General features: G+C 42.9%; 2 protein-coding genes across 2 annotated transcripts; one reads left to right on the plus strand and one right to left on the minus strand.

The window, feature by feature from the left end:
• The first annotated feature begins 1,378 nt into the window (after positions 1-1,378).
• LOC147421464 (pentatricopeptide repeat-containing protein At3g53360, mitochondrial-like) lies at positions 1,379-5,516 on the plus strand. The gene has a single exon (XM_086502778.1). It carries the CDS (start codon positions 1,748-1,750, stop codon positions 4,505-4,507), a length of 2,760 nt encoding a protein of 919 aa, XP_086358904.1. The 5' UTR covers positions 1,379-1,747; the 3' UTR covers positions 4,508-5,516.
• Positions 5,517-41,539: 36,023 nt separating this feature from the next.
• On the minus strand, positions 41,540-108,430 carry LOC147421465 (CASP-like protein 5A2). Its single transcript, XM_086503565.1, has 4 exons — positions 108,135-108,430; positions 42,208-42,340; positions 42,034-42,137; positions 41,540-41,942 (listed from the first exon to the last, which is right to left on the minus strand). Exons 1-4 carry the CDS (start codon positions 108,329-108,331, stop codon positions 41,639-41,641), a joined length of 738 nt encoding a protein of 245 aa, XP_086359691.1. The 5' UTR covers positions 108,332-108,430; the 3' UTR covers positions 41,540-41,638.
• Between the last annotated feature and the right edge of the window lie 35,749 nt (positions 108,431-144,179).

A 144,179-nucleotide genomic window follows, 5' to 3' on the forward strand; every position in this document is an offset into this window, starting at 1 on the left:
GCTAGATAAAATCAGAAAAGATTAGCTTTCAATTAAGAGTTATGTGGAGAAGATTAAAGAGCTGACTAGGCAATGGAATGAGCCGCCATCAGAGAAACGTATGCACGCTTGCTTTCTTAGTGGATTCAAAAGCAAGAAGCTCAAAGATCAAGAAGTGCTAGCACCTACCAAAAAAATTAATGAACTGGTCCAAAGAGATCTTAAACTAAATTAGCAAGCCAAGAAGGAGATGGACATGAGAGAAAAGCAGGTTCCAGTTCTAGCGAGTCAATGATCGAAGAGCTCTAGTTCATTGGATGATAAAGAGTCAAAAGATACATCCAAGAGCAAGAAGAAGGGAGCGTGGAGTAGAAAGATTTTAGGAATTGTCCAAGTAAATCTTTCAGGTCTCTAGGACCAGACCTCCAATGGGAAAAGTAGAGACCTGGTGTACAAAATGTAAATCCTAAGAATATCAATATGATGACTGTTGCCAGGTACCTATTGCAAAGCTTTTGGGCACTTGTGGGATAACTGCGAGATTTGAATTTATCACTTTAAGGAGGGGAAGGATGTCTCCATGATAGCATTGACCAATTTGAGCACAAGAAGACATTTGAAAATGCAAAAAACGGAGCTAGTACCATTGGTATAGCTAGCACGCTCATCAAGGCACTGGACATACGAGGAAGTGTTGAGAGCCTATGAGGCGTCCGTTGAGGAAGGAGACAGACAAGCAGAGTTCGCAATGTTAAGTTCTATCGGGCATGCTCAAGATATTTTTAATTAATATATGGCTTTCCACTTCCAACATCCTCAGGCAATGGTGGGTTGGCTACTTCAGCGGATTCAAGATGTAGCGTACCAAGAGTGCGAGTTCGAATCTACTCCTCTCCCTTTTAGAGAAATCAATTGAGTGCATAGGCTGACGACGGCTGGCATACGCATGGTAGGAAGGAATCTCCCGAAACTCTGAATAAAATATCAGAGTTACCAGTACGGGGTACCAGCTGTCGCTTTGGAGGGTGGTCAATCCGGTGTTGCTGGACTGCCGGGCTGGCACTCTTATAACTCTACCCTCGTCACTATATGGCACGACTCTGGCCAGGGGGGATCTAGGGCCCAAATTTGGGGACGCGAGGCGGCTTTAATCTCGACCGTCGGATCACGCAGTGAACTCGGGGGTGAACTAGGGGCAAAAATGGCGCCCCGAGTTCACTCCTAGTTCACTCGCCTCGCGGGGTGTGGGTTGAACCTGGGACGTTTCGGTTGCCACACGAATGCCCTACCACCACGCTAACGCGCACTGATGTCCATGTTGGCACGGCACATGATCATACCCTAGTTTAGGTGCACCCCTAGCTTTCCCACCCCTAGTTCACCCTCAGTTCACCCACCCCTAGTTCACTTTGTGATATGACTCAGAGCCGTGCCATATAGTGAAGAGGTAACTCTACGGTTTTCTCTGAGCACTTACGCCAGCAAGCATGGCACAAGGTTGCCGATGCGCTGTTAGGCAAGAGTGGGCGAGACAAGGCGTATACCAGGCACATCTCAGCGAGCCTCATCCTCGAATACCCACAGTTAGAGAGGTTAAAAATTGTTCCGCAGTGACAGAGATTTGATGAGTGCAGTTGACGCGAGGTACGAGCAGAATGCCAGAGCTGTTCACGAAGTGGGCAAGGCCACAACTTTCAAGTGCAAAAGCCTACGGAGCTATTATTGTTCTCCTATTTGAAATGGTTTGAGACGTGTTTAAGCTTGGGAGATGACCCGTCGTCCCCCAAGTGCCTTGGTCTGTGTAGAAAATTGGCAAGCTATGAGTTCATTCGGTCCCAAAAAGTCTAAGCGACTTGGCAGCTATGGGGGGTCAGATCCTACAGAGTGCATCATGGAAGCAGGCGACATTTGTGAAAGCAGTTATAAATTTTCTGAGACAGGAAAAGCATTCCACAACCATCGACAACCCCTTAAACCAGTGGCTCTTGACTTTAAGATATGCAAAAATGGCATGTCACCACCCTTAGAGACATTTGTGAGCCTCTTGCGGGGTTGTATCAAGCATAAAGCATTTTGGGAAGGAAGCCAGATTCACGCCTATTTGATCAATCATGGACTTGAGGACAATGTTCTGCTGGGCAATTTGCTCATTAGCATGTACACACTGTGTGAATGCTCTGGGGATGCAAATCGGTTGTTTGTCAAAATGTTTGCTAGAGACGTCTTCACTTGGACATTGATTATCACAGCCTATACCAAGTCTGGGTACAATGAGCAAGCTATGAGGCTGTTCTGGAGGATGGAGGATGAAGGAGTTAGACCAAATAAAGTCACCTTTCTCAGCATCATCCGGGCATGCACATCCTTATCAGAGGTTGAAACTCTTTTTGCCTACATTGTCGAAGAGGAATCTGATTTTGATGAGTTTGTTGTCAGCACTTTACTAGATTTCTATGCCAAGCATGCAGCCTTGGATGATGCGTATTTTTTATTTCAAAAAGTTCAAAAAAGTGATGCTGCTCCATGGAATGCAATGATTGCTGGTTTCTCTCAGCAAGCTCTTCACAATGGAGCCTTTTCCCTGCTTGCTCGCATGCTCCATGCAGTCGTCAAGCCTGATGAAGTCACGTGTCTGACTCTGTTAAAGTCATGCATCGATCAACTTTGCCTGGCAGATGGGCAGAAAGTACATGGATTGTCTATTGAAAATGGAATGGAATCAAGCAGTTCTGTTGTCAATAGTATTATAAATATGTATGCCAAGTGCAGGAGTATGGAAGATGCAGAGCACATGTTTAACCAAGTGAAAAACCGAGATGTTGTGACTTGGTCAGTGATGATTGCAGGACATACTCAGCATGGTCATGCAGAGAAGGCTTTGCTTCTCTTCAAGCAGATGCTACTAAGTGGTATAGAGCCAAACAAGGTTGTGCTCATGTGTGCTCTTAAGGCTTGCACAGCCCTGCAATGTATGAGAAGAGGTCAGACTATTCATTCATGCATTGCGCTCCTCCACATAGAGCATGATCCCTTTCTAGGAAGCTCACTGGTTGACATGTATTCAAAGTGTGGTAGCATCAAAGATGCCCACTTTGTCTTTAAGAGTATGCCCCTACAAGATACTGTGATGTGGAATTCTATGATAGATGGCTACACTGAAGTCGGAGAAGGTAGGGAAGCTTTGAGGGTGTTCCAATACATGATTTGTGAGGGATTTAGACCTGACGAAGCTACATTTGTGAGTTCATTAAAGGCTTGCGTGGATCTTGCTGATTTGGAGCAAGGCAGGCAGGTCCATGGTTATGCTATTGAGAATAGCATGCATTCCCATTCTCAAGTTGGGAATGCTCTCATTGACTTATACGCTAAATGCGGTTGCATGACCGAAGCATGCCAGGCGTTTGACAAAATATTTGATCGATCATGGGTTACAGCTTTATCAGGAAACATACAGAATGATCTCAGTAAGGAAGGCCTGCAACTTTTTGACCAAATGAAACTTGAAGGTGCGACATCCAGTGCGTTCACATTTTCAGCTGTTTGTAAAGCATATGGAAGTCCCTTGAATTCAAATGAGGGTAAGCAAATTCATGTATCTAACCTACAACTTAAACTAGAACTAAACTCAGCCTCTCATGACGGAAGCAGTGTGGTTGATTTGTGCGGTGAAACAGCCTGTGGTCGCCAAGTTTCTAACAGACTGCCTCAAAGGGATGTTGTTTCTTATAACACTATTATTTCTGCCTGTGTTGAAAATGAGCTTTGCTTTGAAGCCATGAATGTTTTTTGCCAAATGCTTGCCGAGAACATAGAGGCTGACAGCATTACCTTTGTTTGCATGATGAAGGTATCTGCTAGCTTATCAAGTCTAGAGCAGGGAATGCAGCTTCATGCTATGTCAGTCGAAGGTGGACATGATAAGGAGGATATTGTAAGAGGAATTCTTGTTGACATGTATGCCAAGTGTGGATGCATGACACATGCCAAAAACATCTTTGATTGCATTTCTGAACAAGATAAAATGTCTTGTACATCAATGGTGTTAGGATATGCTCAGCATGGTCTTGGTCATGATGCCATTTGCCTTCTTGAACAAATGCAAAATGGGGATGTAGAGCTGGATGCAATCACTTTCATTGGTGCTCTATCTGCTTGCAATTATGGAGGTCTAGTGGGTGAGGGACTTTACTGCTTTCATCGTATGCAGCATCAGCTCTGTATGATAATGCCAAGCTCTCAACATTATGCATGTCTAGTTGATCTTCTTGGACGTGCAGGACATCTCAAAGACACAGTAGACTTGCTTCAAAGGATACCTTGCCATCCTACTGCTGCCATGTGGACAACCCTTCTTGCTGCATGTAAGCTTCATGGTGCGTTTGAATTAGAAAACTTTTTATTTAAGTGTATTGTCGGATTGGAGCCAGGAAACATTAGAACTCCTGTGTTGTCAAACCTAAAGGCTGTCGGTTGCTCTGAAGAGCAATCATGCTCCCAAAACATCAAATCCCAAGTGTGTTTAGAATAGAATTGAGAAGGTGGAGTATAGCACATGACGCTGCTGAGCGAACTCTTCGTGCTGTTTACTTTGTAAGCCCATCACCATTTTTGGTTATGCAGAAAGGAGAGGGGTCCAAGTGGACGACTCACGAGCCGTGAAAAAAAAATCATCAAAGAATCATGGCCTCTTTGAATGTAAAAGCAAGCACCGCAACGCTTGAGGCTTCGCAATGCCTGTCAGAAGCTTGCATCAACAAATCAACAAAGTTTTATCTCCCAGCAAGCAAGAGCTCAATACAGTTGAAACTCGAGGCAGCCTTGGAGAGAACCTGCGTTTTTCAACATAGTTGAAACTCAAGGAAGTTTGTGCGAGAAATCCATTGCAAGCCAAGGAATTGTTATTGAAGAGGCTAAGGTAGGAAAGGATAGCTGCACTACGAGAGAGAATAGCACCATTTACACTAGCGCAACACTGATATTGACCTCAATTGTTACTTGCGAGATTCTAGAGTGGATGCATGGTGTGGTAGCACACGTAGTCCTCTCTCTCTCTCTCTCTCTCTGTGGGCGTGACAATGTTTACAATCAAATTGAGGTCCAGCTGGGAGAGGCAGAGAGAGAGAGCGGATCAGCCCTGCATACCCCAAAGAGTTACCTGCAATCCTGAGTCAGAGACCTACCTACAAACCATGATGCAGGCAGGTATCCTGGTGGTCGTAGTCAGGCGCTGATCTCTTCACAATTAGCCTTCCCTCCCTTTCTGAGGCCAAACTCCTCGGACTCAATGCAAGGCTGTGTGGCCGCAGGCCCACAGAGACAAACTGCCTGCACAGTTGGGCTCCTCTTGAAAGATGTCACCCCCCACATCGCTTGGATTGCCATGGCCCACAAATGCTGCTGCAGCACCGCAGAGCTTCATCTTTGCTGTGAGTGTTTCCTGTAGGCCAGAGCTGGCCAGCAATCTGGTCACTTCAGCAAACTTGAGTCTCTCTTCTTCTTTCGCACTCTTAAAGAGAACAGCTGACAGACATTGGTTATTCGAAGTGTTCAAGGAATGGTGTGAATGACCGACCACAGAACTAGTCTTGCTTGGTGGGCATTGCTATAAAACATAACAAGACATAAGCAGATTGTCATCAAGCATCTAGCACTAAAGTAAACAAATACAAAGTGCATCGGCGAATCGTTAAAAAAGAAGTGCATGTGTATTTATTAAGCACATGATAATTGATTACCTCTATAGATGTCTATTAAATGGCCCAATTTCACCGCTTTCTCTACGATTGTTTGAGCAATGAAACCAAGGTATTGCTCTTTGCCGAACGTGTTCTGATAAATTTTGGAGTACAGTTGGTTACTTGCTTAGTTGGTTGTGATTGCTATCGCATCGGCTTTTGTAGTGATATACAAGCGGATGAGTAGAAGAACAATAGCTATCACAACAATTGATAGGCAACAACAATAGCTCTGCTTCAGTTGATGAGCATTGGAAAGAAGCAAGTTGTGTTCCATAGAGTTGACTATACAACAGAGGGCTACTAACGGAAGTAATTGAATCGAGCAAAGGGTTACAACTTAATCATTGTGCTTAAATCCTACTCCTTAACTTACTTTGGTAGTTGTTTGCAAATTGCCATTCAACCTGGTAATATGGGCCATTTGAGGACCCATCTTACTCTAAATCAAGCGTAGTCAATTTTTCCTTATTTCTCAGAGAGAGAAAGAGAGAGAGTTATGTGCAAAACATATCTGTGGAGGAACACATTGGGATAAAGGATTGTCCTCGTGCTAAAAAATAATTATGTAGAGAAGAATGTTGGGCTGCAATATATAAAATGCATTGCCAAACAAGAACACACATAAATTGACATCAACCACCTAGGAATAAAGTAAGCATGTACACAATGAATTAAGTATTATAATACATAAATTAAATTGTTCAACTATGAGAAAATAAGTGTGTATCTATTTGATATAAAAATACGATGATCGAGATTGAACATGTATTAGTGAGAAAAACTAAACTTAAACATTGAAAAACTCAAAAAATATAGAAAGCATCAATAAACTATAAAAATTAAACTGTCAAACTAATAATTGTGTATGGGTGTCGTCCAATTGTCCAAGTCGGAGGACACTTTTTGTGTCAAGCTACATAAAACCAATGTCAATAGTTAAAACATATCTATGGAGGGTAGGATAAAGGGTTGTCTTCGTGTTAAAGAATGGTTATGTAGAGGAGAATGTTGGGCTGCAATATATAAAATGCATTGCCAAACAAAGATAAATGTAGATTAACATCCACCACTTAAAAATAAAGTAAACATGTACATAGTGCATCAGGTATTATAAAAGTTAAATTGCCGAACTATGAAAAAAGAAGTATCTATTTGATATGAAATACGATAATCGAGATTGAGCATGTACTAGTGAGGAAAATCAAACTTAAGGATTAACTTAAGGAAGCATTGACAAACTCAGAAAATATAAAAGAACATCAATAGACTATAAAAATTAAATTGCACTACCAACCTGATAATCATGTCCGGGTGTCGTTCAATTGTCCAAGCAAGAGGACAATGTTCGTGTCAAGCTACATAAAACCAATGTAAATAGTTAAAACATTTCGTCTTACAATAAAGCATCACAGAGTGAAAATGCTAATCATATAAAAGAATGGCGGAGAGTTGACACACTAGTCTCTCCAAAAATTATATGAAACGAAAGCCATGCCTTGCCCTGTAGGCTTTATATGTTGGACCAAGCAAACACATAGGCATGGAGAATTGGATGCAGATAATGAATCTTGTAGAATTGTCGAGGTGCAACCGATCAAAACGTTCACTGCTACGAATATATGTGATTTCTGTGACACAAAGGAGAAGTTAACACCAAAAATAAATAAAATGCAGAACATTTCTTAACTTAAAGAGGTTACTCTAGTGATGAATTTTTAGTTCATAAGCTCCGTCACAATCAGGCTATGAATATTGAGTTGGTGGACGCCTCATTTTGTGTTTGGACTCTACGCTAAACTATTTAAATTAAAAAACTCAAATTGTTTCAAGTAATATTAACTTTGCATTCTACAAAAACCTATGAAACTAAGACGGATGTGACAGTAAGACAAGCATGCGATAGTTGGCCAAGCTGGCGTGTGAGCAACCGCCACTCTACTCAACTATCCTGCAATCGTCTAGCACTATGTGCGAGGTTGATGATGAACTCTGCTAGCACTTCAGAAGTACCGATGTTGGCTTTCAGTTTTGTGTAGGCCTTCAGAATGAGAGACAAGCAACAACCTGAATTCAAACAGGCAAACTTAATGCAAGAGCAGGCAAACTTAATGCAAGAGCATTGCCAAGGAACAAAAGATCTCTCCTGTTGACTCTAGCTTAGATTTGGAATTTTGACTCTTACGCTCGTTTCACCCAACCTGAGCGACAACTTATGCCCCCACTGAATGATCCAAAGTCAAAATCTCGATTCCCCAGATTCACCTCTTTTCTTGAGGACGTCAGTAATTTCACTAGCCACTCACTCAAAAATCTGGCTCTCCGCTGGCCCGCGCAACTAGGTGCATGTGAAGAATCCCTCGGCAACAGTCCAACCACCGGTACTTTGCAATCTGGCCCGCGTTGTACCATCATACACTCGCTCCAAGCAATCAGCCAAAAGAACCCACTCCTGGCCCTCGCAACTAGGTGCATGTGAAGAATCCCTCGGCAACAACCCCAGTACTTTGCAATCTGGCCCGCATTGTACCACCATACACTCACTCCAAGCAATCAGCCAAAAGAACCCGCTCATAGGGAATGTGGGCTGGTGTTCACTGCAGCCTATTTTCATGCCGTACAGGCAATACGTCAACCCCAACATCATATCCTGGGACCTCTCCAAGCTAGGAGAGCCCAAGTCAAACACAACCATTAGTGGACTCATTTCGCATAGCTTTTTATCCCCCAACACTCTTTGTCACGGGGGTATCCATTGACCATCCACAGCCAACATCAACACAAACCTCAATGGTTTTGCATCCCAATATGACTTACATCGACCAGTAACATGCTCCCAAAACCACGAAAACTAATTCGATATCCTCCGCTTAATCTTGTATTGTCTGAGCATAACCGGCTGCCTTGTTGTCTCTACCAACTGTCTCATTCTGCTCAATTTGCGTTCCAAGAGATGTGCATCCTTCTTCCAAACCTGAATCACCTTTCCCAGGTCCCATACAAGGCTCTTCTGACCATCAGCCTTTCTAACTAACTGTGCCTGGGGAATCCCCGTCTCGACTTTGAGACCCCCGCTGTCAGTATCAGAATAACCTCACATAATGTCACAATCAGGAGGCCCTTCTCAGCCGTAACACATGCCCAGCCGGTGGGCTTATCCTCCCCAAGAGGAGCCAGCCCAGGCTGCCACTTGCAATCCTAACAACCTTCAACATCAATACATGTCACAAACCCCCTACTCGGGGCTCAAAAAAAGGCATCTTGGCCCATCATTGTTTCCAACTTAACAAGTCCGAAGCACCCGCTTCTCTGCTCCAGAAGTCTCTGACTCACCTTGCCAATTTCTCGAGCTCTCAAGCCCCGTGGCATCCGAAAACCAAATCCGCCCATTCACCGCCACATAGTGGTATATATCAGATTCCAATCCCTAGCCTTCAGTTTTCCTCACAACATCCTTGCCAGTTCACGCGGGTCCAAGCTCAAACTCTGACTTACATTCTCCCCAATAGCACCGAAAACAGGGTCAACTACTGCCGAACGTTCGAGGAAATCATGCATCTCAGGGGGCATTAATCCGTTCCATTCGCCAGCCATATATCGGTCCAGAGCATACCCGGGGCTCCGGGGTTCACCACCCAAAACCCGAAAAACAGTACAATTCTGAAAAAAAAAAATCCACTGCCAGCTTACCAGTAAAAAGCATTCTCCGAGCCACGCATGTGCATCCCCACGAAGTACCAAAAAATGCTGGTCATTTCAGCGTGCCACAACACCAGCTGAGCCTATAGTATTCTCGCGAAAAGGATCCTCGTTAGGCCCAAATTCTGGTGAGATCTGCAAACATTTTGCAGTGTAACTGGCAAGCCATACCAGGCGTGCGAACCCAGGCGAAACTCAGCCGTTTTTTGCGCATCCGTAACCATCAGGTGCAACGTTCCCAATACCATATTCGATAACCAAAAACATATTCCATCTGGTCATAACTGATCTTGCCACACATTCCAGTCAACCACCAAGCCGAGCACCCTGCTGAGCTTTTCATAGAGCAGCCATCCTCAGTCTTGTACATGTGTGCACACACGATCTTCTACTCTACTTTGCCATAAATTACTTCTCTTGCGAAGGACCTCGATGCATCAGCACCAAAAACCTTCCTCTTGTCATACATTTCCTGAATCAACTCCAAAGACTCTTGCCGCTTTGCTTCCATACCCACAATCTGATCTTCTACCAAACTCTCATCCCAGCCGCAAGCAATCATACTATCAGCCAAAAGATACTTTCTTGTTTCCATTACTACACCTGGAGTTAACATCACATTCGTCTCTCGTCCGAGAGGCATCTTGCCTGGCACCCGTCGTATAGCTCCAGCTGAGCATAGGAGGCCTCTACTACCTCAACCTTGTCACACGTTGACTAGAGATTTTCAACCCCGCATGAAGGAAGTCCATCACTTACACTAGCGTCCTGCTGTTCATTGATGTCATAGGGAGTTCTCCCCCCAACTCCTCTCGAGCATAGCATATGGTCGACACCCCATTGGGCACCTCCAAAGTCTCTTCAAGGCTTTGACTAGGATCAAATGGCTCAATCCGAACCTCCACTTCTTCATTCATTTCATGGGCCTCTTCTGGCAGTACACCTGGCTCATATAATGGTTCTAAAATCTCAAGTACTTCGTCTATTCCCCGAGTCATCTCCTCCTCCGAGGCATCTGTCACAAGAGTGTGACACCATTATATATATTTGCTGGTTTCTTTCCCTTGATTTTTATTTAATTTTTGGGACCCTCTTATTAAAATCACAAATATCCGAACATTGCATGGCCAATGTGAAACGGCCGTCGGCCAAGAGTTTCACCTGCAGGAGTCACGGTGGGGCCCCACGAGATGGTTGGGTCAATCGGCACTGGAATCCGAACAGTAAAGAAGTGGCTAGGCTCAGTTAAAGTCATTTAGGCCCCTCGGCAAGACTTTATAAGTTGGTGGGTACTAGGAATTAAACCAAATGGAGCAAATTGAACACATGGCAGTAGGAGAGCAACCTAGTGTGTGTGTGTGTGTGTGTGTGTGTGTGTGAGTAGTGGGTGTAGGTGATCACAGCTTTAATGGAAAGCTTGCCTTCTCCCTTGTTTCATGAAGCACGATGACTTGCTCTTGCACATCTCTCTCTCCCCTTTGCACATATAGTAATGCCCCTCTAGTTGGGCTTCTCAGATGACCATGTACAGTTCTCGGACTTTTATGCACGTTTGCAAGGCAAGAGACTTCTGTACAGGAACCGGGTTAGCTAATTGCTGATCCCCTTCATGTACGCACAGTTCCATCGCGAAGGAATGTGAAAACAAAAAATTTTCTCGCGTGAAAACTCGTCCAATTTACAAGGGAACTGTCCCATTGCGTGCGGGAGCACCTGAAACACGCGTGGACGTGTTTACTCCGCTCAAAATGATTGTGGACGGGAGCACCTCAGACACGCGTAGACGTGTTTGCTCCGCTCAAAATGATGCAAAACAAGGAATTACAGCCTCTGTGTTTTTTTGTAGGTTTAGGGTTTTGCACCTAAATTGTAAGGTAATGCCAAGAGAGCCTCGGAAAGCCTTGGGTGCTTGTACATGACAATTTAGAGAGATTTCCCGCAAGGAATCGCGTCTGATTCAAAAGGCAAGCGACCCTACACGTGCGGTAGCTCCAGGGCTACCCACAGAAGTAATCGGAGCGCAAAACAGAGAATTACAGCTTGCTTTAATTTATTGCAAGTTTAGGGTTTTGGCTAGTTTTGATGCGTAAAGGTCCCAAGAGCTTCGGGGAAGCTAGGGAATCATCAAACAGGTGTTTTGGTGCAAATTGGAGGCCAAAAACAAAGATTTGAGTGTGCTATAATTTCTCTCTCAGGTTTTGAAAAGTGCTCCAAAGTGCATCGAAAGTCACTGCTTACTTCGGATATTGTCCGTGTAGACTTCTACTGTGGTTATGCTACCAAAATTGGGTTAGAGTAGGGGACTTTCAGCCCAATAAAAGTGAGAGCTTGTGGAGGTTTATAGGTTTTTCTGAAGTGCAATAAGAATAAAGAAACACCGAAAGGGACGCCGGTCTTTCAGGCCAACAGGGTGTCGTCTGATGGGGAGCGCTCTAGCTACCAAGCCGTGGTTTGTTTGAAGTGTTGAATCTCTATCACAGGTTTCTTTGTGTTTGTGTTGTAAAGTTAAACCAAGTAAATATTGGGTGAAAGCTAAAGTCTACCGCCCTACGGACCGGTTTCAACATCTATTCTTGTATGATGCATAAGCAAACTATCGGCCTTGAAGCCGGGCACTCCCGCATACATTTGCACTTCCCAATCACACGAGGAATAGGAGACAACAGGGCCCACCTAATGCTCCTCATCAATATTTCCACTCAAGAAATCCTCTAGAATCACACATGGCTCACAAGCCTCCAACCTCTCATCACAAGGGGCATAATTATCACCACATGTAGTAATATTCGTAAGACGGCCATTATCAAAAGCATCACAATCACTTGGAAACATAGCCTCAAGCTTTTTAATTAACTCACTTTCATCCATTTCAGTCACGCAAGACGGACTACCATCCTCACTACGATATATCTGGGCTAAAAGCCTTTCTAGCTCATCGCATATCCGGTCTAACTCCCAATCGTGTCGGTATAACTCATCCTGCATGATCACTTTCTTCCTCTCCAGCTCTTTTCTCTTCCATCTGCTTTCCCGCCTCATTACATCTATGTCTTTGTCAGGCACTTCCCTAATCCTTGGCACGTCTGTCTCAACTTAAACATGGCATCCCCAGCTGCATTCTCAATCCTCTTCTTTTGATCAATCACCTGCTCCATTTGTCAACATTTACACAAAAAACGATGCATCGCTTTTTCAAAGCAAAACCCTGCAACCTCAATATTAAAGCATGGCTTTGAAGAGCTGATCTCATCCATAGCTCTGATAGCAAATGTTAGGGTCCTTGTGCATCCACAACCAGATTAACTCAAAACAACACACAAGGGGCTCCTCCCAAGCCATGGTGTAACTCTATGGCGGAGTCTATAGTGGCCGGCAACACCTGAAAATCTGATGCAAAATACTAGAAGGCGAGAGAAGGTCTCGTAGTCTCAACTCGTCGAGCTAAGTGAGGCTCTACAACCAAAACAAAGTGCAATCAAGAGCTCTCTAGCTCGTACCAAGTACTCCGGCATACATGACAGGGGTTTGACGCCTGGCGCAAAAGTCCAGCAAGCTGCCTCAAAATTCCCAAAAGCAATAGCACCCTCTGGCTCTACGGAGTTCAAGCAGCTTCACCATCAATAGCCATTTGAGAGTACCTGCTCAAGATACTGCTTGCAAAACCCTGTAATAACCAGCCCTGCAATGCACACACTTCTCGGCTCAAGAATCTGAAAAACCATATTAGGCTTACCAAGTAAAGAAGAGGAACAACACAAAATATGCAGTGGTGATGGTCGACATAATAGCAGAAGATAACGCCACAGTCGATACGTCGATCGCAGCTAAATCTGAATGCTTACTTTTGTGTATGCTAGGCCTTTGAAAACGTTTCCTGCTTCTCACTCTTCTTGGCAAGGTCGATGATGAACTTCTGCTAACACTTTTTGAGAACGGCGGATGATGGCTTCCAAATTTGTGCAAAAATGAGAAATGAGGGACAACTACTCTAAAGCTTTTGTCACTCACCCATCTGTATGCTTGCATGCTTGAGGGAGACCCCTCTCTATCGGAGGGCTTTCGACCAGAGCTTGGCGCAGGGTTTCGGTTATCACCAGAGCGTGGCGTTTGGTACAGAGGTAAGGGCTGGAAAGCTGGCACTCATCGCGATGCAGGGTCCGGATTCCGGTTGTTTGCGCCAAGTGGGTTGTATTTTGGGAAAATTATCAAAATACCCCTCTAATTTGTGGAAATTCCCAAAATACCCCTCACCTCAAATTTCAAAAATTCCCAAAATACCCTTGTATCTATTTTAGCTGGATTGTTCACGATTTCCTAATCTTTATTCTTTTTTGACAATGTATATCCGTATTTTAGTGCTTAGCATGTAATATGTCACAAATTACCTCCCAAAAGAAGACAATTATGTCTAAAAATAATGAAGCAATTCATCTTCAAAGCCTATATAACCAGCTCAAATTCTAGTTTTAGTATCTTGTATTCATAGACAATCAGTCTTCTTATGAAAAGCTACAATTTTTTTAATTTTTTGATAAATTTACTCTCACAACCAAGGGTACTTTGGGAATTTTGGAAAATTTGAAGGGCATTTTGGGAAATTTTGACAAAATATGAGGGGTATATTGGGAATTTTTGAAATTTGAAGGGTATTTTGGGAATTTCCACAAATTAGAGGGGTATTTTGGTAATTTTCCCTTGTATTTTTAACATCATTTGCACAAACTTTCACTTTTGATTTCTCGTCCTAAGAGACATGCATTAGGCTGGGTTCAGACTGAACCCGCGGAAGAAACAAGCCTTCCTAAATGTGCCACCGCCTAGTGTGAATAGTGTGGAGGAGGAAAAGTGAAAAAGTAAAGGGGCTGAGAGAGGCCATCAACTCTTCCGGGGGGGGGGGGGGGGGGTCGGAAGAAAAATGGAGGGCTGAGCGGAAGAGTGCCTCAACTCCAGCCAATCAAACTTTGCCATGGAGGATCGACGCCCCTTTGCATTTTTCTTCCGCCGCCTAGTCTGAACCCACCCTTAGTTGATATGCCATTAAAAGATTCCCTCATCACCTCTCCATGACCTCTTCGTGCTTGTCACCTCGGCCTCGTAGTATTACCTGCCTCTGTCGCCCCCAAAACCCCTCCAATCCCCCCCCCCCCTCTCAAAGACACATACAGACACGGGTGCCACCAAGCATGCCGCTTTCTCCAACAAACCCTGATTGGTTGTGCCACGACCAAAAAAATGAGAGGGACAAAGCGAGTCAATTGCATAAGCGCCAACAATTAGCATGCAAACTGAGTAAACAACAATGGCAGAACGTCATTCAGATGGGGAGAGAGAGAGAGAGAGAGAGAGAGAGATAATGGCTAAAGGTTCTTTGTGATGTTGCCTTTTTCAAAGTCGTAGAGACATACTTCAACATATTTTTTACGCATTGTCTTTGTGGGTTACGCTTGGAGTGTTACACTTTTGCAAGGAATTTTTTAGGGGTGGTATTGGACACCCACTCCCTTTGCTCCCATTATCATCCCCTTCACCATCTTCATTACGGGACCTCAACTACACCACTCTTAGTGTTATGGGCAGTATCCCATAATTGGTCCTATGTAGGCATTAACCCCCTACTTACAAATTTTTTGTCCATGGGGTAAGCTTTCTTACGTACAGAGTCATTGTTAATGGAATGTGTAGGCCACAACATGAGGGGAGATAAGTGGTTGTAATGTTAAGGAGGATAGATTAGTGTGTCATTCATGGCAATGTCATGCTTGTAAAGGTTAGTGTAGAGCTTGAGAGAGACAATTGCACAATAGATAGAGTAAATGCAAAACAAGTTGATTATTGCATACCAAAAGAGAGTACAAAGAGCTGCATATATACAAGCTTGTCACATGGACCTTACCTTCTACACATGCTTCTCACACACATAAGCTTCTTGTTGACACACACCTCTTACCTTCATAAGGGCACACACATGCTTCACATGATTTCTTGACTAGTTGGTTTTTCATATGGGTGTGAGGTGCGACAAAATCCACAACCACAACAACCCTCCCCTGTGGGTTTCGTAGTGTAGCACTCACATAGAATATCCTTCCCTCAAAACACATTAGGGGGTAGGTGCACAATTTTGTCTCCCCTTGACACAGGAGGGTGTAGGCACACAAGCCTCCCTTGGAACAAAGTAGGGTATGGAACACAAAATCCCACAAACACAGTGGGATACACAAATCCTCCCCTACAACACAAATGAACAAAGTGTTGAACAAATGGTGTGAATGACCAACCTAGAGACAACAATGATACAACAACAATGCATTTTTTACAACATTTGCCTAAAATCCTAGTTTTGATTTCTTTTGTGATTCTCATACTTCAATAGATTGTTTACGCATTGTCTTTGTGGGTTACGCTCAGAGTGTAATACTTTTGCAAGGGTTTGTGTTGGGGTGGGTATTGGACAAGTGATTTACACCATGTGTGAATGATAAAGAAGATGAGGAAATGAAACTCACTCTCTTTGCTCCCACTATCATAACCTCCACCATCTTCATTACGTGACCTCAACTACACCACTCTCAATATCATGGGCAAAATCCCATAATTCGTCCTACTTCACCATCTTCATTACGGGACCTCAACTACACCACTCTCAATATTATGGGCAAAATCCCATAATTGGTCCTACACAAGCATGAACTCCCTCCTTACAAAAGGCCGCATACATCAAGGAAGATAAGTAGTTGTGATGTTAAGACGGGTAGATTAGTGTGCCATTCAGGGAAATGGCATGCTTGTAGAGGTTAGTGTAGAGATTGAGAGAGACAATTGCACAATAGAGTAGATGCAAGACAAGGATATTATTGCACACCAAAAGAGAGGACAAAGAGCTACATATATACAAGTTTGTCACATGGACCTTGCCTTCTACACATGCTTCTCACACACACAAGCTTTTGTTGGGGTAAAGCCCCATGTGGCCGTTTAGGCCAGGCGCCCGCCTACTATACTTATTCATTATGTACATAGTAGAATAAGGGGGCTCACATATTGAGAGTAAGTTTTTGCCCTTGCAAAACACAAGGTCTCCTCTTCTTCTCTCTTCTCCATCGCTTCACACACTCGCACACGCTCCCACTTGTGCACTTCAACTGGTATCAGAGCTCATGGCGAATGCAGGGAGCACGGTGACATTGTGGCGGAGATTGCAGTGAAACTGTGAAATTTTCAGCACTGTTTTGCAGCAGAATTTTGCCTAAGTAAAAGGTCGATTTTTAGCCTAATACCTGCGGTACTTATCAGAAATGTCGTGGTCTACAACTTTCCAATTGGAAGTTTTTCCAGATTCAGCATTGATTTTGTTATACGTTTGGCAGATTGCTTGCACGTCTAGGGTACACAACTGCAAATTTTTACAAGTCTGTTTTGACCTGTAAAAATAGTCCATTTCAGGTTCATTCTCACAACTCCCAACCATTTTTTTGAGATCTACAATTCTATAGAAGGAAGTTTCTTCAAATTCTGAACGGTTTGAGAGATATGGGTTGGTTGACTGCAGGGTGTTCAGAAAGTTGAGATTATGTATGCCTATTGTAGTGATTTGCTACATTCGAAGAACTCGGATTGAACTTTTTCATTCTCTTGTTTTGCGCGTTGATGTTTTGCTCTTAGTGAAGAGAGTGTGGATTGAGATTTTTCAACAAATTTATGCGCAAACGTTGAGAACACTTGGTGGATGTATGCATTCTTGTGGATTCTCAAGATTTGAGAATGGATTCATCACAGGTTATGTGCATTGATTATGCGATTAAGAAGATTTCGAGAGTATGGTGCACGAATTTGCAGAGAGCTTTGCAAATATTTTTGGCATGATTGTGAGTTGAATTTTTAACTGATTCGGATGCTCATTTGATACACATTTAGTGCATGCTTGATGCTCGTTTATATTGCCATGCGGCTGCACATGTGCGCTTTTCGACGGATGATATTCTTCGCCTTGCAATGGTATATGTGGGCTAGATTTCAGTTGTTTTGAGCATCAATTTGTGTCATATTTTGGTTGGTTTGCATCTAGGTTTATGCTAGTATAAGCCTCGCTTGTAGAGTGTGGTTGATGCACTTTGTGTCTTGGATTACATGATTGTTTTCCAAGTTTAAAGAGTTGAGAATTTGGGGCATCTCATGTATGCTTGAGTGCAGATTTTGCGCATGGTCTTGAGCATGTTTATGGCATGTATGGTTATTATGGTTAGATAGCCAAATACTACCAAAACTCTGCCAGATTTTCCTTGCGAGTTTATTTGTTTATGCGCATGCTTTGCAGTCGTGTTTTGATTGCATTTGGCACTCAGTGGTTGCTTTGCCATAGTGTTTTGGCATTGCAATGTGAGAGTGTTTTCTCATCGGATTATGTCATTTGACATATATATGTGGTAATCTCTTCAAGAGGGAGATTGTTTGATGATAGTTTCATCCGTTACCTCATAGTGCTCTTGGATTAGAGCAGGTTTTTGGCATCATTGAGCGGTTTTTCTCACTTGTTTCGTTACATTGATCGCCATACTTGTTGACACTTCTCTTAGAAAGCTTATGTCAGCTTATGTTGTTTTTTTTTTACAGTGTTTGGTGTATGAGTTAGCTAGGCTTTGGCTATTGTCAGTTGATCGGTTTGTGCTTGATCTTGTCACAAGTTATCGCCATGGATTTGGCATGTACATCATTGTCAGGGTTTATGCTTTTCCATACAAAGTTTGATGGTTCAAACCTTGAGCATTGGAAAGCAGGTATGCATAATGCATTGACTCGGTTGGGCCAGGTGTTGCCACTACAAGGGCATGGATGCTAGGCCAGAGTCTATGACTGACGATGAGTGGGGGACTTGGATGAGCTCACACGTTCGACGATCATGTTTCACCTTGGTGAGTCTGTCTGTCGCATTGCTTTGAATGCATATGCAGCTAGAGAGTTATGGCAACGATTGTGTAATGCTTTTGGCACAAATGAGTCTAGAGAGATGCCTACAGTCAAAGGACGATCTTGTAAACACAGAGATGTTGTGTGTTGGCATTGTGGTCATATAGGGCATGTACGTAGGTATTGTTTTTGGCGGATGAGACAACATAAGAGACAACACAAGAAGGACGCTATCACTTTGGATGATGTGACACAATGGATGCCAGGTAGTGCTAGATGAGTATAGTTTTAGATTGCATCGTGGACAACTAGTCATAGCGAGAGGTGCTAGTGTTGGCACGATTTATGCGCTGCGAGTACGCCACATGCGAGACAGCACAGTCTTCATGAGTACACAGCCATGCAGAGAGACGAGGCACGTCTCCTTTGCGGATAGGTTGCATGATGATCCATATTGTGAGCATGTTGAGCCAGTTGTGCAGCGAGGCATGTCATTTGTGGATACGATGACGAATATGGATGGCTTGAGTGTTGAGGATCCATCCGTGATTCACTCATTCATGGATATTCTTAGGCCAGAGGCTAATGCATGTGATGTGGAGCTAGGCATTGCTCTTGCCACACAGGGTTCAGGACAGATAGATGCTCTTGGTGCGCATGTGACATGCGATGGACACGAGGATGGATTCCAAGGATCGGGGTTTGGGTGTCAGGGTGATTTCCATGAGTGGATTTCTGAGCCAAATATGACTGAGATGGTCAGATTGGCAGAGATCTCCACGATTGCATCAACATTTGGGAGTCTCATGTACGAGATACTAATCTTGAGACCCGAGATTCATTTGCAATAGGTGTATTTGTAGTGGGAGCAGTCATTCATTGAGTAACTAACGTTTGCCTTGAGCATAGGGGTACTTTGCAATGTATGGTGAGATACCTGCGGGATGTGTGCGGCTTTGGTGAGGAATATGTGGTTGATCACTCTATACTTCCTATACAATTAGAGCTGGATACACACAGATTTAGTGAGCCAGTGGATGTTGGATGAGGTCATTCTTGTGATGGCCTTGTAAAAGTTTTGTACGGTTTTCTTTTCTCTCTCACAGCCACATTGGCCTTTACGTGGGAGGTTGTTCCATGTGGCCGATTAGGCCAGGTGCCCGCCTACTATACTTATTCATTATGTACATAATAGAAATCTAAATACGTCTATACAATTAGGACACCTTGGTTACTTCTTAGTGGGGCATGAAATGATTTTTCATTCTTGATGTTCCAACTATTTGTGAATCATTTGATTTTGTTTAGTATGCTACTCAAAGTAGTTGTACACATTATATTATTGAATCCACCAAAAAACCTTTAAAGCATAAGCTTCTCTTCTTAGTGTATAAACCAACAATGGAATTGCAATGATTTTAAGGAAGAGAAGCCAAATGATTTTTCATTTTTGGTGTTCTATATGTTTGTGAATCATTCTATTTTGTTGAGTATGCTACTCGTAGTACTTGTACACACCATATTGTTGAGTCCACCAGAAAACCTTTAAAGAACAAGCTTCTCCCCTCAATCTATAAATCAACTTACACAATTGCAATGACAATAAGGAAGAGAAGGCAAACTCATGATAATTTGCAAGTGCAAGGCTTTTATCCTTTTGTTCTAATGGCTAAATTCACAATGGTGAGTAGGTTATATTCATAAAGCCAAAAAATTACAAATTCTTGCCATGCTCGTGATGAGGCATGACTGCTTAAAAGGATCAAAGATACATCAGATGAAGGTGTTGCTACCCCACACAATGGAAAATCCCACCTTTTCACCCATGCAAGTGTGTCATTGTAGCATCCATGGTTTTAGGCCACCCTTTAGAGTTTCTTTGTTTTCCAATGGAGAAGTATCCTGTTATCTTGGACTATCTAGGAGAACTTAGCTTTTTCCATGGAGCTCTCAAAGATTCCACAATTCCTTGCCTTCCAAATGTGTTTGAAGTAGTAATATCTCATGACTTGCATAGCGATGAGCAGTGCATGGCTCTTGAACACCTTCCCTCCCATGAAGAGATTGTTCTTGAAGAATCCTATTTTCTAGGTTCTTTGGACCCATTTGCAGATCTTTCCTACAAGGCCACATATCGTCAGGCACTCCTTGAAAAGGTGAGGGAGGTCTTCACAAGACATTTTGTATTGCAAGCATCTATCTATACCAATTTTCATGGCAAGAACTTCACTCCAGTCGACATGGCTCCCCAAAGTACCTTCCATAAGAAAACTTTTGTCCCATGCGGCTTCAATATTGAGGGTTCCATATTCTTCATGACTGTCTCCCATCTTGAGCCTCGTCAGTTTAAGCCCAATTGCTTGTTAAGTGGGAAGAACCAATCCTTTGAGGCCATATGGGTGAGGTATACATCCTTAAGTTTGCAGTTTTAGGAAATGTCTATTCATTGGCCACCACCAAGCTATCCACTTGAACTTGGATTTGTAGTTTGGTAGATACCATATGTTAGGCTACTCACAGGCTTTGTTGATCTGTAAACTTTTTCCCACTGAGGTTGAACTGGAGAGTTAGTTGCTTTGTTCCTCTCCAACATCTCCTGCTATAGTCCCAAAGTTGGGTTGTATGCCAATGCCCTTGTTATTAAGCTTTTTAGCAACTTCCGTCCAAAAATGGGTAAGAAGGATGTCTATAAATTTATGTCTCTAGCCTTGGAGGGCCAAGGTGACCAATGAGATATAGAATTGTGGAAGTACCTTCACATCACTCCCCATTCCAACATTTTATTGCTTTGCTGCATTTTCAAGTGAGCTATTCTATGGTGTCCCCAAGGTTTGAACGGCCCAATGAGGGGTTCTAAGGATTTTATCCTCAATGTAAAAACTAGATTCTCTCCTTTTTTTCTCTCTTATAAAATTGTGATGATTAGAAGGAAGAAAATAGAAAGCCATGATATTTGATTTGTAAATGGCAATGGTCATGAGACAAACCTGAGAATAAACTATTCACCTCATCATTATAGTGTCAATATTTTGCATCTTTGAGAAGGCATGTGTGTGTGTGTGTGTGTGTGTGTGTGTGTGTGTGTGTGTGTGTGTGTGTGTGTGTGTGAGAGAGAGAGAGAGAGAGAGAGAGAGAGAGAAAGATTACCTAGTGCATTTTGTTTTTGGGAAGGGGGGGCTATCAAAAAGTTGGGGTCATGAAGTAAGATGCCATGCATGTTAATTGAGATCTAAACACATGTATACAATTAGACACTTGAAATACTTCTTAGTGGGGTATCAAATGATTTTTCATTCTTGGTGTTCCAACTATTTGTGAATCATTTGATTTTGTTTAGTATGCTATACAAAGTAGTTGTACACATCATATTATTGAGTCCACCAGAAAACCTTTAAAGCACAAGCGTCTCTCCTTAATGTATAAACCAACGGACACAATTGCAATGATTTTAAGGAAGCGAAGGCAAATGATTTTTCATTTTTGGTGTTCTATATGTTTATGAATCATTCTATTTTGTTCAGTACGCTACTCGTAGTACTTGTACACATCATATTGTTGAGTCGACCAGAAAACCTGTAAAGAACAAGCTTCTCCCCTTATTGTATAAATCAACTCACACAATCGCAATGACAATAAGGAAGAGAATGCAAAGTCATGATAATTTGCAAGTGCAAGGCTTTTATCCTTTTTTTAAAAATAGAAAATTTCACAATGGTAAGTAGGTTATAATGATAAAGCCAAAAAATTACAAATTCTCGCGATTCTCGTGATGAGCCATGACTCCTAAAAGGATCAAAGACACGTCAGTTGAAGGTGTTGCTACCCCACAAAATGAAAAAGCCCATCCTTTCACCCATGCAAGTATGTCATTGCAGCACCCATGGTTCGAGGCCACCCTTTAGAGTTCCTTTGTTTTCCAATGGACAAGTACCCTATTATCTTGGACTATCTACATGAACTTAGCTATTTCTATGGAGCTCTCAAAGATTCCACAATTCCTTGCCTTCCAAATGTGTTTGAAGTAGTAATATCTCATGACTTGCATAGCGATAAGCAGTGCATGGCTCTTGAAAACTTCCCTCCCAAGAAGATATCGTTTATGGATAATCCTATGTTTCGGGTTCTTTGGATCCATTTGCTACAGGGCCACATATTGTCAGGCACTGAGGTATTCACAAGCCGTTCTGTATTGCGAGCATCTATCTATACCAATTTCCATGGCAAGAACTTCACTCCAGTCGACATGGCTCCCAAAAGTCCCTTCCATAAGAAAACTTCCATCCCATGCAACCTCAAGATTGAGGGTTCCATATATTCCTCATGATTGTCTCCCATCTTGAGCCTGGTCAGTTTAAGCCCAACTGCTTGTTAAGCGGGAAGAACCAGTCCTTTGAGGCCATAAGGGTGAGGTATACATCCTTAGTTTACAGTTTTAGGAAATGTCTATTCATTGGCCACCACCAAGCTATCCACTTGAACTTGGTTTCATAGCTTGGTAGATACCATCTGTTACGCTACTCAAGGGCTCTATAGATCATTCAACTTTTTGTCCCACCAAGGTTGAACTGGAGAGCTAGTTGATTTATTCCTCTCCAGCAGCTCCTGCTATAGTCCCAAAGTTGGCCTATATGCCAATGCCCTTTTTATTCATCTTTTTTAGTAACTTCCCTCCAAAAATGGGTAAGAAGGATGTCTCTAGCCTTGGAGGGCCAAGGTGACCAATGAGATATAGAATTGTGGAAGTACCTTGATAGCTCTTCCCATTCCATGCATTGTGTTGCTTTGTTGCATTTTCAAGTGAGCTCCTCTACCATATCCCCAAGTTTTGAACAGCCCAATGAGGGGTTCTAAGGCTTTTATCATGAATGTATAAACTAGATTCTCTCTTTTAAAATTGTGATGATTAGAAGAAAGAAAATAGAAAGCCATGATATTTGCTTTGTAAATGGCAATGATCATGAGACAAACCTAGGAATAAACTATTCACTTCCTCATTATAGTGTCAACATTTTGCATCTTTGAGAAGGCCTACTACTACTACTTTACTACTTGGTCTACTCTCTTCCCATTATGTGGAATCTTTAGAGATTCCACCAGACGCTGCACTCAAGGCATCATATATAAAATAAGCTCATTGAATTTAACTACAAAATCAAACGAGTGAATTTTGTGCATCATGGATAGCTTTTTGTGTTGACTACTCCTCCCAAGGTGTGTTGGTAATCCTCTCACAAACCCCTGCATATTAAAAAACACAATGTCTTGCTCTGTTCACCCTTGCATAAGTTCTTCTATTCCTCACAACCTTCATCTCTTGCCATTTTTCCCCATACTGCTATTTGACACTTTACTTTCTTTTTCTATTTGATCCAAAGGGGGGATCCCTTCCACAAAATTTGAAGAACCTACTAGCAAAGAGTACATGGATTTCAAATCATCCTTACCATAGATTACTTCCACCAAGCATGACAAAGAAAAACCTAAAAGCAATAAGGATAAGGCTATTGTTGCAGACACTTGTATTGTTGTTGCTCTTATTTGTCTGTGTGTGTCTGAGAGAGAGAGAGAGAGAGAGAGAGAGAGAGAGAGAGAGAGAGAGAGAGAGAGAGATTACCTAGTGTATTTTGTTTTTGGCAAGAGGGGGCTATCAAAATTTTGGGGTGATGAAGCAAGGTGCTTGATTGAGATCTAAACACATGTATACAGTTAGCACACCTTGAATACTTCTTAATGGAGCATCAAATGATTTTTCATTCTTTGTGTTCCAACTGTTTGTGAATAATGCATTCAGTTTTGTTTAGTATGCTACTCAAAGAAGTTGTACACATCATATTATTGAGTCCACCAGAAAACCTTTAAAGCACAAGCTTCTCTCCTTAATGTATGAACCAAGGGACACAATTGCAATGATTTTAAGTAAGAGAAGGCAAATGATGTTTTATTTTTGGTGTTCTATATGTTTGTGAATCATTCTATTTTGTTGAGTATGCTACTAGTATTACTTGTACACATCATATTGTTGAGTCCACCAGAAAACCTTTAAAGAACAAGCTTCTCCCCTCGATGTATAATTCAACTTACACAATCGCAATGAAAATAAGGAAGAGAAGGCAAAGTCATGATAATTTGCAAGCTGACCACTCCACCCTAGGGGTGTTGGTAATCCTCTCACAACCCCCTACATATTAAAAAACACAAAGTCCTGCTATGTTCACCCTTGCACAACTTCTTTTACTCCTCACAACCCTCTTCTCTACCAGCTGTGCACAGTCTCTTGCCAGTTTTTCGCAGACTGCTATTTGACACTTTACTTTCTTTCTCCATTTGATCTAGAGGAGGGATCTTATGAGATCACCACAAATAACCACCTTCCACAAAATTTGAAGAACCTACTAGCAAAAGAGTACATGGATTTTAAATCATCCTTACCATAGAGTACTTCCACCAAGGATGACAAAGAAAGACCTAAAGGCAATAAGCATAAGGCTATTGTTGCAGATATTGGTACTGTTGTTGCTCTTACTTTTGTGTGTGTGTGTGTGTGTGTGTGTGTGTGTGTGTGTGTGTGTGTGTGTGTGAGAGAGAGAGAGAGAGAGAGAGGATACTATATGATGTCACACCCATGCACATATACAACCAAAAGTACAACTTCATTCCTTGCCATTTGACATTGCTCCTATGGACCTCTTCTTTATATGTTTTTCCTTGTTGGCTCGTATGAAATGTATATAAAAATGACATATATATCAAGATAGTCCAAATCCATTGCATATAATGTGCTGTCTCTCTAACACACCCAACAAAGCCTAATTTATTGATCTCGACATTTTTAGAACATTCCCTATAAGATACATACTGCAGGATGCATTTATAATCTCACTTCTTTTGTGTAACGTAGTACATATACCCCCCCCCCCAAGGGAAGCGTTATGTAGATAGAAAAAAATTTAGAATACATACACTACCTAGAGCTACACTTTCTCAAAGAGAACCTTTGCGTCATGTATTCTTCACGGAGTTACTCTTCTATGTATAATGTCACCGAGTGAGACTTCCATTGCCTCCGATGATGGTGCTGTCGGGCAACAATAAAGTAATAATAAAATGATATTTGCAACTCGCAAACACAAAATGGTCTTACTTAGTGAATCTTTATGCCAACTTGTTGCATAATGCCACTTTCCTTCAAGATGCAAGCATGGGTGATTGCATAATATTAAGAAAAGATCTCAAATCACATTTACTGCTTTCCTTGCTCTTGTTTGACATATCAAACATTCAATGAGGTCATATTAACCACACATCAGATAGAAAGTGAAACAAAGTAGTGCAAGGTACTGGTGGTTGTTTGGAAGAGTTACAAACTATTGATCATACCATTTAAGATTAGATGTATCCTTATGGAAATCCTCCCTTCTCCTTTCCCATATAGATTTAGTGTCAGCTACTCAATCACATAGTTGAGGATAGAGCCATTTCTTTATAGATTTAGTGTCAATTACTCAATCACATAATGCAGAATACAACCTTAATTTGGATCAATGGTTTTGCTAATGTTAGGTAGTGAATGGGCTAGACCAAGAGTGCAGGTAATGGTGGATAACTTATACATTATATTTGAATGTGAACACCCTTGCTAGGGGCACCAACAAAGAATAGATGCTGAATTTTGTACATACCTCACCCTATGCATGTTCAACTTCTTCAAGGTTTTTTAGGTTTAAATTTTTCATTGTGTTATATCGATGTGGTTTGTTGTATATCATTTTCTCACAGTGTGGCTCATGTAGTTTTTTTCATATAAATAGTAGCACCCCAATTGGCATATCAATTTGAGCAGCTCATAGCGAGTACCTTTGGATTTGTCCACATGTGCCTGGTATGACACGCAATTTGTACCTTGTTATGCCTCGTGGTTGTTTGCATAGGCTTTGTCTCTTGGGATCTAGTTTTGTAGCTATTGTAATTTCTAGGCCCTCACCGTACTTGGGGGGGAAGAAGAGGATTTTATATTCATGTTAACAAATGGCTATCGATGGGGCACATTAAATATGATTTTGAGTCTCATCTCCATTGACTGATTTTTCACTATCTAATTGTAGTTAAATTGTGGATGATTTGGAAGGCTCTATAGATGCTTGCATATTATTGGTAGTTAGCCTTACCCTTATGGTGATACACTTAATGGTATTTGTAATTAGCTAGTTCACACTCTTTGTAGTTGGTGGGATACTTTAATCAGGTTCTCCAAGAAGGCCAAAACCATATGTCAAGGAAACCCACTTTAGTGAGCCTGTAGGTTAAGGCAACAATGGTGAGTCCGATAAACGCATCAACGGTAACGAGTAGCACACACCACATAGTATCTGGAGTTGATGACATAAGTGGGGATGCCAGAGGGTGGAGGGACTACCATGTGGCACACCTTTATCACACTATTACATATAGAAGAGAAAACTAAAATTACCTTCCTATTACCCACGTGTGATAGACTAGTTAGCCCAATTCCTTCTCAAGTATCTCTTCTCATGCATGTTTGAGTCTCTCTCTCTCTCTCTCTCTCTCTCTCTCTCTCTCTCTCTCTCTCTCTCTCTCTCTCTCTCTCTCTCTCGCGTGTAGATGAGAGAAGAAGAGGAAACTTTCTAGAATAACCTATCACCTTTCTCGTAGGTCTTACAAAGATAAGCACCCCTTTGTGATTCCATCTATCATAACCAAAGCTTTGAACACATGAATGCTCTTTACATGTGTGTGTGTGTGTGTGTGTGAATTTCTAGAATAACCTATCACCTTTCTCATAGGTCTTACAAAGAGAAGCACAACCTTTGTGAATCCATCTATCATAACCAAAGCTTTGAACACATGCTCTTTACATGTGTGTGTGTGTGTGTGTGTGTGTGTGTGTGTGTGTGTGTGTGTGTGTGTGTGTGTGTGTGTGTGTGTGTGTGTGTGTGTGTGTGTGAGAGAGAGAGAGAGAGAGCATCATTTTGTTATTGCAAAAAAGAAATTTTTAAAACAATTTTGAAAATGCTACTAGAACATACAGGGGTGGTAATTTTGTCAATAAAAGCATCATTTAAGGGCATGGTTGAAAGTAGCATATTCTTTCTAGGTTAACTCAGTATGTTTTGTGAAAATTTTCTACTCCATGTTTTGACTAATAAAGGGATTGAAAAATTAGGTCAAGTGCAAAGGGGACCATCAAAGGTGAAAAATTGTACCAGCCTCAATGGATGTAAATGTCACCAATGTGAATTATAGCCTACCAATATCTTCTAAAGAGTTTCTATACGCTACCTATTGCAAGGACCATGTTCCAATATACAATGCTTTTGGATCTTGATGAAGGCAAGTGTCTATGGTTTTCCATTGATTAAGGAGATATCCTTTATACTCTTTTCTTGATTTGTACTTGCTATTAGCCGTGTGCTACCGCACAATGGTTTTAAGACATTAACAACAAAGTTATTGTGAACGGAGTGCCTCTAATCTTACTCTAGCCTTCAAGAACCTATATAGGTAACCCCTAAATTCAAGTCCTATAGCTTTGTTTCTCCATTCTAGTTTGCTACTATAAACACGTGTACACAATTAGCACACCTTAAATACTTCTTAGTGGGGCATCAAATGATTTTTCATTCTTGGTGTTCCAACTTTTTGTGAATCGTTCGATTTTGTTTAGTATGCTACTCAAAGTAGTTGTTCACATCATATTATTGAGTCCACCAAAAAACATTTAAAAAGCACGAGCTTCTCTCCTAAATGTATAAACCAACTCACACAATTGCAATGATTTTAAGGAAGAGGAGGCAAATTATTTTTCATTTTTAGTGTTCCAACCGTTTGTGTATCATTCTATTTTGTTTAGTATGCTACTTGTAGTACTTTTACACATCATATTGTTGAGTCCACAAGAAAACATTTAAAGCACAAGCTTCTTCCCTCAATGTATAAATCAACTTACACAATTGCAACTACAATAAGGAAGAGAAGGCAAAGTCACGGTAATTTGCAAGTGTAAGGCTTTTATCCTTTTTATTTAATAGAAAAATTTAGAATGGTGAGTAGGTTTATTGATAAAGCCAAAAAATTACAAATTTCTACATGCTTGTGTAAGCCATGACTTCTTAAAAGGATCAAAGATACATCAGTTGAGATGTTGTTACCCCACACAATGAAAAAGCCCACCCTTTTACCCATGCAAGTCTCTCATTGCGGCACCCATGGTTCTAGTCTACTCCTCGGAGTTGCTTTATTTTCCAATGGGGATGATCGTTTATCATGTTTTCTTGGACTATCTCCGAGAACTTAGCTATTTTTATGGAGCTCTCAAAGATTTGATAGTTCCTTGCCTTCCAAAAGTGTTTGAAGTAGTAATATATCATTACTTGCGTAGCAATGAGCAATGCCTGGCTCTTGAACACCTTCCTTTCCATGAAGAGATTGTTCTTGAAGAATCCTTTTTTCCAGGTTCTTTGGACCCATTTGCAGATCTTCCCTACAAGGCCACATATCGTGAGCCACTCCTTGAAAAGGTGAGAGAGGTCTTCACCATCCGTTCTGTATTGTGAGCATCTATCTAGACCAATTACCATGGCAAGAACTTCACTCCAATCAACATGGCTCCCCAAAGTACCTTCCATAAGAAAACTTTCATCCCATGTGGCCATTGAGGACTCCATATATTCTTCATGACTATCTCCCATCTTGACCCTAGCCAGTTTAAGCCCCACTGCTTGTTTAGCGGGAAGAACCAATCCTTTGAGGCCATAAGGGTGAGGTATAGGCCACCACCGAGATTTCCACTTGAACTTGAATTCATAGTTCGGTAGATACCATTTCTTAAGCTGCTCAAGGGCTCTGCTGATCAGTAAACTTTTTGTCCCACTGAGGTTAAACTAGAGAGCTAGTTGCTTTGTTCCTCTCCATCAGCTCGTGCTATAGTCACAAAGTTGGCCTATATGTCAATGCCCTTGTTATTAAGCCTTCTAGCAACTTCCCTCCAAAAATGGATAAGAAGGATTGCATGTAGCCTTGGAGGGCCAAGGTGACCAATGAGATGTAGAATTGTGGAATTACCTTGACAGCTCTCCCCATTCCATGGATTCTGTTGCTCTGTTGCATTTTTGAGTGATCTCGTCTATCGTATCCCCAAGTTTTAGGATTGCCCAATGAGGGGTTGCAAGGCTTTTATCCTCAATGTATAAACTAGCTTCTCTCTTATTTATCTCTCTTATAAAATCTTCATGATTAAAAGGAAGAAAAGGGAAATCCATGATATTTGCTTTGTAAATGGCAATGATCATGAGACAAACCTAGGAATAAACTATTCACCTCCTCATTATAGTGTCGGCATTTTGCATCTTTGAGAAGGCCTACTACTACTATTCTACTACTTGGTCTACTCTCTTCCCATTATGTGGAATCTTTAGAGATTCCACCATACGCTCCACTCGAGGCATTACATATACAATAACCTCATTAAATTTAACTACAAAATCAAACTGGTGAATCTGTGCATCAAGGATAGGTTTTTGTGCTGGCCACTCCACCCAAGGTGTGTCGGTAATCCTCTCACAATCCCTTCCATATAAAAAAAACACAATTTCCTACTATGTTCCCCTTGCACAACTTCTTTTACTCCTCACATCCCTTGTCTCTGCCACCTATGCACAACCTCTTAACACTTTTCCCCAGATTGCTATTTGACACTTTAATTTCTTTTTCCATTTGATCCAAAGGGGGGATCTTATGAGTCCCCCCAAATAACCCCCTTCCACAAAATTTGAAGAACCTACTAGCAAAGGAGTACATGGATTTTAAATCATCCTTACCATAGATTACTTCCACCACGGATGACAAAGAAAGACCTAAAAGCAATAAGCAAAGGATTTTGTTGCAGATATTGGTATTGTTTTTGCTCTTATTTTGTGTGTGTGTGTGTGTGTGTGTGTGTGTGTGTGTGTGTGTGTGTGTGTGTGTGTGTGAGAGAGAGAGAGAGAGAGAGAGAGAGAGAGAGAGAGGGTAGTGCATTTTGGTTTTGGTAGGGGGGGGGGGGGGGGTGTTGTACATTAGGCAGCTATAAAAATTTGGGGTCATGAAGTAAGGTGTCATGCATGTTGATTGAGATCTACACTAAATTTACCATTCTCAATGCATATTTACAACGTTCTACTTTATAGGTTAGTATCCCTTGGAAATCCTAGCAAGTATATTGTCATAGATAGCGACCTCAATCTTGAAGTTGTCCACATGCCAAGTTTAGAATGGCATGCAAGTGTTTTTGGTCACTAATCTTGGTCAACGCTATCTTCCATTCAATTTATTTTGGTCCATGTCATACCGCAAATATTAGCAAGAGGAAAAGCTACCCTATCTTGGGCACTCTAATGACTTGTAGCCCAACTTGAAATTGATGGAGCACCTTGGGTCTCTTTAATGACATAAGTGAGACTTCCACCACATACACCAACAAAGTAGAAGAAGAAGAGGGGGGGGCGAGAGAGAGAGAGAGAGGATACTATATGATGTCACACCCATGCGCATATACAACCAAAAGTACCACTTCATTCCTTGCCATTTGACATTGCTCCTATTGACATGTGCTTCATATTTTTTTCCTTGCTGGCTCATATGAAATGTATATAAAAATGACATATATATCAAGATAGTCCAAATCCCTTGCATATAATGCGTCATCTCTCTAACACACGCAACAAAGCCTAATTTATTCATCTCAATATTTTGGGAACATTGCCTATAATATACATACTTCAAGATGCATTTATCATCTCACTTGTTTTGTGTATCTTGCTACGAATACCCCCCCCCGCCCCCGCGCGCGCCCAAGGGAAGTGCCTTATGTAGATAGAAACATATTTAGAATACATACACTACCTAGAGCTACACTATTCTCAAAAAGAATCTTTGCGTTATGTATTCTTCATGGAGTTACTCTTCTATGTATAATGTCACCGGGTGAGACTTCCATCACCTCTGACGACAATGTTGTCGGGCAACAATAAAGTAATAATAAAATGATATTTGAACCTCGCAAACACAAAATGGTTTTACATATGCACATTCTTTCATAGTGAATCTTTATGCCAGCTTGTTGCATAATGCCACTTGCCTTCAAGATGCAAGCATGGGTGATTGCATAATAAGGAAAAAAGATCTCAATTCACATTTGCTGCTTTCCTTGCCCTTGTTTGACATATCAAACAATCAATGAGGTCATATTAACCACACATTAGATAGAAAGTCAAACAGAGTAGTGCAAGGTATGATGGTTGTTTGAAAGAGTTACAAACTATTGATCATACCATTTAAGATTAGACGTATCCTTATGGAAATCCTCCTTTCTCCTTTCCCATATAGATTTAGTGTCAGCTACTCAATCACATAGTTGAGGATAGAGCCTTTTCTATATAGATTTAGTGTCAGTTACTCAATCAAAAAATGGAGAATACAGCCTTCATTTGGATCAATGATTTTGCTAATGTTAGGTAGTGAATGGGCTAGATCAAGAGTACAGGTAATGGATAACTTATACATTATATTTGAATGTGAACACCCTTGCTAGGGGCACCAACAAAGAATAGATGTTGAATTTCGTACATACCTCACCCTATGCATGTTCAACTTCTTCAAGATTTTTTAGGTTTAAATTTTCCATTGTGTTATTTCAATGTGGTTTGCTGTATATCATCTTCTCACAGTGTGGCTAATGTAGTTTTTTTCATATAAATAGTAGCACCCCAACTGTCATATCAATTTGAAGCATGTCAGTTTGAACAGCTCATAGCGAGTACCTTTGGATTTGTCCACATGCGCCTGGTATGGCATGCAATTTGTACCTTGTTATGCCTAGTGGGTGTTTGCATAGGGTTTGTCTCTTGGGGTCTGGTTTTCTATCTATTGTAATTTCTTGGCCCTCACCGTACTTGAGGGGGAAGAAGAGGATTTTATATTCATGTTAACAAATGGCTATCGATGGGGCACATTTAACATGCTTTTGAGTCTCACCTCCATTGGCTGATTTTTCACTATCATAATTGTAGCCAAATTGTGGATGATTTGGAAGGATAGATGCTTGCATATTATTGGTAGTTAGCCTTGCCCTTATGGTGATAAACTTGATGGTATTTGTACTCATCTAGTTCACGCTCTTTGTAGTTGGTGGGATACTTTAATAAGGTCCTCCAAGTACGCCAAACCATAGGTCAAGGAAACCTACTTTAGTGAGCCTATAGGTGAAGGCAACAATAGTGGGTCCGTTGGACGCATTAAGGGTAGCGAGTAGCACATGCCACATAGTATCCGGAGTGGATGCCATAAGTGGGGATGTCAGAGGGTGGAGGGACTACAATGTGGCACACCTTCATCACACCATTACCTATAGAAGAGAAAACTAGAATTACCTTCCTATTACACATGTGTGTTAGACTAGTTAGCCCAATGCATTCTCAAGTATCTCTTCTCACGGATGTGTGAGTCTCTCTTCTCTCTCTCTCTCTCTCATGCATAGATGAGAGAAGAAGAGGAAACTAGAATAACCTATCACCTTTCTTGTAGGTCTTACAAAGAGAAGCACAACCTTTGTGAGTCCATCTATCATTACCAAATCTTTGAACACATGAATGATCTTTACATGTGTGTGTGTGTGTGTGTGTGTGTGTGTGTGTGTGTGTGTGTGTGTGTGTGTGTGTGTGTGAGAGAGAGAGAGAGAGAGAGAGAGAGCATAATTTTTTATTGCAAATTTTTTTTAAAAAAAACAATTTTGAAATGCTACTGGAACATACAAGGATGGTAATTTTGTCAATAAAAGCATCATTTTAAGGGCATGCTTGAAAGTAAATTGGATGCACGTTTGTTTAGCCGCACTCGTTCAGGCTCTCACCATGCATCTTATGCATTAGATTGTTATGATTTGGCTGTGTCTAGCCTACATGATGTTGAGGAACCTCTATCATTTGACGAAGCATAGAATTCAAAATATTGGATGGCTACCATGCAATCAGAATATGATACACTTATAGAAAATGACACATGGACTTTATGTGATTTGCCTCCTTGCAAAAAGGCCATTGGTACAAAGTGGGTTTACAAGTTGAAACGCAAGCCAGATGGTGAGATTGATCGCTATAAGGCTCGACTTGTTGCAAAGGGTTATGCACAGCAAAAAGGCATAGATTATGAAGAGACTTTTGCTCCCACTTGTCATATGACTACTGTGCATTTTCTATGTGCATTGGCAGCTCATTTTGGTTGGCATGTATATCAATCAGACATATGGTTACCATTTTCTTGAATGGTGACATATTTGAGAAAGTTTATGTAATGCAGCCTCGCGGTTTTTTCAAGAAAGGACAAGAGGATAAGGTGTGCAAATGTAACAAATCTTTGTATAGGTTGAAGCAATCTTCTTGTGCTTCGTATGAGAAGGCCGACACTCATTTGGTCAAACGAGGCTTTCATAACAGTCTAGGAGAAAGCACATTGTATGTAGAGCGTGAGGGTGATGTACTTCTCATTGTGGTTCTTTATGTAGATGATTTGCTGATCACTGGACCAAATGAGAGACATATTGCTGAATTTAAGGCTGATTTAAATGCTACTTTCAAGATGAAAGATTTGGGGTTGTTGCATCATTACTTGGGTATAGAATTTAAGCAGTCTGATGGTGGTATTGCCTTGTGTCAAAAAAGTTAAATAGAAACATAACTATGTAAGTTTGGACTTAAGGATTGCAAACCTATTGCCACTCCCATGGAAATAGGTTTGAAGTTAAGTCTACATGATGTTGGTGATCCTGCTGATGTCACTCTTTACCAAACTATTGTTGGCTACCTCATTTATGTATGCAGCAAAAGGCCGGATATTCAGTTTGCAGTCTCACGGGTCGGCAGGTTTATGCATAGCCCAGGGTCTAAGCATTGACAGGCAGTCAAGCGGATTTTTCACTACTTGAGTGACACTTTACATCTTAACGTGTTTTATCCCAAGAAAGGATCATTGCCACCAGACTTACATGCTTTTTCGGACTCAAATTGGGCTGGTTGCTTTGACACGCGAGTGCCCACAAGTGGTTTTTTTTTCATGCTTGACAATTCATGTATATCATGGTTAAGCAAGAAGAAACCTACTGTGGCCACTTCTAGTTGTGAGACTGAGTATAAGGTAGTCTTCACAGCTACGGTTGAGTGTGTATGACTCACACACCTTATGGCTGAATTGGATGTTGGCCAGGACACTGCCAACACTATCTACACTAATAGTTAGAGCGCATTGGCAGTTGCGAGGAACCCAATTTTTCATGCTCGCCCAAAGCACATTGAGGTGCATTACCACTATGTCAGGGAGATGCTCTCAACAGGAGAAATAAGCTTGGCATGTGCCAACACAGGACAACCTTGCAGACATTTTCACAAAGGCATTGTCTCATGAGAATTTCGAAGCTTTCCGCAAAGCTTTGGGCTTACTCCCCTTTGTGGACTGATCATGTCCTCAGGGCATGGCACTTCCCTTTACTCATGTGCCAGCTCTCGTTCACCGCATCACTCTAGGGGGGGATTTGTTACCATGTACATGTGGTAGTGATGTGTGTGAACACACTTAGGACCACCAGAGCATTTTTTCCCTCTTTAAGAGGTTTTCCCCCCCGTGCATTGTATATATGCCCATTCATTCTAGGGCTAACTATCTTTCGATTGCACACAAAGTAATACACTCTCTATTGTGTGCCTTGAGCTTCCTTTGTCTTCTCCAAGCTGTGTGTTTTCCTGCAAGCCTAATTCCAACAAATGCTACGATCTTCTTTGATTTCTCTTCATCGTGTAAAGCCCCCATTAAAAGGCACACTTCTCATACTTTTAATTGAAATTCATTTATGTTTTGGACATCTCCCCATATTCCCCTTAAATCTGCAACTAGCGCTCCTTTTTTTTTTAAATCCATTGATTAATTTTAAGATTTCCTCACCCCGGGTGCTAGTCTTCCTGTATTGTCTCTTGCAAGCTGCACAACACCCCTTACCCTCTTCTTAATTTGATTCCAACACTACTCGCTCGCTCAGGTCTTTAGTCCTATTTCATTTCCCAACCCACCCACCCTCAATCACTATCATAAATGCATTTTAATATCCTCCTCATCCACCCACAGTGAATAGCAGCCTTTGTCGGCGGATAACCTGTCAGGCTTCAGCCTCGCCTTCGCCCCTATTTTTGTTTCCATGGTCTCAATGCGTCACTAGCCACCAATCCAATCATAGTATGCTTGCACTCAGGCCAGTCGAAGTCGCCCTGCCACAATGCAAACAAACTCCAGCTCGTCACGTCCCAGATTTGCCCGCAACATGGCCTATCTCCTCATTCTCTGCACTGCCTTGATCTTGCTCAAATGAGAGAGAGAGAGAGAGAGAGAGAGAGAGAGAGAGAAGCTACAAAGAAGTTTTAATTTGCTTCATACATAGGAAGAAAGCTTAATGTTTTAGGCAAGAAGGTTTCCTGCATCTCCACCTGCAGCCCCATATTATCTCTCTCATGGGTGCTAATAAAAAGTAACTAGTTTGCCTTTATTGCCTCACTATGTATATGGTAAAAAGTAAAAAAATGTTAGTATTGTGGATTTTACCACATAGCATAGTTCGTGATGATGGCTCCATAGCATCTCTTCTAGAAGCTTTCGTCAAAAACTCTATGACCTCACATCACAAATGAGATTTTTCATTAAAAGATGTATGGATGTGAAAATTTGCACATTATAGTAAAGATGGAGAGAGATGCATTTCGTGCATTGCGATTCTTGTGCCCATAAAAAGAAGAAAAAACCTTACATATGTATAGTGTGGAGTTGGGACCATTCTCCACATTTATAATTATATCGTAGGGAACGTGCCCTTCCCCCACCTCTTTTATCCCCTCCAGTGTTGAAGGGGAACTTATGCCTCTCCTCCAGTGTTTAGGGTAGTTGTACAAAGAAGAATTTATTACCGATGTTTTCTAGAAACCTGTATCATTCCACGTTGCCATGTCGTGGTGTATTTTCCATGTGCCCCTCTGTTGGGCATAACAAAAATTCTTCAGTCACCTTCACGTACAATCTTAATGATATAAATTCATTGCTTTAATATGTACATGATGTAATCTAGGTACTTTTGAGATCACAAAAATACCTTTGGTATTGGTCGTCTACATCAAAGCACAATCTTGGATGGATCGGCTCCTAGACCTGCCTTACATTGTTCCACCACCTTTCCACTAGTATGTGTTCTACCATCGTTATCCCTTCTGCAAATTCTGCAACACGTCGATTGTCACATTCACTTTTGCTATCATGCCTATCAATACCTACACCACTTCTGTTGTTCGTGGTCCTAAATCTGTTGTAATGTCCGTCTGTAGGCTCACACACACACATTCACAAACTAGCACTCTTTGGGTCACCCTATCTTGCATACATATTGATCAAAACACGGCCAAGCACGACATCTTTCTCCAAGAGCCCCTAAGGCCACAGGCTTTCGCGGTGCAGGCATAGGTTGGAGAAAGCCACATTGGGCATATATTGCAATCAGCACATCCAAGTGATGACATTTTAGAGAAGAAGCCCATGAAGAACTTCTTGACGACATTCTGGATAGGAAGCTCCTCAAGCACTTTCTATGCCTTTTGAAGTGCACCGCATTTGGCATACATATCATCTAAGGCATTGCCAAGCAAGACATTTTTTTGCTAGAACCTAGACTAACAATATCAAAGTGAATTTTTAAGCCCATATCAACAATCTGCGTAGAGCCACATGTCTTCAAGGTGCATGTGTAGGTGGATTGCATATGGAGAGAGGCCCTTCGCATCTGTTGAAAACAGACTAGAGCTTTTTGGCCCTACTCTTGTGGTGAAAATCCTACAATCAGGAGAGAGGCCCTCACTTCGCAGGTTTTTGTTAAACTTCGGCTTGCTAGCCCTCATGGCAAAGCAAGCCAAGCAAGTAGTTTTGGGTTGAATGCAACTTGCTGGCAAGCTTTGACCAAAAAGTCAACACGGAGTGGTCACAGCCAGGTCGAATACGTGACTTCCCTCCGACAAGGCGTTGCCCTTACCGCTACGCTTGCTGCGTGCACCTACGATAGCATTGACGCCTGCGCTTTATATTTTTAAAGCTTGTGGTGCCCCCCCCCCCCCCCCCAAAAAAAAGGTCCATTACCGGTTGTGCGGTCAGCTCCACCTACACGCATACAAGCAAGCCAAAATTTAACCACTCCCCACTTCGCATCTAACTAGAGCATTATGGCCCTGCCTTGTGGAGAAAATCTTGCAATCAATGCATTCCAAGAGTCCACACTCCAGACAAGAAGCTCCTCAAGAAGTTTTGGAGAGAGGTCCTTGCTTTGCATCTACTGAATACAGCCTAGAGCTTTCTGGCCCTGCCCCTGTGGAGCAAATCCTGCAATCAAGAGGGAGGCCATTGCTTTGCATCTGCTGAAAACCGACTAGAGCTTTCTAGCCTTGCCCTTGTGGGGAAAATCCTGCAATCCCTGCATACCAAGAGTCCACACCACGGACAAGAAGCTTTTCAAGAAGTTCTGGTGCTCTCTGAAGTGCACCACATTTAGCAAACATGTCAACCAAGGCATGGCCAAGCACAACATCTTTTTCAACAACCCCTGCCTTCTCAATATCAGCGTGAAGGTTTATTCCCTTGCATAGAGCCACATGCCTTCAAGAGGCACGCGTATTGGATTGCATCAAGAGAGAGGCCCTTGCTTTGCATCCGTTCAAAACAGCCTAGAGATTTCTCGCCTTGCTCCTATTTTCATCCTGTGCAGTGACAAATTTTACACACCAAGATAAATGACAGCACTAAATAATTGAAATAGAAACTTTTGTTGCCCTCACTTTAGTGTTATTTCTAAACACTCTAGAATATGTATAGGTCAAATATTCATGGATGGCTTGCACTTCTTGCAAAAAAATCTAACTTCCATGCAATCTACATTGTCCCCCATGCCCCTAATTACATACAACGAGTTCTTTGTACAAGACAACCACATGTATAGTTGCTCAGTGTTGTCGATATCTTAGTGAATGTGTCAAAAAAACTACACATGCTATATAGCATGTGGATTATTATAATTTTATTTTTTTGGTCTATTATAGATTCAAATAATGTTCCTAACAAACTTCTCCACCACGCCAACCAATCAAGACTAGTTTCACACGTTTTGTGATCGTGATGCTCGTTTGATGCTCTCAAAACAAGTGGATATTGAGATTGATATATTTTTAGGGCTTTTTGAAGCAAAAATGAAACTATAGGTTGGACATTGAGAAAAGAGAGATTACTTCAAATTTGGAGTGTCTCCAGACTACCCTCAAGCTTCCAAAGACAAGTACTTTGATATCTCACAAGTGCGGTCCAATCGTTCACAATTTTTGAGTTATGGACTCTCCAAAGGAACTATTTTCTGACAATATTATTAGAAAAACAGGTCTTTTCCAACTTTGCCTGATCGAGTTTTTCTCACATGCTCACTTTCGATTGCCTTATACGGTCTCAACACAATCACTGTCCTAGAAAGCGAGCTCGGAGACTAAGAACTGAGTTGTGCACGCTCTAGCGGGGGGGGGGGAAGGAGCATGGCAGGTCACACCTCCTCTCTAGTTCTGTTAAAGAGATTTTAAAGGGTTGAATGGATGAAAGCTGGCAGTTTTTGATTCGAAGACTACAGCCTGCAAACATTGAGAGGAAAGCTCTTCCAGAAATATAGCCTATCACCTACGTTTTTTGTAGCACTAGCAAGGGCAAAATTTCCATTGGAAAATGCTACCATGTTTTCTCATTTTTTAAGAAAAGACGGTGACCCCTTGAAAAGCCCCCCCCCCCCCCCCCCCCCCCCCCAAAACTCACCTTGGGTGCGACTTGGCCCTAAGCCCTATGCAAGCCCTGATTTGGTCTGGACTGTTGGTCGAGCTCCTTCAAGAAAACTATTCCCTACTATTGCAATCATCAACATTAATACAAGATAGCTCCTCCTGCTCCCGACTATTCTCTCTCTCTCTCTCTCTCTCTCTCTCTCTCTCTCTCTCTAATCATCAGATTGTGGTCGGTCAATCTGTCCAAATGGCTGCAACGACACTTTCCTCCGTCAGTCTTGTTCTTCAACTTGGTTGAGCATTTCCTTCTTTGACAAGTATCCTCGCTGTCCATTTGTAGTCGAGCATCTTTTCTAACTGTTATTTCAACCACCACTTTGAGCAAGTGCAAAAAGTCCTTAGATGGCAGTTATGGAGACCTAAAATTTTCTCCTTTTATGAGCCTTCAAGAATGTATTTGACCCTCAAATACTTCTCCCTTTTTCCATCTTTTTACTAATGTCATTCCACTCCTTTCCCTTTGGCCCGTTCTCTCTTGGCCGGATACTCTATTAAAAATTGTGGTGCACTTTTTTTTTTTGGAAAGTAATCAATTAATTAAAAGAAAGGTAAAAGATTTGTGAGGCTACCTTCAGACTAGGAGGCAACTCAGGAGAATTGATAAGAAAATGCAATAGAGCAACAGGAGTCTTAAAGTGGGGGGAAGAAGTCAGATACTTCAAGAACTCATTTTGCATTGGTCCCCTGGCTATCCAAAGTTCTAGATCCACCACAAACTCCCTATTGGATTGAGACAGCTAGGAAACTAAATAATAAGGGTCTGAAGCGACTTGGGCACTTCTGGGATAGTGGCAACAAGAGTTGGAAAACCATTGACCTTCTGGTTACCCAATACCAACTCAATAGCTTGGAGGTCTTGCTTGTCCACAAGGTGATGAAGGAGCTTGACAATTTAGTGATGCCAATCTGTGATTCAGAGTTTGACTGGAATACTTGGAAATGGCCCGAAAGCAGTCTATTATGGAAACCCCGTCCTAAAAGCATTTATCAGACAATGATGCATAGAAGAATTGGTCTAGCCCCTTTAACAAGCTATGGAAAAAGCAATGGCCGGAGGAAAGGTGGGAGCAAGTAATGGAGAACATATGGAAGCCAAAGGTTCCGCAGCACACGAAAGTCTTTCTATGGAAGGTAATTTGGGGGGCTTTGCCGACGGGGGTGAAGATTCAGGAGAGAGGGATTGGGTCAGATCGATGCTTGGGGTGCAAGATGGCTAGTGAAGATCTGGCCCACCTATTCATGGACTGCCCAACTATTAAAGGCCTAGCAGGGAAAATATGCAAGTGGATCCAAAGAACATGGAAAAATAGTTTTTTCAAGACTGACCTATTCCTTAGAGGCAAGTATTCAAGAAGTCTTGCCCTCCTCGTTAGCACTCAAATCGTCAGATACTTCTTCTTACATAATGTATGGCAGACAAGGAACCGCCTTGTGTTTGAAGGAGGTTTTGAGGTGGCAAGCTTCGCAAAAATTACTCAAGAAAGCAAATTGCTAATATGGATGCTTGGGCACAAGCAACACTCGGAGGATTGGTCTAGGACTACTTGTGCCCTGTTGTCAACAGATGGAATGCCTAGGACGGGGGAAAATCTTGGCCATCGGTAAATAAAAGCTCTCATAAGGACAAGTTTACGGACCTTCTATATCGAGGAGGAGGCGGTGGGTGCCTTGATAGCCAATGTAATTATAGTCCTTGGATGGTGTCATGGCTGCTCAACAAGAGCATGACAAGACCTTGTAATTTTTTGGACTGTTCAATATAATTCACTCACAATTGTGAGTTTTGCAAAAAAAAAAAAAAAAAGATTTGTGAGGCAAGGCTTCCTCTACCTAGAGGCTTCTTCACACTCATCCTCATCTTCAGAAGTTCAATCATTCTCCTTGGTTCGACACTAAACCCAATGGTATCACTTGCTACTCTGTTTCGACATGCCAATTCATTGCAAGTCCCACTCTTCCTCTTCCAAAGGATGCTAAAGGCACTTGTTTTTTGCTTTCTAGACTTATATGTTTCTGATCTTGGTTATGCCCCAATCTCGATTGTGACATGTTTTTTGAGTTGTTCACCTTACCAGCTCTTCCAGTGCTCATGCCCTTTGGGCCTTCTTGTATCAATGAGCTCACCTTTAAGCATCTCCAGCTGTTTTTCCATTACAGAAATCAGCTACGTCCTTTTGGGCAGAGAGAGAGAGAGAGAGAGAGAGAGAGAGAGAGAGAGGTGGAAACAAATGCTAGTGCACAAGAAAGCTGAACTCCAGAACTTCAAGATATCAAGTAGTACCCAACTTCACGAAATCAAACAATCGAATATGATATTGTGAACATCAATCTGCAAACAAATGTCTCAATCGTTACAATGTACAAAGTATGGCATACACAAGAAAATTAAAGGCTGGAGATTACTGCTTTCAAGACATGCTTGTTAAAGCTGATTAACGGATCTTTACTGCATTTCGCGGCCCACCACAACTTGCTCGACCAGGCATTTAAATATTGAGCAAAAAGGCTCTGATAGATCCGTTGCTTCAGTTCACCATGATTTGCACTGCATGCAGCAGCCTGATTCTCAACAGTCACTAGATTTACAAAGGTACCTATGGACCAGCAGGCTGCATCTGTTAAACCATAGGTGACCCTATGCTTTAGCCCCTTCGGTTGAGACACTGCAATTGGACTTTGCAAGTCGGGACTACCGTGTTGCCAAGAGCCAGAATGTGAACAAAAAGGACGTTGAGATTAAAAGCCAGCTTAGAAATGCCATTCCCGCAGCTGCTGCATACCTGCCACAATAATTTGTATCACAACCTTGATGAACATCCCTGCCAACGAGCACTGCTATCCCAGCCGATGCACAGGCACCAGCAAATGTTATTACTGCTGTGACCTGCATAACTTTCTCGTGAATATTAGCAAAAACAAGATCAAAGTATAATCACAATGTTATAACACCTCACCCAGTCTCCCACTGCAAACAAGCTTAATAAAGGAGAATCTCGGAGACTTCTGCCCAGAAGCAAGGCGTAACCTTCGATTGTTGCCACAGACAAGCTCCACATGCATTGCAAAACCATAGCTGCTACCAAGAAACTGCAAAAGGCATTTCATTCAGTTAGATTGTTGCATTCAAAAAATCAGAACAAAAGTAGAGGTCACCCTTCCGGACAAACATGAAAATCTAAATACTTGTATTGTCGTTCCCCTTATGTGTCCTCCGCACAAAAAAGCTTGCCATCTCCCTCATGTATCCTTCGCACAAAAAGCTTGACTAGGAAATTTACTTACCACTTCCAGTGTGCCTATTCAAGACATTAGATCGAACCAGTATACTTCAAGAGGCTTTCAGGGGCGCGCGTGGCTTTACACATTGTATAGGGAAGTTAAGGGGCAGTCATCCTTGTCTTCCCTTTTGCAGATTTTCATTTGTCAAAAATGCTGCTAAAAAAAAATGGACTTGGAAGTTTTAAAATGGCATCAATGGCTTGGATTTGCATGATATTTCCGAGGTTTTGAGAACCCAAGTATTTAGTCTTACACAGCCCAGAGTCCAGTCAACACATCAGACCCTGGCTCATCAAAGACAGGTCTCGTCTTACATTCGTTCGCTTCAAAATTCAACGCTGCTTCTCCTTTATTTCCTTGCCCTAGCTGGCAGGTAAGCAATTCGTTCAGAAAGGTATTTTAAGATGGATGTGGAACTTTATATTCTTTCAAATACTAACGACAATCTAGAGATTTAACAGTTCAAGCTGCATCCTGCATCCCCCTTTGTATACTGACTCTTGCAAGAGAGAGTAACACGCACTTTTCTCTCAACAAGTCTTATTTTTAGGCATACACACAAAGCTTTAGAGGATGTATTTTGCAGAGAGAGAGATCTTTTTACATAGAGGTTGATGTCGGCCTATGTGAGAAATTAAGAAAATTAAGAAATGTTATATTAATGTCTTCAAAAGGCCAAAGTGACCTATGAGACCAGAAAGTTACAATGTGGTGGATCTGATAAAGTCAGAGTTACAAGATGACAAATGACAAAATAAAAATACTATGGAATCCTAAACTGCTAGGTGTGAACTAAGCAGCTAGCTGGGATAGCTAAATCACAAGAGATCCAGCATCGGTCGCTGGCGGATCTCATCAATCTCCTCCATGGTCAATAGTCTGACAGGGCTTCTGCATGTCAGGCCAAAGTGATCCGAATCCTCTGATGCAGCCTCCGTCGATGTTGTGTAGTCCTCCGCAATCGTGGGCGTCTAGATCTCCCCAGCTCGGTCGCTCGGTCGATCGGTGTGCCTCTAGTGTGAGGCAACGAGCTCTGCTGTGGTAGTAGCTCCTCCGGGTGTTCAGTGGCAGCTCTAAAGAAGTCTGTGATCTATCTCTGAGACTGCCCTAGCCTCTCCTCTCATCAAGCTCTCTCTGTGTCTGCGCAGCTCGAGCAAAAACAAACCCAGGCATCTCTGATCCTCGTACCGCCAACTCTGGAGAGTGGTCCAAAAGCCCTCTCTGAACAAGCAATGGAAGCGGCCTCGTATCTTGTAGTAGACGGGGCAGTGACATGTGTAGTGCAACTCTGTCTCAGGCTCGATGTCACACACGGGGCATGTCCTAGCCTCTGCTGGTACTCCGCTGTATCTCCCAGTCTCGACCCGCAGCAAGTATGTGCGTATCTGGCCAACAACACATCATATCCCATGAGACAAGTGGGTGTCCATGTATCTGGGCCTCGTCACAAAACCATCCTCCGTAAGCTGGAGAAGATGCTCTCTGTAGAAAGCCATCTTCGTGCCCAGCTCCTGTGCTAGCTGTATCCATGTCCTCCTGGTGTCTAGCTGAGTCAGGTCCAGGCAGATGAGCCTGGTGATCTCGGACTGTGTAAGAGTCAGAGAGGGTGCATCCAGTCAGAGAGGGTAATTTGTCTATGCTGAACCCATGCGCCTGAAACCATGATGTCATCTCCCCATACCAGCATGCTGTATCTCCCTGCATGGCTAACTCTCGAGAGGACTCAAGTGCAAGGCGGGCATATCTGTCTCTAGGAAGTTCCCACATGCGGTGTATGGAGACAGATCTGGTGAGCGCCTCAACCACTAGTGGGGGGCAGCTAGCTCTGCTCGGACAATAGCACGTGGTACTGAAGCCTTAGCTCTAATGCGCCGCGAGATCATAGAGACCAAAGGCTTCTCCATGTCCTCCCATCCATCACTCCCGTGATGATCCAATGAAGGTCCCCAAATCTCAGCTCCATAAAGCAATGCAGAAGTCACCAAAGTGTCAAAGAGCCAGAGCTTCGTCCGAGGCTCCTGAAATTGAACCTGTGAACATATCCTTTCCAATCTACCCAATGCTGCATGGGCTCTGGTCAATCTAGTCTCTGTTGCCCTCCTCAATGAAAATGCTGGCCAACTAAAAACCACCCCAAGGTAAGTGTAAGCATCTGTATACTCCATTGTCTCCTGGCCGTATGTGAATGCGGGCGCTGACCTCCTGATCCACTGTGGGGTGGTATTAAATACCATGACCTTGGTTTTACCAAGGTTGACGGACAAACCACTTTCCTGGGCAAACCTATGCAAAGCATCCAAGTGACGTTGCATCCCCTCCGGAGAGTCGGAGATCGATACAATATCATCAACATATAACAATAATCCATGTCCCTGCCAGCTGTGCACCTCTATCACCATCTCTCTCAATGTAGTCAGAAACCTCATTCACATACATACCAAATAGAGTAGGAGAGAGCGGACAACCCTGCTTCACCCCAATAGTTGAGTGAACCGGTGTGGATAGACCCTCTGAGGTGCGTACATGCCCCACCACTGACCTGTATAATGCTATGACCCCCCAAATGAGCTATGTGGGTACTCCCATCTGTTGTAATCTGCGCATCAATCTAGCTTTGGGTACTCTATCAAATGCTTTGCGGAAATCCACAAAGCTACAATAGAACTGTCTCCCATTTGATCTGCCCTCCTCAATGATGGCTCTGAGTGTCAAGATATGGTCAAGAGTAGAAAAACCCCTCATGAACCTTGCCTGCCCGGCTGCGCGTGTAACCGGCCCGTAGGGCGGTAGGCGTTGGCTTTCACCCGAAATTCTTTACTTTAGACACACACAGAGTACTTTGCAAAGGTAACCTGTAACGGAGATTGGAGATCAACACCTAAGTACACACACGGCTCGGAAGCTAGAATGCTCCGAGCAGACGCCGACAACCTGTAGGCCCCAAAATTGGCACCCCTTTCGGTATTTCTTTATTCTTTAACAGAGGGAATAAAACCTGTGATCTCCTACAAGCTGCCCCGCACAATCTAGGCTAAGAAACACCTCTTCTGGGCCGATTTCGGCAACATAACTGTACTAGGACGCTTAACAGTCAATATCCCCACGCAATAGGTGACTTTCCCGACGCATACGGACACTTTGCAAAAACTGGCGAGAATCTGCAGCACGCTGAATTCTCTGTGTTCTGCCCCGAAAATGCGCCAGGTCACCTGTACAGCGGTCCCCTCGCGTCCCCGAACCTCCTGGGGGTATTAGGGTCCGTTTAGGGCCGAAACCCTAAACCTGCAAAAATACACAGCAGGCTGTAATTCCCTGTTTTGGGCTCCGTTTCGCGTGCCGGTCGCATCTGTAGCAAGACCTCGAGCTCTCGCACCTGTAGGGCTACTCGCCCTTTGAATCCGACGAGATTTTTGGCGTGAAACCTCTCTGAATTCACCTGTACCTGCGGGGGATTAGCCACTAGCTAATCCAGTACCTGTGCAAGAGGCTCTTGCCTCGGCAATCGCGCATGAACCCACATAACTGTACATTGGTCAAATGAAAAGCCCACTAGTGGGGCATAACATACTGCTCGTGGGGGAGAGAGAGAGAGAGAGAGAGAGAGCAGTGCGTAGTGTGTGTCACCAGTGTGTGACTACTATCTATCCTTTTTGTTGATTTCTTTCTTATTATCTATTTACTTTCACTTTTTGGAAACACCCCTCGGGAAATCTAACTGCCCTGCATTGCATAGCTAGTGTGGAACTGTCCAGAGGGAGTCCGGGCCTGAGGGCAAGAGAGCACTAAGGTTGGACAAGGACTATGGTTAGCCAAGTGGGGTCATTGACTAGCCAAAGTGGAATCCTTTGCTACAGAGGCTACATTTCAGTTTTGGATGTGGCCACAGTGTACAAAGAGGGTCGGATGACCTAGAAAGATACAATGGCAGCATCTCCTAAAATTTAGGGAACTGCTATTTTGGGACCTGAAAATGTCTTCGCGTCATTACGTGCAGTTTGACATGGGGATCATTTTGTTACTCTGTGGCCAAGTCAACAGAGGCTGCAGGTGAGATATTTTTAGACCCGAGGGTCTAAAGCGGGAAAATGCACAAATGAGTGACACTTGGCACTTTGAGGCCAGTTTACTACTTATAGAGAAGGCAAAAACGTGATTTATAGTTGGGAGGCTCATTTTGCAAGTCTCTGTCACAGGTTAAGAGCTATGGAGTGCTTGCTTTCCCTCTTATGCACAGTGCGGTGCCAGGAGTGATGCCCTGCACGCTACGCACTGCCCTCTCTCTCCCCTTTGGCAGTATGTTATGCCCCTCTAGTGGGCTTTTCATTTGACCAATGTACAGTTGTGTGGGTTCATGCGCGATTGCCGAGGCAAGAGCCTCTTGCACAGGTACTGGATTAGCTAGCGGCTAATCCCCCCGCAGGTACAGGTGAATTCGGAGAGGTTTCACGCCAGAAATCTCGTCCGATTCAAAGGGCAAGTAGCCCTACAGGTGCGGGAGCTCGAGGACTTGCTAGGGATGCGACCGGCACGCGAAACGGAGCCCGAAACAGTGAATTACAGCCTGCTGTGTATTTTTGCAGGTTTAGGGTTTTGGCCCTAAACGGACCCTAATACCCCCAGGAGGTTCGGGGATGCAAGGGGACCGTTGTACAGGTGATCTGGCGCATTTTCAGGGCTGAAAACAGAGAATTCAGCGTGCTGCAGATTCTCGCCAGGTTTTGCAAAGTGCCCGTATGCGTCGGGAAAGTCGGTCAATGCGTGGGAATACTGACCGTGAAGGGTTCTAGTACAGTTATGCTGCCGAAATCAGGCTGGAACAGTGGAAATTCAGCCGAGTTTGTGCGGGGCAGCTTGTAGGGAACCACAGCGTTTATTCCCTCTTTTGAACAATAAAGAAATACCGAAAGGGGCGCCTAAGTTAGGGGCCAATCTGGTGTCCGTCTACTCATACAGGTGCAATCTAGCAGCCTGTATCCCTCTCCCCTTTGTTGTGTCTTGAAAGTACAGGTAAAATAGACGACTAATAATGGGTGAAAGCTAAATCAAGGTTTAAAGTAAAGTCTACCGCCCTTTTTGGATTGAACAGGCCGGTTTCATGGTTCCATCGACGGGATTAAATCACTTTTTCCCATAGAAGTGAGCCTTGGTCAGTTTTGGGCTTGAAGACACAGGGGATCATAGACCAGACACAGGGAATTGTAATTATGGCTGACAGACCAGATGATGTGACTGAAGAGGTTTCCTCTTCACAGGGTCAACAGACACATGAAGTGGGTGAGTCCTCAAGACCACCACAGACTGATGATGATATATTCAGGACCCAGTTGGCTACTGCTGTGGCTATGTTCACACAAGTAATGCAGAATCCGAGGTTTTTAGCCTTTCTGCAACCTCCTGTTCCGTCTCAGCAAGTTGGGTCACTGGATCATATTCAAAAGCCTGTTAAGGCTCGAGCACAGGTGATTCATACCGCACAGTCAATGGAAACACCTGTACACTTGACGGAGAACATGCAGTCTCCACAACGTATGCCTAAGGTGCAAGAACAGGTGGCTGAGATGCCAGTTTTTCAAGCTGTACCAATTCAGCCCGCCACCTTTCAGCAGCCTATAGCTGGTTCTAATGGGCAGGGAAGCAACCTACAGGCTATGCAACAAGTCTTCCCACCACCTTCAGTACACCCTGGCTATTTTGGAGGTGGATCCGTATTCCAAAGCATGGCTGGTCATGCACCTGGAAATCAGTTTTATACGCCAGGAACAGTGTTTGCGGGTGCTCAAACGATGATGCCTAACCCCATGTACAGTGTCATGGGTATGCAACCAGGGTTTCAAAGCACTCAGGGACAATTTGGGATGCCACAAGCAAATTTTGGTATGGCTGGAATTACAAATCAGCAGCCAAATATGGCATTTCCAGGTCAAGTTAATAGCGGCCAAGGAACACAGATGAACCCTAATAGTGTTCCTATGTTTCAGTCACTTCCATATGACAATTTAACGCCGTTGGAGAGGCCAACTCCGTACAAAGAAGGTGGCAAAGGTGTGTCATTCACGACCTTTACAGGGTTTGATGACAGGAAGAAGGCTCTTTCATTCCTCCAGCAGTTTGACAAGGCCTATGCAGGGGGAAACTTTACAGAGGCTTCAAAGGTCCGCAAGGCAGCCACTTTCTTGACAGGGAATGCGGGACAATGGTGGACAACTTTATTGCTTCAAGGGCAAGCTCCGTCCACATGGATTTACTTCAAGCAGATTTTTGCAGCAGCATGGTTATCTGATGATTTCGAAGCAGATGTCATGACAGAATGGCACCAGCTAAATGCTGCCACTTGCAGAAATCTGGATGATTACAATCGGAAGTTTTGGAAAGCTCTACTTCCAGTAACTTCCTATAGGTTTGTGCCATTGACAGAACAGATAGAAAAATACTGTTGTGGCCTACCCAAAGGATTGAGAAAATACTGCACGAAGACAAAAGTCACTACTTTGACGCAGCTCATCGAGGTAGCAAACACTGGCAATGGTTTGCTCAAGGGAGAAGATTGTGAATTTAACACTGGCGTCAAGGCAGGATCAGGCAAGAAAAATTCAGCCAAGAAGCACGTTCCCAATGAGGCTCCTAAAGGGACTCAGGAGTCGGCCAACACAGGGAAAGACAAAGCTACGGCTGAATCAGAAAAAGGACCAGCAAAGAAATGGAAAAGACGTTTTCCTCGCAAGTCAGAAGAGCAAAAGAAGGTCCTGAGGACAGAGAACAAATGCTTTATATGTGAGCAGCCTGGCCACATCGCTTACAACTGTCCTACAAAGAAAAGGCCAGCTGATTCTGAAGACAAGGAAGACAAGAAAGGAAAGAAGCCCATGGCTGGTCTAGTGCCAGATATGGTGGGCGACAAGCCAAATTCAGATGCAAGTGAGCTTTGCAGAGCATGGGGAAAGGTTAGGGATCAAACAGTGCTTATCTTCTTTGATCCAGGTGCCAAAGCCAACTTTATTTCCCCAGAATTGGCTTCAAAGTTGGGAATCAGACCTGAAGAGATGGGGTATACAGCAGAGGCAGGTTTGGCATGTCCTGGCCATACAGAGGCTGTGACACCCATCATTGGAAAGTTGCGTCTACATATCCAGTCCTATGTAGATGCTGAAGAATTTTACATCATGCCACCGGACGGATGTGATGTGTTGTTAGGTATTCCTTGGTTGTTTCGTGTACAGGGAATCATGGATGCCTACAACAAAAAGATCACTGTACAGAGCAGGGGAAAGACTCACATTCTGGATGTAAAGCTTAAAGGGGAGTCTATTCCTACTGTATCAGCTTCTGCTATTACTTCTGTAATGAAAAAGCATCTTTCTGCGTACTTAGTTTTTGCACGTGAAGTGTCAGATTGTGATGAATCAAATTTATCTGTGCTAGATAAAGAAAGGTCAATGTTTTTACAACAGTATAGTGACTGTTTTTCCGATTCATTACCGTCTCAATTACCGCCAGAGAGACCCGAGGACCATGCGATAGATTTGGTGCCAGGCTGTAGCCCACCAAATAAGCCTCCGTACAGGGTTAGTGCGGCTCAGCAGAAAGAGATAATGGGCCAAGTACAGGAGCTGTTAGAAAAAGGGCTGATTCAGCCCAGTTCATCTCCATTCTGTTCTCCAGTGTTGTTGGTGCAGAAAAAGGATGGCTCATGGCGTATGTGCATCGACTACCGTGCACTGAACAAGAATACCATCAAGAATAGGTTTCCTATACCTAGAATTGATGATATTATGGACAAATTAGAAGGAGCAGCTATGTTTAGCAGGATAGATCTAAAGAGTGGGTATCATCAGATCCGCATTAGATCAGAGGATGTGCACAAGACTGCTTTTAGAACAACGTTTGGCCTTTACGAATTTTTAGTGATGCCCTTTGGTCTCACAAATGCTCCTGCTACGTTTAATAGGATGATGGACAGAATTTTCCGTCCACACCAGCAGTTTGTTGGTACGTTATTTGATGACATGATAGTCTACTCAAAGAATGAAGAGGAGCATAGGCATCACTTGGCCATTGTGTTCAAAGAGCTACGCAGTCATAGGTTGCTCATCAATGCAAAGAAAAGTGAGTTTTTTCTGGAAGAGATTCACTTTCTGGGACACATTGTCTCAAAGGATGGTGTCAGAATGGATCCTGCAAAAGTCGAAGCGATCAAGTCATGGCCAAATTTGAAGACGGTGCATGATGTCCGAAGCTTTTTGGGACTATGCTCCTATTACAGAAGGTTTATTCGAAATTTCGCTGAGATTGCTTCACCTTTATATGCTCTTCAAAAGAAGGCAGTCACCTTCAGATGGACACAGAAAGAGATTTCAGCTTTTAATCTCTTAAAGGAAAAGATGACTTCGGATCCAGTCATTGTGTTGCCAGATCTTAGGAAGTCATTTGTGGTCCAGTGTGATGCCTGCGGTAGTAGCATTGGTGCTGTGCTAATGCAAGATGGCAGGGTAGTAGCCTATGAGAGTAGAATTTTGCAAGGGCCAGAGATGACCATGCAGGTCTATGAGAAAGAGTTACTGGCTGTGATTCATGCGCTCTTAAGTTGGAAACACTACCTGCTAGGTGCAGACTTTGTTGTCCAAACGGACCATCAGACCTTGCGATACTTCTTGACACAGACAAAGTTATCTGAGAAGCATATGCGATGGGCAAATATCTTGTCCATGTTCCATTTTCAGATTGTGCATGTGGAAGGCAAGAAGAACGTTGTGGCTGATGCCTTGTCAAGGAAGCCACAAATTTCAGCTGTGTCGATTCCTTATCATCATGAACTTGATGATATGAGAGAACAGTATGCAAATGATGAAGATTTTGCAAGGGTCTTCGAGCAACTAATGGATGGACAACGTCATGAACATTATCTTCTTAAAGACGGGTTCATGATGATGCATGGCAGATTGTGTGTCACAAAGCCATTGCGACGCAAAGTTATGGAAGAGAGTCATGTCCCACCGTATGCAGGGCATCGTGGTATCGATGCTACAGTTAAAGCGGTTGAGACATTCTTCTATTGGCCTACATTGAGAAGGGATGTGGATGCCTTTGTGCGAGAATGCCTAATATGCCAAAAGGTCAAGTTTGACAGGCAAAAGGCACCAGGGTTATTGCAACCGCTACCTATTCCAGATAAACCATGGGAAAGTATTGCTATGGATTTTATCTTTGATCTTCCAAGAACGCAGACAGGAAATGATGGTATTTGGACCATTATTTGCAGATTCAGCAAACAGGCTCATTTTATTCCTGTCAGGAAGAAGATAAAGCCAGATCAGATGGCACGCTTGTTTATGAGCAATATTTTCAAGTATCATGGCATGCCACAGTCGATTATTAGCGACCGTGATCCACGCATGACTAGTTTGTTCTGGAGAGGCTTGTTTGAGAATATGGGCACCACGCTCAAATTCTCTTCGTCATTTCATCCTCAAACAGATGGGCAGTCAGAAGAGGCAAATTCTACTGTCCTAGATCTGCTGAAGTGCTATGTGTCAGAGCATAAAGGAAGGTGGGAGCAGTATTTGCCATTGGTGGAGTATGCATACAATAATACAGTGCATTCATCAACTGGCAAGGCACCCTTTGAGATAGTTGAAGGTGGCAAGAAAGTTCCTCCCATACTGCATACAAAGGACAAGATATTTGAAGCAGATAAGTATGTTCAAGACATGGATGAAATGTACAAGAAGGTCAAAGTGGCCTTAGAAAGGACTCAGGCAAAGCAAAAGAAAGCAGCTGATCGTCACCGTCGTGAAGTGGTATATTCACTTGGTGATTGGGTGCTTTTACGCTTTGAAAAGGCAAGGTTAAAGAAGATGAAGGGCAAGGAAAGAGTGTTTCCAAAGCTCAGCATGCGTTACTATGGGCCTTTTCAAGTGTGCGACATAATCAGTGATGTTGCATATAGGCTGAAATTGCCTGACAGTTGGAAGATTCACAATGCGTTTCATGTGAGTCTTCTCAGACCCTATGTGGGTGATGTGCCAGAAGATATACCAGCTGAAGATCAGCCGGAAGTCGAGGAACTTGACGAAATCTTGGTCCCTGAACAGATTTTGGCACACAAAGAAAGGAAAGTGAAAGGCAAGGTTGCTAGGCGTTACTTGGTAAAGTTCAGAAACTATCCACCAATGGATGCTAAGTGGATGGAAGAAGGTGAACTTGCAGAGTCACCAACTGTGTTATCACTTTACCTGGAAGCCTTCGATTTGCAACCTACCTTGACCCCTTGAGTTTCAAAGCTAAATGGATTGTCAGTGTGACAATGGCTTTTGAAACAAATGATGTACATGGTATTTAAAGTGAGCTCAAATCAAATACCTGTTACATGAATGTTAGAGCTGTACAGATTGTCAGTTTGACAATTGCTCTTATGGAATGTCCAAAAGTTTGGTTAGTGCTATAGAAGTGAGTATTTCTTGTCAGTCTGTCAAGGATACAGTGATTGCTTCTATTAAAGAGTACATGTGTAACTGCATTCTTAAACTGTTGGTTTGGGTATGCTCGAAAGTGTTACGGGATCCAACGTGTACTATAAGACAGTGGCAAAATGTGCAGCTACCATTTTGTCATTGGAAAGTTAGTGACTCAAAGCAATGGCAGAGTGCGAAGCTACCACTATGTCATTGGGACAGGGTTCACACGCAGGCAATACATGAGTCGACGAGGTGTTGAATACACTAGGGTTGACAATGAGCATGTATGTGTCGTATATGTGTCGACAGGTGTTGAATACATCAGTGTTGACAGTAAGCATGGACGACATAGATGCAAACGAGGACGTTTGAGATTTCAAGAGGGGGGTATGTCACCAGTGTGTGACTACTATCTATCCTTTTTGTTGATTTCTTTCTTATTATCTATTTACTTTCACTTTTTGGAAACACCCCTCGGGAAATCTAACTGCCCTGCATTGCATAGCTAGTGTGGAACTGTCCAGAGGGAGTCCGGGCCTGAGGGCAAGAGAGCACTAAGGTTGGACAAGGACTATGGTTAGCCAAGTGGGGTCATTGACTAGCCAAAGTGGAATCCTTTGCTACAGAGGCTACATTTCAGTTTTGGATGTGGCCACAGTGTACAAAGAGGGTCGGATGACCTAGAAAGATACAATGGCAGCATCTCCTAAAATTTAGGGAACTGCTATTTTGGGACCTGAAAATGTCTTCGCGTCATTACGTGCAGTTTGACATGGGGATCATTTTGTTACTCTGTGGCCAAGTCAACAGAGGCTGCAGGTGAGATATTTTTAGACCCGAGGGTCTAAAGCGGGAAAATGCACAAATGAGTGACACTTGGCACTTTGAGGCCAGTTTACTACTTATAGAGAAGGCAAAAACGTGATTTATAGTTGGGAGGCTCATTTTGCAAGTCTCTGTCACAGGTTAAGAGCTATGGAGTGCTTGCTTTCCCTCTTATGCACAGTGCGGTGCCAGGAGTGATGCCCTGCACGCTACGCACTGCCCTCTCTCTCCCCTTTGGCAGTATGTTATGCCCCTCTAGTGGGCTTTTCATTTGACCAATGTACAGTTGTGTGGGTTCATGCGCGATTGCCGAGGCAAGAGCCTCTTGCACAGGTACTGGATTAGCTAGCGGCTAATCCCCCCGCAGGTACAGGTGAATTCGGAGAGGTTTCACGCCAGAAATCTCGTCCGATTCAAAGGGCAAGTAGCCCTACAGGTGCGGGAGCTCGAGGACTTGCTAGGGATGCGACCGGCACGCGAAACGGAGCCCGAAACAGTGAATTACAGCCTGCTGTGTATTTTTGCAGGTTTAGGGTTTTGGCCCTAAACGGACCCTAATACCCCCAGGAGGTTCGGGGATGCAAGGGGACCGTTGTACAGGTGATCTGGCGCATTTTCAGGGCTGAAAACAGAGAATTCAGCGTGCTGCAGATTCTCGCCAGGTTTTGCAAAGTGCCCGTATGCGTCGGGAAAGTCGGTCAATGCGTGGGAATACTGACCGTGAAGGGTTCTAGTACAGTTATGCTGCCGAAATCAGGCTGGAACAGTGGAAATTCAGCCGAGTTTGTGCGGGGCAGCTTGTAGGGAACCACAGCGTTTATTCCCTCTTTTGAACAATAAAGAAATACCGAAAGGGGCGCCTAAGTTAGGGGCCAATCTGGTGTCCGTCTACTCATACAGGTGCAATCTAGCAGCCTGTATCCCTCTCCCCTTTGTTGTGTCTTGAAAGTACAGGTAAAATAGACGACTAATAATGGGTGAAAGCTAAATCAAGGTTTAAAGTAAAGTCTACCGCCCTTTTTGGATTGAACAGGCCGGTTTCAGTGTGCAGGGCATCATTCTCGGCACCGCACTGTACATAAGGGGGAAAGGAAGCACTCCATAGCTCTTAACCTGTGACAAAATGCAAAAGGAGGCTCTTCCCAGCTTAAAAATTCAGCGCCCATTTTTCTGGAAGAGGCAAGTTCATGAAATTTTGCCACTTGGCGCAAGCATTTTCCCGTTTTGGGTTCGCTGCTTAAAAATCTTGGTCGCCCAGTTGACTTCGCGACAAAGTTGTAATGATTCTGTTGGGCTCCCTGTGGTCATTTGACCATCTATCCTCATTGGGACCACATCCAAAGGTGCAATGTGGCCCAACTGTCGGATACTTTCTGTTGGTAGTCACACCTTGACTTTAGGCCTTTATCGAGTTCACTTCCTAGTATCCACCAACTTGCTAAGTGCGACGGGGGGACCTATATGATCTTGCTCTGAGCCTAGACATCCTCTTACCATACGAATTCCAGTACCGACCACTACCCATCTACGAGTAAAACTACCTTTCAGATTGGCCATACAATGTCCGACCGTTTGCTACTTCAAGAAGAGGGTCTCAAAAATAAAACAAAACCCCTTGGAAAGAAACCAACTAAAGTTAGCAGTTGCCACATCCCCATGACATACCCCCCTCTTGAAATCGCAAACGTCCTCGATTGCATACCATAAATACACGCCACTGATGATCTTGTGCTATCAACACTCTTTTATCATCACATGTATCTGCAAGAAAGGTCATAACACATAGATACAAATGACTTAATGAGGCCTTCATACTTTTGTCATTTCCATCTATTACCTGAATTCATATGTACATTTGGTGTACTAGCTCTATCATTACCCCTCCTTTGCACACGTTGGGTTGGGGCATAAGTAGGTTGTAACCCAAAGGCTTCAAGGTAAAGCTGCAATACATTTGGTGACTTTGACAGTTCATGCTCTTCCATCCACTTTGCATCCATAGGCGGATAGTTCTTTAACTTCACCAAATGGCGTCTTGCAACACTTTTCCGTCCTTATGTGCCAAAACTTGCCCAAGTACCAGGATCTCATCAAGTTCCTTAACTTTTGGTTGATCCTCATCTGGCATATCTTCTGGCACATCACCCACGAAGGGTCTTAGAAGACTCACGTGAAAGGCATTATGAATCTTCCACGCATCAGGCAATTTCAGCCTGTAAACCACATCGCTGATCTCGTCAAGCACTTGAAAAGGCCCATAGTAACGCATGCTGAGCTTAGGAAACAACTGTTCCTTGCCCTTCATCTTCTTTAACCTTGCCTTTTCGAACCTTAACAGAACCCAATCACCAGGTGATAACAGCAATTCACGACGGTGACGATCAACAGCCCTTTTTTGCTTTGCCCGAGTCTTCTCCAAGGCAACTTTAATTTTCTTATACATCTCATCCATGTTCTCAACATATCGATCTGCCTCAAAGATCTTGTCCTTTGTATACAAAATGGGAGGAACCTTTTTGCTACCTTCAACAATTTCAAAAGGTGCCTTGCCTGTGGACGAATGCACCGTATTATTGTACGCATACTCAAGCATAGGCAACTACTGTTCCCACTTGCCCTTATTATCTGACACATAGCATTTCAACAGATCTAAGACAGTAGAATTAGCCTCTTCTGACTGTCCATCAGTTTGTGGATGAAACGAAGACGAGAACTTGAGCGTAGTGCCCATGTTCTCAAACAATCCTCTCCAGAACAAACTGGTCATGCGAGGATCACGATCACCGATAATCGATTGTGGCATACCATGGTACTTAAACACATTGTACATGAACAAGCGTGCCATCTGATCAGATTTTATCTTCTTCCTGACAGGGATAAAATGGGCCTGCTTGCTGAACCTACAGATAATGGTCCATATACCATCATTCCCTGTTGGCGTTCTTGGAAGATCAAAGATAAAGTCCATAGCAATGCTTTCCCATGGCTTATCCGAAATCGGCAGTGGTTGTAACAACCCTGGTGCCTTTTGCCTGTCAAACTTGACCTTTTGGCAAACTATGCATGCTCACACAAAGGCATCCACATCTCTCCTCAAGGTAGGCCAATAGAAGAATGTCTCTACCGCTTTAACTGTTGCATCAATGCCACGATGCCCTGCATACAGTGGGACACGACTCTCTTCCATGACCTTATGTCGCAGTGGCCTAGTGACACAAAGTCTGCCATGCATCATCATAAAACCATCTCTGAGGAGGTAGTGCTCGTGATGTTGCCCCTCTTGTAACTGTTCAAAGATCCTTGCAAAATCTTCATCAGCAGGATATTGTTCCTTCATGTCATCTAACTCATGATGATAAGGAATTGACACGGCTGAAATTTGTGGCTTTCTTGATAACACATCAACCACAACATTCTTCTTGCCTTCCACATGCATAATCTGGAAGTGGAACATGGAAAGAATGTTTGCCCATCGCATATGCTTTTCGGATAACTTTGACTGTGTTAAGAAGTATCGCAAGGTCTGGTGATCTGTTTGGACAACAAAATCAGCACCTAACAGGTAGTGCTTGCAGCTAGAAAGCGCATGAATCACGGCCAAGAGCTCTTTCTCATAGACTTGCATGGTCCTCTCTGGCCCTTGCGAAATTCGGCTTTCATAAGCTACTACCCGTCCATCTTGCATTAGCATTGCTCCGATGCTACTGCCACATGCGTCACACTGGACCACAAATGACTTCCTGAGATCTGGCAAAACAATAACTGGATCTGATATCAACTTTTCCTTTAAGAGACTAAAAGCTGAAATCTCTTTTTGGGTCCATCTGAAAGTGACCTCCTTCTTTTGCAAAGCATGAAGAGGCGATGCTATCTCTGCAATATTTCTGATAAACCTTCTATAGTAGGAACACAATCCCAAGAAGCTTCTGACATCGTGAACAATCTTCAAGTCTAGCCATGTCTTGATAGCTTCGACCTTTGCGGGATCCATTCTAACACCATCCTTTGAAACTATGTGGCCAAGAAAATGGATCTCTTCGAAGAAGAATTCACTTTTCTTAGGATTGACAAGTAACCTGTGACTGCGCAGCTCTTCGAACACAATGGTCAAGTGACGCCTATACTCCTCTTCATTCTTTGAATACACTATCATGTCATCGAAGAACGTCCCAACAAACTGTTGATGCGAGCGGAAAATCCGGTCCATCATTTTGTTGAACGTGGCAAGAGCATTTGTTAGCCCAAACAGGATCACTAGAATCTCATAAAGACCAAATGTCGTTCTAAACGCAGTCTTGTGCATATCCTTTGGCCTTATACGAATCTGATGGTAGCCACTCTTAAGGTCTATCCTGCTGGAAATTGCAGCATCAATTCTAGGAATAGGAAACCTATTCTTGATGATATTCTTATTCAACGCACGGTAATCAATACACATGCGCCATGAGCCATCCTTCTTCTGCACTAGGAGCATTGGGGAGCAAAAGGGTGAAGAACTAGGCTGAATCAGCCCCTTCTCTAATAACTCCTCAACCTCGCCCATAATCTCTTTCTGCTGTGCCGCACTAACCCTATAGGGAGGTCTATTTGGTGGGCTACACCCTGGCACCAAATCTATCCGATGGTCCTCAGGTCTCTCTTGCGGAAATTGCAACGGCAATGAATCAGAAAAACAGTCACTAAACTTTTGCAAAATGCTCACCTTTCTTTATCTAACACAGATAAATTTGATTGATCACTATCTGAGACATCACGTGCAAAAATCAAGTACACAGAAAGATGATTCTTTATTACAGAAGTGATAGCAAAAGCAGATACAATAGGGACTGACTCTCCTTTAAGCTTTACATCCAAGATGTGAGTTTTGCCCCTATGCTGTATAGTGATCTTTTTGTTGTAGGCAACCAAGACTCCATGCACTCGGAACATCCACGAGATCCCCAACAAGGCGTCGCAACCTTCCAGAGGCATGATGTAGAACTCTTCTGTGTCCAGATACGACAGAATATGCAGACGCAGTTTTCCAATGATGGGAGTAACACACTCTGAGCGGCCAGGACATGCCAACCCTGCCTCTGCTGTGTACCCCATCTCTTCAGCTCTGATGCCCAGCTTCATAGCTAACTCTGGTGAGATAAAGTTGGCTTTGGCACCTGGATCAAAGAAGATGAGTGCCGTCTGATCCCTAACTTTACCCCATGCCCTGCATAACTCACTGGCATCTGAATTGGGCCTGTCACCCACCATGTCTGGCACTAAACCTGTCACCACCATGTGACTACTATCTATCCTTTTTGTTGATTTCTTTCTTATTATTTATTTACTTTCAGTTTTTGGAAACACCCCTCAGGAAATCTAACTGCCCTGCATTGCATATCTAGTGTGGAACTGTTCAGAGGGAGTCCAGGCCTGAGGGCAAGAGAGCACTAAGGTTGGACAAGGACTATGGTTAGCCAAAGTGGGGTCATTGACTAGCCAAAGTGGAATCCTTTGCTACAAAGGCTACATTTCAGTTCTTGGTGTGGTTGCAGTGTACAAAGAGGGTCGGATGCCTAGAAAGATACAATGGCAGCATCTCCTAAAATTTAGGGAACTGCTATTTTGGAACCTGAAAATGTGTTCGCGTCATTACCTCCGGTATGACTAGGGGAATATTTTATTACTCTGCCGTGAAGTCAACTGGGCAACCGATCGGGAGATTTTTAGGCGGCAACCCCGAAACGGGAAATACCCTGCCAAGTGGCACATTTCTGTGCACTTTCCTCATGCATGAAGAGGGGGCGCTGATTTTAGAGAGGAGAGGGGCTCATTTTCAAGCTGTCACAGGTTGAGAGCTTCAATGGAGTGCTTGCTTACCTCTTATGTACAGTGCGGTGCCATGAGTGATGCCCTGCACGCTAAGCACTGCCCTCTCTCTCCCCTATGGCAGTATGTTATGGACCCACTAGTGGGCTTTTCATTTGACCAATGTACAGTTGTGTGGGTTCATGCACGATTGCCGAGGCAAGAGCCTATTGCACAGGTATTGGATTAGCTAGCGGCTAATCCCCCGCAAGTACAGGTGATTCGGAGAGGTTTCACGTGCGAGATCTCGTCGGATTCAAAGGGCAAGTAGCCCTACAGGTGCGGGAGCTCGAGGACTTGCTACGGATGCGACCGGCACGCAAAACGGAGCCCAAAACAGTGAATTACAGTCTGCTGTGTATTTTTGCAGGTTTAGGGTTTTGGCCCTAAACGGACCCTAATACCCCCATGAGGTTCGGGGACGCGAGGGGACCGCTGTACAGGTGATCTGGCGCATTTTCGGGGCAAAAAACAGAGAAATCAGCGTGCTACAGATTCTCGCCAGGTTTTGTAAAGTGTCTGAATGCGTCGAGAAAGTCATCCAATGCGTGGGGATACTGACTATGAAGGGTCCTAGTACAGTTATGCTGCCAGAATCGGGCCAGAACAGTTGAAATTCAGCCAAGACTGTGCGGGGCAGCTTGTAGGAAACCACAGCTTTTATTCCCTTTGTTAAAGAATAAAGAAATACCGAAAGGGGCGCCTAACTTAGGGGCCAGTCTGGTGTCGGTCTTCTCATACAGGTGCAATCTAGCAGCCTGTATCCCTTTCCCCTTTGTTGTGTCTTGAAAGTACAGGTAAAGTGGGCGACAAATTAAATGGGTGAAAGCATATAAGGTTTAAGTCTAAGGTCTACCGCCCTTTTCGAATTGAACAGGCCGGTTTCATGTCTGCCGTGGGTTTAGGCTTCTTGCCTTTCTAGTCTTCTTTATCCTCTGGGTCAGCTGGTCTTTTCCTTTGTGGACAATTGATAGAAAAGTGACTAGGCTGCTCGCATATAAATCATTTGTTCTCAGCCATTAGGACTGTCACCAGCGTGTGACTACTATCTATCCTTTTTGTTGATTTCTTTCTTATTATCTATTTACTTTCACTTTTTGGAAACACCCCTCGGGAAATCTAACTGCCCTGCATTGCATAGCTAGTGTGGAACTGTCCAGAGGGAGTCCAGGCCTGAGGGCAAGAGAGCACTAAGGTTGGACAAGGACTATGGTTAGCCAAGTGGGGTCATTGACTAGCCAAAGTGGAATCCTTTGCTACAGAGGCTACATTTCAGTTCTGGATGTGGCCGCAGTGTACAAAGAGGGTCGGATGACCTAGAAAGATACAATGGCAGCATCTCCTAAAATTTAGGGAACTGCTATTTTGGGACCTGAAAATGTCTTCGCGTCATTACGTGCAGTTTGACATGGGGATCATTTTGTTACTCTGTGGCCAAGTCAACAGAGGCTGCAGGTGAGATATTTTTAGACCCGAGGGTCTAAAGCGGGAAAATGCACAAATGAGTGACACTTGGCACTCTGAGGCCAGTTTACTACTTATAGAGAAGGCAAAAACGTGATTTATAGCTGGGAGGCTCATTTTGCAAGTCTCTGTCACAGGTTAAGAGCTATGGAGTGCTTGCTTTCCCTCTTATGCACAGTGCGGTGCCAGGAGTGATGCCCTGCACGCTACGCACTGCCCTCCCTCTCCCCTTTGTTGTGTCTTGATAATACAGGTAAAATAGACGACTAATAATGGGTGAAAGCTAAATCAAGGTTTAAAGTAAAGTCTACCGCCCTTTTTGGATTGAACAGGCCGGTTTCATGGTTCCATCGACGGGATTAAATCACTTTTTCCCATAGAAGTGAGCCTTGGTCAGTTTTGGGCTTGAAGACACAGGGGATCATAGACGAGACACAGGGAATTGTAATTATGGCTGACAGACCAGATGATGTGACTGAAGAGGTTTCCTCTTCACAGGGTCAACAGACACATGAAGTGGGTGAGTCCTCAAGACCACCACAGACTGATGATGATATATTCAGGACCCAGTTGGCTACTGCTGTGGCTATGTTCACACAAGTAATGCAGAACCCAAGGTTTTTAGCCTTTCTGCAACCTCCTGTTCCGTCTCAGCAAGTTGGGTCACTGGATCATATTCAAAAGCCTGTTAAGGCTCGAGCACAGGTGATTCATACCGCACAGTCAATGGAAACACCTGTACACTTGATGGAGAACATGCAGTCTCCACAACGTATGCCTAAGGTGCAAGAACAGGTGGCTCAGATGCCAGTTTTTCAAGCTGTACCAATTCAGCCCGCCACCTTTCAACAGCCTATAGCTGGTTCTAATGGGCAGGGAAGCAACTTACAGGCTATGCAACAGGTCTTCCCACCACCTTCAGTACACCCTGGCTATTTTGGAGGTGGATCGGTATTTCAGAGCATGGCTGGTCATGCACCTGGAAATCAGTTTTATACGCCAGGAACAGTGTTTGCGGGTGCTCAAACGATGATGCCTAACCCCATGTACAGTGTCATGGGTATGCAACCAGGGTTTCAAAGCACTCAGGGACAATTTGGGATGCCACAAGCAAATTTTGGTATGGCTGGAATTACAAATCAGCAGCCAAATATGGCATTTCCAGGTCAAGTTAATAGCGGCCAAGGAACACAGATGAACCTTAATAGTGTTCCCATGTTTCAGTCACTTCCATATGACAATCTAACGCCGCTGGAGAGGCCAACTCCGTACAAAGAAGGTGGCAAAGGTGTGACATTCACGACCTTTACAGGGTTTGATGACAGGAAGAAGGCTCTTTCATTCCTCCAGCAGTTTGACAAGGCCTATGCAGGGGGAAACTTTACAGAGGCTTCAAAGGTCCGCAAGGCAGCCACTTTCTTGACAGGGAATGCGGGACAATGGTGGACAACTTTATTGCTTCAAGGGCAAGCTCCGTCCACATGGATTTACTTCAAGCAGATTTTTGCAGCAGCATGGTTATCTGATGACTTTGAAGCAGATGTCATGACAGAATGGCACCAGCTAAATGCTGCCACTTGCAGAAATCTGGATGATTACAATCGGAAGTTTTGGAAAGCTCTACTTCCAGTAACTTCCTATAGGTTTGTGCCATTGACAGAACAGATAGAAAAATACTGTTGTGGCCTACCCAAAGGATTGAGAAAATACTGCACAAAGACCAAAGTCACTACTTTGACGCAGCTCATCGAGGTAGCAAACACTGGCAATGGTTTGCTCAAGGGAGAAGATTGTGAATTTAACACTGGCGTCAAGGCAGGATCAGGCAAGAAAAATTCAGCCAAGAAGCACGTTCCCAATGAGGCTCCTAAAGGGACTCAGGAGTCAGCCAACGCAGGGAAAGACAAAGCTACGGCTGAATCAGAAAAAGGACCAGCAAAGAAATGGAAAAGACGTTTTCCTCGCAAGTCAGAAGAGCAAAAGAAGGTCCTGAGGACAGAGAACAAATGCTTTATATGTGAGCAGCCTGGCCACATTGCTTACAACTGTCCTACAAAGAAAAGGCCAGCTGATTCTGAAGACAAGGAAGACAAGAAAGGAAAGAAGCCCATGGCTGGTCTAGTGCCAGATATGGTGGGCGACAAGCCAAATTCAGATGCAAGTGAGCTTTGCAGAGCATGGGGAAAGGTCAGGGATCAAACAGTGCTTATCTTCTTTGATCCAGGTGCTAAAGCCAACTTTATTTCCCCAGAATTGGCTTCAAAGTTGGGAATCAGACCTGAAGAGATGGGGTATACAGCAGAGGCAGGTTTGGCATGTCCTGGCCATACAGAGGCTGTGACACCCATCATTGGAAAGTTGCGTCTACATATCCAGTCCTATGTAGATGCTGAAGAATTTTACATCATGCCACTGGACGGATGTGATGTGTTGTTAGGTATTCCTTGGTTGTTTCGTGTACAGGGAATCATGGATGCCTACAACAAAAAGATCACTGTACAGAGCAGGGGAAAGACTCACATTCTGGATGTAAAGCTTAAAGGGGAGTCTATTCCTACTGTATCAGCTTCTGCTATTACTTCTGTAATGAAAAAGCATCTTTCTGCGTACTTGGTTTTTGCACGTGAAGTGTCAGATTGTGATGAATCAAATTTATCTGTGCTAGATAAAGAAAGGTCAATGTTTTTACAACAGTATAGTGACTGTTTTTCCGATTCATTACCGTCTCAACTACCGCCAGAGAGACCCGAGGACCATGCGATAGATTTGGTGCCAGGCAGTAGCCCACCAAATAAGCCTCCGTACAGGGTTAGTGCGGCTCAGCAGAAAGAGATAATGGGCCAAGTACAGGAGTTGTTAGAAAAGGGGCTGATTCAGCCCAGTTCATCTCCATTCTGTTCTCCAGTGTTGTTGGTGCAGAAAAAGGATGGCTCATGGCGTATGTGCATCGACTACCGTGCACTGAACAAGAATACCATCAAGAATAGGTTCCCTATACCTAGAATTGATGATATTATGGACAAATTAGAAGGAGCAGCTATGTTTAGCAGGATAGATCTAAAGAGTGGGTATCATCAGATCCGCATTAGATCAGAGGATGTGCACAAGACTGCTTTTAGAACAACGTTTGGCCTTTACGAATTTTTAGTGATGCCCTTTGGTCTCACAAATGCTCCTGCTACGTTTAATAGGATGATGGACAGAATTTTCCGTCCACACCAGCAGTTTGTTGGTACGTTCTTTGATGACATGATAGTCTACTCAAAGAATGAAGAGGAGCATAGGCATCACTTGGCCATTGTGTTCAAAGAGCTACGCAGTCATAGGTTGCTCATCAATGCAAAGAAAAGTGAGTTTTTTCTGGAAGAGATTCACTTTCTGGGACACATTGTCTCAAAGGATGGTGTCAGAATGGATCCTGCAAAAGTTGAAGCGATCAAGTCATGGCCAAATTTGAAGACGGTGCATGATGTCCGAAGCTTTTTGGGACTATGCTCCTATTACAGAAGGTTTATCCGAAATTTCGCTGAGATTGCTTCACCTTTACATGCTCTTCAAAAGAAGGCAGTCACCTTTAGATGGACACAAAAAGAGATTTCAGCTTTTAATCTCTTAAAGGAAAAGATGACTTCAGATCCAGTCATTGTGTTGCCAGATCTTAGGAAGTCATTTGTGGTCCAGTGTGATGCCTGCGGTAGTAGCATTGGTGCTGTGCTAATGCAAGATGGCAGGGTAGTAGCCTATGAGAGTAGAATTTTGCAAGGGCCAGAGATGACCATGCAGGTCTATGAGAAAGAGTTACTGGCTGTGATTCATGCGCTCTTAAGTTGGAAACACTACCTGCTAGGTGCAGATTTCGTTGTCCAAACGGACCATCAGACCTTGCGATACTTCTTGACACAGACAAAGTTATCTGAAAAGCATATGCGATGGGCAAATATCTTGTCCATGTTCCATTTTCAGATTGTGCATGTGGAAGGCAAGAAGAACGTTGTGGCTGATGCCTTGTCAAGAAAGCCACAAATTTCAGCTGTGTCGATTCCTTATCATCATGAACTTGATGATATGAGAGAACAGTATGCAAATGATGAAGATTTTGCAAGGGTCTTCGAGCAACTAATGGATGGACAACGTCATGAACACTATCTTCTTAAAGACGGGTTCATGATGATGCATGGCAGATTGTGTGTCACAAAGCCATTGCGACGCAAAGTTATGGAAGAGAGTCATGTCCCACCGTATGCAGGGCATCGTGGTATCGATGCTACAGTTAAAGCGGTAGAGACATTCTTCTATTGGCCTACATTGAGAAGGGATGTGGATGCCTTTGTGCGAGAATGCCTAATATGCCAAAAGGTCAAGTTTGACAGGCAAAAGGCACCAGGGTTATTGCAACCCCTACCTATTCCAGATAAACCATGGGAAAGTATTGCTATGGATTTTATCTTTGATCTTCCGAGAACGCAGACAGGAAACGATGGTATTTGGACCATTATTTGCAGATTCAGCAAACAGGCTCATTTTATTCCTGTCAGGAAGAAGATAAAGCCAGATCAGATGGCACGCTTGTTTATGAGCAATATTTTCAAGTATCATGGCATGCCACAGTCGATTGTCAGCGACCGTGATCCACGCATGACAAGTTTGTTCTGGAGAGGCTTGTTTGAGAATATGGGCACCACGCTCAAATTCTCTTCGTCATTTCATCCTCAAACAGATGGGCAGTCAGAAGAGGCAAATTCTACTGTCCTAGATCTGCTGAAGTGCTATGTGTCAGAGCATAAAGGAAAGTGGGAGCAGTATTTGCCATTGGTGGAGTATGCATACAATAATACAGTGCATTCATCAACTGGCAAGGCACCTTTTGAAATAGTTGAAGGTGGCAAGAAAGTTCCTCCCATACTGCATACAAAGGACAAGATATTTGAAGCAGATAAGTATGTTCAAGACATGGATGAAATGTACAAGAAGGTCAAAGTGGCCTTAGAAAGGACTCAGGCAAAGCAAAAGAAAGCAGCTGATCGTCACCGTCGTGAAGTGGTATATTCACTTGGTGATTGGGTGCTTTTACGCTTTGAAAAGGCAAGGTTAAAGAAGATGAAGGGCAAGGAAAGAGTGTTTCCAAAGCTCAGCATGCGTTACTATGGGCCTTTTCAAGTGTGCGACATAATCAGTGATGTTGCATATAGGCTGAAATTGCCTGACAGTTGGAAGATTCACAATGCGTTTCATGTGAGTCTTCTCAGACCCTATGTGGGTGATGTGCCAGAAGCTATTCCAGCTGAAGATCAGCCGGAAGTCGAGGAACTTGACGAGATCTTGGTCCCTGAACAGATTTTGGCACACAAAGAAAGGAAAGTGAAAGGCAAGGTTACTAGGCGTTACTTGGTAAAGTTCAGAAACTATCCACCAATGGATGCTAAGTGGATGGAAGAAGGTGAACTTGCAGAGTCACCAACTGTGTTATCACTTTACCTGGAAGCCTTCCATTTGCAACCTACCTTGACCCCTTGAGTTTCAAAGCTAAATGGATTGTCAGTGTGACAATGGCTTCTGAAACAAATGATGTACATGGTATTTAAAGTGAGCTCAAATGAAATACCTGTTACATGAATGTTAGAGCTGTACAGATTGTCAGTTTGGCAATTGCTCTTATGGAATGTCCAAAAGTTTGGTTAGTGCTATAGAAGTGAGTATTTCTTGTCAGTTTGTCAAGGATACAATGGTTGCTTCTATTCAGGAGTACATGTGTAACTGCATTCTTAAACTGTCGGTTTGGGTATGCTCGAAAGTGTTACGGGATCCAACGTGTACTATAAGACAGTGGCAAAATGTGCAGCTACCATTTTGTCATTGGAAAGTTAGTGACTCAAAGCAATGGCAGAGTGCGAAGCTACCACTATGTCATTGGGACAGGGTTCACACGCAGGCAATACATGAGTCGACGAGGTGTTGAATACACCAGGGTTGACAATGAGCATGTATGTGTCGTATATGTGTCGACAGGTGTTGAATACATCAGTGTTGACAGTAAGCATGTACGACATAGATGCAAACGAGGACGTTTGAGATTTCAAGAGGGGGGTATGTCACCAGCGTGTGACTACTATCTATCCTTTTTGTTGATTTCTTTCTTATTATCTATTTACTTTCACTTTTTGGAAACACCCCTCGGGAAATCTAACTGCCCTGCATTGCATAGCTAGTGTGGAACTGTCCAGAGGGAGTCCAGGCCTGAGGGCAAGAGAGCACTAAGGTTGGACAAGGACTATGGTTAGCCAAGTGGGGTCATTGACTAGCCAAAGTGGAATCCTTTGCTACAGAGGCTACATTTCAGTTCTGGATGTGGCCGCAGTGTACAAAGAGGGTCGGATGACCTAGAAAGATACAATGGCAACATCTCCTAAAATTTAGGGAACTGCTATTTTGGGACCTGAAAATGTCTTCGCGTCATTACGTGCAGTTTGACATGGGGATCATTTTGTTACTCTGTGGCCAAGTCAACAGAGGCTGCAGGTGAGATATTTTTAGACCTGAGGGTCTAAAGCGGGAAAATGCACAAATGAGTGACACTTGGCACTCTGAGGCCAGTTTACTACTTATAGAGAAGGCAAAAACGTGATTTATAGCTGGGAGGCTCATTTTGCAAGTCTCTGTCACAGGTTAAGAGCTATGGAGTGCTTGCTTTCCCTCTTATGCACAGTGCGGTGCCAGGAGTGATGCCCTGCACGCTACGCACTGCCCTCCCTCTCCCCTTTGTTGTGTCTTGATAATACAGGTAAAATAGACGACTAATAATGGGTGAAAGCTAAATCAAGGTTTAAAGTAAAGTCTACCGCCCTTTTTGGATTGAACAGGCCGGTTTCAAGGACCTTCTTTTCCTCGAGTGACTTGCGCACAAAAGGCTTCCTTTTCTGTTTCTTTGCCTGTGCTCCAGAAGTCCCAACTGAATCCTTGTCTTTGGTGGCCTTTTCTGACCCCTGTGACACATCAGGAGCCATTTTCACAAAGGCTTCTTCACTGAATTTTTCTTTTGCTGCCCTCCTTTGTCGTTGCTCGGAAACCCACTCTCCTCTCCTTTCAACAAGGCAAGACCAGTGTTCGCAACTTCCATAAGCTGAGTGAGGGTAGCCACTCTGTTCTTTGTACAGTAATCGCGAAGCCCTTTAGGCAGCCCACAACAGTACTTCTCTATCTACTCTATCAATGGCACAAATTTGGAGGAGGTCACTGAGAGTAACGCTTTACAAAACCTCTTATTGTACTCCAGCAAGCTCTTGCACGAAGCTGAAGTAAGCAGGTGCCAATCTGTCATGACGTCGGCTTCAAATTCATTTGATAGCCAAGCAGATGCAAACATTTTCTTGAAGTAAACCCAAGTGGCGGGTGTCTGTCCTTGCATTAACAATGTCGTCCACCATGTAAGCGCATTGTCCTTTAAGAAAGTGGCAGCTTACCCGACCTTCGAGGCCTCTGTAAAATTCCATCCCGCATAAGCTGTATCAAACTGCTGGAGGAAGGTAAGAGCCTTCGTCTTATCCTCAAAACCACTGAAGGTACTGAACTTTACAGCTGCACCACCTTCTTTGTAAGCCTTCAGCTTCTCTAGTGCCCCCAAGTTGTCATAAGGATGGTCTGCAACATGGGCATTGTAGTAGGCATGATCGGCACATCTTGGCCATTCACATTTTGCGTCAAAGGTGCGATATCTGGCTGCTGTCCAGAAAAACCAGCCATGCCAAAATGACCCTGTGGCACCCCTGGCCCTAGTTGCAGTGAAAACCTTGCTGAATGCCGATACTACCATACATAGGGTTTGGCATGATGCCTTGCATACCCTCGAACACTGTTACTGGCATATACGGCTGACTTCCAGGCGCATAACCAGCCATACTTTGGAACACTGATCCACCCCCGAAATATCCACGATGTACCGTGGGTGGTGGAAAAACTGAGTGTATAGCCTAGTATCCAGTTCCCTGTCCATTCAAGACAGCATGTTGGCTCTGAAAGCTGGCGGGCTGAACTGGCATTACCTGTGGAAAGGCGATCTAGCCACCTGTTCAAGCACAGGAGGAACCTGTTTTGGAGCCCCTGACTCTGCAACATGCGAGTGTTCCCTTTCCTCCTAAGCCGCATGAAGTACCTGGGCTTGAGCATCAACAAGCTCCGTACACGACGTAGGTTGCCTATTTTGCTGTTGCACTGGTGGCGCTTGCAAGAACTCCATAAACCTTGGATTTTGCACCAGCTGCGAAAAGACATTCACCGCGGCAACTAACTGAGTCCTGAACGCATCATCCTCACGTTGCCCAATCATAAAGCCCTGTACTACTGGAGGGACATTCACATTGACAGGAGGTACACACTGACGTGGCCGTGAGCTCTCGCCAATCTCGAAAACCATAGGAATCTCCTGCCTGTCCTTTGAAGAGGAACCCTCTTCCATAATGCCTTTCCCCTTGTCGGCCATAGTGTAATCCCGCGTTCCTGCACTCTGTGTCTTTACCCAAAACAATCCAAGCTCACTCTTTAAGAAAAAAGGGATTGATGTCCCGGCAATGGAACCATGTAACCGGCCCGTAGGGCGGTAGGCGTTGGCTTTCACCCGAAATTCTTTACGTTAGACACACAGAGTACTTTGCAAAGGTAACCTGTACCGGAGATTAACACCTAAGTACACACACGACTCGGAAGCTAGAATGCTCCGAGCAGACGCCGACAACCTGTAGGCCCCAAAATTGGCGCCCCTTTCGGTATTTCTTTATTCCTTAACAGAGGGAACCTGTGATCTCCTACAAGCTGCCCCTCACAATCTAGGCTAAGAAACACCTGTTCTGGGCCGATTTCGGCAACATAACTGTACTAGGACGCTTCACAGTCAATATCCCCACTCAATAGGTGACTTTCCCGACGCATACGAACACTTTGCAAAACCTGGCGAGAATCTGCAGCACGCTGAATTCTCTGTTTTCTGCCCCGAAAATGCGCCAGTTCACCTGTACAGCGGTCCCCTCGCGTCCCCGAACCTCTTGGGGGTATTAGGGTCCGTTTAGGGCCGAAACCCTAAACCTGCAAAAATACACAGCAGGCTGTAATTCCCTGTTTTGGGCTCCGTTTCGCGTGCCGGTCGCATCTGTAGCAAGACCTCGAGCTCCCGCACCTGTAGGGCTACTTGCCCTTTGAATCCGACGAGATTTTTGACGTGAAACCTCTCCGAATTCACCTGTACCTGCGGGGGATTAGCCGCTAGCTAATCCAGTACCTATGCAAGAGGCTCTTGCCTCGGCAATCGCGCATGAACCCACATAACTGTACATTGGTCAAATGAAAATCCCACTAGTGGGGCATAACATACTGCTCGTAGGGGAGAGAGAGAGCAGTGCGTAGCGTGCAGGGCATCACTCTTGGCACCGTACTGTACATAAGGGGGAAAGGAAGCACTCCATAGCTCTTAACCTGTGACAAAATGCAAAAGGAGGCTCTTCCCAGCTTAAAAATTCAGCGCCCATTTTTCTGGAAGAGGCAAGTTCATGAAATTTTGCCACTTGGCGCATTTACAAGCATTTTTCCGTTTCGGGTTCGCCACTTACAAATATCCCGATTGGTCGCCCAGTTGACTTCGCGACAGAGTTGTAAAGTGGTCCCCTAGTCATACCGGAGGTAATGACGCGAACACATTTCGTGGCCCAAAATAGCAGTTCCCTAAATTTTAGGAAATGATTTCGTTGGGCTCCCTGTGGTCATCTGACCATCTATCCTCATTGGGACCACATCCAAAAGTGCAATGTGGCCCAACTGTCGGATACTTTTTGTTGGTAGTCACACCTTGACTTTAGGCCTTTATCGAGTTCACTTCCTAGTATCCACCAACTTGCTAAGTGCGACGGGGGGACCTATATGATCTTGCTCTGAGCCTAGACATCCTCTTACCATACGAATTCCAGTGCCGACCACTACCCATCTACGGGTGAAACTACCGTTCACATTGGCCATACAATGTCCGACCGTTTGCTACTTCGAGAAGAGAGTCTCAAAAATAAAACAAAACCCCTTGAAAAGAAACCAACAACTAAAGTTAGCAGATGCCACGTCCTCGTGACATAGTTAACAGTTGCCATGTCCCTGTGACAGCGCGTATCCCCTCCCTCTCTGCCCATCTACTCAGTTGCTGCTCAAGAATAGATGTGTACAACCATGCTAATGTGTGTCCAATCATGGTAGTGCGATAATTCCCAAGCTCCATAGACTTGAAGATAGGTACAATAGTAGATAGGCTCCAAGTATCATGCAAGCCCTCGCACATGGCACAGTTAAACATAACTGCTAGAAGCTCTGCTAGTAGATCTCTGGCATGCGTGAAATGCTCAGCCACTAAGCCATTATGATCATATGCTCTCCTAGTTCTCATCCTATCAATGGCCTTCCTCACCATCTCAGCGGTGAAAAAAGCACATGTGTGTGGGCATGGATCGGGGGGGTCGGGAAAGGGGGTCTTGAAACCGGCCCGTGGGGTGGTAGGCATTGGCTTTCACCCGAAATTCTTTACTTTAGACACACACAGAGAGAACGTGCAAAGGAAACCTACAATCGGAATTAACACTTAAGTACACACACAGCTCGGAAGCTAGAATGCCCCGAGCAAACGCCGACAACCTGTAGGCTCCAAAATTGGCGCCCCTACTGGTATTTCTTTATACTTTGAATTACAAAGTAGAGTCCTGGGAATCCTTTACATACATCCAGCTAGATACGACCTGTTTGGCCAAATTTTGGTAGCATAACAGCCCCAAAACTTGCACGAAACCAATTCCCCTACTGGAACTCACTTCCACTGGCATAGTAAATTCAGCACGCTGTATTTACTGGTTTTTGCCCTGTTTTCAGCCCCAAAGAGTCCCCTAACTGTCCTTCGCCAGTGGGGCACATTCTGGCATCCGTATGGCTGAAAAACAGTCAATTTACAGCACACACACAGCGCTGAAAACGCACTTGTATGGTGAGGTTATGACCCTCACAGGTGCTCGCTTTGGAGTAGCAGTTAGCTACCCCTGTTCCTGCTCAAGGAGACTCTTGCCTCAGCACAAAAGCATGAAAACCACACAGCTGTACATCAGCCAGATGAAGAGCCCTCTTGTGGGGCATCACATAATTGCACGTAGGGAGAGAGAGAGCAGTGTGTAGTGTGCACGACATCACTCAAAGCACCACATTGTACATTGAGTGGAAAGAAAGCACTCCATAACTCTTAACCTGTGATAGTTTCTCAATGAAGCATCCCCCCAGCATAAATCGAGCGCCCCCTCTTCTGCGCTTGACCTGTAATGCATCTGTGAACATAGAGATGCAAAAGGGGAAGATTTCCATGGCTGCCAAAACCTGCGTATCGCTGAAAACGCAACAAAACAACCCTGTAAACACGCATCTGATGGCTTCCAATACTGAAAATGAGCTCCTTGGACCTAAGTAAAGTCATGGGAAGATAAAAAATAAAGGGAAATGGCTGAAAATCAGAGTTATCAGCCTCCAAAACTGCTCCAAAAAGTTAGTTACGAGTTCTATTCTCCCACGCTTGGTAAATTGGCCAAAAAGTGCCACTTGGCACTCATACATGCAGTTTCCCCGCATTGGGCTTCTGTGGGGGAGCACGAGAGAGAGCCCACTTGATGTCCTATGCAATGAGAGTGAAGGAGAAGGGGAGATTGGCGCAGAAAGAGCACACACAGAGAAAACGTGAGAGAGAGAGAGCTCGTTGGATTTTTGGGAAAAGCCACGCTATGTTTTATTTGGGCTTCACCTTTGAGTATATGAGTAAGTGACTAGGGGGCCATTCACACTTGGGCCCCCTCACTTATAAGTCTTTTAACTTATAAGTTAGTAAGTACAAGGCACTTAGGCCTTTATTCCCTAACAACCTCCCACCTAAAGGCAATGTACCTTGGGAGATCAAAGAATCAGCTAACTATGATACAACAGCTGATCATGCACTTACTTATCCAACACCCATCATGTGATGGCAATATGCAAACCGCTCTGCTGGAAGACTCTTGGTCAAAAGATCTGCAGGATTGTCATCTGTGTGCACCTTGACAAGTGTAATGCTCTTGTCATCAAGCACACTCCTGATAAAATGATACTTCACCTCTATGTGCTTTGTCTTGGCATGAAAAACAGGATTCCTTGCAAGCATAATAGCACTCTGACTATCACAGTGTAGCACAGGAACCGGTGACTTAATGCCAAGCTCTTCTACCAAACGGATGAGCCACAAAGCTTCTTTGCATGCCTCAGTGGCAGCCACATACTCAGCCTCAGTGGTAGAACAAAGCAACACATTTTTGCAGTCTAGAAATCCAAGAAACTGCACCTCCTGTGAATGTAAACACATATCCAGAGATAGACTTCCTGCAATCTGGATGTCCAGCAAAATCTGCATCTGTAAAGCCATGCACAGATGTCTCACTCTTCCCAAAACAAATGCACAAGTCTTTAGTGCCTTTCAAGTATCTCAAGATACACTTCACTGCTTCCCAATGCTTTTTGCCAGGATTGCTCATGTACTTGCTTACCACTCCCACCGCAAATGCAATGTCCGGACGTGTAGCAACCATAGCATACATCAAACTGCCAACGGCTGATGCATAAGGAATCTTGGCCATTTCAGCCCGCATATCATCTGTGTTTGGGCAGTCATGTGTTGTCAGTTTTACATATGGAGGCAGCGGAGTACCAAGTGCCTTTCCCCCATCCATATGAAAACGATGTAGCACCTTATTAACATAATCTCGTTGAGATAGATACAGACGCCTGTTAGGTCTATCTCGAGAGATACGCATGCCCAAAATATGATTAGCATCACCAAGATCCTTCATGTCAAAGCGATTCTTTAAGCTTTGCTGTAATGCATCCAACTCCGTGACATTTTTACCCGCAATAAGCATGTCATCAACATACAAAATCAGCAATAGAAGAGATCCATCACTTGCCGTTTTGATATACAAACAGTGATCAGAATTACTTCTTTTGTATCCTTGAGACCTCATGAATGTATCAAACTTGTGATACCATGCACGGGGAGACTGTTTCAAACCATACAAGCTCTTCAAGAGTCTACATACTTTCTTCTCTTGCCCCTTCGACACAAAACCTTCTGGCTGCATCATATAGATCATCTCAAGCAAATCGCCATGCAAAAACGCTGTTTTGACATCCATTTGCTTTAACTCCATATCTTCAGAAGCAACCAGGCCTAAAACAAGACGTAATGTGGCAAGCTTTACAACAGGAGAAAAAATCTCATCAAAATCAACACCATGCTTTTGCTTGTACCCTTCAGCAACCAAACGTGCCTTGTACTTAGAAGAAGCATCAGATGTGACCTTGGTCTTGTAAACCCATTTACATGGCAGAGCCTTATGCCCTTTAGGCAAATCAACCAAGTCCCATGTATGGTTTTTCTCCAAAGACTGCATTTCCGAAACCATTGCTTTGAACCATTTCTTACTGTCTTCCCGTTGCATAGCCTCTTTATAGCAAGACGGCTCACCACAATCAGTAAGCATGACATAGTCCAAAGACGGTTCATATCTATCGGGGGGCCTTGTCACCCGAGTAGACCTACGCACCCAATGATCCATAACAGGTGGATTTTCAGCCTGTAAACCATCAAAAACAGCAGGCTGTTCAGCCGGTTGCATCGCAATAACGGGCGGTCTAGGAGCATCAACCTATTCCCCTACCTGTGGTGCATCAATGGCAACTTGTTGGGGCTGATTTTCAGCAGCTAATGGCTGATTTTCAGCACCATTTTCAGCATGTAAAGGCTGCTGAACATTGGGCCTTCTTGGCTGTCCATATGTAACATCTTCACGAAAAACAACCCGACGCACTTCCTCGACCTTTGTGGGCTGTTTGTGCATGCAATTCTCATTGAAGATGACATCATTGCTGCGTATGATTTTCCGTAATGCGGGATCCCATAATCTATACCCCATTTCACCATCCTCACCATATCCTAGGAAAATGCATTTATGAGACTTTGGTTCTAGTTTGGTGCGCAGTTCACTCCGGATGTGAACATAGGCCTCACAACCAAACACTCTTAAATGTGCATATGAGGGTGGCTTGCCAGACCACACCTCCTCAGGCACCTTTCCACCCAAAGCCTTGCTAGGTGAGCGATTAATCAAGTGAATAGCTGTTTGCACAGCTTCTGCCCAAAAACCATGAGGTAATGCAGCATGTGACAGCATACTCCGAACTTTCTCTTGGATAGTCCGGTTCAACCTCTCTGCAACTCCATTCTGAGAGGGATTAAAAGGAGCCGTGAGCTCTCTTTTAATACCTTTAGTAGCACAAAAGTCAATAAATGCTTTTGATACATACTCCCCCCCATTGTCTGAGCGCAAAGACCTAAGCTTCTTGTCAGTTTGATTCTCAACAAACGCAAGAAACTTCTTGAAAGTATCCAAAACATCGCTTTTAGCACGTATTTGGATACACCCACACCTTACGTGTAGCATCATCGATAAACGAGACAAAATATTTCTTTCCCCCTAAGGACAACTGTGGCATTTCACATACATCGGAATGCACTAAGTCTAACCTGTCAGACTTCAAAGAAAGTGACCTTTTGTGCGGTGTTTGACTGTGCTTACCGTAAATACAGTGCTCACAATGAGAAAAATCAGCATACCTCAAACACGGCAAATAACCACAACGAGACAGAGTTTCCATTCCTCTTTTACTCATGTGTCCCAACCGGCCATGCCACAAAGAAACACTTGGCTGCTCGGTTACGGCGACAACATGGTCATGCACACTAGATACATGCAAAGGATACAAAGTGTCCGATTTACAACCCTTGGCTACAATCCGGGCCCCTTTACAAATTTTCCACTTGCTATCACCAAAAGTGGTGTGATAGCCTGCATCATCTAGCTGCCCTGTACTAATCAAACTCTTCTTGAGTTGTGGCACATGACACACTTTGTGCAAAACAAAAGTCATACCATCAGCAAAAGAAAACTGGACACTGCCAATACTTGCAATGTCACATGCATAGTTGTCTCCCAAATAAACAGTGCCCTGCACCTCACCTGAGTACTGTGTAAACCAATCCCTATGAGGTGTTACATGAAAGGACGCACCTGAATCAAGAATCCAAGTATGCATGTCCACATCAGAACCCATAGCAAGGGTATGTGCATCCACAGAAGAGGCATTGAGTACATCAGTGCTGCTGTCACTGTCACAACTACTAGCAACATTGATTTCCTCAATCAACACAGTGCTCTTCTTGGCATTTCCCTTGTCCTTTGCATCAGTTTCAGCACCCTTGTTCTTCTCTTTCTTCCACTCATAGCATTCCCGTTTATAATGCCCTTTCTTTCCACAATGATGACACACAACATCTTTCCTACGAGATTTGCTGCGTGCCCTGTCCTTACTGTCAGATTTCTCCCTCTGTTGAGACCTGCCTCTCAAGTGCAATGCATTAGAAGACCCACCTGTGGTGTTCTTCCTGTTCATCTCTTCCATCAAGAGAGAACTCTCTACATCTGCATACTTAAGTGATGCACTTGAGTTACTAAGAGCTTTCCGGAATACATCCCAACTCTCGGGCAATGTGCATAGCAGAAAAGTAGCTTTGAACTCCTCATCAATCGTGAATTTCAGCTCTGTCAGTTGGCTGAAAATAGAATTGAATTCATTGAGGTGCACTGACATGTGCGTGCCCTCTTTCATGCGGAGATCCATAAGCTTCTTAAGCCAATACACTTTACTGGCAGCACTCTGCTGTGCATACAACTCGTCTAAACGCTTCCACATGCCCCATGCTGTCTGCTCATTCTCTACATTGAAGAGTAAATTGTCAGACACCGAAAGCATGATCGTGGAGCGAGCCAACTCGTCCACTTCTTCCCATTCTTCAACCTCCATATCAACCGGTTTCACACCCTGTAACTTAATAGGTTTCGCCTGTTTCTTCTGCAACATCACATTATAACATTGCTTCTTCCATATAGCAAAGTTATGGGCACCTTCAAGCTTGCGAATGTGCAACAAATTGCCACTTTCACTGCTAGAAGCCATTCTGAGTGATTGCAACCACTGAAACCCTGTTTTGCCGACCTAAACACGCCCAAATGTGCGTAATCGGGCAAAAAACAGCGAGCAAATTTCACGCGAAATCACCCCAAAACGGCGTACATTCACTGCCAAACCCTTACCAAAGGTTTCCACAAGGTGTATACATCATTTGCTTGCTGAAATTCCCTGTTTTAGGGCAAAAATCAGACCTGTAAACACCTGTTTTGCTGAATTTTCAGAACCTCGTTGGTGGAAACACCTGTAAGATTGACCTGTGAGACTTGCCCTAATGAAATTGCATCAAATTGACCTCGAAATTGGTCAATTTCAGCAGAAATAAGCTGCTGTTCATCAGTTTTTGAAACCCTAATTTTGGGGAAACTGTCACCGGAGGTCGATTCTACACATCCCTTCGCGACAGAGTTGATCGAAAACGGTTGAATATCCTTCCCGCAGCGAGCAAGAACAGAATTCTGATCTGTGTTGCGAAAATGGCTCTCTTGGAAACCCTAAAGCTCTGATACCATGTGTGGGGGAGCAGGAGAGAGAGCCCACTTGATGTCCTATGCAATGAGAGTGAAGGAGAAGGGGAGATTGGCACAGAAAGAGCACACGCAGAGAAAACGTGAGAGAGAGAGAGAGCTCGTTGGATTTTTGGGAAAAGCCACGCTATGTTTTATTTGGGCTTCACCTTTGAGTATATGAGTAAGTGACTAGGGGGCCATTCACACTTGGGCCCCCTCACTTATAAGTCTTTTAACTTATAAGTTAGTAAGTACAAGGCACTTAGGCCTTTATTCCCTAACAGCTTCTTGCTTAAAAATCTCACAACTGGTGCATAAGTTGACTTTGCTGCAGAGTAATAAAATGTTCCCCTTGTCATTCTGAAGCTAATGACGCGAACAGATTTCATGGGCCCAAATCACAGTTCTCTAAATTTTAGGCGATGCTACCGTTGGACTCCCATTGGTCATTTGACCATCAATGCTGACTAGGACCGCATCCAAAAATGCAATGTAGCCGAGCTGTCGAGTACTTTCCTTTGGTGACCCCACCTTGACATTGTACCTTTATTGAGTTCACTTCCTAGTATCCACCAACTTGCTAAGTGCGATGGGGAGACCTACATGATCTTGAACGGAGCCTAGACATCCTTTTACTTTACGAGTTCCAGTAGTGCCGAGCAACTTCCCATCTGCGGGTGAAACTAATGTTCACATTGGCCATACAATGTACGACCATTTGCAACCTCAAAAAGAGGGTCTCAAAAATTAAACAAAAATCATTGGAAAGAAACCAACAACTAAGGTTAGCAGTTGCCACGTCCTCGTGACATACCCCGCTCTTGAGATCGCAAACGTCCTCGATTGCATACCATAATACATGCCACCGATGAACTTGTGTTGTTAGCACTCTTTTATCATCGCATGTATCCACATGAACGGTCGTAACACATAGATACAAATGAATTAATGAGACCTTCATACATTTGTCATTTCCATCTATTACACTGAGTTCATATGTACATATGATGTGCTAGCTCTATCATTATTCCTCCTTTACACGTTTGGGTTGGGGCATAAGTAGGTTGTAACCCAAAGACCTCAAGGTAAAGCTGCAATACATTTGGTGACTCTGACAGTTCATGCTCTTCCATCCACTTTCCATCCATAGGTGGATAGTTCTTGAACTTCACGACATAGCATCTTGCAACCTGTCCCTTAACTTTTTACCTGTGCAAGAGGCTCTTTGCAAACGAGCGTACTACCCACAACATTGTAGCTCAAATTTCAAGATGATTTACCAATGCGTCAAAGAATGCAATCGTCTCAGAGAATCGGCGAGCAACGTGCCACTTGGCAGACCCACATCACTCCCGCAGAAGATCTAGTGGCCAATCTACCATCGTGAGACCTCTCCCTATCTCATCTTGGTTCATACTTGCAAAACCTAAAAACACAGCAGAAAATCAGTCCTAATTTGACCACTTTTTGGCAGGGCGAGCATGCGGAATTTCCTGTCTGTCTTGTGAAGAGGAACCCTCTTCCATAATGCCCTTCCCTTTATCGGCCATAGTATAATCCCGCGTTCCTGTACTCTGTGTCTTTACCCAAAACAACCGAGACTCGCTTCTTGAGGAAAAAGTGATTGATGTCCCGGCAACGGAACCTTCAAACCGGCCCGTGGGGCGGTAGGCGTTGGCTTTCACCCAAAATTCTTTACTTTAGACACACAGAGAGAACGTGCAAAGGAAACCTGCGACCGGAATTAACACTTAAGTACACACACGGCTCGGAAGCTAGAATGCCCCGAGCAGACACTGACAACCTGTAGGCCCCAAAATTGGCGCCCCTTACGATATTTCTTAATACTTTGAGAGGGTAAATTACAAAGTAGAGTCCTGGGAATCCTTTACGTGTATCCAGCTAGATACGACCTGTTTGGCCAAAATTTGGTAGCATAACAATCCCAAGACTTGCGCAAAACCAATTCCCTTGCTGGAACTCACTTCCACTAGCATAAACCCTCTGATTCCTACCCAAAAACAGTAAATTCAGCACACTGTATTTACTGGTTTTTGCCTTGTTTTCAGACCCAAACAATCCCCTAACTATCATTTGCCAGTGGGGCACTATTCCCAATGATTTTGACATCCATATGGCTGAAAAACAGACGCATACACAGTGCTGAAAACGCACCTGTACGGTGAGGCCCTCACCGGTGCCTGCTTTGGAGTAGCAGTTAGCTACCCGTGTTCCTGCTCAAGGAGGCTCTTGCCTCAGCACAAAAGCATGAAACCACACAACTGTACATCAGCCAAAAGAAGAGCCCTCTTGTGCTACGTGCAGTGTGTAGTGTGCACGGCATCACTCTTAGCACCACATTGTACATTGAGTGGAAAGAAAGCACTCAATAGCTCTTAACCTGTGATAGTTTCTCAACGAAGCATCCCCCCAGCATAAATCGAGCACCCCCTCTTCTGCGCTTGACCTGTAATGCATCTATGAACAAATAGATGCAAAAGGGGAAGATTTCCATGGCTGCCAAAACCTACGTATCGCTGAAAACGAAGCAAAACAGCCCTGTAAACACGCATCTGATGGCTTCCAATGCTGAAAATGAGCTCCTTGGACCTAGATAAAGTCATGGGAAGCTCAAAAAATGGAGAGGAATGGCTGAAAATCAGAGTTATTACTCTCCAAAACTGCTCCAAAAAGTCAGTTACGAGTTTTGTTCTCCTAGGCTTGGTAAATTGGCCAAAAAGTGCCACTTGGCACTCATACATGCAATTTCCCCGCATTGGGCTTCTTGCTTAAAAATCCCTCAACTGGTGCATTAGTTGACTTTGCAACAGACTAATAAAATGTTCCCCTTGTCATTCTAAAGCTAATGACGCGAACAGATTTCATGGCCCAAAATTACAGTTCTCTAAATTTTAGGGGATGCTTCCGTTGGACTCCCATTGGTCATTTGACCATCAATGCCCACTAGGACCGCATCCAAAAATGCAATGTAGCCGAGCTATCGGGTACTTTCCTTAGGTGACCCCACCTTGACATTGTACCTTTATTGAGTTCACTTCCTAGTATCCACCAACTTGCTAAGTGCGACGGGGGGACCTACATGATCTTGAACTGAGCCTAGACATCCTTTTACTTTACGAGTTCCAATAGTGCCGAGCAACTTCCCATCTACGGGTGAAACTACTGTTCACATTGGCCATACAATGTCCGACCATTTGCAACCTCAAAACGAGGGTCTCAAAAATTAAACAAAAATCATTGGAAAGAAACCAACAACTAAGGTTAGTAGTTGCCACGTCCTCGTGAAAGGGCTGCTCAGGAATTGTGTACAGAGATGATGCGTACTAGCCCCAGGCCTCTTCAGAAGTGATGGCAAGGGGGAGGGGAGTGCCAATGACAGAGCCGCCATGCCTCACGTGAGTCCTGACTCCGGAATAGCTGGTATAGATCCTGCTCTAGGCGAGTCAAAAATGCCCTCTTCTTCCACAGCACTAGGCGTCGGAAGTCAATCTGTGACTGTCTGTGAGTGATGTCTCCCAAAAGCACCTCCCTCTGAAGTCTAGCTCTAGTGTCCCGGCATTCCTCATCATACCAACTTTTCTGGGGCATGCTCCGCGAACGACGTCTCTGCTCAGGCTGGGTATGTGGGTATGCCTCTACTGTTGCATCATGTAGTGTCTGTATCAGTATAGTAGTAAGCTCCTTCAGAGGTCACCCTGGCTCCTCTGTGCACAGGCGTCTATAGATCCCATTTATGTGTACAGAGTCCGTCTCCCGCGTGAAGGTGTAGCAAGTAGGGGCTGTTGCCCGTGGCCTGTGTGCTACACTAAACTGAAAAGAGATGGTCAACGACATAAGAGCATGATCCACTGCCACACCAATAGGATTTGGGTCCAATCGTGAGATCCTGGATACTAGAGATGAGGCTCGGTTGTGCCATGACATGATCCACTGTGTTGGCTCCATGTCTGTGTGGAAAGCATGTAAAACCCCCCGCAGTGGGAAATCTCTGTAGGCCATTCAAGAAGGCCAATCCATGTGCAGTCCCCAAGTCTATCAAGTGTCGTCCATACTCAATGTGTTCCCCATCTTGTGATAGTCTGGATATGCCCGTCTCTGCAACATCTAGCTCTCTCAGCATCTCCTGTGAAGTATCATAAAATATTGTCTGGTGATGGGCAGTCCTAGCATTGAGATCCCCTAGAATGATGATGTCACCCTCTCTAGAGAACTCCCATATGTCATCATCCAAAATAGAAAAGGGGGATTGTCCTCTGGGTGGTGCATAAACTAACATACTCAAGGGAAAGTAGCAAATAGCAATGTAAAGATAAATGCATGTCTCTACTCTCAATCTCACCCATATGTACCTAGCTTGCTCATCCCTGCGGGCTATATGTATCAATGGCTGCAACTCCCTGAATAACATTGCCACTCCTCCTGAGCCCCGCCTTCTGCGCTCTGTGCTCTGAGAGAGAGAGAGAGAGAGAGAGAGAGAGAGAGAGAGAGAGAGAGAGATATGAAATGATATATTAACATCTTCAAAAGGCCAAAATGACCTATGAGACCAAGCTGTTACAACATAGTGAATATGATACCATGTCCGGAATCAAAAGAACTCAAACGAAAAATACAACTACTACAAAGCTGGGACTATATGGATGCGCCAACTAATACAAAGGTGCCCAATACAATGTGTAGTACAATGAGAGAAGGGGAGGGCGGGGGGGGGGGGGGAGATATGGTAGAGATCCATCCTCATCTGCACTTTGGACATCGAGAAAGTATGGCTCGAATCCTCTACTGTAGTCTCCGTCGATACTGTGTAGATCCTCTCCTCAATCGCGGTCGTCTAGATCTCCCTAGCTCCAATGCTCGGTCTATGAGAATGTTAGTAGTGGTAGTATGAGTGCGGGCAGAGCTCTGCAATGGTGGCTGCTCCTCTGGCTTTCCTCTGGGTGTCCAATATATAGTGTAAAGAAATCTGTAATCTGTCTCTGGGACTGTCTCTCTCCAACTCTCCTCAGTAAAGTGTCTCTATGCCTGTGTAACTCAAGTAGATACAGTCCAAGACATCTCTGATCCTCAGAACTCATGACCCTAGATAGAGGCCCAAAACCCTCTCTAAATAGACAATGAAAACGGCCTCGTATCTCATAGTACACTGTGCAATGACATATGTAATGTAACTCTGTCTCTGGCTCTAGATGACATAAGCGGCATATCGTGCTATCTGCTGGTATCACTCTGAATCTGCTGGTCTCAATCTCGAGCTATGTGAGGATGTGCGTATCTGACCAATGGCACAACACAAACCATGAGAAAGATGTGTGTCCATATAGCTAGGTCGAATCACAAACCCATCCCCTGTGAGGTGGAGAAGATGCTCTCTATAGAAATCCATCTTCGTGCCCAACTCCTGTACCGGCTCTATCCATGTCCTCTTTGTGTCCAGCTGGATCAGATCCTGACGAATGAGTCTAGTAATCTCCACCCGTGTCAGAGACATCAAGGGTGCATGTAGAGTACTGAAAAGGAGGTAGCCTGTCCATGATGAAGCCATGTGTCTGAAACCATGATGTCATCTGTGCATACCAGCATGATATATCCCCTTGTAGAGCTAACTCTCTGGAGGACTCTAGGGCCAACCTGGCATATCTATCTCTATTAGTATCCCATAGGCTGTGTACAAAGGAGACGGATCTGGTAAGCGCCTCAATCTCCATAGGGGGGAGAGCTAATTCCGCTTGAATGATATCATGTGAGGCCTTGGCTCTAATCAGCCGAGATCATAGATACCAAGGGTCTCTCCATACGTCTCCAACCATCCTGGCCTACAAAAGGTCCCCAAACCTGCACCCCATATAGCATAGTAGACGCAACCAAAGTATCAAAGAGCCATAACTTTGTCCTAGGTTTCTGGAACTGAACCTGCGAACACATCCTCTCCAATCCTTCCAAAGCCGCATAAGCTCTAGTCAGTCTAGTCTCTGCTGCTCTTCTCAAAGAAAATATCGGCCCAGTAAAGACTACCCCCAGGTAACTGTATGCATCTATATACTCCACAGTCTCCTGACCATATGTGAAAGTAGGCGTTGATCTCCTGATCCACTGCGGTGTGGTGTTAAACACCATAACCTTGGTTTTACCAAGGTTTACACACAATCCACTATCCTCTGCAAAATTGTGTAGTGCATCCAAATGTCGCTGCATACCCTCTGGTGAGTCAGATATCAACACAATATCTTCAGCATATAACAACAATGACATCCACGTCCCTGCCAGCTCGGCACCTCTGTCACCCTCTCTGTCAATGTAATCAGACACCTCATCAACATACATACCAAAATAGAGTAGGAGACAATGGGCAGCCATGTTTCACCCCAATAGTAGAGTGAACTAAATCACTTCCAGAGTGCATACATGTCCCATCACTGATCTGTACAAAGCCATAATCCCCCAAATCAACTCTATGAGCACCCCCTGTTGGGTCTAAAGGCCCTCCTTGGCCTCCTTGTATACATTATTTTTACTCACTTATAGTGGGGGTGGGAACCACCCCTTGGGCCATTTAAATGGCCCAACTTTATAATGTACCCTAACATAAATAACAAAGGATGGTAGATAGCGTGCTGGCTGAGTTTTTGCCGTACGCATAGACCTGTGTCGCTCTCTCTCTCCCTCTCTCTCGCTCGCTCACTCGTTCACAGCAGGAAGCCTCATCCTTGCCTTCAAACTGGTATCAGAGCTAGGCTACGTGCCCTGGGCGATTCCCTCTCGCGTAGGTAGCATTTTCTCTCTCCTGTGCAGATTTCCTCTCTCTAGAAACAGCAATGCAGGAGCTTTCTCTCTCTTCTCCAAGTACGGTACGGTGTCTACCATTGCTCACACGCTGAAAACAGAAAATTACAGGTCCAAAACAGGCGTTTTTGGGCTGTTTTTGGCTAAAAACAAGTCATTTTCTGCATATTCAGGTGTATAAACAGCAAAAACAGGCTTGCAGGTTAACACCGGGCACTTTGGGGAACTCAATTTCACGTTTGGAATTGGGGCTTTTTGCTTCTTTGCTGAAAATTGTCAAATTTCAGCAATTTTTCGCGACAAAACTTGAGGCTTTTGCTAATTTCAGCAAAAACAATCAAGTTCACTCCTTACAGGTGCAGGTGACGAAGTTACAATGGAGAATTGAGCAGTGAGAATTTGGGGCTTTTGCTAGTTTTTTTTTTAAATTCGGCAAAATTTCACTTATGTACTTACATTTGTGGTCAATTTGAGCAGAGAGATTGAGGCTTATGGAGCCTACACGTGTTTATTCAATCATTTGAGCAACTTTCATCTCTTATGTGTATTGCCAAATGTACTTTATGCAATGAAACTATGACATGTACAACATTGGGGTCATTGCAAATGCATTTGGTGATGTATAGTTGATGCGAGGTTGCTCTATGCGTTAAGTTTGACATGCTCAATATGTCTTCTTGCTGAAAATTTTACTTTTAAAGTAAATTACAGCATTAGAGTTGTTCTTGCAGACACTTTTACAGTGTTTACTTGCATTTGCTCTTGCGGTACAGTGCTTGTACTTCTTGGCTGAAAATTATCAGTTTTTGTTTTGTCTCATCATGGCTGACACTTCATCATCCTCGGACTCTAAGAGCCTCTTTGAGATCCGCAGGTTTGATGGTACAGGTTTTGAATTGTGGAAGGATCGCATACAGGGCATTCTTTTCTTGAAAGAGTGTGATGATGCATTGGCTGAAAATAAGCCAGAGGGTATGTCAGATGCAGATTGGACTAAGCTTAACAGGAAAGCCATTACTTACATTTTAAGATGGCTGTGACTGATGATATTCTTGTTGATATCAAGGGGCTTGACACAGCTCTGGCTGTGTGGGATAAGCTTAAAGCTACTTATGAGAATACGACTCCTGTAAATCAGGTTCATCTCATGAGGAAGCTTGTAAGCTTAGTGCTTGATGAGTCCAAATCTGTCCCTGATCATTTGAATGCCTTTGCTGGAATTTTGACTCAGTTGAGCAGGCTTTTGAGGATGATAAGCTCAAGGCTATCTTTCTACTTATGACACTGCCAGAGTCTTGGGAAGCATTGGTTGTTTCTTTGAGTAACAACTCCAACTTGATGTTGAAGATGATGAAACAGGAAACAGAAGGAAGACAGCAACTCAGAGTAGGAAGAAGATGGAGAAGGAGAAGACACAGAGCTTGTGTACGAGATCTCTGTAGTCTCTCTCTATGTATTGGAATAATAATAATGTACAAACTCAGAGCTACAAAGCTTATATGAAACCCTAAGAGATAAGGTGTCCTTTCACACCAGATGTCCAGGGGGAAAAACCCAGTGGGAGAAAAGTGCCCCTGGTGAAGCGCGTATACACACTAACACTACTACATGTCTACAAATCCCCCCTGTAGAGATAGTGTGAATCCGTACAAGGTAGCAGATCATCATGTGTATGAGAGTAAGCCCAAAGCTTTTCGGAAAGCTTCAAACTTTTCTCGTGATAACGCCTTCGTAAATAGATCTGCAATGTTATCCTGTGTAGGACAGTAAGTTAGTGTGATCTCCCCTGCATGTAGCCTTTCCCTGACATAGTGGTAGTGAACCTCTATGTGCTTTGTTCTTGCATGAAATACTGGATTCCTTGCAACTGCAATAGCACTCTGACTGTCAGTGAAAATGGTAGTGGGTGCCTGTTGACACTCACAAAGATCTGCCAATAACCTACGTATCCATACACAATCAACTGTTGCCATGAAAGCTGCCCTGTACTCAGCTTCACAAGTTGATGTAGCCACTGTGGGTTGCTTCTTGCTTAGCCAAGATATACATGCATTTCCCAAGAAAAAACAATTGCCACTTGTGGAATGTCGTGTGTCAAAATCACCAGCCCAATCTGAATCGCTGTAACCAAGAAGCTGCATAGAACTGTGCTTTCCATACATATCCCCCCTTGGAAAGAACATGGCAAGATTAGGGGTACCTGAAAGGTAACGAAGTATGCGCTTCACAGCCTGCCAATGATGCATACCTGGGCTGTGCATAAATCTGCTTGCTTGTGAAACCCCAAATTGAATGTCTGGACGAGTGTTGCCTGCCAAATATATCAAGCAACCAACCGCTGCTGCATAAGTATGTACATCAAAAGTTTCTCCAGCATCATGCATGCTCAACTTTGATCCAGTTTCTACGGGTGTAGAGATTGGCTTACAATTTTGCATACCAAACTTGTCCAAAATTTTATGCAAATATTTTGCCTGCAACATGTATATGCCATCCTCTGATTGCACAAACTGAATACCCAAGTAATAATGTAGCAAACCAAGATCAGACATCTCAAAGGTTTTTCTCAAAGCATCTTTAAACGCTTCAATTTCATCTGCAGTATTGCCTGTAAGAAGCATATCATCCACATAAAGTGTTAGCATAATGAGAACTCCATCTCTCTTTTTGACATACAAAGTACTTTCTGCTGGACTATTCTGAAATCCCTGGCCAATCAAATAAGTATGTATCTTCTCATACCATGCTCTTGGAGCCTGTTTGAGACCATACAAAGCTTTACGCAATCTACATACCTTTTGCTCTTGACCTTTTACAACAAAACCACTTGGTTGACTTACATAAACTTCTTCCTGCAAATCACCATTCAAAAAAGCAGTTTTGATATCCAACTGATGCACTTTCCAACCATGATGAGCAGCAATTGCAACTAGTGATCTAACTGTGGACGCACGAGAAGTAGGAGCAAAGGTTTCGTCATAATCTATGCCTTTCTGTTGCGCATAGCCTTTTGCCACAAGCCTTGCTTTGTACCTGTCAACAGTACCATCTTGTTTCCTTTTTACCTTAAAAACCCACTTTGTACCAATAGGCTTTTTACCTGTAGGCAAGTCCACTAGATCCCATGTATGATTCTTATGAATAGAATCAATTTCTTGCTGCATAGCATCTTTCCACTGAACACACTCTAAAGCTTGTGCAAATGAATCAGGCTGATCTGCATCACAAAGAGTGCTAAAGCAAGCCAAATCTACTTGCTCTCTGCCAAAAGTAGTACCAGCATGTGTTTTCCGTGGCAACGGTGCATCCAACTTGCTATCCTGCAAAGTTTTCTGAACCCATTTAGGCAAGGTTCTTTCTTCCCTGAGAACTTCTTGCTCTTCACGCACGATTTTCTCTACATCATGAGGTGTCACATGCTGATCAAAAGATTGATCAAGATTATCAACCTGTTGTGATTCTTGATTCTCCACAAAAGAAGGAAGCAAACCTTCAAATACATCATGTGTCTGCATATGAGGTACATCAAAAGCAACCATAGGTTGAGCAGTAGTTTCTGCAAAAATTACATCACGACTTTCAAAAATCTTGTTTGTAGCAGGATTGTAAAGTCTATAACCTTTACTTCCACTACTGTACCCCACAAATATACATTTGATTGCCTTATCATCAAGCTTCCCACGTAACTGCTGAGGGATGTGAGCATAAGCAAGACAACCAAAAACACGAAGATAACTGACTGAAGGTTTTTTGTCATACCAAGCTTCATATGCAGTAATGGTCTTCAAGGCACGAGTAGGACACCTGTTCAAAACATGTGCTGCACAAGCAACTGCCTCCATCCATAGTTTATGAGGCAAACTCTTAGCCTTGAGCATACATCTAGCTGTCTCCATTAAAGACCTGTTCTTCCTTTCTGCAACACCATTCTGTTGTGGTGTGTATGGCATAGTGCATTGGTGTTTAATGCCTTTCTTTCCCAAAAAATCCTTAAATGCACCTGACATGTATTCACCTCCTCGATCGGTACGAAGAGTCTGTACTTTGCAACCTGTTTCATTTTCAACCATGGCGACATAATGTTGAAAAACTGCAAACACATCTGACTTTGCTTTGAGTGGATACACCCAACAAAACCTGGAAAAGTCATCAATGAAGGTCACAAAATAAAGGCTGTTTCCTATAGATGGCGTCCTCATAGGACCACATACATCACTGTGTACAAGTTGCAATTTTCGTGTCGCTCTAACTGAACCATCCTGTGAAAATGCAAATCTGTGCATCTTTCCAAGAACGCAACCTTCACATACATGTCTTGGTGGCATCTCCAATAAAGACAAATCATGCACCATATTATGACGTTGTAAAGTCATCAAACTGCCATAACTAACATGCCCAAATCTAGCATGCCACAACTCAGCATCCTGCATGGCCTGAGTCTTTGTTTCTGCAATACATACCTGAATCTGCTTTTCATAACGATCTAGCACAAATAGTCCATTTTCCAGCGTACCTGTAGTGATAAGAGAATAACCATTCTCTCGATCTCGTACAGCACATCTGTCATCCTCAAAAATGACCCGAAGACCATTTTTTGCAAGAGAGGATACAGACAACAAATTCTTCTTGATCCCTGGAACATATAAGACATCTGGCAAGCATAAATCTGAACCATCTAAAATGGTAATCAGAATCTTACCAACGCCTTTGATTGGATAAGAAGCATTATTTGCACATGTCACCTTCTTTCCTGCTGGAGCTGCATCCAATGAACAAAACAAATCCTTCCTTGAAGTAATATGCCTGGATGCACCACTATCAAAGTACCAAATCATTTGTGTCTTGTCAACACTGTAAGCAGAAAAATTTGAACATACTACAAAAGCATAAGAATCCTGCACAAAGTTTGCAGACTCTTCTTTAGCTGTAGAAGAATCACCAGAAGCTGAAACAACCAAACTTGACGATTTCTTCTTTTCTTTAGCAATTCGCTTTTTACACTCACTAATGTAGTGACCAGGTTTCTTGCAGTAGTGACATTTACCTTTCTTCTTGGATTTGTCGGAATCACCTTTAGACTTCTCTAAAGATTGTCCTGCACTAGACTTGGAGTGATGAGCACTCTCTTTACCCCTGTTTTTGTTCTGTACAACAAGAGCATGATCCATACCATCCACCTGTAAAGACTTGTTCTTACGTGATTGATCCTCCTGCAATAGCAAAGCCACTAACTCTTCAAAATGAAGAGGGTCAGGATTAGCTCGCAAAGACAGAGTCAAAGAAGTCTGAAAAGTCAAATAAGATGGTGGTAGTGAATTGAGTGTTTTGGAAACCAAGTCCTTCTCTGGAATCACTTCATCAATGCTAAGCAATTGCTCTTTAAGATCCCTGATTTTTGTAAGATGCTCGACAATATCGTCACCTTCGTCCATCTGTATTTTGTCAAGTTGTTTCTTCAAAAACTCTATTCTGGCAGCGTTTCTTCCTCCAAACATAGCTTGCAGAGTGTTCCAAGCATCCTCAGAAGTTCTGCAAGATCTGATATGTGGTGTGATTGTCCTCTTTATGGTTAAGGCAATCACAGCCATAGCCTGTGCATCTTTAGTATCCCATCTCTTTTGCTCTGGAGTGACTTGTGAGGGTCCTGCACCAACAGCTGCACCACGACCAGGCGTGGAAGGTGCAATGCTACCTGGACGAACTTCATCTCCAGATACATAATCCCACAATCCTTTACCAACCAAAACATTTTTGGCCATAAAAGACCAAAGAGAATAGTTGGTACCATCCAATTTGTCTTCGGATGTAAACGCACCAAAAATCTCTTTCTCCGTAGATTGAGCCATATTGTAGATGCACACAAGAGAGCAAAAGAACCTCCAAGAGATTCACAAATCTCCTCTCCAATGCAAGCAAAACTCTACACAAAATCTCAGCACAAAGCTAAGACAAGCTGCTTCCCAAAAGAACTGTTTACCTGAAGAAAATCTGTCAAAAAGCACACCCTCTTGATCTAAACGCCTCGGAAAAGTAACTTCTGCTACGCTGCTCAGAACGAAATTCTGAGGGCTCGAACGGCTTCGAAAGGGGGGTAAAACCCCAGGTCGCCTGATCAGAATACTCCCGGAACGTCGAGGATGCTCCCACGAACAAATTTTCCGAAAACTGCCTGAAAACTGCGATTGCGCGCGCGGACGCGAAAACGCAAGTAGAGGCTCTGGAAATCACCTTGCTCTGATACCAATTGTTGAAGATGATGAAACAGGAAACAGAAGGAAGACAGCAACTCAGAGTAGGAAGAAGATGGAGAAGGAGAAGACACAGAGCTTGTGTACGAGATCTCTGTAGTCTCTCTCTATGTATTGGAATAATAATAATGTACAAACTCAGAGCTACAAAGCTTATATGAAACCCTAAGAGATAAGGTGTCCTTTCACACCAGATGTCCAGGGGGAAAAACCCAGTGGGAGAAAAGTGCCCCTGGTGAAGCGCGTATACACACTAACACTACTACATGTCTACACTTGACCTATGATGGTGTGCGTGGTTCTATTCTCAATGAGGAGATCAGACGCAAGTCAAGTGGGAGTGGCAATGGATCAGCCTATAATGTCTGTGGATGCAATGATAAAAGGCAAAATGTTGCAAATAAGCAAAGAAATCGCAGCAAAAGCAAGGAAAAACAGCAAGACATCACTTGCTATCAATGCGGAAGAAAGGGGCATAAAAAGCCCGATTGCAGGTTTTTTAAGAAAGAGCAGGAGCGCAAGAAGCAAATGAATGCAAAAGGCAAGAAAAATGATAAAGAGGGCAGCTCTACCCCTAAAGACAGTGAGCTTGAAAAGGCAAATGTGATCTCTAGTGTTGTCATTAAAGAGATTGATGAAAATGAAGACACTAGTGATTTGTGGGTTGCATCTTCAGATCCACATGTCATGACTGTTGAGGATATGCATATCACTAAGCATGATGTGATAGATGCTTTGCTTTCTACTCATGATGGCCTGTCACAATCCTGGATTGTTGACAGCGGTGCCTCTTTTCATGTAACCCCCTCTTTAAAGTGTTTTGCCTCATACACTGCAGGAAACCTTGGAAAAGTGTATTTGGGCAATAACTATGCTTGTGACATTGAGGGAGATGGCACCATACACCTGGCACTTGATAATGGCCAGGAACTCACTCTTCATTATGTTAGGTATGTGCCTGGTATCAAGAAGAGTTTGCTTTCAGTTGGGCAGTTGGATAGCAGAGGCTTCTTCACTACATTTGGTGGTGGCATGTGGAAGATCCAAAAGGGATCTATGCTTATTACTAGAGGCAGTAAGAAGGGTACTTTACACTATCTGCATTGCAAGGCATTACCTGGCCGTTTTGTCGCAATTGCAGAAGTGCAGTCACACATGGAGCTTTGGCATAAGCGTCTTGGACATATGAGCCATAAGGGATTGCAGACTCTTTCCTCCCTTGGTAGGATTGATGTAAAAGGCTCTAAACTTGATTTTTGTGATGATTGTGTACTTGGGAAGCATGTAAAAGCTTCTTACTCTCATGGAGCCTCTAAAAAGGCTAGTATTTTGAATCTCGTACATTCTGATATATGCACAATGCCAATAAAAACTCATGGTGGTTCTCGTTACTTTGTGTTTTTCATTGATGATTGTTCACGTAAACTATGGGTGTATTTGCTTAAGGATAAGAGTGAGGTTTTAAATGCATTTAAAAAGTTCTATGCCTTTGTTTGTACTCAAAAGGGTTTGAAACTTAAATGCATACGTACAGATAATGGGGGGGAGTATGTTTCTAAGGACTCTAAGGACAGAATGGGATTAAAAGGGAGCTCACTGCCCCTTATAATCCATCTTCAAATGGTGTGGCTGAGCGTATGAATCGCATGCTATGTGAGAAGATTCGGTGCATGCTATCTACAGCTAATCTCTCGCAATTGTTTTGGGGAGAGGCACTTAAAACCGCGGTGCATATATGCAACCGATCTCCACATCATGCACTTGATGGTGGCATCCCTGAAGAGGTTTGGTCTGGCAAACCGGCTTCATATGACCACTTGAAAGTCTTTGGTTGTGAATGCTATGTACATGTGCCTGTTGACTTGAGAATCAAACTCGATATGAAATCCTTAAAAGGCATCTTCTTGGGTTATGGAGATGAAGGTGAAATGGGATATAGAGTTTGGATTCCGGGGTCACATAAGGTAATTCGCAGCCGGGATGTCGTATTTAATGAACCTAAGCTGCTGAAAAATGCCACATCCAGTGACTTGGATAAGAAAAAGGTGAAATTTCAGCATGATCAGTCACTTCAACAACCATTTTCTACTGAAAATTCAGCTCCTTTTGATGCTGGTCATGAAGGCCAGCATATTATCATTGAGCCAGATGATAATGGACAGCAGGGGGATGCTGAAATTCAACCTGAGGGTCAAAATCAGCGTGTTGAAAATCAATTACAGCAGGGTATAAATGCTGAAAATCAGCCTCTAATTGATGGGGTTAATGTTCCGCATGATGTAGACCCATTACCGGTAAACATAGATCATTGGGTGAGGAGGTCTACGCGTCAGAGACGTCAACCAGAGAGGTTTCAGCCATCTTTGGATTGTATTTTGTTGACTGGTGAGGGAGAGCCTCTTACATACAAAGAGGCCCAGTCCTGTGAAGATAAGAGTAAGTGGGAGCTTGCTATGAAATCTGAGATGCAATCACTGTATGCAAATAATACATGGGAGCTTATGCCTTTGCCCAAAGGAAGGAAGGCTATTCCTAACAAGTGGGTTTATAGGGTCAAATGTGTTGATGACAAACCCAAGTACAAAGCACGTCTAGTTGCTAAGGGTTATGCACAGAAGGAAGGCATTGATTTCCAGGAGATTTTTTCACATGTGGTGAAGATGTCTACTCTGTGTGTGTTGTTTGCTTTATGTGCTATCTTGGATTTGGAGCTGGATCAAATGGATGTGATCACTGCTTTCTTACATGGTGACTTGGATGAGGAGCTGTATATGCAGCAGCCTGAGGGCTTTGTCATTCCAGGGAAAGAGCATTTGGTATGCAAATTGAAACGTAGCTTGTATGGGTTGAAACAATCCCCTAGACAGTGGTACAAGAAGTTTGATACTTTTATGCTCAACCATGGGTTCAAACGCAGCCATGCAGATCACTGCCTTTACACTAAAAAGGCTCCAGATGGTAGTCTTATTGTGCTAGTCCTATATGTGGATGACATGTTGATTGCTGGCAAGCATAAGGAGACTTGAATGCTTTGAAAAGGGAGCATCAATCGAGCTCTCGATACCATGCTTTGGAAATCCACAAAGCAACAATAAATCCATCTCCCATGTGACCTGCCCTCCTCAATGATGGCTCTGAGTGTCAGAATATGATCAAGAGTGGAGAAACCCCTCCTGAGACCGGCCTGGCCCTTTGCTCGTACACCCTCACCCTCTGCCCAATTACTCAAGTGTTGCTCAAGAATGGATGCATACAACCGTGCCAATGTGTGTCCAACCATAATAGTGTAGTAGTTACCAAGCTCTGTAGGATCACCTGCCTTCAAGATAGGCACAATAGTAGACAACCTCCAAGTCTCAGGTAACCCCTCACACATGGCACGATTTAACAACACTGCAAGAACCTCCATCAACATATCCCTAGCATGTATAAAGTGTTCCGCTACTAGACCGTCATGATCATATGCTCTCCCAGTCTTCATCCTGTCAATGGCCCTTTGTACCATCCCAGTGGTAAAGAAGGTGCTTGTAGCTGGGCATGGCTCTGTAGGGTTTGGATTCTGGAAGGTGTTCCAGTCCAGGAACCGTATATAATGATGTCGCATATTGGCCCCACACATCAGGTGAAGTAATCACTGGGGGAGGGGAGTGCTCTCATAAGAGTCGCCATGCCTCTCCTGAGTCCCTACTCAAGAACACCTGATATAAGTCTCGCTCCATCTGAGCTAGGTAAGCTCCCTTCTTCCGTCGCACAAGGCACCGGGAAGCAATCCAAGACTGTCTGTAAGGTACAGGATTAGCTGGCGGCTAATCCCCCGCAGGTACAGGTGATTCGGAGAGGTTTCGCGTGCGAAATCTCGTCCGATTCAAAGGGCAAGTAGCCCTACAGGTGCGGAAGCTCGAGGACTTGCTACGGATACGACCGGCACGCAAAACGGAGCCCGAAACAGTGAATTACAGCCTGCTGTGTATTTTTGCAGATTTAGGGTTTGGCCCTAAACGGACCCTAATACCCCCAGGAGGTTCAGGGACGCAAGGGGACCACTGTATAGGTGATCTAGCGCATTTTCGGGGCAGAAAATAGAGAATTCAGCGTGCTGCAGATTCTCGCCAGGTTTTGCAAAGTGTCCGTATGCGTCGGGAAAGTCATCCAATGCGTGGGAATACTGACTGTGAAGGGTCCTAGTACAGTTATGCTGCTGAAATCAAGACAAAACAGTTGAAATTCAGCCAAGATTGTGCGGGGCAGCTTGTAGGGAACCGCAGCTTTTATTCCCTCTGTTAAAGAATAAAGAAATACCGAAAGGGGCGTCTAATTTAGGGGCCAGTCTGGTGTCGGTCTTCTCATACAGGTGCAATCTAGCAGCCTGTATCCCTTTCCCCTTTGTTGCGTCTTGAAAGTACAGGTAAAGTGGGCGACAAATTAAACAGGTGAAAGCAAATAAGGTTTAAGTCTAAGGTCTACCGCCCTTTTCGGATTGTACAGGCCGGTTTCAGTACCTACGTACTAGGAACACACATCTAGCACATGTACCAATTGACAGTCACATCACACGGCATCACAGGACATCACTAGACATCACAGGACATCATATGACATTCAACATTCATTCGGATCTTAGACCATAATTTATCGGCAATGTAGTTAGCAATCGCATCTAGATCCAGTCGGGACCTCATAGATGCCCAATTGACTAACCCCTATTGCAACCATGTGTATTCGAGATCAATTAGACCAAAATGCTGCAGTCATTTCGTCTATCAGTTCCTGCACTTAAAAACAAGTCAAGAACAAATCAGTTTCATATTCCGGAATTCCATTTCATAAAGTCATCCAGTAGAATACTATAAGCTCTCAGTATCCCTGAAGCTCAAAGAGACATTAGTGACTCTAGTATTCAAAAATCGAGGCATCTGTTGACAAAGGAGCGGAGTAACTCCCCTGTTGTGCAAACCCACTGCACCAGATCTCTGGCCAAGCTAAATTATGGGTTCCATTTGGAATAGACTATGCTAAACCAAAAAGCTTCAAGGTAAAGATTCACATTCCGAGGAATATCTACTAGGTCTTCCTGCTCCTGTCGCTTCGCGTCCATTGCGAAGTAGGTCTTGAATTTAATCAAGAACCGTCAGTTCACTTTACCTTCTTTCTTTTTTTCCGTGCCAATTTCTGTTTTGGAACGAGTATCTGCTCGCTTTCGTCCAATTCGGGTTGTTCATCAACAGGCACATCGCCTTCAAAAGGCTTCAAGAGACTCACAAAAAAAAAAACATTGTGAATCCTCCAAGTATTCTGGCAGCTTCATTCCAAAGGAGATATCATTTATCTTTTCGGAAAACCTGGAAAGGTCCACACTATGTCATGCTAAGCTTACAAAGAAGCCGCTCCTTTCTCTTTTGTTTCTTTCTCGGTCGTGCCTTCCAATAATGTAAGAGCACCCAATCCTTCTCCTTCAAATTCAAATCGCGACAATGGCGATCTGCTGCCTTTTTCTGTCTTTCCTGAAATTTTTGCAAAGCCTTCCGACTCATTCGGTGCGATTCAGATCTGATGATATCCACTCTTCAAATCAATCCTACTAAAATACGAGGATCCTTGTAATCTGTCGAGTATATCATCGATCCTAGGAATCGGAAATCTGTTCTTGATGGTGATTTTGCTGAGAGCTCTATAATCGATGCACATTCTCCAAGATTCGTCTTTCTTCAAAACCAACAGCACTGGAGGGCAATTCGGTGAAGTACTAGGCTGGACAAGACCCTTTTCCAAGAGGTCTTTCACTTGGTTCATAATCTCTTCGTTCTGGGCTCGGCTCACACGATAAGGTGGCCGGTTCGTGGTGTGCTTCCAGGTATCAATAGTATGATCTTCAGGACGAGCGGGTGGCAACTCGCCTGGCAGGCCCTCTGAAAAGCAATCGGCATGAGTGTGGAGAAAATCTTGGCGTTCTTTTGTTCAGGTTAAAACATATTCGACCTTCTTCCATCGTTCAGTTCTCTCCCAAAAAAAAAGTGAGTAAAGAAACTGAAGTTCATCAAGTACAATCTGAGCCCTTCATCTGTCAAAGTCACTTTCTCAGCCCGGTAGTCAACCACGGCGTTGTTGTTGTGCTACCAACGGATTTCGAGTAGAACGTCACAACCTTCCAAGGCAAATACGTAAAACTCCTCATACCCTAAACACCCCTGTCCTTGCAAACGAAGTTTGCCAATGCTCGGTGTAATGGCAACATCCCGTCCGGGTGCCACTCGAACTACCTCCGCCTGTGGCCTCAGCCTATCGGACGTAATTCCAAATCGAGCCGCCAATTCCAAGTGAAAAGAAGTTGGCCTTGGCTCCTTCAAAAGAGCTTCCTTATCTTTCACTTTGTTCCAAAAGCGGCAAAGTTTGTAGTTTCATTCATTTGATTTGGTTCAGGCCCCACGCAATGTGGTACCAGTTCTGCTTTTTATCTGCCTTTTCTGCCACGTCTCTCAGCTTCTTTAGAACTTTCTAGTCTTTCTTCATCTTGTTCATTCGGTGCCTTGCTAGGGCACTTCGCGGAGATATGCCGAGTTTCCGCGCATTCAAAGCACTTCCCATCCTTTATGTAGAGAGCCCTCTCTTGAGGAGTAAGCTTGGGTCGTGCATTCTTATCTTTCTGTTCTAGGTTGCTCTTTCTCTTTCTACTTTCATTTTTCGAAGTCTGTTCGACTCTTTGTGTCATGATCTCACCTGTGAGGTAGGTCAGACTCCCAGAGTGAATGGCAAAACCCCGTTTCGCATGACTCATCAATTCCTGAATGGAAAATGACTTCTGTTCCAAGCAGTGATCTTGGATCTCTGTAGGAAGACCCAAGGTAAACCGCTCAATCTGTTCCTTGAACGAGATCTTCTTAAATGAAGAGGCGGCTAGAAAAGAGCTCCAAAATCTCTCGCAAATAAGCGTCCACTGTATCCTTCTTGGTCATCCGAAAATGGTTCCAAGCAGTTCATATATCACGTTCGTACTCTTGAGTCAGCCAAGAAGAAATAAAAAGCCTCTTGATTTGTAGCCATTTAACTTGCACAGTCTTGTTTAATAGAAGCGTGGACCACCAAGTTCGAGCATTGCCCTTAAAGTAAGAGGCAGCTCTCCGAATCTTAGAGTGCTCTGAGTGACGCTCTCCCGCGAAAGCGATGTCAAACTGCTGTACAAAAGACAAGGCCTTTGAAGCATCTCTATAACCAGAAAACGTGTCAAATTTAATTGACTGTCCACCTTTCTTAAACTCTCGGACTTTCTTGCTTTTGTCTTTCAAAAAGTCATACTGGTTGCCTTTGTAAAAAATTCTTCTTCTTTGCATAAAAGTTGTTGTCGTCAAAGTCTGAAATGTCTATAGACGAGTCCTCTGTAGAACTGTCACTCACTGGGCGCGATTAGACTTCTTTGCCTTTTTCTTGCCCTTTCCGAAGCCTTGTTTCTTGCTTTGCTTTTTGCCTTTTCGGTCTTCTTCGCTTGAGTCAGATGAGCTAGAAGAACTGTCAGAAGAAGAAGAAGAAGAAGAAGAACTGGGTACTCCTTCAAATCGAACACGCTTCTTCTGTTTCTTTGCCTTTTCCAATGTCGACTGACGACCCAAATAACCCGGGAAGTCAGTGCCTTTCTTCTGCTTTATGCCATGCTTTTTAGCTTTGTTCTGCGCATCAAAAAGCTGAGCAATTCGTACATCAACCACCTCTTCTATTCTTTCTCTGTATACTTCTTGTGAGTAGAAGGTTTCTTGAGTGCCGGTTTTGGGGGTGGTGTTGTGGTTTTCTGCCACTACGCGTGCACTTCCTCGAAAGAAGTCTCGCTCATATATTTTACAAATTTTGGGTCCTTCGCAAAATTGAGCATCATCTCTGTTGCATCGCCGATCAATTGACGATGCTCCATCTCTGGACGCTCCGCCTAAGTAGACCGAGGCGGGCCATACTCCTTGCCGGAATCTTCGTTGTGATCCCTTCCCGCATCTCCGGATGCAGAGGGAGTCGACTGATCTTTGCCTAAAGCCATAGGTGCCGCGGAAAAAAAAATTGGGATCGGATTTCCCTTAGAAGAGAAATCGGCCATGCTCTGATACCACTGTAACAGACTTGGACACTCCAAGTCAAGAATTTACTGCGACAGCACCAAATAACCACTTCAAAGCAGTTCACAGTTCACAATTTATTCGACACTGGCCTGGCGGAGTTTCGTGCCTAGTGATATAGGCGCTAAAGACTGGCGCCCCTTTCGGTATTCCTTTTTGTATTAATCTGAGTTCAAAGTACAAGAGTGCGGGCAGACGCTCACACTCAGACTCTGCGTCTAGATGCTCTGAGTTATTAGGCCCTGCCCACGTATTTAAAGAGTACAAAGGGAGCTCCCAAAAGCTTCAAAAGCTGTCCCAAAAGCTGAAAATTAAAAGCTTTGAAAATAAAGCAAAAGCTTTCTCTGCTTTTCACAATCTCTCTCTTGAGAGGGAATAAAGAAAACAAAAGAACTCTCTCTCTTGCTTAAATAGAAATAAAGCAAAGAGGCTTCTCTCTCTCTCTTTCTCAACTTGCGTAGAAAAAGCAAGTCCAAAAACTGAAATCAAAAACTGTCGCCCTGCTGCCCGAAAATCACGCCGCAATTCGCGGGGGTCCGTACAGCTGCCACGTGTCAGGCCACATCAACAGATTAGGGTTTTTAATTTTTAGAGTTAGGGTTTCAGAAAATTAAGGTTTCTGATTTTCTGCAGTTAGGGTTAGGGTTTCAGCAAATTGGGGTTTCTGATTTTCCTGCAAAGCGGGCAGCCACGTCATCACTTTGTGACACCTGTGATTTCCTACGAGCTGCCCCGCATAATCCGGGCTGAAAATGACCTGTTTTGGTCCGATTTCGGCAGCATAAGTGTACTAGGATGCTTCACAGACAATATCCCCACGCAAAAAGTGACTTTCCCGACGCATACGGACGCTTTGCAAAACCTGGCGAGAATCTGCAGCATGCTGAATTCTCTGTTTTCTGCCCTGAAAATGCGCCAGATCACCCGCACAACGGTCCACTCCAGTACTCGGACCTCCTCGGGGTATTAAAGACCGTTTAGGGTCGAAACCATAAACCTGCAAAAATATACAGCAGGCTGTATTTCCCTGTTTTGGGCTCCGTTTCGCAAGCCGGTCGCATCCGTAGCAATTCCTCGAGCTCCAGCACATGTAGGGCTACTTGCCCTTTGAAACGGACGAGATTTCTCGCATGAAATCTCTCCGAATTCACATGTACCTGCGAGGGATTAGCAACTAGCTAATCCAGTACCTGTGCAAGAGGCTCTTGCCTCAGCAGTCGCACATGAACCCACACAACATTACATAGGTCAAATGAAGACCCCTCTTGTGGGGCATCACATTACTACACGTAGGGGAGAGAGACAGCACTGTAGAGTGTGCAGGACATCACTTCTTGCACTACACTGTACATAAGAAGGAAAGCTTGCACACAATAGCTTTGGTACCTGTAACAATCCATCATACGGCTGAAAAATGCAGCCCACATTTTATTTTATTGTCTCTCTCTCTCTTAAGTTGGAAAATGCCCAAAGATGTGCCAAGTGGCACTCATGCATTAATTCCCCGCTTTGGACCTTCTAGTCTATAAATCTCTCAACCGGTTGCTCAATTGACTTAGCGGCAGAGTAATGAAATGTTCCTCGTCATTCCGGAGCTAATGACGCGTATAGATTTCATGGCCCAAAATAGCAGTTCCCTAAATTTTAGGAGATGCTTCCATTGGACTCTCACTGGTCATCTGGCCATCTTTCACCACTAGGACCACTTCCATTAATGCAATGTAGCCCAGTTCTCGAGTGATTCTCTCTTGGTGATCCCCCCATGGCACTGTGCCTCATTTGAGTTAGTTTCCTAGTATCCAGCAACTTATTAAGTGCGGCGAGGGGACCTAGATGACTTTGAACTAAGCCTAGACACTGGAATTCCAGTGCCGACCAACTTCTCGTCTGCGGGTGAAACTACTGTTTCACACTAGCCATACAATGTCGGACCATTTGCAACTTCATAAAGAGGGTCCCAAAAATTAAACAAAAATCATCGGAAAGAAACCAATAACTCGAGTTAGAAATTGCCACGTCCTCGTGACATACCGCCCTTTTAAAATCGCAAACATCCTCAATTGCGTGCCATATATACATGCCATAGATGATTTAGTGTGGTAAGCACCCTTTTATCATCGCATGTATCCGCAAGAAAGACTCTCAAAACATGTGTACAAATGACATAATGAGACCTTCATACTTTTGTCAAACAATGTATACTGCTATTGCACTGAATCCATGAGTATATTCGATGTGCTAGTTCTATCATTACCCCTCCTTTGCAGACATTGGGTTAGGGCATACGTAGGCTATAACCCAAAGGCCTCAAGGTAAAGCTGCAATACATTTGGTGACTCTGACAGTTCATGCTCTTCTATCCACTTTGCATCCATAGGTGGATAGTTCTTGAACTTCACCAAATAGCATCTTGCAACTTGTCCCTTAACTTTTTACCAGTGCAAGAGGCTCTTGCCTCTGCAAACGAGCATAATTCCACAACACTGTAGCATACTACCCACGACCAAGTAAGCTCAAATTCCAAGATGATTTACCAATGCGTCAAAGAATCTAAGCAATCGCCTCAGAGAATCGGTAAGTAGCATACCACCACGCGGACCCACATCACTTCCGCAGGAAATCTAGTGGCCAGTCTACCACAGTGAGACCTCTCCCTATCTCATCTTAGTTCAAACTTGCAAACCCTAAAAACACATCAAAAAATCAGCCCTAATTTGACAACTTTTTGGCACGGCGAACGCTGAAAAGGTTATGAAGGAACATGCGGAATTTCTTGTTTGTCCTGTGAAGAGGAACCCTCTTCCATAATGCCCTTCTCTTTGTTGGCCATAGTGTAATCCCACGTTCATGTACTCTATGTCTTCACTAAACCAACCGAGGCTGACTCCTTGAGGAAAAAGTGATTTTGTCCCGACGATGGAACCATGAAACCGCCCCGTAGGGCAGTAGGCTTTGGCTTTCACCCGAAACTTTATTCTAGACTTTAGGACACAAAGAAACTTGCAAATAAAACCTGTGACGGGAATTAACACTTCAACATACACGGCTTGGAAGCTAGAGTGCTACCAAGCAGACACCGACACCTGTTGGCCCCAAAGACTGGCGCCCCTTTCGGTATTTCTTTATAGTATTCGGAGAGGGAACAAAACCTGTGATTTCCTACGAGCTGCCCCGCATAATCCGGGCTGAAAATGACCTGTTCTGGCCCAATTTCGGTAGCATAACTATACTAGGACGCTTCACAGACAATATCCCCACGCAAAAAGCGACTTTCCCGACGCATATTGTCGGGCACTTTGCAAAACTTGGCGAGAATGAAACCGGCCTATTCAATCCAAAAATGGCGGTAGACTTTACTTCAAACCTTGATTTAGCTTTCACCCATTATTAGTCGTCTATTCTACCTGTGCTATAATGACACAAGAGAGGGGAATGGGATACACATGCTAGAATGCACCTGTATGAGAAGACCGACACCAGATTGGCCCCTAACTTAGGCGCCCCTTTCGGTATTTCTTTATTGTTTAAAAGAGGGAATAAACGCTGTGGTTCCCTACAAGCTGCCCCACACAAACTTGGCTGAATTTCAACGGTTTCGGCCCGATTTCGGCAACATAATTGTACTAGGACCCTTCACAGTCGGTATTCCCACGCATTGAGTGACTTTCCCGACGCATACGGGCACTTTGCAAAACCTGGCGAGAATCTGCAGCACGCTGAATTCTCTGTTTGCAGCCCTGAAAATGCGCCAGATCGCCTGTATAACGGTCCCGTTGCGTCCCCGAACCTCCTGGGGGTATTAGGGTCTGTTTAGGGCCAAAACCCTAAACCTGCAAAAATACACAGCAGGCTGTAATTTACTGTTTCGGGCTCCGTTTCGCGTGCCGGTCGCATCCGTAGCAAATCCTCGAGCTCCCGCACCTGTAGGGCTACTTGCCCTTTGAATCGGACGAGATTTCTGGCGTGAAACCTCTCCGAATTCACCTGTACCTGCGGGGGGATTAGTCGCTAGCTAATCCAGTACCTGTGCAAGAGGCTCTTGCCTCGGCAATCGCGCATGAACCCACACAACTGTACATTGGTCAATTGAAAAGCCCACTAGTGGGGCATAACATACTGCTAAAGGGGAGAGAGAGGGCAGTGCGTAGCGTGCAGGGCATCACTCCTGGCACCGCACTGTGCATAAGAGGGAAAGCAAGCACTCCATAGCTCTTGACCTGTGACAATTTCTGCAAAACAGCCCCTCCTCTCTTCAAATTCAGCGCCAACTCTCTCTTGCATTAGAAACTACACCAGAATGTGCCACTTGGCACATTTACAAGCATTTTCCCGTTTCGGGGTTGCCGCCTAAAAATCTCCCAACCGGTTGCCCAGTTGACTTCACGGCAGAGTAAGAAAATGTTCCCCTTGTCATTCCGGAGGTAATGACGCCAACACATTTTCAGGTCCCAAAATAGCAGTTCCCTAAATTTTAGGAGATGCTGCCATTGTATCTTTCTAGGTCATCCGACCCTCTTTGTACACTGCGGCCACATCCAGAACTGAAATGTAGCCTCTGTAGCAAAGGATTCCACTTTGGCTAGTCAATGACCCCACTTGGCTACCCATAGTCCTTGTCCAACCTTAGTGCTCTCTTGCCCTCATGCCTGGACTCCCTCTGGACAGTTCCACACTAGCTATGCAATGCAAGGCAGTTAGATTTCCCGAGGGGTGTTTCCAAAAAGTGAAAGTAAATAGATAATAAGAAAGAAATCAACAAAAAGGATAGATAGTAGTCACACGCTGGTGACAAAGAATCTGCAGCACGCTAAATTCTCTGTTTTCTGCCTTGAAAATGCGCTAGATCACCCGCACAACCGTCCCCTCGCGTCCTCGGACCTCTAGGGGTATTAGGAACCGTTTAGGGCCGAAACCCTAAACCTGCAAAAATACACAGCAGGCTGTATCCCCTTTTTTGGGCTCCGTTTCGGGAGCCAGTCACATCCGTAGCAAGTCCTCGAGCTCCCGCACTTGTAGGGCTACTTGCCCTTTGAATCAGACGAGATTTTTCGCATGAAAACTCTCTGAATTCACCTATACCTGCGGGGGATTAAAAACTAGCTAATCCAGTACATGCGCAAGAGGCTCTTGCCTCGGCAATCGCGCATGAACCCACACAATTGTACATAGGTCAAATGAAGAGCCCTCTTGTGGGTTGTGGGCCTCACGTTACTACACGTAGGGAAGAGAGAGCAGTGTAGAGTGTGCAGGACATCACTTCTTGCACTACACTGTACATGAGAGGGAAAGCTTGCACACAATAGCTTTGGTACCTGCAACAATCCACCATACGGCTGAAAAATGCAGCCCACGTTTTATTTTAATGGAAATATCTCAACCGGTTGCTCAGTTGACTTAGCCGCAGAGTAATGAAATGTTCATCTTGTCATTCCGGAGGTAAAGACAGGAACAGATTTCATGGCCCAAAATAGCACTTCCCTTTTTAGGGGATGCTTCTCTCTCTCTTAAGTTGGAAAGTGCCCAAAAATGTGCCAAGTGGCACTCGTGCATTAATTCCCCGCTTTGGACCTTCTGGTCTATAAATATCTCAATTGGTTGCTCAGTTGCCTTAGCGACAGAGTAATGAAATGTTCCTCTTGTCATTCTGGAGCTAATGACGCGAACAGATTTCATGGCCCAAAATAGCACTTCACTTTTTAGGAGATGCTTCCATTGGACTCTCATTGGTCATCTGGCCATCTTTCACCACTGGGACCACGTCCAAAAATGCAATGTACCCCAGTTCTCGAGTAATTTTCTCTTGGGGACCCCACCTTGGTACTGTGTGCTTCATTTGAGTTAGTTTCCTAGTATCCACCAACTTATTAAGTGCGGCGAGGGGACCTAGATGACTTTGAATTGAGCCTAGACACCCTTTTACTACTAAAATTCTGGTGCCGCCCAACTTCCTGTCTGCAGGTGAAACTATTGTTTCACACTGGCCATATAATGTCCAACCATTTGCAACTTCAAAAAGAGGGTCCCAAAAATTAAACAAAAATCATCGGAAAGAAACCAATAACTCGAGTTAGCAATTGCCACGTCCTCATGACAGCCGGAACGAGAACGGGGCCGGATCAATCGATCGTTGAATTACCTCCATTCAACTTAGTCCCAAATCGACTCCTAAACAACCCCAAAAACTGCCCCCAAACCTGACCTCAAATTGTCCCAAATATGTCCCCCAAACAACCCTAAACTGCCCCCAAAATGCCTACTTTTGCCCCCACACCCCCCCCCCCCCCCCCCCCCCGGGGCCTATCCGGAACACCTGTGTTTTGGAACGGCGTTTCGGAATGGACTCCGTTTCGCGAACAAGACACGTCCGGAACGCCCTTTCGGAACGTTTGGGCTGCGTTCCGCCCGTTCCCTGTTACACTGATTTAAAGGGCTCAAGCCTATCCAAAAGCAGTTCATGAAAAGCACTGAGATTAAAAGCAACAAGCCTCAAAAGCTATGGGTTGTCCAAACAATCTGCCACATCAACAGGTTGTTTTGTAAATCGCGGACAGGCCCGTACACAGCTGCCACGTCATCATCTTGCTACGCAAATTGGCTCTGGGTGTTTTTAAGGTTTAAGGCCCCTCAGCCACTGATCTTCAAGTTGGTCATGGTTAAGATTTTTAATCATGGTTAGGATTTTTAATCCTAACCCAATTTATCTTTGGGCCACTCGGCTTGTCTTCAGTAAGTTGGTAAACTTCTTCTTCGGCTTCTTCTATTAGGGTTTAGGCTCCTCGACCAAGGTCTCCATGTTTGCCAGGGTTACGATCATGGAGTCCTAACCCTATGGTCTTCAATGGTTGACACATCAGAAGTTTGTGACAAAATGCGATGTGAAACCGCTATATGTACGCATAGAGCCTTTACTCCCTTGTCGCACACTTTGTACCCCGCAAACCTTGTGCCAGTCTCTCTATATCTCTCTCCGACGTTTTCCTCTCTTCTCCTCTTCCTCTACCGCGTGTTCCCTTGTCACCACACCTTCCACTACACTTTGACAGACAAAACATCAAGTTTCATGACTTTCTCAAGGCCTCGAGTCCACTGCCTACAGCATAGACGAACCACAAATTACATAGGTTATACAAGGTAAGCATCTCATTCATACAATTGATTCACTAGCGCTATTTCTTGCTCTCTTGTTCAACAGGGCATTAGCGAAGGTTTTGACTGCTAAGTGGACGATGCATACCATTGTGTTGATCCTTGATTCAAGGAACCACAAGACTATCATGGCTAGCCACATCTTGGTGAAACTTTATAAAGTTGAATATGTATACAAAGCGGGATGGCCACCAAACCCCTCACCAGGCTAGCTTCAAGGATAAACCACGGATTTGTCAAAGCTGCAACTAAAAAGGTCAGATCTAGTCTACAACCACGAAAACTCCTCTCAATCAAGGGCAACCGCCACATCTCTGATCAACCTTGATAGACATGGAACTCCTCCAAATCAACCTCAAACATTGGACAGCCCTCCGTAGCAAAAAGTGCAGGGGGGCCTCATCATATGCAAACTTGCAATGGGAACGCACAGCACAAGAAGGAGAGGGAGGCTCATAAAAGAGCAGACAAAAAACATTACAAAACCGGGGGGGGGGGGGAGAGAGAGCAAATAGCCCCCGATGCTAGCTACACTGCAAAATGTTGAAAAAATACAAGGCAGGAGGCGAAGGATGTCCCTATAAAGAGATCACCCGCATCTATCCGACCTCTTGAGTCAAAACTCCACGATCTAAACATGGGGTGCCTTGGAGAAAAAGTATGTCACATTAACCATAAAGATAAGTATGGCTAGAAACTGCAATGAACGGAGATATTAACCCATAGTGACCCTAGGAACAGGTGTTTTGCCTCATGTCATTCTTCCGAATGAGCACATAAATGGCTCGTACCACCGAAGAAGTTACATCTATGTCACAAATTGATGACGTGGCAGTTCTGTCCGAATTTTGCACTGACATGCTGACATGGTAGACAGTACGGATTTTCGTGTTTTGCGCTAACAGCTGCTGACGTGGCAGGCTATACGGATTTCCGCAAATCACGCTGGCTAATTTTACTGGCAGATTTTGACCGATTGCTTTTGAGTTTAAAGCTTTTCATGTAAACTGCTTTTGGGCCTAGGGCCTTTAAATATGAGGCCATGGGCTCATTCTCTGGCATGCTTCTGGACGAAGGTGCAGAGGATGGAGTACCGGCTTATACTTAGTTATTGAAATATAAAGAAATACCGAAAAGGGCGCCAAGTTGGGGCCAATACTCTCTGGGGTTGAATTCCGCAACTCCATGTCGCGTGTCGTCTCTCTCTTTCAATTTCAATTTTTATTTGAAGTGCTAAAAGTCTATTCAGTCTGTTCTTTTCTATTGGCACGTGGTGCCCGTCTTGTGAGAATCTACCTCAAATACGACCAGGCTCCGCCACAAAACAACCCTCATTCCCTAGTCTCCTCCTAGGAGATATGGGACTCAGCACCAGACAAAAGATGAAACTCTAACACCCCCTTTCAGCTTCTGGACAGGGAACCAAAACAAAAGTAGCACTGCACACAACACGATACTCCGTCAATGTGAAAGACAAGGCAACAATTGGTTGCTTCTTACTACTCCATGAATCGCTCCTAATCCCAATGAAAAGGTGTGAATCCGGATTTTCATTCCAATCGAAATCATTCCATCGTTGAAGGATAAATCTTGCAGTCTATACCTCGAGTAGCATACCGTATGCCCAAAGACTCTAATTGCTTCAAATACTGCAAGATCCAAAGAGCCTGCAGAAGATATGATTAGGTGACTGAGGCTCTACATAATGAAGGAGAGATGTTCACACGATTACTCGTTGTCCACTCTTGATCTTCCTGATTGGTATTGACTGAAGGATGACATATTGAACGATGACATGCAAGGTGTTGAAGGCTTCGTTAGAGGTGGGAGATGTCCACATTGGAACTTCTTGCGTCCCAGCAGGTTTTGGTCTAATGGTTTGTGTCAATAAATCGAAAAGATTGCTATTTATTGATGAATTGTACCAAGACACAAGTGATGCCTTTCTCGTGCATATACTAAAAGCAATAGTATGGAAAACTAAACAAATCCGGGATGTCCCACTTCCATACAGATCTAATCTGACAGAAAGATGCAAATATACCTGTGTGTGTGTGTGTGTGTGTGTGTGTGTGTGTGCGCGCGCGTGTGTGGAGAAACAGAGGGGAGAATACCAGAAAGCTGTGACACTTGAGAAATTAGCGGCAGAGATCATGACGCTGAAGGAGGCAATGGCAGCAGAGAACTGGCAGAGGCGGAGGGCGAGGCTGCTCGAAGTGCCGGGCACGACGAGCATGTCCCCGAGGCTCCAGCGAACGATGACGAGAGGAGGTGCGGCGGGAGCGTTTCGGACGGGGACACTGCCGTCCATGGCTACCTCAAGCTTTCCGACAACAACGAGAGCGGACCAACCATCTGCAGCTCGACACACCTTGTCTGCGTTTCACACTTGTCCAAAGAGAAGTGTAAATTACGTCAAATTCTAAGAGACGAGTGTTTTACAACTTTAGCATACTCTCACTGCGTGTGAGAGGAGCACGACTATGGAAGATCACCCTTAATACACATGAGCTCACGCAACCCGCCTACGGCAGCTCGAGCTCGCTCTTACTAATGGTTTTGAAAAGCTCATTCATGAGCGCACATAGAAATATGCACACTACATCTCTCTCATTTTGCTATTCTCGCTTTCAAATGTCTCTGTGTATCTATGTATGCATGTAAGTATTATATATGTGTGTATGTATACATATATGTATATGTAGATTGAAGGGTATGGAGGTAGAGATATGGATATATATATATATTATTGCAAAATGTGGTGCCGTTGAAGGCACATGTTTTGTGAGGGCCCTATTGCCATATTTATTTATTTGCTCATCAACCATTTCTTGTGACCACTTCAATGCTCTGACAAACTCACATGTAGCTTGTGTCCATTCGTCTATTCTAGCTTCGGTCCTTGAAGGTGAAACTTACACACTTCATTGCCTCAATGAAGTGCTTGTGATCACTTCGATGCTCTGACAAGCTCACATGTAGCTCGTGTCCATTTGTTTATTCTAGCTTCGGTCTTTGAAGGTGAAACTTACACACTTCATTGCCAGCAATGGAAAGATATTCTCTCTCTCTCTCCCTCTCTCTCTCTCTCTCTCTCTCTCTCTCTCTCTCTCTCTCTCTCTCTCTCTCTCTCTCTCTCTCTCTCTCTCTCTCTCTCTCTCTATCTATCTATCTATCTATCTATATATATATATATACACACACCCACACACACACACTTAAATAAATCTTTGATGTCTCCCTGACATCAAGAGTTTCTACTCCCTTAGCATCCTCCTTTCTCTCGCTCGTAGATGGAAACCCATTCCTTGCTCAGCCCTACACCCGGATTTTGATAACCAGTTACAACTATATATCTGTCGAACCTTCTTCTAGTTTGCATACAATCACAAATCCTCATCTTGACTGCAATTGTATCTTATGTCAAGTGTATTGTAGAGAGAGAGAGAGACAGAGAGAAGCAAAGAGAGAGGGAGAGAGGGAGAGTATATGTTTAGCTATTTCCACTCTTGCTACATCAATATGATTGGCCATGGAAATAGGCCACAGCTCTTTGTGGTAGGTGAGGGCCATGTCGAAGCCTATTGATACTACCTCTACGTCTCATGAAATGGTTTACTCTGATCAAGCCGTTATGTGAAACTCTAGCGTGCCAGCAAAACCTTGACCCTTTCCCTTTGCTTTCTCGCTCGCGTTAGCAGGCTATCAGCATACGCATGCTAGCATCCTTTGCATCTAGTGTTTGAAAAAAGTGTGCCTCAGCTTAGCCTCAAGCTGGTTGAAAAACCAAATCAACTGGTTGAAAAGTGGGGCATCAGGGGAAAATCTACTTGAAAAATTTAAGAAATAAGAGTTAAATTGCAAAATATTAGATTATTCAACCAAATTTCCTCTTTCAAACTATCCTAAGGGGAATTTTGTATCCAAAAACTGCTTGCATTACTGCTCCTTGCATTTGCTCTACCTGCATCGCAGTACAACCTGCGCACCTAGTTAGTCTACACGTCCATTTTTTTGCTCAACATGCCAATGTTCTCGTCACTGGCCATTTGCCTCGGAACCCTAAGCTTACCACAGCCAACCCTTTGTATGCCTAGAAGTCATGACCTCCTCTTCCCTTTATCTGCATCACCTCCACCTCTTTGTTCGCCTCTACAAAAAGTTCTTTTCAATTTTCAAAGTATTATGCACCTCATCTCCCCCATCCCACCCTCACAATGATGCGCTCCTTCCCCTTCTCATGGCTTTTCCGCTCACAACTCAATATCCCTCAACACCTCACTCCACCATCTTCCCTCCCCCTCTCCCAATGCAGCCCTCTGTCCCAACAGCAAAGCAACACACACACACACACACACACATACACACACGTAGAGCCTCTTAAATCTTGATGGTGAAAACAAGGCACCATCGCCTTCTCTCCAGCAATCCACACACACACACACACACACACACACAAAAGAGAGAGAGAGAGAGAGAGAGAGAGAGAGAGAGAGAGAGAGAGAGAGAGAGAACCCCCTTGCAAGAGGTGCACACACTTCTTGCACAGGCATTGATTGAGAGAGAGGAGTGTAGAGGGAGAAGAGAGCCGTAAATGTTACAACCGACATAGGGAAAGGAGCCCAATTTGCAATTGCTAAGTTTCCACCCTTCACAATTTTTTTGATTGGTCCCTACAAGAATCTCTCTCTCTCTCTCTCTCTCTCTCTCTCTCTCTCTCTCTCTCTCTCTCTCTCTCTCTCTCTCTCTCTCTCTCCGCCTGCACGCACGTGTGTGGTGCATATTGTTCAGTACCATCAACCCCACGGCTCCCACGGACGGCTCTTAAGCTTCTCTTCTCCGGTGCATGCCTGAAAGATCTTGTGAAACCACGTGGAATCGCTGAATTTTGAGCTCCCTAATAGAGTAATATAGATAATCTTGATATTAATAGCGCTTCTAAAATTACAGAGTTGTGTTTCCTTCATTGCACTATAATCTGCATTTTGAGCATGACACTTGATCAACAAAATCTAGTTAATATTGCAAATATCACTATTATGCAACAAGATTCGGCTATAAGACTCTACAAGTAGCATGTAGATATGTAGTAGTATGCCCCCCACTCTTGCTTGGTGAAAAGTTTACTATGTATAAATTGCTTGACAAGTTTGGTAGAAACCAGGATAAGCATAGAATATAATGTGAAACACATTAGTGAAATCAAAACCTCATTTTGCAAAGCACGGATGCAATATGTCTACCAAAATAAAGCACTATCTTTATGAGTAATGTCTTTACTTGAACAAGTTTGTATAGCCAAAATTTCGCATTTGAGGAGCTATGAAGGAAAAAGCAAAATACTAATCAAACTTTTTGTACTAAGAATTTTTTTAAAATATAAAAAATGCATCCAAGGCACGACCTACGTGAGTGCCATACAAGATTATGGTGGAGAGTCGGCAGAGTGTCTATTAAAAAAAATATCAAAAATATCAAAAACGTATACAATGTACAACTTACGTGAGTGCCATACAAAAGTATGGTGGAGAGACGGCACATTGTCTCTCCAAAAATCATAAGAAACAAAAGCCATGCTCAATCCACTACATAGTGAACGCCCTCAATTCCCTTGCCCCTAGTTGTTTCCTCACCACCACCTACCTCCGATGACGTCCACTTCAGCTCTTAACTCATCACTACACCCATGCCCCTCTAATCACCATCTTGGATTATTGTCTTCCATGGATGTTTGATGCACCGATGTCAATAAAAGCCCCTCCCTATGTGTTTTGCTCAAGGCTACCCCCACCATCCACCTTAACTTGCACCAGTAGCAATATAATCAAATATAATAGCCTACTCCACCACTCATGCTCACCACTAGCAAAGCTCATCCTCAAACATCACAATCTGAAAAGTGGGTGATGCATGCTTGCATTTGAATGCATGAACACACTATATTTCAAAAGTTTTGAATAAAGGTTTTGAGGGAACGCATTTGATTTCCATGGCCATGAGCTCGTGTCTATGATTCACTATATTTTCATCAAGGCTTGCCTTGTTTATCTTGCATGAGCCATGCCTTGAGGATCCATATTGAGCAAACTCCTCAAGAGCCCTTGCAATTGCAACAGCCGACGGCACGGCACCGTCGTGGCCAAAACCACGTGAAAATGCATACTAAATACCAATTGCACATATATGGAGAGTTCAACATAACATCCTTGCTAAAAAATGATAGAGAATGGACATGTGTGCCTCCATAACCAAAAAGCTACGCATGCACACAAGAGAGGTAGAGAATAGAGGAGGAGAACAATGCGACCACTAGGCACAATCTCCCCCCATGCAAAAGTGAGCTTCTTCCTTCTGCATGTGTTTATTTATAGATGAAAAGTCCACCTCAACATAGATACAATCCACTTTGGGTGAAAATAGAAACTTTCCATATACTATATTTATAATACAAATATAGTTGCTCTGTTAATAAGTGTGCATATCATCTGTACAGATATTTGAAGCCATCCCTGCATGTCCTAAACTTAGCCACTCTTCTTAACAACGCCACCATACAATATGATCACAACAATTATATCGATTCTCATTGCATCATCAATAAAATAAATTCCAAATACATACAGAACAATTATTCAAACATCCATTTCGTTTGCATACCATGGGGATAAAAGACACCTGTATTCCATCATTACCAAAACCAAACTAATGTCAGTGGTGGCCAAGAACTCGCACAATGGTTTAGTGATTGCCTAAAGTAACAAATCTACACCAATTGGCATGCTACCTAAATTGGAGAATCTACATGTCCTACCAAAACTATGTGGTCAGGCTACCTAAACCATTAAATTTGCACTTGTGCTACCTTAGTCAGCAAATTTGCACTATGGTTGTGTTGCCTAAACCAACAAATCTACATTAGTGTTGTTGAAACCTAAAAATATACAATCCTAGGTTAGTGATAAGCAAGTATTGAGCAGTGGCTATGTGGACTTAGCAATCTTCTAATATTCCACTTGCATTCTTCCAAAAAGTGATTTTTGTATTTCACTAAAGACCTTTTGTACTAGCTTCACATACAAGTGGTGGTGATGGTCAAGGATTATTTTGAGAACATATTTAGTTATGTTTCTTAGCATCCTTAATAAGGGGGGTATCTATGAAAGGACTTTGAGTTGTGTTCATCTATAGTACGTGCTACTAAGAGAAGTTATGTGTCTTGTACTATGAGGAGATACTTAAATGGAAAGCATGGTTAGTTAACTACTTTCTTATTTAGAACATGCAAGATGTCTTGGTTATACATTTTGATTCTTACTTAGACATATATCTTTTCTAAATGGGGATTACATACAAGTGATACTATGTATAGATGCATAACAAAATCACAAATGAACGATGTCTCACATCTCAAAGATTTAGCACGTAATCTTGGAAGCAAAGTTAGTAAGGAAACCGTCATTATTGAGTCACTGCTAAATGATAATAAACAACAAGCTCATCAAATGAGTACCAAAGAGAAGTAATTATGTTAGCCATAAAAAAGAACCAAATAAAAGAACAGTTACATGTTTAGACAAGGATGTGACTTTTATCTAAGCACATAGCTTCAAAGTTATTGGAGTAGAAATATATTTAGCTACCACTTTCTTCATGTGGAAGTGTGATGCTAATCCTTGCAAAAATTTATCTTCATGCATAGTCGGGATTAAGATTTAGTTTTAGTGAACATAGTAGTCTTGTCTTGATACTCTTGAAAATTGTGATACTTATTTGGTTAGTTTTACCTAGGCTAAACATAACTCAACATTGCCACTAGATAATCAACATACCTTGATATTCTTAAAAGATCGAGAAAATGAGAAATGAGGTTACACTTGAGTATACCATAGTAGCAATATTCTTGAATACATAAAACAAAAAGAAATAGATTTCTCACATGCATACTTTCATACTCAATATTATGCGAGAGAAGCTCCAAGGTATTAGTGGGATTCAATCTCCAATATTTATGTAAGGGTTATCTACTTAGCTACGTACATAGTTATCTAACAAGCATAATCTTTTGATGAAGTATAGAGAAAAATATCGATCAATGTAAGATGCACTTATCCTCATTAGTCAAAATTTGATCTTAAATATTTGTAGAATATTAGATCAATAATCAAGCTCCAATTGACAATTACAATAATACCAAATTTATTATGTGTCTTGCCAAAGAATGTAGTCATAGGGTATGATTAATGATTCAACACACAAAAAAACTATCTCATGAACACATCTTATGAGTAGACTAGATGTCATTTGTAGGTGTTTTTTGGATTGTGCTAAGTATGGTGGGTCATGAGGGGAGGCTATCAAGGATCCACGCCTATAGAGCTTGAATGTCGTGGTTTTATAACTACGTTGTCAGCTGTAGAGCAGTGTTTGGGAAAGGCTCACCTCAGCTTGAACTAAAGATGGTTGAAAATTTATCTCGGCTAGTTTCAAACTGAGGCAAAAGGAAGAAAAATCAATAAGAAATATATGAAAATAGATTAAAAACTCTTGAAATTTTGTACCAGTATTTTTGGTTTGTATCATTGCAAGGAGGAAGTCCGATTGTTAAGAAAAAAGACTTTACATAAATGGATGTAGACTTATGTTACTATCTTGTTATTATCAATCCATTTAAGGATGTGGCTCTTTGAGGAGAAAGGAGCTTTAAAAGGGTTTTCCTTTACGAAATTTTATAAATAGTTTTTCAACGGTTGCCAGAGTGCAAGCAGAGTCGATGGCCTTTTGAGAGTATCCGCTGCTAAAGTCTGCAAATTCCAATGCTTCTCAATTGTGTGAGAGCCTTTTGGTTGCAACCTTAGAAACTGTTTTTGGCTTCAAATAGTCAATGTTGATTGTGTGTGTGTGTGTGTGTGTGTGTGTGTGTGTATGTGTGTGAATGTTATGCAGTGCAGTCATGCGAGGCAGATTCGTCCTTCAAAAGGGAACCTGCATGCAATAAAGTGGAGAAAATTTGAGATGAACACTACGAGATAAATGGACACACACACACACACACACACACACACACACACACACACACACACACACACAGGTGATTTTGTCACCCTTTGATTACTCAAGTCATCTGTTTGCTATTGCTTGTCATGTGCATCAGGATTATTACGATGCTACAACAACGGAACTAGGGGTGGAAATGGCAATGGAGTGAGTTCTCCAAAGAAAGTTTTTTTCTCCAAATCCACCATCACATAGTCACCAATTTCCCGCTCCTCCCACAACCACTGACTTCCAGCTCCTTCCTCCCCCTCCAATTGCCATTGGTCAAACTCCTTGGCCACTACCCAAACCAGCACCATGAGTCCAACCACCCCCACCCATGCCTCCTTTGCCATCACCCCAACTTATTCCGCCCCACCATTTGTCATCCACTTAGGTCAATGTCATCCACTTCAACCCCATCCTACCCCTATCATTGCCTGCACCCCCAGCTTCCAAACCACCTATGGTCTAGCTTAATACCAGCTAGCCTTCACCAACACATGGCATGTAATAAGCTTCAAACTTGATACCAACTAGCTTGATACCAGCTAGCCTTCATCAATACATGGCATGTTGTAAGCTTCAAACTTAGGTCCCTTTTCTCTAGGCTTTATCCACTTGGCCACCTCGCCCTTTAATTGCTTTGATGCTTCTCTACAAGCACCCCAATCTTCCAAAGTGCCCATGATACCTGCTAGTTTTCACCAACACATGGCATCTATTAGGCATCAAAACTAGTCTCTTCTTACTCTTGTAGAAGCATCACAAAAACACAGAAACTCATAGAAACGTCTGCATGCTTCTCTTTAGAAGAGCTTTAGCTACAAAGGTCCATGCACTGTTCATGCATGTCACGTAACTTCCTCATCATCTTCTCTAGGATTTGTGAGAATAACTGGTGGGCAAAAATGCTACTGCAGAAAATAACGAACATTATTGAAACATGAGACTAAGACCAAAGATGCATAGAGTTCAAAGAGGGCTTTCTTTTGAGTCTAGGGTTACAACTAGAGCGCAAGTTATGATCGTTTTTGTGAAGGGCTATCCTGCATGTGTAGCACCTGCTTCTTTGATCTAGAGAGTACTTTGCATGCAAAAACACCCTAGCCTCCCCTTTTTAGAGGCTTTTCCCTTCTTTTAATAGCATCCTTTTATCTTTTCTTAACCAAACTTATGTTGCATGCTATAATGTACTAAAAATAATGCAAAGTATTTAACTTTAGAAAGGAATCACTAACCTTCACAAATTTCACATCCGATAATAGATTCGCGATCACAAAATCGTCCCCTTCAAGAAATAAAAAAATAGCACAATTTCTTGAAAATCACCCTTTTGCTTTTTAGAAAGCCCTTTTTGCTTTTACAAAAAAAATTCTAAGACACATCCTAAAAAGCATCATAAATCATTAAAAACCTATTGTAAAAATCATAAATGGTGATGATACCTCTGTCCTCAAATCATAGTCATCCTTGATTATGAGTTACTTCAAGGGAAAGAATAAACTCAAATTAACTTTAAATCACATCGATATATCCTTAATAGCCTTTCAATATTCCAAAAAACATATGGCTCATCTAGAGTCTTGCATGGCTATTTCCATTACATTTGCATCTCCAATTTAAGCATTGCGGAGTATTTTCTCCCTCTAGCCTCAAATTAACTTTCAATCACATAGATCTACCCTTAATAGCTTTTGAATGTTTCAAAAAACACATAGCTCATCTAGAGTCTTGCATGATTGTTCCCATTACATTTGCATCTCCAATATAGGGATTACGGAGTATTTCTCCATGTAGCCTAAAAAGAGAAAATCGTGTTTTTAAGTCTTAAACTTTATTTCCTTAAAATATTGTCGAACGTTACAAAATGAATTTCAATAATTAAACTTTGATGGGGCTGTTACCAAAATAGAATTTTGGTGACATTACCTTGCTCTTACATGATAGTCTTCATTGACTATATTCATATTAAGGAAAAGGGAGACGTGGTGCTTATGGATCTTGATTTGAGCAGTAACACCATTCCGCAGTACGTGGCTACTCTACTCGGTGCCTGAGAGACATAGTCTATTGCTAACGTGTTTTCATACATTTAGCCTTTACATACCTTTCCACAGTAGATGGCTAATCTACATGGTGCATGAGGACATAGTCTGCTACAAGCGTGTCTTCTTGCATGATATCATAAATAATTAGAACTTTCATGAAGGTATAAAAGAAACAAAGAAAAAAAATTGCATCATTAAAACCATTTTTGCTATGTCTTGTTTGGTGTTCAACTCATATGAATATTTCAAATTCAATTACATTGTTCTTTGGATCATCTAGTTGTTGCGATTCATTACTTAGCAAAAGTCATCATTTTCTCTCTCTTTTGAACCGATGTATACACATACAAAGTTCCTTACCTTGGAATTGCAGCTTATCCGCATACTTGAGGAACCTTAGTAGTCTCGATAAGAGGAAGTTATATGCTTACTTGAAAGGCATAATATAGCAATTTGTGTCTATAAGCCAATCATTTACCCTTTTCATAAACTAAAATTCTTTTTTTGTGACCACTTGAGTAACTTTACAAGAGGGTTTGTGATGTATCCAGTTCTTACCCTTGTAGGTCTTACTCTTGTCTACTCATCGACAAGTCTTATTGGACATGGTACAACAACCATTTATTGAATGCGTCTTAAAAGAAATTTGATGCACTAGCCAAAGATTTTATCCTTAGTATCATGTAATATGGTGTTCTTTTATCTTAATAATAATATCTAGAAGATCACACACATACTTCTTTGGTATCAAAGTTTTTATACTTTATCCGCTTCAAGTATTGAGAAACATATTTATCTTGTTTTCAAGTATTGCAAGTTAAAACATCATCATAACATTAAATGGAGTTAAAATACCACATTTCCCATTAGCAAGGAATACATGGACTTTAAGCACAATCTTCTCTCTCATCGTGCATGTGACACAATTAAAGAAGTAGCACCTTCAATATTTGGTAGCCATTGTATCTTTGTGCTTTACGAGAAAGTATAAGTCACATAGATTTGCTTGAAAATTATAAACAACATGAAAAATAAATTTCATAATTTAAAAAAGAGTGTATCTTATTCAGTGGAAGCAGATTTCTTCCTCACAATCCTTCCTTGTAAAAAATAAGAGCAAGTATCATTGTTGGAATTGTCTCCTTTATGTTTAATCTTCATGCATAGAGACATCCACCAACTCCTTGTGAGCAACTCATTAATGAGATTCTCAAGTTGATGTTTATAGTTTTATCTTTCTTCGCTTCATAATACTCTTGGAAACTTCACCATGACTTCCTCTTTCCTCTCTTTGAGAGAAACCCAAAGGCATTCAAGATCTGAGCTACTTATGCGATCCGTATCACTACAAGAATTTACCTCAATTTATCGCTTTACTAAGAAAGAGATAAACCTTTGAATTTTTTGCATATCTCCTTGCGATGACGGAGTCTCTTAGATTGGGCTGCTTCATAGAAGAAGAAGCTAGCTCACGCTCTGATACCAACAAAACAAAATTTGGAAGTAATTCCCTGCCACCATCTCTTGAAAATGATCAAAATATAAGATTTGTATTATCATGTTTACGATATAATTGGATTTAAATACAGAGATGATCACATAAACACAAATGCAAACTTAGGGAGAGAGAAAGAGAGAGAGATATGACACAGTTTGAGGGTCAGAATGGCCGACCGGGGGGCTTTTTGTATTGCAGATGCTTTCAATGAAGCTAAACATAATTATGATACATCAACTTTTCTATAAGGTGACCTCTTCATTGTGCCAATGTAATGGCTTTCTCCGATTAAGCCAATAGTTTTTGCCTTCTCTGATAAAAAACATAGAGTCATAGAGTCCTCTTTTTGAAGAAGTATCATCTACTTCCTTGACACCTCTTCTTCCTCCTGTAGAAGATACACACAAAACTCTTAGAAACATGTGCATGCTTCTCTTTATAAGAGTTTTACTCATAAAGGTCCTTGCATGCTTCACGCATGGCATATAACTTCTTCATCGTCTTCTTCAAGACTAGTGAGAATAATTGGCAAGCAAAGATGATGTTGCATTAAACACATAAGCCAATGTATTTTCCTTCAATGTTTGCCATTAATATTGGAGATGGTGGCCTCATAAAGCAAAATTTTGGGGTGCCCCTTCCTCCACAAGCTAGGATGCATGTTTTCATTCATCAAGATTAGCTTGAAGCACCTTCTTTGGTACCCAAATTTTCCTACTTCATTGCATGTCTATCCTTGCATGTTGTGGATCCTTCCATGGTTTTAGTGGAGGCTCCTCAAATTATTTCTTGTATGGGAAATCACTTGAATAAAAAGGTACCATCTTGGATCCCTAAGGTCTTTTTCATCAAGGAGTTGTTGTCCCAATTTGGTATAGCATTGTAAGTTCTAATCCAAGGTGTCCACAATATTATCTTTTCCCCAAGCTTAGCATCTAGTAGTGCATAAAATAGGCCCCAAAAAGCAACTCCATATATTGTAACATCTATATGAACTCTATCTAGTGTATGGATTGCAGAATTGTTTGTAGGACACAAATTTATTTGAAATTTTTTGATCACTTCCATTGTCATTATGACATACATAGCATAGTTCATGGCATTTGCTCTAGCCCCCATATGCACTAGTGCTCTTTCTATATAAGTTATGGATGAGCCAACAAGAATTCTAACATCCATTCCATCTTGCAAGTTATTCATTAGGCTGGATCTGACACGTGTGTGGATTAGGTGCAATTTCCTGTTGTTGCAGTGCTTTCTACTTTAAGATTTGTATATTGGCTTCCTCTTTATCCTACTCTGCTCAACACTTTTTCTTCTCATTTTTTCTCTCTAGTTGTACGCAATTCTCTCAAAATCTCATTAATTAGTGGTAAATGGTATATTCTTAATCTACATCCACTAATTCAGTTGGCCATGACATCCCCATCCAAAGTGTCAAGCTTTATAGTCCCATGAGGCGAGACAACTTCAATGACAAATGGTCCATTCTTGTTATTTTTAAATTTTGGGATGTGTTGCTTTAAGAAGTACACTAAAACTAGGCCCCCCTTCTTGAACTCTTCTGCGATTAGATGAGAGTCAAAGAATTGTTTTTCCCTTTTTAGCATAAATATGTGCAATGGCTATCGAACCTTGCTCATCTAGCTTTTCTAATTCTTCTACACTCTCTGACAATTCATGCCCCATCCATTCTGGTTGCTTTTCCACTCTCATTGTATGAAATAAAAATTCCATAGGCAATATAGCATCTTGTTTGTCGACTAAATTGAATAGAGTCATGCTCAAAGTAGTCTCTTATGGGACTTTATAAGCCCATAATCTATAATGCAGAATGTGGTTGCATCTCTTAGTTTGTCCTTCTTGAACAAACTGTTGTTGATATAATCAATTTGACCATTATCTTGTGGGTGATAGGGTGCTGACTTGTTATAAAAGATCATGAACTCATTCAACAACAAGTTTTTAATCACTTCATGAGATCTAATAGATTTGTTTATGGCTTTAAAAATTTTAAAACTCTCAAAAATCATTTTCATATAAAATTTTAACAATTTTTGGCAATAGTTACTAAGCTTACCTAAGGAAGTTGCTAAAAGGTCCATATGATCATTGTTTAAATATTCATCACCTTCACCATGAAAAGCTTGGCTCTTTAAGATATTTTCTTGAGAAAATAATCTTTTGAATCCGATCATCTTTTACACATTCTTCTCTATTTCATGATTTTTTTCTTCTCTCTCTTGTACTTCTTATTGCGACCTTTAGAATGTTCTCTCTTCTTGCTCTCTCATGTGACCAACACCTAGTTGATATGATTGGTTGTTTCTTGAATTTTTTCTTGTCTGTGAGCCTACGTGTGATTGTTTCGCAGAACTCAGAGCTATGTGCTAGACTAATAAGCCAACTAATGTGCCACACTAATAGGCCGACTTATTATCATCTTTGGGCCTCGGCATGGACAAGCTTGCCCTATTTTAGAGCAGATGGTTTGTGCTTTGTATATCTTCTATAGGGCATAATTTTAGCTTGGATGAACACACATTTACCATGCATCCATTAACCAAGTAGTTGTCCTTGAACAATAGGGCTACATATCATTTTATACATAGTGTACTTTTTCGTAGGCAATTGGGGGTAAAGACTAGCACAGTGTCACATTGGAGGTGGAGATTGTCTCATTGGGGAGAAAAAGTGTCTCTCTATATTGAAGTCATCATGTTTATTGTCCTTGGTTGCTCAAATTTTTGCTCCCTCAGAAATAGTCGATAGGGAAAAGAGATTTCTTGTGTTCACAAATGTACCCATAAAGTTTGTAGATATTGCAAGGGGCAAAATGAGGTTCGAGTTTGGACAAGAAACCAAACTAGAAAGTGGTAAGTTGATCATAATTGCTCTTTGCCTAGTTTGGCATGTAGTTTGCACACTATAAAATTTTTCTTTTCTAGCTACACCCTTCATAGTGATTCATTGAGGACAATGATCTAGGTAAGGGGGTCAAAATGTTAGGCTTCTTATAAAATTCAATGTCATAAAAATTACCTTCTACCTTTCTAAATGTATTTTCCATCTTAATTTGGTTATTTAAGCTTGGAAAAAATAAAATAGAACACGTGAAGTTGATTAAAGTGCTTATAGACCACTCAGTCAAAGTCTTGGGATGATAGGAGAGGTCTATAAAAGAGCAAGGGTAATTGCTATTTTGGTATCTCGATCAAAGGTACACGTCAAGGGAAGATAAATCTATCCCGAGTAGCCTTGATCAAAGGTACATGAAAAAAGAGATTGATTAGAAAAACTATTTAAAAATAAAAATTAGCTATGTAAATTTCAAGTAATCAAATTTACTCATTAGACTCTAAGTATGAAGTATGGGAAGCCTTAAGACAAATTTTTAACTTTGTAGAGATAGTCTAAATTTAGCACGTTTTGGGACCAGCTTTGTGGTGAAGTTTTAAAGCCTAAGGGTGATTTTAGCTTTTAACAAAGTCCATCCTAATTTAGCAGGTCCTAAATTAGCCGGTAGGCTCTAACCCGGGTCAACTTCATAGAGCCTCCAAAGGATAATGCAAGGTCTTGTACATGAGTTTGTAGAATTAAAGATAAGACTAGTATTTTTAATTAATAAAAGGGGAAAGCTAAAGTCTAAGGTTAGATCAACCCTTACTTAATTGAACAGTTGACCCTAGTCCTTGTCTTCCAAGTTTGGCTAGGGGAAAGCTAAAGTCTAAGGTTAGATCAAACCTTACTTAATTGAACAGCTGACCCTAGTCCTTGTCTTCCAAGTTTGGCTAGGCCACATGTCCCAAGTAGCTTGCACTTGCTTTATGCAAAGTTAGCAAGTATGTGTGAGTATACTCTTGTCAAAGACAAGTCAAAAGGAAGAGGGGACCAATTGGCTCAAGATTAGCAAGGAAGAGTACATGTGTTAGCATATGCATTTTAAAATATTAAATTTTCATTAGTTCAAGTAGTGAGCATCCCATTTTTGGCAAGTAAGAAAGAGAACAAAAGAGGGGGCTGAAGTAAAAGAGGTTCTAAATTAGTAGGTAGGATCTAGCCCATATCAACTTCATAGAGCCTCAAAGGATAGTGCAAAGGTCTTACACATGAGCCACTAGAATTGGAGGTAAGACTTAGATTTTTAATTAATAAAAGGAGAAAGCTAAATACTCAAGTTAGCTCAACCCCTCCTTAGTCAAAAAGTTGACCCTAGTCCTTCTCTGCTAAGTTTGGCTAGGCCACAAGAGCTTGCCCTATTCTCTTCCTCAGGTGCTGATCTGTCTAACTTTCTAAGGAAGCTATGCAGTCTCAATCCCTCTTTTGTTTGTACACCGGCTACTCCAACTATCCCACAAACTGGTGGTATCTTTTGTCGGGATAGTGCAGCCCTTGAAGCAATTAAATAATTTCCGAGTAATCTTTGTTCCCTTAATGACTCTAACCTTATGGAGATGATGCCTAAGATCTCTAAAGTTTTTCCTGTCTCACCTGTTAGAAGAATTGAAATTGAATCCCTTGGGGTTGATCATCAGCTTTGGGTCCTGCCCAACAAAGCGTTCTTAGCACCCATTTTAAGGACAATTTTTGGACAATGGGGAGTGCATCAAAGCACCCTTCAACGTCAATCTCATTGACCACTCCAAATGTCCCTCCGGTATTGGAGGCCTCTACATCGGTACTGAAGGAAACATGGAATTTGCTAAAAGTAATCCGCATTTCTACACTGATTCCATTTGGAATGTCTTTTGTCCTTATGTAAAATGTGCTTGCAGATTTCTTGAGCCTAAAGTCTCTTGTGAATCCAGCATCATGTGGTTTGATCATACCATTTGGTTCATTCTCAACCATCTTGACCTACTCTTCCCATAAAAACCTGTGGATTTTCACCTCTCCTCGGTTGGGTGGCCAAGCTAAGCAAATTGTAATTGTGCAGATTGCCTTTAACATCTTCCGTGGGCTAATGTTGATATCATGAAGGAGTTAAAATCTAATGAGCCTAGGATTTACCTAACTACTTATGCAAACTATAAAGGTGTTAAGATCATCACTAGTTTACTTAAACCATGTATGATGAGGATGACTCCCCTGCTCTTAAAAGACCCAAATCTTTGACTACCCCCAACTCCTTCACCTCCTTCTTAACACCTAGCTCATCCTCTAACCGAGGTAAAGCTCGTAGCTACACTAGGGGAAGAAGCAGGATTCCCCCCATCAGGAATTTTCTTGAAATGTAATCCTTGGTGATATTGCAGGTTACTACAAGCCCTTGCGGAAGAAGAACTCTCGACAAAGTGGATCCGAACAAAGGATATATCTACATACAGTGTCTCTTTCACAATGTACTTCTTGATTGGATTCAACCAAAAAACCTTTTTTGTGAGTGCTTTGAACTACTTTTTGGCAATCATAAATTACTGGATAATATACTCATAGGATGGAAGTATCAACAACCCGTGAAAAATTTGGTTTACAGTAATGACTTTTTTCGGCGTGATTCTATTCCTGAATGTACATGCTATCGTTTTGCCACCTTTTGCAGGAACTTCGAGGCATATGGAAAGCATGTTTGTACCTGTGATCTTAGCATTATTGAAAATATTGAAGTCTGTAGAATCTTGGCCATTAGGATCAATCATATACCTAACTTTCCCAAAAATCCCTACCTTGCTCTATCAGATATACTAAGCTGCCTCACTGACCTTGTCAATGCTCTCCAACTCGAGATGATAGTTCTACTGGACTTAAGGAAAGTTGCCTCACTATCATGTGATACAGTCGGTACACTCATGGTGATTCTACTCATGACTTCGATCTAGCGGACCGCCTCTCTCCCTCCTTCCTCTATATAATGAGGTGAGGGCACTTCTCTGGCCCTCACTTAGCTTTGTTTTGTTGTTGCCTTGCCTTGAAAATCCTGCGTGGGCTACCACATAGGTCCGCTTCCTTAGCCATATGTTTTTTGATTACAGGTTTTTTTGAAAGAACTACTGTTGAGGACGGTTTTTTATGTTTCTCTTGCTCTCTTATCGGGTTATGATGCTTTTAGATGAGAAGCAAACATGGCTTATCATGACATAACTTAGTGGCTATGGTGATGTCGTGGACATTGTTAATGTTAAAGATATTTTTTGGTTGCCTATACATGAGGTTTTCTATAGTTGACACACATACGATATGTGCCGCCTTTCTTTTGCACTAGTAACACAGGAGAACAAAATGGAGATGAGCTAGGCCTAACTATGCCCTTCTTAACTAGCTCATGTTCCAAGTAGCTTACTATGCAAAGTAAGAAAGTGTGTGTGAGTGTATTCTTGCCAAAGACAAGTCAAAAGAAAGAGGGGATGAGTTGGTTCAAGATTACCAAGAAAGAAAGAGTACATCTGTTAGCATATGTACCTAGTCGCATTTTAAAGTGTTCAATATTCATAGTCCAAGTAGTGAGTCTTTCATTTTGAGATTTTTGGAAACTGAGCAAGAGAAGAAAAGGAGGCTCGTGGAGAATTTTGCATGGTCTTTCTGTCATTTCTCATTGTGGCAAAGGAAAATCTCTCTCTTGCTCTCCCTCTCACATGGGAGCTCAAGAGTTAGTTCCTATGCCAGAGCACTTGGTTATGGATGAAAATCCAAGCAAGCAAATGCATGAAACATCTTCGTCTTCTTATTCTTCTTCTGTTCTATTATTCTAGCTATGCTTAAAGCTTGCTCATAGAGTAAGCATACTAGAAATTATTGATTCTTTGCTTAAGAAACACTTCTCATCACCCTCATCTACCTCTTACCCGGTAGTTCTTTCTCCTTGTTGGGGTATTTAGGACTCGAAAATGAGGGTTACACCACAGAATCATGAAGTTCACCTTCTTCTTAGTTTGAGGAAAGCTCAGCAAGAGCACAAGGTTGTGTTTTAATTAAATCTCTCTTTGAGGGAGAATTATAATACAAATTCATATTGGAGGGGGATCGAATTCAAGAATATCCGATCGTCAACAAGTTTTCAATCTTACTTGTGCTATTCTCTTCGAGTTATGTGCATGATTTAATATTCTAATGTGTGTAAATGATGCAATGAAATCAACATGACACAATTTCTAGTTATTCTCTCTAAAGAATCCTCTTAAGAAGAAACTCACCTTTCACAATCTATTTGCACTATGATAAAAAAACACTAGATTCTTTGACATTGGTATTAGAGTTAAGGTTTCTTTTTTCTTGCCCAAGAAGAGAGGTCCTTGATGAGTAATCTAAGAAAGATTGGAGTTGTTCATTGCAATAGGGTAGGATCGAGATTTATTATCTCAATTGGCATGCCTACTTGCATGATATGGGGGACACCACCGGGAACTTTGCTTTTAATAATAAAGTGTTTTTAGACTTAACCATTATTGAGCCATTAGCCACTTTATAGGAACTTGTTTTAGCTTGGTACTCTTAAACTTACTCAACTACTCTTTGCAATTAACAATATTCTCAACCATGGGTGTAGTAACTTAGCTTATTTTCAAGGGTTAAGAGGAGTACACATAATTAAGAGAATACACTTCATTGTGACAACTTGGATTTAGCACATGGTATAACCACTAATGATGGTCGAAGAGTTGTCAACTATCTACTTGGAAAGCTTCAAGAAGTTATGGGAAATCCTACTTTGCAAGCAGAGGCTCAAAGCCAAATATAAGCTCTCTAAGTTTCTCCAAGTACCCAAGAAGAGAAAGCTTTTGCAATGCCTCCTAGTGAGACCTCCAAAAAAGGAACCTCTTCTGGTAATGAGGAGGAAGTATTGGAAGGACATCCAAGTAAATCTATTCAAGAGGAGGCCATACATCAAGAACTTTCAAGAGAGAGGTATGAAAGTGACACCCCCATTACCTCTAAATTTGATGTGGCCCCAAGAAGGCGGTGGACACGGTAGTTACCCAACCCTCCCCAGAAGAAGAGAAAATTGTCAGGCTTTTCCACTGCCAATCCCAAGAAGGGAGAAAACAACACAAGAAGAAGGAAGGGGAGAAAGTGATCACTATTATTTCCTTCTTCTTCTTCTTCCTCTTCATCATTATCATCTTTTGAAAAGGAGAGTAGTGACTCGTCACCTAAGAGAGCAAAGAGAAGAGGTAAACAGAGGAGCTATGTTGCATGAAAGAGGTCACACAAGCTTAAGAATTTCAAGGAATGAAGAAAGAACATACCTATGATGGAACCTTTGGAGCAACTGATAAAGTGTTGGATTTTATCTAACAATTTGACACAACTTTTGGAGATGAATATTTCTTGGAACCTTCAAAGCTATACATTTCTAAAAGTTAGCTCATTAATGGTGGGTAAGTCTTTGTGCTCAAGGAGAAGCTCCAAAGACATGGAAGGCCTTAAGGATTGCTATTATGAAGAAGAAATTCCTTGGAAGCAATGCAAAAGATAAACTTCTCATGGGATGGCGAAGCTTAAAGATGGCACCTTATGAGTCTACTAAAAAATATGTCGATAAATTTTGAAAGTTACAAGAACAAAAGAAAATAAGTTTTTGCCAGCCTATCCAAAGAAATGAGTGAGTATATCAATTCACAAAGGCCTAGAACTATCTCGACGGGCATACATAACACAATGTTTGCCTTGAGGATTCATTTCCAACAATGGAATAAGAAGGGCCCCAAGACTATGGAAGCTACTACAACAACAATAACAACAAAGCAAAAGCAAAGGACAAAGACTACAGAGGTAAAAACAAAATTTCACGTAAAGAGATAGAACGTTATCATAAGGATAAAAAGTGTTGCAAGTGTGGGGAGCAAGGATATGTTTCATGTGTGTGTCCTAAGAGAAGTAAACATAATGACTCCTCTAGAGCTACCATGGTGGACACTTTAAAAGAGGAAAGCTATTGCAAAGGAGCACCACTCTCTTATCCTTGGGGAAAAGTAAGAGAGCATGTGATGCTTTCATACTTTTTGATCCCGGTCCCACCCACAAGTTTATCTTTGTCGAGCTGTCTACTAAGCTAGGAATCTATGACTTTGAGATGGGAGATGTGGTGAAAGCAGATAGAGCTTTCAAAGGGCAAGAGGCCTGAGTCACTCAGCTCATTCAGAAGCTAAGGCTCCATGTGCAAAGATACGTAGATAAAGAAGATTTCTTCATCTCCCCACTCAACATGAAGATGTTAACTTAGGGGAACCATGGTTTGATTGCATGGCTACTGCTATGAAGTTTCTTGAAAGAAAAGTCCTCTTTTCCTATAGACGCAAGGATGTTGAACTTGATGTAAATAGCGTGGGTAGCACCATAACACTTGACAAAGTAATGAAAAGTTCTCTTTCTTGTTACATGGTTTTTGTCAAAGACACCAAAGAAGATGCATGTGTTCTTAAAGAGATAGAAGGTGAAACTAAAGAGGAGTTATAATTTTTCAATTGCTTAAACGAGTTTCAAGATGTGTTTACGGATGACGTCTTTAGGGAGATACCTCCCAAAAGAGGACAAAATGATCATACCATAGAACCTCTACCTAGCCGTTCACCTCCTACTAACTCCTTATCAAGTCTCACCGACTCAACAAGAGGAGGTTATGAGGTAACTGAGCAAGCTTGTAGAAAAAGAGATGGTCAAGCCTAGCTCCATTTTGTTTACCAGTTCTACTAGTACAAAAGAAGGGTAATACTTATAAAATATGTGTGGAATATCGGGCACTTGATCGTGGGCACTTGATTGGTAGATAACCATAAAGAATAGATTTCTTAGTCCCAAAATAGAGGATATTCTTGATAAGCTACAAGGGTCCACCTACTTTAGTAGAGCAGATCTTAAAAGTGGTAATCATCACATAATGATTGTGTCTAAAGATATTCATAAGACAGCCTTTTGTACAACATTTGGCCTAAATGAATTTGTGGTACTCCCTTTTGGGCTTACCAATGTGCCAACAATCTTAAATCAAATGATGAAAAGGATCTTTAGCCCCCATCAAAGCTTCACAAGAGTGTTCTTTAATGAAATTATTATCTACTCCAAGTCTATTGAGGAACACAAGCAGTATCTTCAAGTAATATTTTAGGTTTTGAGAGATAATAAGCTTTATTAATAAAAAAGAGAGCAAGGTTATCTTAAAAGAGATTTGATATTGAGGTCATATTATCTCCCAAGCGACGATTTGAATGGACCCTGAAAAGGTGGAGGTAATAAAGGTATGGCTTATACGCATGAATCTACATGAATTGAGAAGCTTTATAGGAATGTGTGCATACTATAGACGGTTAATAGAAAAATTCTCATTCATATTAGGGCCATTATATGACTTAACTTAAAAGAATGTCAAATATAAGTATGGCCTATACCCATGAATCTACATGAATTGAGAAGCTTCATAGGAATGTGTGCATAGATGGTTCATAGAAAAATTCTCATTCATATTAGGTTCATTATATGACTTAACTATAAAGAATGTAAAATATGTATGGACTGCAAAAGAGAATGAATATTTTGAAAATCTCAAAGAGAAGTTAATTTCTCAACCAATGTTGATATTACTGGACCTCTCAAAGCCTTTTGAAGTTCAATGTGATGCTTGTGGACATTGCCTTTGGGCTGTGTTACTTCAAGAATGGCATGCCATAGCATATGAAAGCAGAACATTACGCGACCAAGAATAGAATCTAGGCATATATGAGAAGAGATGGTGGCTAATTTACATGCCTTAGATGCATGACATCATTATCTACTAGGCAGTCCATTTATTTTGCGCACAAATCACTAACGTCTTAAGTACTTTATAATGTAAACTAAATTGAGTGATAAGAAAATGAGGTGGGAAAAAATACTCTTTATTTAAATTTCATATTGCTTACGTAGATAGTAAACAAAACCAAGTGACTGATGCTCTTTGCCAAAGGTGAATGTTGTATCAATAGCTACTCACACTGATCTATCTTCTATGATAGATGTGTATGCTATGGATCTAGACTTCAAAGATGTATTAAGAGCTTTGCACTAGGGAAGAAAGAGGAACCATACAATGTACAAGATGGTTATCTTCTCTATGGCAATAGATTATGCATTACACATTACTAACGTGAAAAATTTATGTATGAATCTCATACTCCCCCTATATGCAAGACATAAAGGGATTCAAGATACTCTCAAGGGAGTAGAAATATACTTCTATACTCCAACAATGAACACAAACATATGGTTATGTTGTCAAATGCATTGTATGTCACAAAACAAAGTGAAGCAGCCTATCTGGTTGCTTCAACCATTGTCTATACTTGATTCCCCCATGGGAGAGTATATCCATGGATTTAATCTTTGGATACCAAAGTCCATGCATGGGAATATAGACAATAGTAGACCGGTTTAGCAAGCAAGTGCATTTTATATTGGTCTAAAAGACTATTAAAGCACACCATATAGAAAGCCTCTTTATCTCACAAGTCTTTTAGTATCATGGCTTACCAATACCCATAGTATCCAACAGAGATCCACCAAGAATGATTAGTAATTTTTGGAAAGGTGAGAACTTGGGACTAAGTTGAATTTCTCCTCGGCCTATCACCCACAAACACATAGCCAAAGTGAAATAGCAAACTTGACCATTATTGATCAACTCAAAGCTTATGTTACAAATGTAGATCAAAGGGATCAATGAAAAAAGTATTTACCTTTAGTGGAGTATGCATACAATAACATTGTCCATACATCTGTAGGAAAATCACCCTTCAAGGTGATTGAAGGAAGACCCAAGCTCCCATTGGTAGTCAAGATACTTCGAAAGATATTTGCGAGTATAGCATAGATTTGGAGGAGTCTTTCGAAAAGATTAAGAAAGCTATATTAATCATGCAATAGAAGTCAAAGAATGCTGCTAATAAGCATACAATATCATTGACCTTCAAGAAAGTGATTGGGTATTGCTTAAGTTTTCCAAGGCACGTCTCAGCCATACAATATGCAAAGGGACACAAGGATACCCAACGGGTCATTAAAAATAGTATGCTAAGTTAGCAACAAGATATTATGGTCCATTCTAAATCCTCTAGACAATCAATGAATCGGCTTACAAGTTAAGGTTATCTAACACTTGGCTCATTCATATTGCCTTTTATGTAAGCCTTTTGAAGTCTTATAAGGGTGAAACACCGAAGAACCATAACTATCCACCCGAGTTTGATGGTCAAGAAGAGATCCTGTAGCTCAAGAGCATCCTACAACATGAAGAAAATTTTTAAAGAAGTGGTAAGACTATCTGATGATATCTTATTAAGTTTATGAATTATCCTTTCAAAGATACAAGGTGGATGCAAGGCATCCAATTAAAGGATAATGTAAACATTGTAAATGCTTACAATGACTCATGTCAAAGGTAAGAACCAGGTATCAACAAACATGCTTTATAAAGACTATAAGATTTATTTTTAATGTTATTTAAGTGTATGTATATAATGAGTACAAGCTTGCGGCAACATAGTCTCCCAAGCACCTAGTAGACCTTGCCAATCTACTAATAAGAGCTAAGTAAAGACATTGCTTCTGACAGCTATGCCTTCCAAGAACCAAGTGGAAGTAGTTACCACTGTGGAAGAATGTTGACGGGTAAAAAGGGATCCTCTACTCAAAGTAAAAGGATTAGTTATGGCTTGATTTATCCTACTCCATAATCAAGGATGACTATGATTTCAAGGGAGAGGTAATGTCATGAAAATTAGCTTCTTCCTTTTTAAAAGCATTTTTTAATCTTAATTTGGCTATTTAATTCTATGAAAAATAAAAATGAAGCTGATTAAAGTGCTTATAGACTAGCTCGGTTAAAGGCTTAGGACCATATGAGGAGAAGTCTAAAACAGAGCAAGGGTAATTCTTGTTTAGTTATCTTGGTCAAAGGTACAGGTCAAGAGAGGATAAATTTATCTCGAGTAGCCCTGATCAAAGGTACATAAAAAAGGAGTTTAATTAGAAAAATTATAGGAGTCTAAATATAAAAAGTAACTATGTTAATTTTAAGTAACTAAATTTACTTATTAGACTCCAAGTATGAAGTTTAGGAAGCCTTATGATAAATTTTTAACGCCAAAGATAGTCTAAATTTAGCAGATCAGCTTTATGGTGCCTCCAAGCATTGTGCTAAGGTTTTGCACATGAGGTGAAGTTTTAAAATCCAAGGGTGAGTTTAACTTTTACCAAAGTCTGTCCTAATTTAGCAGGTATGCTCTAGCTCGGGTGGACTTCATAGAGCCTCGAAAGGATAGTGCAAAGGTCTTACACATGAGCTAGTAGAATTGAAGATAAGACTAAGGGTTTTAATTAGTAAAATGAGAAAGCTAAATTCTCAAATTAGATCAACCCTTCCTTAATAAGAAAGTTAACCCTAGTCCATTTCTTCTAAGTTTGGCTACACCACAAGTCTCAAGTAGCTTGCACTTGCTTTATGCAAAGTTAGCAAGTGTGTGTGAGTGTACTCTTGCCAAAGACAAGTCAAAAGGAAGAGGGGATGATTTGGTTCATGATTCACAAGAAAGAAAGAGTACATGTGTTAGCATATGCACCTAGTTGTGGTGTAAAGTGTTCAAGTTTCCTTGGTCCAAGTAGTGAGCATTTCATTTTGAGATTTTTGGCAAGTGAGTAAGAGAACAAAAGAGGGGGACTCGTGGAGAAATTTGCATGCTCTTTCTCTCTTTTCTTTTTGAATTTCTCAGTGTGGCAAAGCAAAAGCTCTCTCTCTCTCTCTCTCTCTCTCACACACACACACACACACACACACACACACATGGGAGCTCAAGAGTTAGTTCCTATGCTCAACCACTTGGCTATGGATGCAAATCCAAGCAAGTGAATGTATGAAAGATCTTCTTCTCTTCTCTACTATTCTAGCTATGATTCAAGCTTGCTAGTGAAGTAAGAATACTAGAAATTATTGATTCTTTGCTGAAGTAATACTTCTCATCACCCCCATCTACCTCTTACTCCGCAATTCTTTCTACCTCTTGGGGTATTTAGGGCTTGGGGAGGAGGGTTACACCATGGAATCTTGAAGTTCACCATCTTCTTGGTTCGAGGAAATTTTCAGAAGAGCATAAGGTTGTGTTGTAATCATATCTCTCTTTGAGAGAGAATTAGAATACAAAGTCCTTTTAGAGGGAAGGTCAACTCCAAAAAACATCTGGTCCTCAACAAGTTGTCAATTTTAATTGTGTTATTCTCTTTAAGTTTTGTACATTATTTAATGTTTTAATGTGTGTAAATGGTGGAATGAAATCAACTAGGTATAATTTTTGTTGGGATCGGAGAGCACACACACAGAGAGCCAGCACGAAGAAGGAGATAGACACAGTGTGTGGCGGGGCGGTACTCACACTACAATGTGTAGTTATGAGTATAGTTATTATGAATGAGTAAATGAATGGCTGTACATGGGCGGCTGAACAACGGGCAGCCGGGCACACGGCTGAACAATGGTTGGGTTAAAGGCCCGTGTGCCCGGCTGCCCGTTGTTCAGCCGCCCATGTACAGCCATTCATTTACTCATTCATAATAACTATACTCATAACTACACATTGTAGTGTGAGTACCGCCCCGCCACACACTGTGTCTATCTCCTTCTTCGTGCTCGCTCTCTCTGTGTGTGTGCTCTCCGATCCCAACAAGTGGTATCAGAGCTTGGTAGTGAGAGCATTGAGAGCTTCATCATCATTGTTGAGTGTGTTGAAACTTGCTGCTGTTTCATTGCCGTTTTTCGGTTTCGCGCACGCGTGCATTTCTAAAGAGCAGAAGGTTTTTCTAAGCTTGGCATTGGAAGGTTCAGCACTCCGCGAGTATTTTCAGCAGGTGTCCTGAGGTTTAACCCCCCTTTCAGAGCCATTCGTGCCATTAGAAATCCCATCCGAGCTACAGACTAGGAGCTGCGTTTTTCAGCTCTCTTTGGTAGTTTTCTGCTGCCAGAGCTTCCATAGCCATTAAAGGTGCCATTGTTGTAGTGTCTTCCACTTACGTGAGCCCACAGCTCATTTGAGAGTGTGTAGCCTCTTCTTGGAGTGGCCTCATACACACAAATAGAGTGGGAGTTTGGCGACATTGTCTTCTTCGACTACAGGTACAGGTGCAGGTGCAGGTACAGGTACGGGTACAGGTTACAGGTTACAGGGAGCTTTGGATACAGGTTTCTTCTGTGGTTACAAAACATGTATTTTGACTGTGGGACAGCCATGTATATGGTTGTGGTTTGAGTGGGAGCTTCTACTCTTCTGGGCAGTTTGTTTATGCGTGTTCTTGAGCTACAGGTTTACATCATCTATGTATGTTGATGGATGTGGATATGGCAGTTTGACAGACACTCTTTATGCATGATATTGTGGAGATTTGGTTCACCTATACATAGAGCGGGTTTGCTCTTGCTTGCAGTGTTGCGGTTTGAGTACGGACAGGTACTTGGTTGACAATAGAGATTGGACTTCGTTGAGCTTGTGCATTGGTTATATGCTCACTTGGATCCATTTATGCTCACGGATTTGTGTAAGCTTGGTCAGCTTATGTCTCTATTGTGGTTATTCAGACATGGAGTATGTTTATGCCTCTATGACAGCTCATTCTTGATGCATTTTTTGGCACGGTTTGCCTAGGCCGGTTGAGTTACAGGTGTCACGGGTTTATGCATTTGTTTGTGGATTTCTACGTACATTTTTTGACCATATTATGAGCTGATTTATACTCTATGCGTTTGCTCTTTGATTGAGCAGCAGGTGTTGTCAGATTTGCAACACTACTTTGTTGTGGCAGTTTGTTGGTTGGTTACAGGTTTCTCATTGTTGCATTCTTGTTGTAATGGGCACTAAAGAGGACACAGTTTTCAATATTGAGAAGTTGGATGGTGCTAACTTCTCATATTGGAAAGATCAGATTTGGGATGTCTTGGTGCAGAAGAAACAGATTCGACCTCTAAAGTTGCAGGGAGTTAAGCCAGAGAACATGGAGAGGGATGATTGGGAGGAGTTGGATGAAATGTGCAAGTCTACCATTAGGCTTTCCCTTTCAAAGTCTGTTTATTACAATGTGAAAGATGCACAGGGTGGAGCTTATGAGCGATGGCAGCAGATTTGCGATATGTATGATAAGCATTCGGCTGCTTCTATGGTGTATTGGATTAAAAAGCTTATTGATTTGCGAATGGAGGAAGGTGCTTCCATGAATGCGCATTTGAATGAGTTCAATACAATTTTCAGCCAACTTGCTACGCAGAAAATTACGTTTGAGGACAATGTAAAATCCATGTTTTTACTTGTCACGTTGCCCGAGTCATGGGACACATTTAGGACAGCCATAAGTAACTCGGTTCCTGCGGATGAGTTGACAAGTACTAATGTGGAGTCTAGTCTTCTCACGGAAGAGATTAATCGAAAGAATAATGCAGGTAGTAAGTCTTCTAGTGCAATGGTTGTCAGAGGCAGGACTATGGACAAGTATAATTCCAACAGGGGTAAATCTAGAAGCAAGTCCCGTGCAGGAACAAGTAAAAAGGATGTGGAATGTTTTCATTGTGGTAGAAAAGGCCATTTCAAAAAGGATTGCTACAAGTGGAAAAGGGAAAATGGAGATGGTAAGAAGAAAGACCATGATGCTAAGGACAAGCCTAAGTCCAATGTCAAGATTGAGGAGTTAAATGCAACACAGGGAGAGTGTAGCTCTCAAGATGACCATGTATGTGCTCCGACTAGTGCTACTAGTGAAGAGCTTGGTGATGTGTTGCTTGCATCCTATTTTGATGACGCTTTTCTTCTCACTCATGAGAGTAGTATGCCTATGGATTGGGTCATTGAAAGTGGTGCTTCTTTTCACGTTACACCTCATAGGTCGTGGTTTCATGACTATGATGCTTCGAGCACAGGTACTGTTAGGATTGCCGATGGGCGTTCTATGCAGATTCATGGCATTGGAAATATTCATTTGGCTATGCCAAACTCTACTATGTTTGTCTTGCAACGTGTGCGTCATGTGCCGGCTCTTGCAAAAAGCTTGATTACTGTGGGTCAGTTGGATTCACTTGGTTTCAATGTATCTTTTGGTGATGGAGGTTGGAAGATCACTAAGGGCAGCCTTGTTTTGGTTAAAGGTGCTAAGAGGAATACGTTGTATTCCCTTTGTGTAGCTAGTGTGGCTGATCACATTGTGGGGATCACTGAGCAACCTCCTGCTTCTTTATGGCATCAGCGTTTGGGGCATATGTCACTAAAAGGTTTGAAGTTGTTGGCACGTGCGGATTACATTCCCGTTTCAGATTTTGGTGGTTTTGATTTTTGTGAGCATTGCCTTTATGGTCGACATGCTCGGTCTTCTCATAAGAAAAGTGTTCCACACAGATCTTTGGAAAAGCTAGCTTTGGTGCATAGTGATGTATGTGGGCCGATGCCCAATGCTTCTCTTGGAGGTGCTATGTACTTTGTTACGTTCATTGATGATGTTAGCAGGAAGGTATGGGCATACCCCATTCGTAAGAAGGATATGGTGTTTGATATATTTAAGCAATGGTTGGCTCTTGTCGAGAACCAATCAGGTTGTAAGTTGAAGTGCTTACGTACGGACAATGGGGGTGAATTTATGTCTCATGCTTTCACAACATTATGTGTTGAGAAGGGTATACGGCACGAGCTTAGTGCTCCCTATACACCTCCTCAAAATGGTGTGGCAGAGCGCATGAACAGGACTATACAGGAAAAAGTCCGTAGTATGCTTTCTATGGCTGGTTTGTCAAATGGATTTTGGGCTGAAGCTGTTGCCACTTCTGTGCATTTGATAAATCGTTCACCTAGTGTTCCTTTGGGCTTCAAAGTGCCTGAAGAGGTATGGACAGGTTTGCCACCTTCGTATGGTCACCTTCGTGTTTTTGGCTGTGAAGCTTATGTACATGTACCTAAGGCAAAACGCAACAAATTGGATCCAAAGAGCAAGAGATGTATCTTCTTGGGTTATGGTAGCTCTGGTGAGATGGGTTATCGATTGTGGGATCCTATTGACAGGAAGATTGTGCGCAGCCATGATGTTGTTTTTCATGAGGACTCTATGTATAGAGCATCACCGCGAACGGTTGAGGTTCGGCGTGTGATATTTGAGGAGGATGGTCATCGGTATGATGGTCCCATGGCTGCTTGTGGGCAGCCCATTGACCCTCAAGTGGGAGATCAGCCCTTGTTGGGAGATCATGTAGATGTGGGACAGCCAGATGCACCTCCTGCACAGTCTTTGAGGCGTTCAGAGCGGCGTGCAAGACAGCCTCAACGTTTTGTGCCTTCTATGGATTATGTATTGTTGACTGATTGCGAGGAGCCATCATGTTATGATGAGGCCATGTCTAGTGTTGACAAGGTCAAGTGGGAGCAGGCTATGCAATCAGAGATGGATTCGTTGATCCAAAATGAAACGTGGGAGCTTACTCCTTTGCCAAAGGGTAAGAAGGCACTACCATGCAAGTGGGTTTACAAGATAAAATTGTGTTCAATGGATGCAAAGCCTAAGTACAAAGCAAGGCTTGTGGCTAAAGGATTCAAGCAACAGAAGGGCATTGATTTTGACGAGATCTTCTCCCCAGTGGTGAAGATGTCTACTTTGCGTATGTTGTTTGCTTTGGTAGCTACAGAAGACATGGAGTTGAAGCAAATGGATGTAAAGACAGCTTTCTTACATCCGGACTTGCACGAGGATTTGTACATGGAGCAACCAAGTGGGTTTGTTATTCATGGTTCAAAGAAGATGGTATGCCGGCTTCTTAAGACCTTGTATGGGCTGAAGCAATCATCTCATGAATGGTATCGTAAGTTTGATGCATTCATGAGTTCATTGGGTTATGTACGCAGTTATGAGGACCCATGCCTCTATACTTGCAAGGATGCAGATGGTAGTCTTATTGTTTTGGTTTTGTATGTGGATGACATGCTGATCGCAGGGAAGTGTATTTCTGATGTGGATGCCTTGAAACATAGGCTACATGAGACCTTTTCCATGAAGGATCTTGGGGATGCCAGTCATATTTTGGGTATCTGAATCACTCGTGATCGTTCTCGCAAAATGCTCTTTCTTAGTCAGAAAGAGTACATTGACAAGGTGCTTGAGCGTTTTCATATGGAAGGGGGGAAGGCCATTAGTACCCCGTTGCCTCCATATGTAAAACTCAGCCATGATGACTGCCCTCAGACAGATTTGGAGACTACAGAGATGTCTCAGATTCCCTATGCGTCAGCTGTTGGTTCCTTGATGTATGCCATGGTGGCTACGCGTCCAGATCTTGCTCATGCAGTTGGTGTGGTTAGCAGGTACATGGCTAACCCGGGCAAGCGTCATTGGGATGCAGTGAGAGGTATTCTCAGATACTTGAGAGGGACTTCAGAGTTGTCGCTATGTTATGGTAAGAAGGATATGTCTGTTTGCGGATATACAAATTCAGACTATGCAGGGTCAGTGGACTCGAGGAAGTCTACTAGCGGCTATGTGTTCACAGTTGCAGGTGGACCGGTTTCGTGGGCATCACGTTTACAGCCATGCATTGCTTTGAGCACTAAAGAGGCTGAATATATGGCTGCCACTGAGGCTGCCAAGGAGGCCGTATGGCTCTCACGACTAGTGGGAGATCTTGGTATGGCTGGTGATGCTCCGATTCTACATTGTGATAGCCAGAGTGCCATAGCGTTGGCACGGAATCCTGTCTTCCATGCGAAGACAAAGCACATTGAGGTGAGGTATCACTTCATACGAGAGGTTCTAGAGGACAAGCACATAGAGCTTGTCAAGGTACACACTGACGATAACCCTGCTGATCTACTCACGAAGTCGTTAGCCTCACAGCGGTTTGCACACTGCAGATCGCTGATGGGTATGGCTTGACTTCTTTTGCTGTACTTTGGCCACTTTAAAGGCACACTGCCTTTAAGTGGGAGATTGTTGGGTTAAAGGCCCGTGTGCCCGTTGTTCAGCCGCCCATGTACAGCCATTCATTTACTCATTCATAATAACTATACTCATAACTACACATTGTAGTGTGAGTACCGCCCCGCCACACACTGTGTCTATCTCCTTCTTCGTGCTGGCTCTCTGTGTGTGTGCTCTCCGAGCAGCTCGGAGAGCACACACACAGAGAGCCAGCACGAAGAAGGAGATAGACACAGTGTGTGGCGGGGCGGTACTCACACTACAATGTGTAGTTATGAGTATAGTTATTATGAATGAGTAAATGAATGGCTGTACATGGGCGGCTGAACAACGGGCAACCGGGCACACGGGCCTTTAACCCAACAATCTCCCACTTAAAGGCAGTGTGCCTTTAAAGTGGCCAAAGTACAGCAAAAGAAGTCAAGCCATACCCATCAGCGATCTGCAGTGTGCAAACCGCTGTGAGGCTAACGACTTCGTGAGTAGATCAGCAGGGTTATCGTCAGTGTGTACCTTGACAAGCTCTATGCGCTTGTCCTCTAGAACCTCTCGTATGAAGTGATACCTCACCTCAATGTGCTTTGTCTTCGCATGGAAGACAGGATTCCGTGCCAACGCTATGGCACTCTGGCTATCACAATGTAGAATCGGAGCATCACCAGCCATACCAAGATCTCCCACTAGTCGTGAGAGCCATATGGCCTCCTTGGCAGCCTCAGTGGCAGCCATATATTCAGCCTCTGTAGTGCTCAAAGCAACGCATGGCTGTAAACGTGATGCCCACGAAACCGGTCCACCTGCAACTGTGAACACATAGCCGCTAGTAGACTTCCTCGAGTCCATTGACCCTGCATAGTCTGAATCTGTATATCCGCAAACATACATATCCTTCTTACCATAACATAGGGACAACTCTGAAGTCCCTCTCAAGTATCTGAGAATACCTCTCACTGCATCCCAATGACGCTTGCCCGGGTTAGCCATGTACCTGCTAACCACACCAACTGCATGAGCAAGATCTGGACGCGTAGCCACCATGGCATACATCAAGGAACCAACAGCTGACGCATAGGGAATCTGAGACATTTCTGTAGTCTCCAAATCTGTCTGAGGGCAGTCATCATGGCTGAGTTTTACATATGGAGGCAACGGGGTACTAATGGCCTTCCCCCCTTCCATATGAAAATGCTCAAGCACCTTGTCAATGTACTCTTTCTGACTAAGAAAGAGCATTTTGCGAGAACGATCACGAGTGATTCGCATACCCAAAATATGACTGGCATCCCCAAGATCCTTCATGGAAAAGGTCTCATGTAGCCTATGTTTCAAGGCATCCACATCAGAAATACACTTCCCTGCGATCAGCATGTCATCCACATACAAAACCAAAACAATAAGACTACCATCTGCAGCCTTGCAAGTATAGAGGCATGGGTCCTCATAACTGCGTACATAACCCAATGAACTCATGAATGCATCAAACTTACGATACCATTCATGAGATGATTGCTTCAGCCCATACAAGGTCTTAAGAAGCCGGCATACCATCTTCTTTGAACCATGAATAACAAACCCACTTGGTTGCTCCATGTACAAATCCTCGTGCAAGTCTGGATGTAAGAAAGCTGTCTTTACATCCATTTGCTTCAACTCCATGTCTTCTGTAGCTACCAAAGCAAACAACATACGCAAAGTAGACATCTTCACCACTGGGGAGAAGATCTCGTCAAAATCAATGCCCTTCTGTTGCTTGAATCCTTTAGCCACAAGCCTTGCTTTGTACCTAGGCTTTGCATCCATTGAACACAATTTTATCTTGTAAACCCACTTGCATGGTAGTGCCTTCTTACCCTTTGGCAAAGGAGTAAGCTCCCACGTTTCATTTTGGATCAACGAATCCATCTTTGACTGCATAGCCTGCTCCCACTTGAGCTTGTCAACACTAGACATGGCCTCATCATAACATGATGGCTCCCCGCAATCAGTCAACAATACATAATCCATAGAAGGCACAAAACGCTGAGGCTGTCTTGCACGCCGCTCTGAACGCCTCAAAGACTGTGCAGGAGGTGCATCTGGCTGTCCCACATCTACATGATCTCCCAACAAGGGCTGATCTCCCACTTGAGGGTCAATGGGCTGCCCATGAGCAGCCATGGGACCATCATACCGATGACCATCCTCCTCAAATATCACACGCCGAACCTCAACCGTTCGCGGTGATGCTCTATACATAGAGTCCTCATGAAAAACAACATCATGGCTGCGCACAATCTTCCTGTCAATAGGATCCCACAATCGATAACCCATCTCACCAGAGCTACCATAACCCAAGAAGATACATCTCTTGCTCTTTGGATCCAATTTGTTGCGTTTTGCCTTAGGTACATGTACATAAGCTTCACAGCCAAAAACACGAAGGTGACCATACGAAGGTGGCAAACCTGTCCATACCTCTTCAGGCACTTTGAAGCCCAAAGGAACACTAGGTGAACGATTTATCAAATGCACAGAAGTGGCAACAGCTTCAACCCAAAATCCATTTGACAAACCAGCCATAGAAAGCATACTACGGACTTTTTCCTGTATAGTCCTGTTCATGCGCTCTGCCACACCATTTTGAGGAGGTGTATAGGGAGCACTAAGCTCGTGCCGTATACCCTTCTCAACACATAATGTTGTGAAAGCATGAGACATAAATTCACCCCCATTGTCCGTACGTAAGCACTTCAACTTACAACCTGATTGGTTCTCGACAAGAGCCAACCATTGCTTAAATATATCAAACACCATATCCTTCTTACGAATGGGGTATGCCCATACCTTCCTGCTAGCATCATCAATGAACGTAACAAAGTACATAGCACCTCCAAGAGAAGCATTGGGCATCGGCCCACATACATCACTATGCACCAAAGCTAGCTTTTCCAAAGATCTATGTGGAACACTTTTCTTATGAGAAGACCGAGCATGTCGACCATAAAGGCAATGCTCACAAAAATCAAAACCACCAAAATCTGAAACGGGAATGTAATCCGCACGTGCCAACAACTTCAAACCTTTTAGTGACATATGCCCCAAACGCTGATGCCATAAAGAAGCAGGAGGTTGCTCAGTGATCCCCACAATGTGATCAGCCACACTAGCTACACAAAGGGAATACAACGTATTCCTCTTAGCACCTTTAACCAAAACAAGGCTGCCCTTAGTGATCTTCCAACCTCCATCACCAAAAGATACATTGAAACCAAGTGAATCCAACTGACCCACAGTAATCAAGCTTTTTGCAAGAGCCGGCACATGACGCACACGCTGCAAGACAAACATAGTAGAGTTTGGCATAGCCAAATGAATATTTCCAATGCCATGAATCTGCATAGAACGCCCATCGGCAATCCTAACAGTACCTGTGCTCGAAGCATCATAGTCATGAAACCACGACCTATGAGGTGTAACGTGAAAAGAAGCACCACTTTCAATGACCCAATCCATAGGCATACTACTCTCATGAGTGAGAAGAAAAGCGTCATCAAAATAGGATGCAAGCAACACATCACCAAGCTCTTCACTAGTAGCACTAGTCGGAGCACATACATGGTCATCTTGAGAGCTACACTCTCCCTGTGTTGCATTTAACTCCTCAATCTTGACATTGGACTTAGGCTTGTCCTTAGCATCATGGTCTTTCTTCTTACCATCTCCATTTTCCCTTTTCCACTTGTAGCAATCCTTTTTGAAATGGCCTTTTCTACCACAATGAAAACATTCCACATCCTTTTTACTTGTTCCTGCACGGGACTTGCTTCTAGATTTACCCCTGTTGGAATTATACTTGTCCATAGTCCTGCCTCTGACAACCATTGCACTAGAAGACTTACTACCTGCATTATTCTTTCGATTAATCTCTTCCGTGAGAAGACTAGACTCCACATTAGTACTTGTCAACTCATCCGCAGGAACCGAGTTACTTATGGCTGTCCTAAATGTGTCCCATGACTCGGGCAACGTGACAAGTAAAAACATGGCTTTTACATTGTCCTCAAACGTAATTTTCTGCGTAGCAAGTTGGCTGAAAATTGTATTGAACTCATTCAAATGCGCATTCATGGAAGCACCTTCCTCCATTCGCAAATCAATAAGCTTTTTAATCCAATACACCATAGAAGCAGCCGAATGCTTATCATACATATCGCAAATCCGCTACCATAGCTCATAAGCTCCACCCTGTGCATCTTTCACATTGTAATAAACAGACTTTGAAAGGGAAAGCCTAATGGTAGACCTGCACATCTCATCCAACTCCTCCCAATCATCCCTCTCCATGTTCTCTGGCTTAACTCCCTGCAACTTTAGAGGTCGAATCTGTTTCTTCTGCACCAAGACATCCCAAATCTTATCTTTCCAATATGAGAAGTTAGCACCATCCAACTTCTCAATATTGAAAACTGTGTCCTCTTTAGTGCCCATTACAACAAGAATGCAACAATGAGAAACCTGTAACCAACCAACAAACTGCCACAACAAAGTAGTGTTGCAAATTTGACAACACCTGCTGCTCAATCAAAGAGCAAATGCATAGAGTATAAATCAGCTCATAATATGGTCAAAAAACGTACGTAGAAATCCACAAACAAATGCATAAACCCGTGACACCTGTAACTCAACCGGCCTAGGCAAACCGTGCCAAAAAATGCATCAAGAATGAGCTGTCATAGAGGCATAAACATACTCCATGTCTGAATAACCACAATAGAGACATAAGCTGACCAAGCTTACACAAATCCGTGAGCATAAATGGATCCAAGTGAGCATATAACCAATGCACAAGCTCAACGAAGTCCAATCTCTACTGTCAACCAAGTACCTGTCCGTACTCAAACCGCAACACTGCAAGCAAGAGCAAACCCGCTCTATGTATAGGTGAACCAAATCTCCACAATATCATGCATAAAGAGTGTCTGTCAAACTGCCATATCCACATCCATCAACATACATAGATGATGTAAACTTGTAGCTCAAGAACACGCATAAACAGACTGCCCAGAAGAGTAGAAGCTCCCACTCAAACCACAACCATATACATGGCTGTCCCACAGTCAAAATACATGTTTTGTAACCACAGAAGAAACCTGTATCCAAAGCTCCCTGTAACCTGTAACCTGTATCCGTACCTGTACCTGCACCTGCACCTGTACCTGTAGTCGAAGAAGACAATGTCGCCAAACTCCCACTCTATCTGTGTGTATGAGGCCACTCCAAGAAGAGGCTACACACTCTCAAATGAGCTGTGGGCTCACGTAACTGGAAGACACTACAACAATGGCACCTGTAATGGCTATGGAAGCTCTGGCAGCAGAAAACTACCAAAGAGAGTTGAAAAACGCAGCTCCTAGTCTGTAGCTCGGATGGGATTTCTAATGGCACGAATGGCTCTGAAAGGGGGGTTAAACCCCAGGACGCCTGCTGAAAATACTCGCGGAGTGCTGAACCTTCCAATGCCAAGCTTAGAAAAACCTTCTGCTCTTTAGAAATGCGCGCGTGCGCGAAACCGAAAAACGGCAATGAAACAGCAGCAAGTTTCAACACACTCAACAATGATGATGAAGCTCTCAATGCTCTCACTACCAAGCTCTGATACCACTTGTTGGGATCGGAGAGCACACACACAGAGAGCCAGCACGAAGAAG

Source organism: Adiantum capillus-veneris, chromosome 27 (assembly GCF_014529385.1).
Source record: "Adiantum capillus-veneris isolate H3 chromosome 27, ASM1452938v2, whole genome shotgun sequence".
In the NCBI taxonomy this organism is placed as follows: domain Eukaryota; kingdom Viridiplantae; phylum Streptophyta; class Polypodiopsida; order Polypodiales; family Pteridaceae; genus Adiantum; species Adiantum capillus-veneris.

Bases quoted from the DNA above. Each gene is read 5' to 3' on its own strand.
- LOC147421464 (XM_086502778.1), top strand. From the start codon at position 1,748: ATGACCCGTCGTCCCCCAAGTGCCTTGGTCTGTGTAGAAAATTGGCAA.
- LOC147421465 (XM_086503565.1), bottom strand. From the start codon at position 108,331: ATGGACGGCAGTGTCCCCGTCCGAAACGCTCCCGCCGCACCTCCTCTC. The intron at 42,138-42,207 runs GTGAGGTGTTAT...AAAGTTATGCAG, and splicing joins TGTTTGCAGTGGGAGACTGG to GTCACAGCAGTAATAACATT. The intron at 41,943-42,033 runs GTATGCAGCAGC...GCAACACGGTAG, and splicing joins GATACAAATTATTGTGGCAG to TCCCGACTTGCAAAGTCCAA.